This window comes from Heteronotia binoei, chromosome 16 (genome assembly GCF_032191835.1).
Source record: "Heteronotia binoei isolate CCM8104 ecotype False Entrance Well chromosome 16, APGP_CSIRO_Hbin_v1, whole genome shotgun sequence".
In the NCBI taxonomy this organism is placed as follows: Eukaryota; Metazoa; Chordata; class Lepidosauria; order Squamata; family Gekkonidae; genus Heteronotia; species Heteronotia binoei.
This window is the reverse complement of record NC_083238.1, coordinates 31,430,952-31,538,292: the sequence shown is the minus strand read 5'-3', so window position 1 is coordinate 31,538,292 and position 107,341 is coordinate 31,430,952. Positions and strand designations below refer to the sequence as shown.

The following is a 107,341-nucleotide window of genomic DNA, read 5'->3' as shown; positions in this document are numbered from 1 at the left end:
GCAAATTTCCGGGCACAGAACCAAACCCTGTGGCACCCCACTGGACACCTCCCTTCATTCAGATGAAATGCCATTGAGTGCAGTTCTCCAACCAATTTTTCTGTTCACCTAACTCATCTAGCAATTTGGAATAGCTTTCTGAAGGATTTCCTGGGGGATAACTCCACAGAAATTTTGCCTCCCTTCACTATACAATTTAATGCCTGCCTACTTATGGTTGCTAGCTCTCAGCAACCCCCCAGTGTGGAGGCTGTGGAAACTGGCATAGCATGATGTCACTTCCAGTTGTGTACTCAGAAGTGATGTCATAGCATCACCTGATGCTGCCTCACACCTCCCCTGTCATTTTATCAGGAGCCTGGAACATGGTGGGTGGGTGGTGAAGGTTGCCTGCCATGGAAAGAGGGTTACCAGCTCTCGGTTAGGAAATACTTGGAGATTTTCAGTGTGGAGCCTGAGGAAAGTAGGTATTGAGGAGGGGAGGGATCTCTGAAGGGTATGATGCCACAGCATCTACCTTCCAAAATAGCTATTTTCTCCTTAACTGATATGTCATCTGGAAATCAGCTGTAATCCCAGGGGATCTCCAGCCACCACCTGGAGGTTGGTAACCATACATGGCAAGCACATGGCAATCCCCAGGTGACCCAGCAAGAAAACAAAAGAAATTAAAAAGACAAGTTTGAGGGGATTCACGCTTGTGATCTGTTATTGTAACGTTTTTATTGGTTTATTATAATAAAATTATTGAGGGGGGGGGAGTTTGAGGGGACAGGATATGTGCCTGAGTATAACCCACTCATATGTGGATTGGTAACTGGGGTAATGCTGACAGGCACAAAATTGATTGTTTGTTCAGGTGACAAAGAACCAAGTTTCTTTCACGGAAAAAAAATGAGGTAAATATTAACACATTACCAGGAGTTGTGAAGCATTATGTCTAACAAGGTATATGCCTGAGGAAAACATTCTCTCAGGCAGGCTTATAAGGTATCACCACAGCTCTCTGCCATAACTAAGTTACACACCATGCCCAGACACCCTACTTGCTTACTGTGATGCTTCAGCACACTCAGTTCTTTCAGCAAGGAACCAAGGACTGATAGCTCTTCCCTGGATCTTTAATTCACATGCTTGTTAGACTAAACCTTTTCCTCAACCTTTGAAGTATATAACTCCTGACTCTTAGTCTTCAGAACTCAGATTCTCGAGACTCAAACTCCAGCTTCTTTGGAGCAATGTTGCTAATGGGTCTGTCCCTTTAACACAGGTTGGATGTGTAGAAACATGCAGCTGAAGCTTTTCTTGGCATGGATGTTGTAAAGAACATCACCTGGTAAATAACAACCCATTAAGCCTCTTTTAAAGAGACAGGACGGTTTGTCATAAGTCAGCCTGCAACCAGTGAAAGCCAGGACTCCTCAGGTGAAGAGAAGCTGGTTGTAGCATGCCTGTTCCAGCAGAGAAACAACAGGGGACTGAGACCATAACTCACAGCCCCCAGCTGCAGCTGAGCCAACACCCTGTGGGTATGAATCAGTAAGCAACCCTTCAGAGGCAACTCCCAGCCTGGCTCCCCTACACCCATGCAGTGCCGGCAATGTCAGTGGCGCACGGAGTTGCAGGCAAGGAGAAAGAGTTTGCAGTTTCTTGCCCATTGCCAGCTGTTAATGGATGAGACAGTTACTGGCTCATTAAGACCTAGCTATAGAACCAGCTGAGAGAGAAGCAGCGGCTTGGGGATACAACAAGTATTTTTGCTATTGATCTTGATGATATCTGGAATTTTGGTTACTGGACAATGGCTCTTCTGGAATCCCCTGACCCTACACTGGGCTTCATTAACCTGCTTTCTGGAACCCCTGACTTTGTGTTTTTCTCTCTCTGTAATCCCTGCCTTTGGACTTCCCTGCTGAGCACCAGCCCTTACTCCCTGGTAGGACTGAGCCAGTTCATGTTTTTTCCAACAGGCGGTTGCCAACCCCACACAGGGCTGGCCCTAGATTGTCTGGCATCCTAGGCAAGGCTAACTCCTGGCAACACCAACCACCCTGCACTGATAATGTCACCAAGTCACATAGGGGTGCCCCCAGAAGGCTGATGCCCTAGCCTAGGCAATAGCCTAGTTTGCTTAGTGGCAGGGCCAGCCCAGACTCTACACAGAAGTGTAAAGTGAAGAGTAGCCACACTAGGCAATAACCCCACCAGGACCATTTTGGGGTGGGAACATGAGAAGCCTCTCCCCTGTATCACAGTCCTAAACCAAATCAGTCCTTGAAGTCCTTAGGGAAGGAAATTCCCTGTAGCTGTTGAGTTGGGGGAACCCTACTTATAAACAAATATATAATTTGGCCCTTAAGCATAGTAGTGTCAGTAAGCTGAGATGGCCCCATACAGTTGTAAGGTTGCCACCTTCCTGGATAAAAAAATATGTTCCTTTAACAGGCTGTTATTTTCAGGTATTATTCTTTACTTTGATTTTATTTGGGGGGGGACCTTCAGCTGCTGTACATTATCCCTCTGTTAAAGGGCCAGAGCATTTTTTTTTTTTTGCATCTTGGCAACCCTGTTTAATATGTATGTTAACCAGTCAAAGCTATGACTAAGCTTCATCCTATCCTAACATGCTTGGTAAAATTATATGCTAACCTCCTGTTTTTTTATCAATCTGCTGTCATCTGAGTTCATCTTCAGGAGCCTGCTCTGTGTGTTTCCATACTTCAAATCAGAAAGCTGATCACAGAGCTTGTCAGACAAGGTCTTTCCTACTGTGCCACCTTGTTTCTAGAATGGCAGCCCTACAAACCATTGCCTGCTGCCAAGTTTATTGAATTTTGGATGTCAATTTGGATGTCATGTAAACAAATGCTTGTTTATTCAGGCTTTATACCAACACTGTTTAATCTGGGCCTTCATCTATTATTATTATTATTGCTAGAACAAATGTTGAGTCCAGTGGCACCTTTAAGACCAGCAAAAGTTTATGCAAGATATGAGCTTTCATATGCAGGCACACTTCCTCAGATACTAAAAGATATCTTTTTGTTGTTAGAATGCAATTTAATATTACCTGAGGATTATGGTAACTGTGCATTTACTCATGTTTAGTATTTTACCTACTTTAGCTACCAAGGAAGTCCAGAGTTGCTGCACAGAGGCAGGCAATGGCAAACAATCTCCAAACGTCTCTTGCCTTGAAAAATCTACGGGGTTGCCATAAATCAGCTGTAACTTGATAAGACTATCCATCACTGCCAATAGGATTATGTTGTATTTATAAAACTACTTTTAATTGGTGTGTCCTTCTAGTATATTTTTGCTGTTTGACTGATTTTTATTGTCGCTTTGTAACATTATGATGGAGAGAGCAAGGAAATAACAGAATTAAAGAAGCAAGAAACATATACGCAAAATTGAATGCTGCATATTTAAATAATAAACACATTAATGTGGAATAAAGGGCTTTTAAAAATATGTATGTGAACAATGATTACTAAATTGGAATATGGAGTTTACTAAATTGGAATATGGAGTTTAAATGTTTAAAATCTTTTCACATTGTTTATTGCAAAAGCTCTCAGTAAATATCTTACCTATGGTCCTAAAGATTCAAACAGTGCAATTCTTTAAAAAGGAAAAAAAAAAGTTAAGTTCAGTGGTTTTGCTTTAAATTATGTATTATTTGGAGGAAACGCATAGTTTTTGAACATACAAACTCATAGACAAAAGATCTGTGCAGAGATTGCTCTGTACATCCTCAGATCAGGATACCACTCCTACAGAAATTGATTTTGGAATCTTGTAGGTGTGGCTGGTGTTGTGGCCTAAAAATAATATATATTTTTTCTAAATTCAAGCTCCAATCCTATGCACGCTTATTTGACAGTAAGTTTCATTTAACTCTGTGAGACTTTCCTTCTGAGTAAACATACATAATGGACTGTGTCAATTTTCCCTCTGATCCTGCAACAAACTGTTGGTTGTTAAACCTTGCTTGTGAAATACAGGGCTAAACCACTTGGCAAATGTTACACGATTGAAACTATTCAACTTGTTCAGGTCAAGGAGCCCACTGTAGGTGGTTAGTGTCTCACAGCACAATTGTAAGCAGAGTTAACACCATTCTAACCCCGCTGAAGTTAATAGGCTTAGAAAGGTGTAACTCCAGTTAGTACTGCAACATCAAGTACTGTGCTACCCAAGAGTTGCTCTGAATAGAATTCTCAGCAGTCTTGCCTGCAGAAGGATTTGCACCGTTTATGTATCGTGGAGGGGGGGGGGAAGAATTCGAAAATAATATCTGCTATAATCACAAACTTCTTTACTACATATGGATATATATTTTCTTCAAATATATTTGATTCCCCATCCAGCAAATAAGGAGTATGTTAAAATTATGTATTTATTTAAACCTGTGAGAATCTTTTGTTCCGGTTGTCAGGCACTGAAAGCTTGGAAGTGGCAAAGGAGGAGAGATGATCTTGTTTTTTACAGTTCAGAAGTTCCCATTCATCAGCTACTCACTGTAGCCAGCGATCTAGCAAAATTAATGAACTGTGCTAACAAAGGGAGACAGCTTTGGTAACATTTATGCCAAATACAAGGGAAAGATTGGGCATTTATATAATAGAAGGGAACCAAGACATTCATGAGAAATACATACCCTAGCCCACTTAAAACTAGTACTCTTGCACTGAGGTCAAATCTGAAAATCTCACCTCACTTTTGATCTTCAGGAGGCAGCAGAAGTTAGTTTTAGGGCTGCTTTTGACTGGTAATTTAGTTTTTATCTGCAGTCCTAATCAGTTTTTAAAATTTGGTTTTAAGTTTACATTGTAAGCAACCCTTGGTTCCACGGTGGCTGATAAATGTTTTAAATAAAACAATGCTGTTAACTAAATGCATTAACACATTACAGAATACACAGGTTGCATCTGGGGTTCCCACCCTGCAATAGATGTGACAGTCTCAGACCCAAACTTTGGGGTCTTTTCAGTTCCCTCCATGCAGTGCCTGATTCAGATCAGGACCATAGTGCCAGTGGAGAATACATTTCAGCTTTCCCTCTTCCCAAACTGCAGTGGTCCAGGTAGTATAATATGTGGCCTGTTGGGAATACCAACTTCTCTCCCCAAATGGTGCTTTCCAGAACTGTTTTGGGCTGTGGACATTACTCACAGGAAGGCTGAAACCCCTTCTCCATGTGTGCCATGTTCCTGACCTGAACCATACCTGCAGAATAAAAAACCCACAACTGTCTAATTGTCACATTTGATACAGGGTGAAGACCAGTTTTCCCTCTGAACTGAGTTAGTGTGAGCTAGCTCACAGATTTTTAGCCTCTACCTCACACATTTTTGTCTTCGCTCAGGAAAATGGCCCCAGAGCAAACTAATTTATGCAGTAGCTCACAACTTTAATGCCAGTAGCTCATGAAGTAGAATTTTTGCTCACAAGACTCCATAGCATAGAGGGAGCATTGGTGAAGACCCCAGTTCCATTCTGTGTACCTGGTAATGTTTGAATCAGTCTAAAGCAGTGGTTCTCGAAACAATGGCTGTCCAAGGTATAGGGCGGTTCTGCAATTTATATGAGGTCAAAAAACAACAACCTTTACTTCACTTATTCCCTGCATTATTTTTCTGCCCTTCCTCCAAAGAGTTTAAGGTAGTGGTCATGGTTCTTTCTTTCTCACAACAATCTTGTGGAGTAGTTTAGGCCAAGAGAAAATGGCTGGCCCAAGAATACCCAATATGTTCCTTGATGGATTTATTTTGAACCTGGGACTCTGGGGGCATAGTCTAACCACTACATCACACTAGGTCAGTCACCTGTTATGCACTAAAGGCACCTTCATATGTCCCTATGCCTCTTGTTAAACTAGCTGTCTGTATCCAATGGCAGTCAGTCTCTGAAGTGTACAAGGAGGGCATGAGGGCCACAGTCTTTCATTGTTGGCTGATGACAGTATCTAAGGATGCTGTAAGAGGATGTCTATTGTGATGCAACAGTTTGTTCCAAATGACAGGTGGACAGCATTGAAGCAAAAGGGACTGTCTGGTTGTGAGGTGATTTTGAGATGGTTTTCCCCTCCTTTCAAATGTCAGGTCTTGATAAAAATCAAGAGGGATTACAACAAAGTAACTGTTAGAGGATTTAAACATCACTTTACATAAGTATATTCATTCATCATCATGTCTATGCTCTGATTTAATCACCACACATGGAACCACTCCCCTTTTAATATATTCCAGTGAGTCCTTTGGAAAATCAGTACATCCTACAGCCATTCAGAATGAATTGATGTATCAGAATATTTCCTGTCATCCTCCATTATGTGGACAGATACTGGTTATTAAAATGGAGGTTTGCTTTTATTTATGTATTTATTTAATTTTTATCTCCCTTTTATCCTCAACAGTGATCCAAAGTAGCTTACACCATTCTCCTCCATTTTATCCTTACAACAACCCTGTGAGGTAGATGAATGTATGACTGATCCAAGGTCACCCAGCAAGCTTACATGGCAGAGTGGGCATGTGAACCAGGATCTCTCAGATCCTAGACCCACACTATTAACCACTATCAAGCTAATTCAGTTATAGCTGCCACAAGGTGGTTTCAGGAGGAGGAAACAGCTGGAAGAACTTGTTGGATACTGTAACTCTGCATGCAGGAGGATGTGGGAGGGAAAGTTAAGAACCATCTCACTCAGGTGCACTTCGCCCCAGCCTCTCATCAGTTAGATGTTGAGCCTTTTTGGTCATTGCTTTTCCTTCTTTTTCATTGTGTGTGTAGGCCTCTCTTCTCTCTCTTACCTGGGCTTGGAGCTGCAGCAAGTTAACCTTTTTGAAGTTAATCTGGTAACAATAAACTAAACCTAAAATGTAAAACCTCTCAATGCACAGCAGCCAAGAAGGTCTGAGCGCCTGCTCCGGCTGCAACGCCACTGAGGATGTTCTCCGCAGCTGAGAACGAAACGTCTGGAAGGAAAACTTTCTCCAGTAGAACACGGCACTTGATCCCGAAAGATTCTACAAACCCTAATGATGTTACCAGCCGTGAAAACCTGAAATCTTTGATAATAAACTAAACGTACCTACATGAATGTGTCGTGTGAGATGTGGTTCTTGTTACTACTAGAGTCCGATCATCTTTGTAATTTGTTTGAACAATGTTTTTCCTTAACCAGGAAACATGGAGAATTGGAGATACTCCATAAAGCTTATGTGCTTCCAAGTCAAAACTGATTGTTTTACATTTAACTCAATAGAGCTTTGGGTGGTTAAATCTCAGAGAGGGTGGATCCAGGTGGGTAACTGTGTTGGTCTGAAGTAATACAATAAAGTTAGAATTCAGTGTTCCCCCTTAACTGGATCCCTACAGCTGTTAACCCTGTATACTTGACTTCTTGTTCCTATTTTGTCTCAAACTATCTTTATTATGTCATATGCTAATTCACTTTTCAGCCCTATGGGTTCAAATGGTTTTCCTCCATTTCATTTTATCTGAAGAAGTGTTCTTGCACACAAAAGCTCATACCTTGAATAAAACGTCTAAGGGAAGATGAGCATGGAGCGGCTTGGCCAGAGTTGAGTTTTATAGTATGCCTAGAACTAAATTAGAACCCAGTGGCACCTTTAAAACCAACAAAGTTTTCTTCACTGTATGAGCTTTCATGTGCAAGCACACTTCCTCAGATACATTGAAATGGAAGTCACCAGTTCATATATATAGGCATATGCCTCTACATAGGTGAACAGTAAATTAGCATACAACTTAATGAAGATTTTTGACATATGCAAAGACAAAACAGCAATAACAAATTACGTTCATACGGTCACCAGCAATGTTCCCTCTAAGCTGCAGAGTCTTGTGAGCAAAAATTCTACTTTGTGAGCTACTGGCATTAAAATTGTGAGCTACTGCATAAATCACTGTGCTCTGGGGTCATCCTTCCTGAGCTAAAACAAAAATGTGATAGCTGGAGGCTAAAAATCTGTGAGCTAGTTCATGCGAACTCAATTTAGAGGGAATACCATGTGACCATTTGTCAAACGACTTCATGAAGTTACATGCTAATTTGCTGTTCACCTATGTAGAGGCATCTCTGCCTGTATATATGAAACGTTAACTTCCATTTCTGTGTATTTGAGGAAGTGTGCTTGCACACAAAACTCATACCTTGAAGAAACTTTTGTCGGTCCTAAAGGGGCCACTGATCTCCAATTTGTTCTACTGCTTCGCACCAACACGGCTTTCCTTAGTTCGGGGTCAGTCCTCCTTTCCCCACCTCGATTTGAGATTTCCAACTCAATAGGTGCTTTCACACCCACACAACAACACACCTTCAATGCACTTTGCAACTGGATTTTACTATGTAAAATGGCAAGATCCACTTGCAAATGGTCGCTGAAAATGGATTGAAATTGCATTATTCAGCGTGTGTGAAAGCGCCAAATGTTTCTACTGTGGGAAGTTCCCACTTTCCCACACGGAGGAGAAAGGGCGACGGCATTTTTTGTGCGTTTTTTTCTTTTGCGCGCTCTCTACGAGAGAAGGCCTGCTTTTCATCGCGCCTGCAGCTCATCAGCCCGGCTGGGAACAACCTCCTGGCCGGGTCACCGCGGGACAAACTCCGAACTTGGCCGGGGCTGCCTATTAGCATAGGGCCGGGTCGGCCCCCGGACTGGGCAGGCGTCGCGGCGTTGGCGGAGGCGGGCCCGGCTGGCGGGCACAGCTTCTGCCGCTGCGAGGCTCCTCCTCCTCCGTCTCCTCCATCCACTTCCCCGAAGTCAGCATGGCGGTCAAGGTGACTCTCCTCCTCCTCTTCTTCTTCTCCTATACGCTTGATGCATCAGAAGCTGGGCGGTTGGACGGGTGGCCCTTGGCAAAAGCGCTCTGCCAGTAGCCAGGCGGCAGCGGCGAGCAATATGGGGCAGGAGGCACAAGGGCTCTCTCGCTGCCGCGCCCGGGCGGGCTTCGACCCCGCTGGCGGCCCCGGGGGGGAAACGACAGGGGAGACAGAGCCAGGAGGGGCCCTAAAGATGTCAGTTGCCTAGAGTGGGGGGGATGTCCTGTTAATTGAATAAAGGCCTAAGGGAATGTTATTAACTAGATAATGTTATTTGCCTCCATGCCCTGAGAAGCTTCAACTGCCTGTTTCCAAACATAAAGCCTGTCTTGAAAGGGCAGGACAGTTTTCTTCAGGCCTAAAAAAACACATGCCTTGATTCGGATTGCCGTTCTTAATTCGGATTACCGTTCAGTTTGAGAAACGCTGGCTGCGTTTCTAGTTGGGGGAAGTGCGAGTTGCAGTTTGCATGCTAATAAGTCTACCTGTGTCCATCTGTTGCAGCATAACATCAGCAAAAGACTTGGGGCACCTTGTTAAAGACTAACTCAGCCTTGTGCCTTATTAGTTATTCCAGACTAGTTAAAGTGAAGTACATGGTGTCCTATGAGATCAATAAGGGAAAGGGAAAGGGAAGGAATGCCTGTGAGCAATGTTCCTTCCCTCTAAGCTGCAGAGTCTTGTGAGCAAAAATTCTACTTTGTGAGCTATTGGCATTAAAGTTGTGAGTTACTGCATAAATTATTGTGCTCTGGGGGTCATCCTTCCTGAGCTAAGACAAAAATGTGTGAGCTGGAGGCTGAAAATCTGTGAGCTAGCTCATACTAACTCAATTTAGAGGGAACACTGCCTGTGAGGAGCTGGAGTCTCCTGAATTCACCCTAAGTAAGACCAGATATCCCTGTTCTGAATTTTGGCCTTCATAAATTTAACTGAGAGAGTTCCTATTTGGCATATGTTAGTGAGTGATAAATTCACCAGTCATACTGTCAGAGAGAGAGGAAGGCTCACCTTTTTTGTTTGGGAGTATGAATGGAGCAGTAGTTCTGAATCTGAACTACATTAGAGATTTGTCAAGTGAAAACTCTGGAATAATGAACACAAGGGTGCCTAGATGTCCCCATAAGGCAAATACTCTCATTAGACGTTTAAGCAGGGGGCAAGGTGAATAGGAAAGGAGAAATTGAGGCCTAGGGTGCCTTCAAGAGAAAATTTTAAAATGGCAGTAGATTGGTTGTTTCAGCACATAATAGCTTCCTGTGTTGTACTTCCTGAGACTTGGGGAACAGTGAAGGGTAACAATTTACATTCTGGCAATGTAGATCTAGCCAAAAATGACGCTTAGGAGAGAGAAGGTTTGAAGTGGTAACTGATCCTTGGCTAGCAGCAGCCTGCGTTTCTTAGGGGGTATGCCTCCAGTTTAGAGGGGTCTATAGAGGGATGAGCAAAATGGTCACTTGGAAGATACTCTAAATTTGGATAAATAGACCCATTTCCTTGGGAAGGAAATATTCTTGTGGCGCAGCTCTTTGACTAGGGTAGCCAGTTGTGAAATTCCTGGAGATTTGGGGAGGGAAAGGATCACAACAGGGTGTAATGTCATACAGTTCACCCTCCAAGGCAGTGATTTTCTCTAGATCAGAGGTGGCCAAACTTGCTTAACATAAGAACCACATAGAATAAATGTCAGATGTTTGAGAGCCACAAGACATGAACATCAGATGTTTGAGAGCCAGCAAGCAGGCAATAGATGGGGGGAAGGAGGGAGAGGTGGAAAGAAAGCAAGTTTAACTTTAAGTGCATTCTCCAAGCTGCAAGCTGGCTTGGCTCGCAGAAGTGATTTAAAGAGAGAAATGCCTTTTCCAAGTGAGCTGACAGGGTGGTGTGGGCTTCAAGAACCACACAATATGTGTGAAAGAGCCACATGGGGCTCCCGAGCTACATTTTGGCCACCCCTGCTCTAAATAATTGATCTCTGTTGTCTAGAGATGAGTTGCAATCCAGGAAGATCGGGAGGCCCCACCTGAAGGATGGCAAGCCTAACTCCTTCCTGTCCAAAATCTGGGTGGAATTCAGCACAACAAACAGTTGTGTGACATAACAGGTCTTTTGTGGGTTTGCAGAGTTGGAATTCATCTAGGAAAAATAAACTTGTACAGTAATATATGGTTTTGTGATTGTATTGTGCATGTAAAACTAAAGTTGCCACTTGATCTTGTTTGCAGGGGGGAGGAGGAGAGAGGTAGTTTATTTGCAGATGCCTACTTGAACTTACAGGCATCCACAATATGTCCTTACTCTTGCTTGTGGTTTATGGTGACGACTTGGGCCATGGACAAAAATGTCTGCTGGTTGGGACACTTCTGCTGCTTTGCTTTTGGCATAATACCATGCTTCTCTTCTGCTGAAAATGAGTTTGGTAGCTGTCATGAGCACCTGTACTGTTTTAAAGTTAAGCTTTGCAAACATATGTCTGGAATTTGTTTTATCAGTTAGATAAGAAGGCTGATGTTTATTACCCTTATCAGTGCAGATTGCCCTCTTGGGTTTCCTGGCTTGGTAGATGGGTAACTCATGAATGACGTACCAATAGTCTTTCTCTCTTTTCTCCATCCTTGGCTTTATAGGTTCAGACAACTAAAAGAGCAGATCCAAATGAACTGCGTAACATTTTTTTGCAGGTAAGAAAACTGGCTTTTTTTTTGGTTGCTGATGAAGTTGTATATTTTTAGCATTTTGTCTATCATCAGGTGGCAAGGTGCAAAAACAGGCCATTTGTTTCTGCAACCTAAAGAAAGAGCTTTAATTGTATTTATTGAAACCGGGGTGCTGTTCTGTGTAGTAATTAGTTAGCTGCCACAGCAGTGTCATTATAGTTTCCCAATCAATAGACGCCATTCAGCTCTAGTAATATTTGGCTGAAGAAATTTTGGTGGATCCAAATCAATGCAGTATTTCCACATGTGCTTTGCAAACACATGAAAAACCTCCTCGTGTTGGCTTCTTGCTCCAAGTTAAGCGTGGTGCATCTTGAGTCATTCTCCCCTCCCCCCCCCCCAAGACATTGTACAAGTAATTTCTGGGTGCAATAAGATGTAAGGAGGGAAAATGCTGGTTATTTCAGAAGATTTTGCACAAGCAGAAATGTTCCAGGTTTGTTTATATTTTTCTGCTCTTTCACTGCTGGATCCAGGCCATGAATTGGTAAATCTGAATTGGTAAATCCCACGAAAGGAATCATACTGCTGCTTTCATTCTTGGGATTGGCAGTGCTGATATTGTGCTCTTCCACAAGTCTCTGTCCACCTTTCCCACCACCTAGCCATCTATATTTCCCCCATCCACTGGCTCATTTCCCGGTCCTCCTAGTGCAGGGGTGGCCAAACTTGCTTAACGTAAGAGCCACATAGAATAAATGTCAGATGTTTGAGAGCCGCAAAACATGAACATCAGATGTTTGAGAGCTGCAAGGAAGGAAGGCATATAGATGGGACGGAGAGGTGGAAAGAAAGCAACTTTAAATTTAGATGTATTTTCCAAGCCATTGACTGGCTTGGCAAAGTGATTTAAAGAGAGAAATGCCTTCTCTAAGCGAGCTGATGGGGGCTTCGAGAATCACAAAATATGTGTGATGAAACAGCCGCATGCGGCTTCTGAGCTGGAGTTTGACCACCCCTGTCCTAGTGCTTGCCCACCCTTGCCTGACTGTGTTAGGTAGTACATGCAGCTGGAAGTGTGGTGGTGGGAAGGCATTTTGACATTTTCAGTGAGTTATCTACCAAGATCTCTCTCTTGGTCAGTCTTCCAGTTCACACCCCATCAGCTTGTATTTGTAGCTGGGATTCTTAGCCCCAATGTGCATTACTTTGCACTTGGCCACATTGAACCTCATCTGCCACATTGACGCCCACTCATCCAGCCTCAACAGATCCCTTTGGAGTGCCTCACAATCCTCTCTGGTTCTCACTACACAATTTAGTGTCATCTGCAAACTTGGCCACTTCACTGCTTACTCCCAACTCCAAATCATTAATGAACAAGTTGAAGAGCATGGTACCCAGTACTGAGCCCTGTGGCACCCCACTGCTTACCGTCCTCCACCACGAAGACTGCCCATTTATACTCACTCTCTGCTTTCACACTCTGCTTTTCATGGTCAAGTATAGCTGGCACAATAGTAATTGGTTGCAAGATGCCTCTTTAAAATACATGGCACATTGGACTGAAATATTGTTACTATAGCAGCAGGTTTAATGGGTCAGGTCTCTTGTGCTCTTTGAATTAAGCAGTGCTGTGATGCATAAAGGATACACATTCCTGCCTAAATTTGGCTATCCTTGGAAATAGAGACAAGGAAGGTGAAGATCATTGAGTGAAATAGAACTGAGGGCTCAATTCTTCTTGTACAACAAGATGGTTATGTCCTTTCTCTTCTTCCCATGATGTGTTGCACAATATTGTGACGCTTTTTGTCTCCGTATGCCCAGTTCAGTTACATGTTGCAGTGCTGATATGGAGTGCACGCATTTTAAGATGGAAATTCCTGAAGAAGGAACAGAGATGAGAAAGGGGAAAAAGTAATATTATTAAAGGTCATTTATTGATCATGCTGTATAAATTAAAAGTTGGTGGGATTGTGGCTATGTGGCTAAGGATCTAGTTTATAAAAAAGCAGAATAGTTATGTGCACACGGATACACCCCTCTCACTGTGAGCATTCATGTTGTTAGATTTAGGTTCTGTTGAGCAGGGGGGGAGAATTTCACCGCTGATAGGTTGAACCCCACTGGTAATGATTTCCTGTAGTACCTTTATAGATTGTTTCCGGTGAACCTTAGAGGCGGCAGGCCCATATCTAGGATTTTTTTCTGGAGGGGGTGCTAATTTAATTAGTGAAGCATAAAAAATAAGAGAGGGGGGGTTGGGGGACCACGAGGGGGTTTGCCTGACAGATCTGGGAAGGACGCTGCCCCATGACCTCTGCCCGATTACGGCCCTAAGAAGCAGTGATAGAATGGAAGTGGTCCAGTAGGTTTGCTGATATGAGGGTCATTTTCTTTTGAAAATTAGACCAATCTTGATGTTCTTGAACTCTTCTCTGGAAAATAACATTGTTGCCTCTTCAGAGGGAAGCCCAAAGACCTAATTTGTGAATTCCAATAACTCTTGGAAATTTTCTTTTTGTCTCTGCATTAAATTCTCTTTCTCTCTCCCTTCAAAACCTATTCTAAACAAATTATTTGTGGATTACAGTAATTTTGAAGATTCTATCCTGCAGTACCTCTGCTTCCAGTATATTTTATTTCGCAATATGTTTATGCATTGTATTGTTGAACTTTAAAGTCAACTATGCTTGGTACATATTTTTATCCATGCTTGTGAATGACTGTTCTGTATGAAATAGTGAGATGTTCATTGTAGTTGTGTTGTCTTTTTGCATGAAACACGGAAGTGAAAGAAGTCCTTTCTCTTAAGCATTTCAGACTGGGGGTTTGTGCTATAGAAGATACACAACTGAAATTTGTTGCCTAATAATATCTTTCTTGTTGTTGAATTAACATCTGGTGTATGTGTGTATAACACAATACATTTTGGAGGCTGTAATGTTCAGTAAACTTGATCTTTATATGGGTAGATTCTAATAAACCAATTTAGAAAGTTGTGTTCCTTTCTTTCCTCCATAGGGTTCAGGGTGGCATACATAGCTCTTCATTCCCAATTCTGTCTTCACAACAACTTGTAGAGTCCTGAGAAGATTTAACTGGCCTGGATTAATCCAGCTAGATGTAAGGGTAGAGATTTGAACCTGTATCTTCCCAATCCTAGCCTAGCGCTCCCTCCCACTTTCCTGGCCCTCTTATCATATCCTGATTATATTAAACCTTTTGGTCATATTATAAAGCAGGTTGATTTGTTTGTGCCATGTGTTAATAAGATGACTTAAGGCTGACTGTGTTAAAATCCATACCAAATACGTCACAGACAAAAGGCTTGATTATTTTCTTAAACTCTGATGATTTGTCTTCCTTCCAGTAGCATTCTTAATATCATGACCTTCACTCCTGAAAGTGTTTTGTTGCTTAACAGTTCAAAGTGTTGTTGGGGCAAACAGAAAACCACTTGCTTTTGAAACTAGGACTCAGTAGGAAGAAAAGGTTGCTGAAACTCTGGTTAAATATACTTAGGACTGCTGCCATCCGATCTTCCTGGTAGCTAGAATAGTCTGTCTCTTTCTGATTGAGCAGCCTTAAGAGCCTGCCATCAGAATCGTCACAAAAGTCTCTCTGTAAACAAAGTCCTGTGCTCTTTATGTCAGTCAAAGTGGTTCATGGAACTGTGGAACATAAAATCAAAGGCTTCCGCTATTCTAAAAAACCCAGGGATGCAACTGAACCAATACTGTGTGTTGCACAAATGGACTTTTTGGATTTTAAGCAAGAGACCTCCTTTAGCATGTTTAAGAGAAACCATTGCACTTCTATCAGGGGCCATTTATGTTTTCCAGACCTGAAAAAAACAAAATTTATTGTGAAAGCAGCCATAGCAGAGTACAGTAACTGCACAAGTATTTCCAGTTCCGGTATCACCCTGACCTGGATAGCCCAGGCTGGCTGTATCTTGTTAGATATTGGAAGCTAAACAGGGTCGGTTCTGGTTAGCACTTGGATGGGAGATCACCAAGGAAGTCCATGGCTGCTATGTAGAGGCTGATAATGGCAAAACATCTCTGAATGTCTCCAGCCTTGAAAACTCTGTGGGTATCAAACTGCAGTCTCCAGAAGTTGACTGCAATTTGATAGCCCTTTCCACCACCACCACCTATTAAAATTCAGTGAATGGCCATTGGTAAGACCTTGTCAGATCTCAGAAGCTAAGAAGGGTTGGCCCTGGTTAGGACTTGGATGGAAATCCACTAAGGAAGTCCATGAATGTCTCCGAATGTCTCAACGTCTCGCCTTGACAATTCTGTGGGGTCTCCTAAATTAGTTGTGATGTGATGGCGCGCGCACACACACACAGATCCAGTCTCTGGCATCTTCAGTTCAAAATGAATCTTTGTATGAACTGTTTGGCCAAAGAGTTAAAGGACCTTGTATGAAGCTGTGTGTGATCACTTCATTCACTGAATCTGAGAGCTGGTTTGGTGTTGTGGTTAAGAGTGCAGACTCTAATCTGGGAGAACCAGGTTTGATTCCCCACTCTTCCACATGTAGCTGCTGGGTGACCTTGGGTCAGCCACAGTTCTCTCAGAGCAGTTCTCTCAAGAGCAATTCTCTGTGAACTCTCTCAGTCCCACCTGCCACACAGGGTGTCTGTTGTGGGGAGAGGAAAGGAAGGAGACTGTAAGCTGTTCTAAGACTCTGAGTGAAGGGCATTCTCCTCCTCCTCTGGATTTCCATAGTTAGGAAGCCTAGCATACAAAACAGGGGGAAAGATGAGGCAATGCAGGTAGGATATTGATGGGGAAGGCTGCCCTACCACTAAGCTCCCTACTAGTATTCTTCTAGCTACCGCAAACAGAATAAATGGAAGGAACTTGCTTTTACAATATGCATGCCTCGAGATTTACTTTCTCTTTTGTATCTGTAACTACTTAGAGCCAGTTTGGTGTAGTGGTTAAGTGCATGGACTCTTATCTGGGAAAACCAGGTTTGATTCCCCACTTCTCCACTTGCACCTGCTGGAATGGCCTTTGGTCAGCCGTAGCTTTCACAGGAGTTGTCCTTGAAAGGGCAGCTGCTGTGAGAGTTCTCTTAGCCCCACCTGCCTCACAGGGTGTCTGCTGTGGAGGGGGGGGGGGGGATAAAGGAGATTGTGAGACTCTGAGATTCAGAGTATAGGGTAGGATATACATCCAATATCTTCTGGCTGTTGAAATCCAGTATGTTGGAATGACTGGGTTGCCTTCCACAGATCCTGAAAAGAAATGAATCATTCTCCAGGCATGAATGCTGTTTCCAAAAGCATGTATTAATTTAATGTTTAAATTAGTTGTTTAGTCAACATGCTGCAAGTTACTTAGAGGCAGCAGTCCCATCTGTATTTAAACCTATAGAATTGCATGCGCATGCAGACCTGAACAATCTATGTCTGTTACTGTGTCAAAATATTGAAGTTTTAAAAAGTCGAGCTGATCAACTTAAGGCAAAATGGTACCCAGTGGAGCAGTATCTGTCATAATGCATTAAATGCAAACATGGAAGTGAATTTCAATTTATAATGTAAATGGAATTAAGACTGCACTGCCAGAGTTGGTTTAGCAGCTTTTAGGGTTTTTTTTTTTTTTTTAAATTAGGGCTCTTACATTTAAGGTTCCTTATACAGAATCAGACCATAAGTCCATGGTCAGTATTGTCTGTTGTGAGTGGCAACCCCTCTCCAGGTACTTAGGAAGTGTGCATTGACATCACCTTCTAGCTGGATCCTTTAACTGGAGATGCCAAGAATGGAACCCGGGACCTTCTGCATGTCCAGATTCTCTATTGCTAAGTCCTTGTATTTTTATTTTCCTATTTCAGTATCTTTTATGGGAGCGTTTCTAAAAGTCAGTTATTATCACAGCAATATATGCCAGGAGTAGTCAAAATGTGGCTTGGGGGCCACATGTATTGTGTGGCTGTTGAAACCCCCACTGTCCTATCAGCCAGCTTGGAGAAGGCATTTCTCTCCTTAAATCACTTCTCCAAGCCAAGCCAGCCAGTGGCTTGGAGAATGCATGTAAAGTTAAAGCTGCTTTCTTTCCACCTCTCCCCTCCTCATCTATCTTTCTTCCATCCTTCCTTCCTTGCAGCTTTCAAACATCTGACATTAATTGTATGTGGCTCTTACGTTAAGCAAGTTTTACCACTCCAATATATTGCAAAGATTGATTTTCAGGTTACAAGCTTAAATTTTAAGAATTTTCTTAGAGCTGCACAGTAGAGGAAACCCTACTGGGCATGGCACCCCACTATGGCACTTTGCTGGGAAAGGCCACGCCTGTTGAAGTTTTGGCTTTTGTGCAGCTCTTAAAAAGCTTAGAGGCTGTGACTGAATGAGGTGGTTTTATAGTCATGCGGGTGGAATGCAGGTAAAAGCAAAGGAGTGCCTGCAAAGGCACTCTGATGGCGGGAAAAGCATTAGGGAAATGAGGATGGAAGCCAAGCTTTGGTAAGATCGGGCTGACCGAGCTTCCTGGGTGCAGGCTAAATAGAAGTGACTGGCAGTGCTGCTTTAAGGCAAGTTACAGACTCCTAAATCCATTGAAGTTAATAGACTTAGAAGGGCGTAACTCTGCTTCAGACTGTACTGTTGGTTGGATTTAATTACAATATATCTTGCCTTTCCTCATGGCTTGAGGTAGAATACAAATCACAATTTGAAATATAACCCCCTTTCCTGCAAATAAAGATACCTTCAGTTTGTATCATATTAAAAGCCTTAACAAACAGAATGGTATTGTAGCATATCCTGAAAATTTCCAGAGATAGCACGTCCCTTATTGCCTCAAGAAGCCCATCCCACGAAGTGGGAAGGACGTGGGCTTAACTACAGTGGGGGAGCAGCCTGTAGAAAGCAGCCATAGAGCCATAGTTGGTGTGAGGGAACAGCTGGTTCTTATGTGGGTTCTAGTAGAATCCCTAATAGTGGGAGGTGCTGAAAATCAATATAGAAAAGGAGAGTCTGTCAGTGCTTCCTAGGCCTATGCCAATGGAAGTTCTCTCTCTAGTCCTGAAAAACCTAGGGCCAAACAACATCTTACATGAAGCCATCGGAAGTGAAACAACGCCAAATGATGTTAGCACCAGATTGTTTTTATCTGTTGAATTTTAAATTAAGATGTATTAATGCTGTGAAATTTTAATTGTTTATTGTGATTTTATTGTTGTGAATCACCCTGAGCCTGCTTCAGTAGGGAGGGTGGGATATAAATTAATTAATTAAATAAATAAAATACATCTTCTGACGAGTTGGATCCAGATTTCCCAGTCCCAGCTCACTTTTCCCTCAGTCACTCACCCACCAGCTGTGGTGGTTGTGGGGAGAAGGCATTTTTAAAATGCCCAGAAGCCTGATTAGTCTTGATGTGGGAGGAAGAGGAGGATTTGCATGACTGAATGTTCCTCATACCAAAAGAAAAGAACCAGCAACAAATCTCCATGTAGAATGATGGCTTGTCAGGGAAAAATGATTTTTTTTGCCTAGTGTTCTCCATGACATTTAGCTTTCTGGATTTCAGTTCAGGTGTAGTTATGTGAGCCCATATCAGCAGTATGGGTGTGCAAAAAAAAATATTCGGAATTAACCGGATTCGGAAATATATGGGGCCGAAATATTCGGAATACAGTATATTTCTGAATACCAGTATTCGGAATAGCCATATATACAGGAGATATACGGCTATTTCTGAATATACGGCCCCATTATACCCTATGGGCCATTGAAATCAATGGCAAAATAGGATATATTGGTAGCCGCATGGAGGGGAGGGGATTTGAAGGGGAGCCCCAAATTCGCAGGGAACCTGCAGGGGACTTTCACCTACGAAGTCCCCAAGTCCCAAAATGATTGGGCCAGGGGGTCCAATTCCAGGGGCACCCAAAGAGGGTGCCCTTTTCCCATCATTATACCCCGTGGGCCATTGAAATCAGTGGCAGCATAGGGCATAATTAAAGGCTACTGGGGGGCAGGGGGTTTGAGGGAGAGGCCCAAAACTGCAGGGAACCCGCAGGGGACTCTCCCCTATAAACCCCCCCAAAATATTGGGCCAGGGGGTCCCTGTCTTTGGGCTCCCCAAAAGGCCCATTGCCACCAATGCTGGGGAAAGCCCAATTAGCCACTTCCTCCACTGGTGGTGCTTCCGCAGGTAGTTCCGCATCCCCCCCGGAGTGAGGTGGGCAGGGTCCCACCCACAACTGATCTGGACCCTGCACAGCTAGCACTGTGCATAGCGTGGATCCTCCATAAGTCGGAAATGCTTCCAGACTTCGGAGGTGTATGGATGCCCAAGCTGACTGGCGGCTTAGGTGTCCGAAGCCACCTCCTGTGAGGGGCTTGGGGCAGACACATCATGTCTCGGGGTGGCAGGAGGGCTGGCCGCCAGGGGGAAGTGGGTGGAGATGAAGGCACCTTGTGTATCTCCATTTCTTCCCCCTCCACCCCATGCGGCCTCTCCTCCTGCCACCTGAAGGTGTCCGAAGGAACCGAAGAAGGGGGCTGGTCCTCCTCGACAAGCTTCTCCTCCAGCTCCTGCATGACACTCTGCACCCTCCTTGGGGTGATCGTTTTGGACAGAAAACTGTCCCCAAAGCTCATCTCCAAGGAGGGCTGCTCTTGCTGCCCCTCCTCCGGTTGCTGAGGCTGAGCGACATCAGCTGGAGAAGGGACTGCCTGAGCAGCAGACCCCTGCTCAGTGCCAGCACCTAATGGCACCTCTGCTGGAGGAGCCCCAGCAGCAGCCTCAATGAAGGGCCCAAGGCAGGACTTCTTCATCACACTCTGGCCAGAGGTCGGAGTGCTGGAAGGTGGCTGTGGAGTGGCCCTACGAACAGGTAAAGGGGGGGGAAACTGGGTCCTCCCCCTCCCCTCCACCCCTCTAGTCTTCTCCTTGGCCTTGCCCCCCAGGGCCCTTCTTCTGCTGCCTGTCGCTCATGTCACCCTTGGCCAGTCTCACACAACCTGAACTGAGAGTGGGTATTTTTTTACAAACCTAACTCACTACACTGTACCCTGAACCAACAGGTGCCCTGATTTCTTTTTAAAAATCCTCCCACCAAAACTTGTTTGTTTTTTTGGTCCCTAACCTGTCCTCCTTTGGGTTGGGGTAGTAGTAGTAGTCTGGTAAAGTTTAGGAGACTAGGTGATCCTGCTTCTACCTGGCTACAGTTTTTAAAAGGCTACCTTGAGATGAAGGCAATCCTTGTTATATCCTCCTAGTTAAACTTTTCCTAACTAGATCCTGGGACAAATCGGATTTCCTTGCAAACTAGAAATCAGGTGTCCCCTATAACTAGAGAGAAGCTGTGGTTTACCCTATGGAAAACTAAGGATGCACCAGCTTTCAGTGGCTGAAACCAAGATGCACTGCAACCCTAGTCTCTTTAAAAGGGAGCCTGATGTGGCCTAGTAGTCACGCTGCCTTTTATGAGAAACCTAAAATCTTTTTAAATTGCCCCTATGTGGCCTAGTTGAATTTTGAAAGAAGATAAAGCCCTAAACTGGATTAATATTTTTTTAAATTTCAAAAAACACAATCCCTAAAAACACCCTTATTAGTGGGGCAGCCTATTTAGTGGCCCTAGCCGAACCGAAAGCACCCTCAGACTCCAAAAATAACTCTATAAAAACATGAAAGTGACCCACTCCCACACCAACTAGAGGTAATTTAAAAAAACCAAAACATGACAGAAAGAAACTTAACTTTTAACCCACCCCCACCCCCAAAACCAGAACCAGGAAAAGGGACAAGATGCAAAACCAGCAACAACAGATCCAAACAGATCACTGGGAAAAGGCCAGAAACTCAATTGTTATAAAAGTGACCTTTTTAACAATAAAAAACCTCAGACCAAATCAGTCAACAACCCCCCCCCCCCCCAAACCAGAACCAGGAAAAGGGACAACAGGCCAGGATGTAAAACCAACAACAACAGATCCATATCACTGAAAAAAGGCCAACAAACCCAACTGTTAAAAAGTGACATTTTTAACAATGAAAATTAGGCCAAACAGCCCCCCCTCCTCCAAGAACCAGAACCAGAAGAGAAAAGGAACAACAGCAGCACAACACAGCAGCAACAAATCAAACACAGAATCCTTTCAAAACAGTAAAAAACTTGACTTTTAACAATACAGGAACTTTAGCAACCCCCTCCCCCCAAAAAAAACCTTCACCCTAACCCCAAGAAATCCAAGCCACACAAATCAGGAAAAGTAAAAGGACACTGCACTTTTAAAAGTCCTCTCACTAAAATAAGAAATAGGCAAATTGGCAACCCCACCCCAGGCCCCCACCCCCAGCAGAACCCCCTAACCCCAAATGAGCTACCCAGTACCCACCCACCCAAATCTGGGTAAGTAAAGGGACTCTGAGTCTTAAAAAGTCCTTTTACTAACTAAAATAAAAACAAGAACCTCAAGACTGTCTTACCTTAGATGTCTTCTCTTCTCTAGGGAGGTCAGGCAAGGCTGAGAGAGAGCAGCAGCAGCTGAGGTCAAGGGCCAGCGCAGCACAATCTCTCTCTCACACCAACACCAACACAGCAGCAATGGAATGGAGTCCAGCCAGGCAGACTTCTTAAAAAGGTTCTCTGGCCCTACACAGAGCAGTTTCAAAAAATAGCACTGCTCTGTGATTGGTCAGAGAACACTGTTTACTTGGATACCCAAATACTTGGATACCCAAGTAAACAAAAGAACAACAATGTTGCTGATGGCTGGGGGATTAGCCCAGCTATCAGCTACACAACAGCCCTGCAAAGCATGCATTTGCAGTACATTTTGCAAATGCATGCTTTGGATTGGCTGCTGGGGCTCCTCTCCCCCTCCCTCCCTGATCCCAGGGAAGCTATAGGAGAGGTGGGAAAAGTCTTCCAAAGGCGGGAAAGGAGGCAAGCAGCTCCCCTGAGAATGCAGAAGCTCCTTTCCCGCCTTTTCTATGGACTTCTGTATACTTCTGAATATTGATTCGGAAGTATATGGGGAGCCATATACGGCTCCCGTATAATGGCTTCCAGTTGGATTTGGAAGTATACGGTGCCATATACTTCTGAATCGGGGGATCTGGAGGTTTATTTGGTTCGGCTGAACCGAATGCACACCCCTAATCAGCAGATTTGAAGCAGGGTAGCTGCACATAGGCTTGCTATCTCAGTCAGGTCTAAGTTTTGCAAACTAGTTTATTTTTCATTTTCATCTTTGTGTAAGGTATTATCTTAAAGTCAGGTAAGATAGATGACTTCCATATTCGGGGAAGATAGTCACTTCCAAAGCAGCTTCCTCTGCAGATGATCTGTTAAAAAACACAATCTCTTGTGTTGTTTTCTCTTTGTGTATATATGTGCAAAGGATCAGGGCCATTACAAAGAAGGAGGCATCTGTTGAAGGAGGAAGGGGGGAAGAAAGCTTTGGTTGGATTTCCCCCCCAAAAAACAAAAGGCAGGGAACGTGTTTCAGATTTGGTAAGGAAGTCCCATTGAGCACTCGGTGCAGAGAGGCGGTGGGGGGGTGTCTGTAGCCCTCAGAATGTAATGAGTCCTGAGGAGGGGGAGCTGGAAGGGTTAACAGACCAGGAAGAACCAACAGCTGGGCTGTCAATCACACCCTCCACATTCCAGGCACCCACACCAGCTGTTGACAATCAGTCTCCTCCAAACTCTCCCCCTCCCATCTCAAGAATATGCATGTGTCTTTGAGAGACACTGAGAGAAAACAGATGCGCCGCACGTCAGTGCTTCAGATCTCTTAGCCCTGATTACTAGAGGAACTACGGCCACCCAGGAAGTAGGCTGATTGATGTGCCCATATAACTCACACCGGGGACTTGGTAACCTTGTGGAAGCAACAAGTCGATTTCCTGGCTTGCATCCACACTCCTTCCTGATTCCAGTTCATGACTGGTTTGAATTCCTTGCAGTTTGCGATTTTGCTGTGGTGACTCAGCTCCTGACTGACTCCTTGAACTTTGACTTTGGACTGGCTTTGGACTCCCTCCTGCCTGCACCCTGAGACGTGACACAGAACTTCTCCAAAAAAGAGCAGACTTTGAAAAAAAAATATGAAGGGGAGGGGAAACCAAGTTGAGGGACTGTTTGTATTTTCTAAATGGGCAAGTCCCTGCTGCTGGAATGCCTTGCCAGTATCTCACTGGGGAAAAGGAATGTTTTTAATGGCACAATCCCCTGTCTCCCTTACTCTAGAGTAGGCACCTCCTTAATGCCTATATCCAGGGCAGACCGCATTGGTATGCCAATGGGAAGGTGCACAGTTGGGAACACATAGAACAATATATTGGTGGTCTACCAATCCTGAAGACTTGGGACAGGGGGTGTGCTGGCTCTCAGGCTCTGAGTATCAGGTGCCAGAAGTCAGGCAAGGCAGGGTTGTTCAGTTCGGGGTCAAGGGTTCATAAGTCAGGCAAGGCAGAGTCAGTGGCTTAGCAGCTGTTGTACTCGTTGCATCCACACCCAGCCCCATGCCTAAGGGTCATGCTTGCAATCAGTTGCTCAGAAGCAATCCTGCAACTACTCATCTTCATTGTCAGCAAGCAGTTGGTGTCAGGCTAGGAGGCGTACACTTTGCTGTCTTGTTGGTAACACTGTTCTCAGCTTCTGTCTGTGGTGCTCTAAGGGTGGCGGATGATACTGGTGGGCTGGGAACAGCCAACTGAGGTTCACCTGCTGAATCAGGGTTGGAGGGTCTGTGTCACATTCTCAGGGTGCAGGCAGGCAGGAGTCCAAAGCCAGTCCAAGGTCAAAGTCCAGGAAGTCAAGCAGGAGCCAAGTCACTAATGCAGAATCACAAACTGGAATCAGAAGTCAATGTCCAAAAGCCAAAAGGTCAGGGTGCCAAAGAAATCAAGCAGGTCAGGATCAGGAAGGAGCGTGGATGCAAGCCAGAGAATAGACTTGTTGCTTCCACAAGGTTACCAGGTCCTGGGTGGGAGCTATATGGGAGTCTCAATCAGCCTGCTCCCTGGGTGGCAATGACTCTGCTAGAACTCAGGGCTGAGAGATCTGAAGCATCGGCATGCCTCATGTCTTTGCTCTGAAAGTTCTTTCTGGAGCCTGAAGATGGGAGGAGGAGAGCTTGGAGGAGATTGATTGTCAGCAGCTGACACTGGTGCCTGGAAAGTGATTGATGGGCCAGCTGCTGTTTGTTCAGCTGAGGACCTGGCTGGCAACTCTTCCAGGTCTGTTAACCCTTCCAGCTCCTCCTTGTCAGGACTCATGACAGTGTGACTCTGAAACAGCTGTTGGCTGTGAATCCTGACAAGCCTTCAGCTCAGTTTCTTGCTGGTCAGCTTCTGTTAACTCAAGGCTGGTGTGACATTAAGGTATGGGTTAACAGAAAACCAAAGAAAACCAAGGACGCATAGAGCCTGCGTCAGGTGACCTGAGGGTGGGGGCCAGAGTGCTCGGAACTCTCAGTGTGAGATTGACAGCTAACGGCTGGGGGAGTCAGTTAGTGCCTGTCAGAATCTGAGAGAGTTGGTCTTTGAGGGAGCTGGGGCAGTAGCTAAGGAGAGTCTTCGTGAGAAGAAAAGCTGACTGCTAGCTCTATAAAAACAGCTGACTAAAAGGAAGTCACCGTGAAGACCTGAACGGTCGCAGACACATATACATCTCTTAAGAACTAGAGAGGTGGTTGAGGGAACAGATGTGGGTCTAAAAGTTTGAAGGGCTGGGAGTAGTGGCTCCAGTCGAATAGAGAGACTTGGCACATCATACCCAAGAGGCCAGCCTATACTGGTGTTAGAGAGTGTATTATATGTGAACTGAAAACCTGAGAGACCTAAGAGAAAAAAAAAAGATATATTAGAAAGCCTGAAACAACTGAGCAATGTATTAACTGTATGAGATACCTTGTAGCTCGTGTATATATCGCCCATATCCCCAGTTAAGACTTTGTGTTTAAAATAAATATCTGTGGTTTACGTTAAAGTTCTCTGGTACCTATAATTTGGGAAAACTGACAAAGCTGCTGTGGTCCCCTACGAAGTGAATTATATATGCATCTGAAAGCAAAACCCCCGAAGAGACTAAGACAGAGAAATCCATATCATACCCACCCCTTGAGTTTTATATAGTCCTGAGGAAAAAGTTTTAAAGGAAGAACTGAGGAGAAAGAGGGGCTGGGGTAGCCATAAACAGCACATAGAAGCGATCCAGTGGGGCCGTGAGGCGGGTGCTGTTATAGCTGGCTACATGGGAATCCTCTTCTCCCGAGCAGAGCCAGCTCTAGAATGTCTAACACTCTAGGCAAGACTAACGTCTGGGCCCTCCCTCTGCACTGATAATGTCACTGTCACATGGGGAGCACCTGATTCAGCACCCCTAGAAGGCTGGTGCCCTAGGCAATCACCTAGTTTGCCTAGTGGCAGGGCTGACCTTGCTCCTGAGGAGTCATCGCGATCAGTGAGTCCGGGCCGATGCACAACAGGTAGACTATAAATAATAAACCCACAAATCTTCGACAGCCTGAGACTTGCAGCACAATAAACAATGTAAATTATACTTACTTTCCTGTGTAACATGATTTATTCTGAATGTACACTCTGGATTTTATTGATGCACTGTTTAGATTACTTTTGTTCAGGGATTTAATACCCTGAGTACATTACAGTTTTCTCAAAGCATTCCAGGATTCATATGTTATTATCTGCTTGCAAGGAATCTTCAGCTTGTGTGGGTGTAATTATCTTTAAACTGCCAAAAGAAAATGTAAAAAATTTCCGTGGACTAGAGCAACATTTATGTATAAATACAATGCACTCTAATAGCAGCAAATGCATTTAAATGGATTGAATAATGCCGTTTCCCCTTGGGGAGTGGGCCATCACTTTGTGGTGCAGCATTTGTTTTGCATGCAGGGAGTTCCTGGATCGAATCACTGACATCTTCTGTTGAAAGAATCTCTGGTAGCAGGAGTGGGAAAGACAAGACTTCTGTTTGAATTTGCAAAGCTGTTGCCAATCAGATTAGACATACATACTGGATTAGATAGTCCCTGATAGCCTAATGTAGGTTTATATGTGGAAGACACCTGCAGTGGTCCTGATTCAGGTCAAGTCCGACTTCATTCTGTATAACCACAGTGGCCAGATGGAGTTGGGCATCCCCATCTTTGCTGCATACATCTGTTATGATAAAGAGGAGCTGAATGAATAGAACAAAATAGGAGTCAAGTGCATCTTTAAGACCAACCAAGTTTTATTCAGAACTAAGCTTTCGTGTGCTCCGAGCACACTTCATCAGACGAGGAATCAGGTACAATGAGCAGAGCTACATATAGCTGGTAGGCAGTGGTTTAGAATGCAAAATGGTACAAATTTAAGATCTAATGACAGAACAGTAAAATTAACAAACTGAGCAAACCTTTGTTTAAATGAGAGTTGAATGAGTGTGACTTTACCTTGGATCTTAGAGGCTTTAAGATAAGTGATTGAGAGGTCCTTTTTGAAATTAATTCTACAAAACAGTATTTCCGCAGGCTGTGAGAATATCCCTCTCAAAAAGTCATCTATACATCTAATATGTCCCCATCTGTGGGTATCTAAATCTGTGGGTTAGGGCCACATCAACACTAAACAGATTTTTCTACAAACTTGGGAGATACCCCCTCCCCCTCCACCGATTTGCAGAAAAATCTGAAATGTTAAAAAATGCATTGGGGGTATAATTTCTCCCAAGGATCGTCTCCTGGGGGACACTGCCTTCTGCTGTCTCGACTATTAGAATGGGATGCACCAACAAAACTCAGAATGGGGGGAGGCTTGCTTCATGCAAAACCTCATACTCTCAGCCGGTGGGCCCTTCTGTGCAGCCAGGACTCCAGCCAGCTTCTGCCCAGCTTACTCTGTGGAGCCTCCTTTTATACTCCCCGCCCCCAATCTGGCAGATCTTGCCCCACCCTTGTGTCAGTGGTTCTGGCCCCTGCCTGTCAAACGAGGGGAGCAATGATTGGGCTCTGGGCTCCCTGCCCCGGGCTGCATCCCGTCTCCCTACCTGCCCCTCAGTGTGAGCCGGGCCCGCTGTCTCCCATGTGGTGGTCCACCCTGGGGATTTGCAGCTGCCGATGCCGCCATCACTCTTGCCGCTTTTTGGCCTTCCAGAGGGGACTGGCTTCTGGCTCTGGACCTTGGGGTTGAGAGTGTGGGGCCAGCTTTGTACAGCTCCTGGTGCCACTATTGAAGCCATCAGGGTGCTTGTGGGCCTGTTGATTGTCATCCCTGCCAGTCAGTGGCTGGGCTTGTTGATGCAAGCCATCACGTCTGGGCAGCCATATTTTGGCACTGTGTGTCTCCTATGCCTGGCTTTGGCCTTTCTGGCAGTTCCCTCTCTGCTGGTTACTCTACATCTAAGCATCTGGGGCTCAGGGTGGGTTCAGGCTCCCTCCCACATGCTCAGGCTTTGGGGGTGGCTAGGTTATGTCAGGTCTGCTCCTTCCCAAATTAAAATACAGTGGATTTTCAGAACAACTTCACCAAGTAGGCAGAAGAACTTTTATGTGGATGGAAGGATTTATAACCACAGAGTGTGATTTCTTACCCCTTTCAACCTCCAGTGTCCCCCTGCAATGCTGACTCTGAAGGCCAGGGGAAACCTTAAGAGCAGCATTTTGGGTGGTATTTTGGGCTACAAAAGTCATGTTCTGCAGGTGGAAATCCTTCCATCTTTGGAAAAGCTGGGCTGTCATTCTATGTACCATTATTGGCCTATGTGTTTGTTTTAATGAGAATTACTTGTAGGTAACTGTGTGCAGCCTTGCAGCCAGTACTGAAAAACATGACCTCTGAAAGGTGATATCTTGAGAGCATGAAGGGCAAATAAAACATTCACATTTTAAACATACAATTAAGAACGTTACTGAAGGGGTGGTAGGCTATATATGTAAAGTGTGGTATCCTTTTTTAAACAACGCAAATGTGGCACCTAAGGAATGTCAGCATGTGTATGACTTTTCCAGCATCTTTTTTTCCTCCACAGAGAAACAAGAGTGCAGTGTGATGAGTCTGTAGATATTATTGTATTATATCTGTAATACTTTATTGTTTTCACATATCTAAACTGTGCAGAAGTCTACAGGATAGGATCCATAGGGCTGTGAGTTGAACTTCACGTATGTTAAGCCAGCATTATATTACCACAGCTCTATGCATCCTCTGAAACAGCGCCCCCACAGGTTGGGAGGTTCTCTGGATCGAGATTTTGCTGCCCTTGGAAAGGAAAGTTGGTAATGGTGGTGATGGAAAATGCCGTCAAGTCACAGCAGACATACAACAATCCGTGGTGGGGTTTTCAAGGCGAGAGATGTTCAGAGGTGGTTTTGCCATTGCCTGCCTCTGCATCACAGCACTGTAATTCCTTGGAGGTCTCGCATCTGAATACTAGCAGGGGTCAACCCTGCTTAGCTTCTAAGAGCTGACGAAATCGGGCTAGCTTGGACTATCCACGGTAGGGCAAAGTTGGTATACCTATACCCCTGTATGCATGCGGAAACACTTTCACTTGTTCACAAGCTTCTGTGGACCCCAGTCTTGTCATATTAAATCATGCATAATTTGTGATAATTTTTTTTGTCTTTACTCTAGTATGCCAGTGCTGAAAAAGATGGCGAACGTTACATGACTCCAGGAGATTTTGTGCAGCGATACCTGGGACTGTACACGGACCCTCATTATAATGCTAAAACTGTGCAGTTGCTGGCAGGAGTGGCGGATCAGACGAAGGATGGGTGAGGAATTTGCCAGCTTGTGGCCTTTGGCTGAGAATGATGACTGTCTTTGTATAGCACTGTGATCTTTTCTGGCGTAAAACCTTAAATGACGCTGAAGAGGCTAATTGCAGTCGGATTTGAACAGCAGCTTGCATCTTCAGCTGACAGAACTACTGCTGCAAAAAAATGATAAACTTGAGTGCTTCTGAGGTGTGCGATCTCCACCCGTGCACACGAAATCTTCAGATTGTTGCCAGCTCTGGACTGGAAAATTCCTGGAGATTTTGGGGGTGGAGCCTGGGGAGAGTGAGGTTTGCAGAGGGGTGGGACGTCAGCAAGGCACAAAGCCGTAAAGCCCACCCTCTGAGACTGACATTTTCTCCAGGGGGACTGATCTTTGTAGCCTGGGGATCAGATGCTGTACCAAGAGATCTCCAGGTACTACCTGGAGACTGGCAACCCTAGATGATTCGAACATGTCTGTTTTTATGAGTACATTACTGTGAGACCAGAGAAAATAGAAGTTTGTCAAAAGCATTTTGTGGTGTTCTTTAAGATGCTTCTGTGGGTTTGATTTGTTGCAATAATGGGAAGCTGAACTGCAAATAAGTAATGGTAATAAGTAAGTAATTGCAATATATTTACCTGTTTCTTTACTATGACCATGGAGAAAATCCTATTCTGTGTGTGTGTCTGGGGTCTGTGGTGCTAGTGGCCAAATGCACTGTTTGAGAAATGGAGAAAAAGTCATGTGACCTTTGTGGAGTGAGGTCCATCAAAATCTCATGCATCGCGCCACCGAGGGCCCCTCAAAAATGTAATCTGTTAGACTGTAATCATTATGCATGGCAAGCAAACTATTTGCCTAATCAAGATAAGGTCATAATGCACAGAGCTTTTAAAACATTACTTGCAGACAATAAATACTCTTTGTTATAAAATCGCTTTCTGCAACTAATTTGCAGAATGTCCACTCGCCTCAAACGTAGCCTTTTAACCTACTCGGTTTCTGAGCAGCCCCACGTGCCTATTGTTGTGTCCTCTTTACATAGGCCTCCCAATTTATTTAGCAGGGGATTGTGGACATTGTTGGACAATAGTCAAGAAGCTAACACATGCCGGGATGGAGGTTAAAGATCCTATCAGAGGGCAGTGATAAAGAGGTGGTGAATGCTGACGTTTATAATATAAAGCGCTATTTAGAAAACAAACATTTTTTTTTATTTTGATTCATTTGAAATTAAAAGGTCTTTGCATTCTTAAGGGTTATTGTATGTGCAGATGTAACCTTTGAAGTTTCAAACGCTTTTATTTCCCTCCTTGCCCTGTTTTAGTTTTTTTTGTTTAAAAAAAAAATTGGTGCACTTTCTAAATAAAATTCTAGTCGATGTTACAGAAACAGCAAATTATAGCATTTTCTCCTGGAAACTTGCTTCTGTAAAGGAGTGGCTTTTAAAGAGTGTTCCAGAGGAAATTTGTAGCTATTTCTGCAGCTAGTGGGACAATAAACTTTGGCCCCATTTCTACCCCTGTCCTTTGATTTTTGGTTTGATCTGAGCAAGGAGGATGGTAGCCAATGAGTATATAGGTGGTGAGTTTCAACTTCCTGCGTTTCATTGAACTGCTGGTCTCTCTATTCCATCGTCATTGTTACAGTGTTGGGTAGACCTCCAAGGCTACTCAAAGGATTGTGGCTCAGTGGTAGAGTATCTGCTTTGCATGCAAAAGGTCCTGTATTCAATCTTCAGGTAGTAGGTGAGATGGAAGAGCTCTGCTGAAGACGCTAGAAAGCTGTTGTCTGTCAGAATAGACGGTATTGACCTTGAGGGACCAGATGGTCTGATTCAGTACAAGGCAACCTCCTGTGTTCATCTGCTCTTTGTCCATCTGTCCTCAAACCCGGAATGAAACTTGATATTGCTGGTGCAACTGGCCAGTTTTTTTTGCTTTGCCTTTTTTTTTTGCGGGGGGCAATAGAATGAATCAGACTTCAGGATGGATAGAAGAAAATACTAGTTTACACAGAAAGTGATTAAAATGCGGAATTCACTGCCATAGAATGTATTTATGGCTCCAGGCTTAGACAGTTTTAAAAAGGGGATTGGACAGGTTCACGGAGGATAGGCCTGTCAATGACTAAAGGGAACCTTTATATACTGTGGCAGCAAACCTCTGAATGCCAGTGCCAGGAAGCAACATAGGGGGAGGCCTCTGCCCTGTTGTTGGACTTCCAGAGGAACTGTGTGGGACAGAATGCTGGACTAGATGGACTACTGGTCTGATCCAGCAGGGATCTTATGTTCTGATAAGTAGAAGCTGAAGACTACAGGGCTAAGAAATGAACGTCTGATTGGGAAAGTATGTGAATGCCTTCTTTCAGATGATGATGAAACGTTATTTGGCTGCTTCAGTTACACTCCCTAAGAAGGGAACTCATGCATTTGAGCCCCCCCTGCCCCCCCCCCCCCCACTCAGTTTCTTGTAGAATCAAAAAAGGGTGGGGAAGAGAATCCTGCCTTCGGAGGAGCAGTAAGCCACTTATTTTTACAATTGTGGGCCATTTCAAAACGGTGAAACCTCCCTTCCATGGGCAGTTATTTCCAACTCAGTGGGGTACTTTGAAGCCGTTGGGTATTTTTGTTCTGAGGACGCACACACATAGAGATGGATATGCATATACTGTACGCTCACTGTGCGTGTGTTTCTCCTGAACATTTGCCTTTCTGTATTTTTCTGCTGTTTTTGAGAAGGGTTTTGCTGCTTCTTTCAGAAGTGAGTTTTACCAGCAGCCGGAACAGGTAGTGCAGAGAAGAGACTCAGACAATAAAATCTCTGTTCCCTGATTAGGAGGAGGATGTATAAATTGGTTTCTTTCGGAATTTTTGTACATAGCTTTGATTATTCCATATAGTCTTTTCTTTGGTCTCTGACACTTTAAAAAAATACTATCCATGTTCTTTCCAGTTATGTTTTTATATAAAGACAGAATTACTGCATTTATTTCTTGTAAACATGGTAAGCTCAGAATTGCTTATTTCCTGGGCCATTAGACTATGGTGGTGGAAAGTGCCATCAAATCACTGCTGACTTTTGGTGGCCCTGTAGGGTTTTCAAGGCAAGAGACATTCAGAGGTGGTTTGCCCTTGCCTGCCTCCACGTCACAACCCTGGTATTCCTTGGAGGGCTCCCATCCAGATACTGGCCTGGGCCAACCCTGCTTAACTTCTGAGACCTGATGAGATTGGGCTAGTCTGGGTTATCCAGGTCAGGGCCCATTAGGCTATGCGTGGATTTTTAAAAAAGTGATCCCCTCCACACTTGTTAACTGGGGAGGAAAGACTCTTTGGTTATATCTGCTTTCTGCCAGTCCCATATAGGGGATGAAATTAAATATAATATGGGAAGAATCAGGCAAGTTTCCTTAGTTGTTGTCAGGGGCTGAAAAATATAATTTTTACATAGATTTCAGGCTTGTAACAATCCAAGTAACTGATTAAACGTCAAGATTTGATTCTTGCACACGGGAATTTTAAAATTTTGTATAGGTCACAATACAATTACTTGTTTATTTCATTTTTACCTCCTTATCTCTCCATTGGGGATCCACAGCAGCTTACATCATTCTCCCCTTTTCCATTTTATCATTGCAGTTGTGAGATATGTTAAGCATTTATTGTGGTACCAGACTGCCCCCAGTTTGACTCTGCAATGATAACTACTTAGGGTTGCCAGGCCCTACCTCGCTGCTGGTAGGGGGATCCCGGAGCTCCTCTTGGAGCCTTTTGCCATGTATGGTTCATGATGACATCACATGGAAGTTATGTCATCATGTTGCCAATGTCGCGTGCTACATTCTAGGTTTTGGGCAAAACCTCTGGATTTTTGGCTACACAACCAGAGTTTGCCCAGAAAACAGAGTGTCAATGAGCAAGGTTGGTGATGCAACTTCTAAGTGACATCATTGTGTCAGGGACATTGCATGACAATGTCCCTGTTTGGGAGCGGAGTTTCCCTTGCCGGTAAGCTGTCTGGTGGTGGATTGAAGCCGTGAAGACTGGGGGATTCACTGGCCAGATTGGGGGTCTGTAAATCCTGTAACTACTACAGCTTAACAAGCTAGTGGAAATGGACTAGTTGTGCTCAGGCAAAGATCTTGTTCAAGGATAGCGACTGTGTGAAGATCCAGTAATTACAACTGAATTTTAATTATGGAACATATTGTTGAGTGATAACAGAAATGAATGAATATCAAATTAGTGGGGTGGATCCTACCTTTTTCTTACCCCTCCATTGAGCGCTATTAAACCATTTATACTCCAACTGTCCTTTCAGCATATTGAGCTCAGAAGCAAATATCTGAAGTCTCGTGTGTGTGTGTGAGTGTGGGACCTTTCTAGCAAACCTATCTTGAGTTTTTAAAAATCCACTGCATAATTTCTTTTAGTGTTCTTCCAAGAAGATATTCAGGTGGGTAGCCGTGTTGGTCTGAAGCAACAGAATAAAATTACACTCCAGTGGCACCTTTAAGACACAGTTTTATTCAAGAAGTCTGTTTGCAAATGAAAGTTCATACCTCGAATAAAACTTTGTTGGTCTTAAAGGTGCCACTAGACTCTTAACTTTGTTCTTCCAATGATATGCATAACTTCTAGTTCCTTTTGCTGATGATCTTCTTGCAGAAAGTATTGCTTTACTCTGTTCTGATAAGAACTCACTTGGAGTATTGTGTTCAGTTTTGGGCACCACATTTTAAGAAGGATATAAACATGCTGGAATGGATCCAGAGGAGGGTGACAAAGGTGGTGAAGGTCTGGAGGCCAAGTCCTATGAAGGAAGGTTGAAGGAGCTGGGCATGTTTAGCCTGGAGAGGAGATGGCTGAGAGGTGATATGATCATCTTTTCCAAGTACTTGAAGGGCTGTCATATAGAGGATGGTGTGGAATTGTTTTCTGTGGCCCCAGAAGGTAGGACCAGAACCAATGGATTGAAATTAAATCAGAAGAGTTTCCGGTTCAACATTAGGAAGAATTTCCTCACAGAGCGGTTCCTCCGTGGAACCGGCTTCCTCTGTGGAACAGGCTTCCTCAGTGGAACTGGCTTCCTCAGGAGGTGGTGGGCTCTCCTTCCTTGGAGGTTTTTAAACAGAGGCTAGATGGCCATCTGACAGCAATGCAGATCCTGTGAATTTAGGGGGAGGTATTTGTGAATTTCCTGCATTGTGCAGGGGGTTGGGCTAGATGACCCTGGAGGTTCCTTTCAACTCTATGATTCTATGATCCTAAGACTGTGTCTGCAAATGCTAAATTTTCTGTCACTGCCGTTTGTGCAAACACATGAAGAACAGTTTCTTATATGTTGCTGCTTCTCTCTGTGTCTGAAACTTGTGGTTTTTTTAATTGTAGACTGATCTCCTATCAAGAATTTCTGGCATTCGAGTCAGTTTTATGCACACCAGATGCTATGTTCATTGTTGCTTTTCAGTTGTTCGACAAAAGTGGCAATGGAGAAGTGACCTTTGGTAAGAACATTGCTAATACAGTGCTAAAGAGATTTCAGCTCTAAGGAAAAGGCGGTGAGGACAATTCAGGGGTATTTCAGAACTCTCTCTCAAAATAATGGGACAAAGTGTTTCTTCATAGATCCCGGTAGTTTACCTTGAAAATTATTTTGCTTCTTTTTCTTCAGAGAGTTGGCTGTTACACAAAAAAAGATGTGTAATCAAACAGCATGATTACCATCACTCATTGCATACTTGATGGTAGATATTCCTAAAATAGCTGGTGCAAAATAAATCTGTTTGTTCCAAGTCAGCCTATGAACACTTTGGGGCCAATACTGTCTTCAGGTGGGTTGAAATAGGATTTGGGGGGAGGGGAGAAAAGATCAGGGTGAGGTTGCTGCTTTAATGCCATATTGTTTATCAGATCTTCAGGAAATTATCCCAGCCAGTCGGGGGGGGGCATGTGATGACATCACTGCATGCAAATATAGCTGGAGTTAAAGTAAGAGCATTGTTTCATGGGTTGGAGTTCACTGGCTCTGTTTTCTTAAAAAATCCTCACAACAATAAGGTAGATTAAGTTGAGATGGTGACTTCTATTACTTATGTTCTTATGTGTCGGGGGGGTGGTGGTGGTGGTGGTGGAATCTGACATCACAGTTCTGACATTGGGCATGCTGATTTGACTGTGTTCCTACTTATTAAAATTAAGCTATCTAAAGAAAAATACTCAGTTTTATTACTTGATATACTTTATGGAGGTTTTAAGTCCCTGGTCTCCTGCATGAGATTCTGATTTCCTTGACTGATCCTCTGGCACTGAATTACCTGTGACTGGCTATAGTCTTCTGCCTGAGAAATACAAGTGTCCCCATTATTTATAAAATTTCGAATTCATAGTGGAACTATCATTATTCTTTCCAGGGAATACACATTGTTGCAGTAAAAGTCAGTATAGGAATGTAATTTGTTCTGTGTACACTGGAACTTCTTGTAATGTCCAGGAACTCCCTATATCCATATTGTGCTGTGAAACTCTCTGCATTTCTGCTGACCTTGGTAACTCGTCAAAAAGTAATATACTTCCTTCCTTAAATTACTGCATCATTCGCCTTGATGGAAGGCATCTTCTACCCTGCTGCAATAAAGAGGCAAGTAATATCTGCAGGTATTATCTGCTATCAAAATAGGAAAGGCACCTTTGCAGAGGACATGTTATTTATGATGGCAAGTAATATAGTAGGTATTTTTTTCATTTTGTAAAAAAAAAAAAAAAAGCCTACCATTGTTTTAAAAACGCATTGGAATTACATCAGTATTACTTTGAATGTACAGAAACATGGGCTAATACCATTGGGTCCCAGCAAAGGTACAGCCCTAAGCATGTTTACTTGGGAGTAAGCCCCAGTGAATTTAACTGGTAAACATGAATAGGATCGGTTTGATATTTTGGGGAGGAGTTCTGTAGAACTGAGGATTTAGAGCAGGATTCAACAGTACCTGGCTACCCAAAGGAGGAATTCCAAAGCATTGTTCATCTATATGCTGCTTTCAAGCCTCTTAGATTATTTGCAGGCTGAATCTCTGGAGACGATGTATACCTCTTCCTAGTAGTATGCATAACAGCATTGCTCTGTGACCCCATAAATCTCAGAGTGAAAGACAGGCAGTCCAAGAATAGCAGATTTCACAGGGTTCTTCGCTTGCATCACCGATAAGCAGGTGATTCACACTCATGTAAGTGATTCAAGAAGTTGCGACTCAGAGGATAACTAACAAATTGTCTCAGTCTCCTTCATGTTTGATTCTAGCAGTAAAATATTGGAAGATACTGGAATTGGAATTTCACAAATACTAAGTAAAAATATTCAGGAGTAATTTCCATGAACATTGAGGTCCAGAATAATTCATTTAAGCCTTCATTCTATGTAACACATGCCCCAGAAGCGTGTATTACATAGAATGAAGGACTGATTCCTATGAAATAAATTTACCGTAAAATGGGAAATGATTGAAATTGGGTGGAAAGCACCATAAAATTAATACTGGAATTTCACAAATACTAAATAAAAATATTCAGGAGTCATTTCCATGAACATTGAGGTCCAGAATAATTCATTTAAGCTCATTCCACTGTTGAAGATGTTATAAAATTGAAATGGAGATAATAAATCCTGAGGTCTTCGTCTGGAACGAACCTTGAGTTGAACCACCATTTGCTGGATTCTGCACCAGCTGCTGTTTCTGAGTAGTCTTCAAGGACAGCCCCATGTAAAGCATGTTACAGTAATCTAGCCTCAAAGTTACTGAAACATGAATCAGTGTTGGCAGGTTAGGCATCTTTCAGTAGGGAGACAGTTTCCTAACTAGACATAGCTGGAAACAAAACACTTTTTTGCTCTCATGGGCACCTGTTTCTGCAACTGGAGGTGAGGCTCCAGTTAGACTCTTAAGCTCATAAGAGACTTCACTTCACTTCACAGTGAAGCTGTGCTCCACTGATGGACAATCTCAATTAAAGCAGTAGCCTTTCCAGCCAGCATCACCTCCATCTTACCTGGATTCAGTGTTTTCTCTCAGCCGTTTGACCAGCACATTCAGGCACTGAGCCAGGATAGGGAGCAGCAGCCGGCATCTTATGCGGAGATATATAGAGCTTGATGTCATCATCATACTCCTAATGGCCTGGTCTAAAGCTTTGGACAATCTTATTAAGGGGCCTTAAATAAATATTAAACAGGATGGGAAATAAATCAGTCTTGTGGCACCAACTCTGTCAGCTGTCAAGGGGACAGTTTATTATTTCCTACTGCACCCTTCTGTGAACAGTTTGATAGAACTGAAGACCATAAACATTTATACACTGCTCTGCCTAGATGTGCTTCACCTTCCAGGTTCCTCAGCAGTACAGCATGGCTCAGCATATTTCTTTTGTGAATAACTTTAATAAATTGGTGATACAGCCCACGTCAGATATGTTAATGTAACTGAAGTTAACTTAATTCCCAGTTTCTAATTTCTCTTTTGTTCAGAGAAATATACTGAACGGTGTATGCGAATATTTTTCCATAGTGGGAAATGTAAGTAGTTAGTGACTTAGCTTCAGATTAAATATTACAAAAGTAAATGCAGAAGGCCGTCTCATTGTTTCCTTTGGTTCTGATAAGAACATAAGAGAAGCCATGTTGGATCAGGCCAATGGCCCATCCAGTCCAACACTCTGTGTCACACAGTGGCCAAATATATATCTATATAGATAGATATAGATATATATATATATATAGATATATACATACACCTCTGCTCCATATTTTTATCCAATCCCCTCTTGAAGCTGCCACCACCTCCTGTGGCAGTGAATTCTACATGTTAATCACCCTTTGAATGAAGAAGTACTTCTTCTATCCATTTTAACCTGACTTCTCAGCAATTTCATCGAATGCCCACGAGTTCTTGTATTGTGAGAAAGGGAGAAAAGTACGGTACTTTTTTCTCTACTTTCTCCATCCCATGCATAATCTTGTAAACCTCTATCATGTCACCCTGCAGTCGACGATTCTTCAAGCTAAAGAGCCCTAAGCGTTTTAACCTTTCTTCATAGGGAAAGTGTTCCAACCCTTTAATCATTCTAGTTGCCCTTTTCTGCACTTTTTCCAATGCTATAATATCCTTTTTGAGGTGCGGTGACCAGAATTGTACACAGTATTCCAAATGAGACCGCACCATTGATTTATACAAGGGCATTATGATACTGGCTGATTTGTTTTCAATTCCCTTCCTAATAATTCCCAGCATGGTGTTGGCCTTTTTTATTGCAATCGCACACTGTCTTGACATTTTCAGTGAGTTATCTACCATGACCCCAAGATCTCTCTCTTGATCAGTCTCTACCAGTTCACACCCCATCAACTTGTATTTGTAGCTGGGATTCTTGGCCCCAATGTGCATTACTTTGCACTTGGCCACATTGAACCTCATCTGCCACATTGACGCCTACTCACCCAGCCTCAACAGATCCCTTTGGAGTGCCTCACAATCCTCTCTGATCTGAGCTATATGCTAAACGCACACGAGGGCTTAACAGCAGAGATCTTCCACATGGTGCCAATAGGTAGCAGGGCGCCCACCAATAGGTTTCCAGTATGCCAAGTTTGGTGTGAGAGCCAGTTTGATGTAGTGGTTAAATGTGTGGACTCTTATCTGGGAGAACCGGGTTTGATTTCCCACTCTTCTACTTGCAGCTGCTGGAATGTTCTTGGGTTAGCCATAGCTGCCGCAGAATTGTCCTTGAAAGGGTAGCTGCTGTGAGAGCTGTCTCAGCCCCATCCACCTCACAGGGTGTCTGTTGTGGGGGAAGAAGATAAAGGAGATTGTAAGCCACTCTGAGACTCTGATTCAGAGAGAAGGTTGGAGTATAAATCTACAGTCGTCTTCTTCTTTCTTCTTTGCAACTAGGCCAACTAGAGACTGGCTCCTCCTCACAAATGGGAGTTTTAAGTTAGGATTAAATCTTGGTTTGATTCCTCCCTGCAAATGGGGGATTCTGATCTCCAGTTTGCCCTGGTGCCTACATATATCTGTCACAGCAAATTTAGAGTGTGACAAAACCCTTTTGAAACCAGGAAGCTTTGACTACCCTTCTGTGTGAGAGGGGAGGAGAGAGGGAACACACCAAGCTTGTCAACATACTTGTATTCACTTCTCTTTCATGTCTGCACACAGTGGGCTTATACTGTCATTGATGATTTACAGCATGTGAAATATTTTTGATACACCAGGTCTCTGAAATCATGTTTAGCAAATTATTTAATATAAAAATACTAGGTTTACTCATCCAGCCTTTTCCTATGTTATGTCCAACTCTTAATTAATTGGTGTGCAGCCCAGTTTTCATTTAGTTTATTTATGTTAAGAGCAGGGTATGTTAAGTGAGCTGTGAGGAAGCATTGTGAATGTAGTATTTGAAGATACAGCTTCTCTGTGTGAGTCTCACTAGAGAGAGCAACAGGCTTGAATCCTGTGGCAAATTTCTGCTGAGAGAAGGCCTTCCTGTGAAACAGGCAGGGCTTTTTTTTTAGCAGGAACATACAGGAACGCAGTTCCAGCTGACTTGGTGTCAAGGAGTGTGGCCTAATATGCTAATTAGTTCCTGCTGGACTTTTTCTGCAAAAAAAGCCCTGGCAGGACTTCATCTGTTTGCCCTCTCCTACTGCAGCCCTAAATTATCTTTGAAATGCTGCTCCTAAGGCATAGGAGACCCAAAGGAACAGTGTGAGGGGGGGGGGGGGAAGCTGGACATCTGCAGCAGTAGATAAATCAATCCTACTTAAGGCTGCCAGGTGTTTAGTATTAGCTCAGATAGTCCAGTGTTTTTTACTACTGTAAGGGGGGAAAAAAACCTGAAAAAAATACCAAACATTTAATTGTGTTGTATTTTTGTAAGAAAGCCTAGGTGGTACCGGGGTTCTTCTGGCGGTCTGGCCAGAAGAGAAAACAGCTAGGCCTGGAGAAGTGCCAAGATGTTGGTGAAGGAGCTGGGCTTGCTCCAGCCTCCATCACCCTCAAAATGGCTCCCAGGAAAGGAGGCCAGCAGGTGAAGGAGGTGTTACAGTAGAATGGGGATTGCCAGGTCTGTGTTGGAAAATACCTGGAGACCTTGGGGGTGGGTCCGGGAGAGAGCAGGGTTTGCGGAGGGGAGGGATCTCAGCATGGTACAATGCCATAGAGTCCACTCTTTAAAGTTGCCATTTTCTCCAGGGAGCTGATCTTTGGCAGCTATAGATCAGTTGTAAAAGCAGAAGATCTCCAGGCCCCACCTGGAGGCTGGCAACCCTAACTGGTCAGTGGTGCCTCCTCCAAGCCCAAACAGGGCAGAGTTTGGAGGGGGTACCACCAAGCCCAAGTATGAAGCAGTGGTTGCTGGTGCTTTACACTTGGGCTCTGCACTCCTCTAGGTTCAAACAGTGTGTCCAGTATTTTTGTTGAAACTATGTGGCCGCTGTGTGCTGATGGACTGCTCAGAACCATTTTCCTCTCCCTCCCTCACCTCTATTGTGCATTTCTTGGCAGTTGGCAGTAAGATATTAAGGACTGCCTCTCCTTGGAACAATGACTTGAAAACTTTGTTTAATAAATTAGAACTAATTGTAAACTTAAGTTAGTTTTGAAACCATGAAATTGTAAATATATTTAAATTTAGTCACTTCAAAGGCAGCTGATTAATCACTTGAAAAGTATTTAATTAATTGAGGGTCTTAAGTGGAATTAAATTGGACTTCAGACATCCTTATAGCTGTGTTGTGTTTGTACTGCCTTAGTTAAAAGGTGGCCAACAGAGATGTACAGATGTTTTTTTGGGTGGAGTCTAGTCAGAGTTCAGGATGTTCTTCTAACTCTCCGTTCGTTTTGAGGATGGTTGCTAGGTCTGGTTTGGGAAATACCTGAAGAATTTGGGGGTGGAGCCAGAGGAGGAGAGGGTTTGGGGAGGAGAGGAGAGGAACTTTGGCAGGGTATAGTGCCATAGAGTTCAGTTCAGCCATTTTCTCCAGGGGAGCTGATCTCTATTGTCTGGAGATGAGCTCTAATTCCAGGACACCTCCAGCCACCTCCTGCAAGTGGACAATCGTGGATGGTTATGGGCTGTTCAGTTTTTATTGCATTTATATAAATTCATAATTTTCCTGGCTCTGAAACCTGTTTCTAGAAATACTGAGATTTTTTTTTTTTAGTCACATCATTGGGAAATGGTGTGAATTTTCAAAAGGCACTACATAGGGGTAAATGTGGTACAGCCTGGATTAGATGCTATCATGAATGTTTAAGCGCTCCCCTGTTTAAAGGAAACAGTATTAAGCAGCCATCTTGATGAAACTGAGCAGTTCTGGATGTGGTTAGTGTCTAGATGGGGGACCATGCGGTATATTTCCGTATGCCAATTTGCACTCCCCGAAAGAACATAGTATTTTATACTATATGTAATACAATGTAATACAATTGCAAAGCAGCAAACAGTGAGAGATGCACAATTAAAGAATAACTGAATGTAACCTACTGAGTAGAATTTCCAGCAGTGCGAAATAAAGGCACAATGAGGGATGGGGTTCTACCAGTGATCCTTCTTAAGACACAAAGAGGTCACAGTCAAGTCCCCATTTTCATTTTGGAAATGCTGGAGGGTATGTATTGTTTCTCCCCCCCCCCTCCCGATAGGGTCCAGATAAGAGGAACACAGTACACTTAGCAGGTCACTGGTACCTATTGTCTGAATAGACCCAATACTGTGCCCTTGACAGCATTTTAGGCATTAGTATAATTGGATACTTTTGCATGGTTAAGATGTTCTCCTTCAGGGTCATATTTTTGGTCATGATCTTGAAATAGTTAATGTATTTTTCTGTGATGATAATGACACTACTTGGATGGCATGTCGTATACCTCTCTTTAATAGTTGCATTCAGACAAGTGTGAATGTAATAATCAAGTCTCAATCACATTGCGCACAGTCTGAGGAATATTGTGTTATCCAGAAATGTAGGCATTCATTGCCTTTCAATATGGCCTTAATTTAACACGTTGTAGAATCAAGAAACACACCATTGATTTTATATCAGCATGCAAAGCACCAGGTATTTGTAATGAAAGAAATAAATTGCTTCTTAATTAAACCTGAATAAGGTAAAATCATGGATCTTGAAGATCTACATAGTATTAATACACAAGTAGTGTTAAGATCTATTCTATACAAAGTATGTTGTTGGCTTTTTACAAAATAAACAGGTCTGTTACATAAAAGTTTATCTGTTTGATGGGTTTCTCTTAAGTATATTTTTCCTGTTAGAAGAATTTGAGGTGGGGCGGAAGTATTTTCTTTTTTTTCCTAATAAACTTAATTTTTTCTTTGTTTCATCCCAAAGAAAATGTAAAAGAAATATTTGGGCAGACCATTATTCACCATCACATCCCTTTTAATTGGGACTGTGAGTTTATCCGATTGCACTTTGGACATAATAGAAAGAAACACCTGAGTTATTCAGAATTCACTCAGTTTTTACAGGTCAGTTATTTATATTTTTGTTATGATAATGATTCTCTTTCTTGTGCCTCATTAATGCTGTTGAACTTTTTATGAATTGATTTGTGTCACACTAAGGGACTTGCTGAGCTGATGATTGGCTAATCAAAGTACAACTGCAGTTACTCCCCCTGTGTGAGTCTCTTTAAGCCACACATTGTACGTCTTGATGTGTGTATATTTGAAGAGGTGTTGTGTGAATGATGTGGTCCATTCCACAAGATCGTGGCAGGGGATAACTTTCTGACATCCTGATTCTAAAAATAAAGATCTGCATGCCCAAACCCATTCTAGAAAATCAAGTTTGTGGTTATAATGAGCAGCTTTACAAGACTTGCTTGCCAGGGTACCTACTGGATCTACAAGAGGCCACATGGAAGAAAAAGAATTTGCTGAAGCAATTTTCCTTCTCTTGCTGAATGAGTGAATGTATTCAATTCAACAAAATTCCCATCTACCGTTAAATGATTGTGTCTGGGAGCATTTGGTCATAGAGCCAAGAGGAGTTGGCTCTGAACTTGGTCTTGAGTGGTGTTCTCAGGTCCTGGTGTGAGATTTATGTATTGTTGTACTCAGGGCTTTTTTAATAGCAGGAACTCCTTTGCATATTAGACCAGACACCCCGGATGTAGCCAGTAATCCAAGAGTTTACAGTAGGCCCTGTAAGAAGAGCCCTGTAAGCTTTTGGAAGATTGGCTACATCAGGGGGTGTGGCCTAATATGCAAAGGACTTCTTGCTACAAAAAAGCCCTGGTTGTATCACATGGGAACAGTGGTTTCATGCTATTATTTTTAGCATAGATGTAAATGGAAAGCTGCCCCAAAATTCCAACACAACACAACCCAAAAAAAGGAGGAGGAAAGTTTCTGGCAAATCCAGTGTAAAATGACAAGACAGGCAAAAGTAGAATATGAGAAGCATATTGCTAAAAATGTTAAACAAAAAGCACAAAAACAAGAACCGAGCCTGCATGGTAGTTGTATCCCTTTGATGACAAAAAGGGCAGAAGGACAGCTAAAGAAAGGCTGGTATCTGCCAAAGGGAACATTGACTCTCGAATACCTTGGAAATCTTGTTGCTCTCTAAAGTGCTGCTGGGCTTAAATCTTGCTATTCTATTGCGGAGCTACATTGCTACCTTCTGAAAACATGAGGCAGTTGCTGTTTTGAGAGTGTTATTAGAAAGACTAGATCAAATACAACTATGAAGATATGAAGTTCTGGGGCTCCATGTCACTGGATCCAGATGGCATATACTTGATTCTTAATATATGAACATATGAAGCTGCCTTATACTGAATCAGACCCTTGGTCCATCAAAGTCAGTATTGTCTTCTCAGACTGGCAGCGGCTCTCCAGGGGCTCAAGCTGAGGATTTTCACACCTATTTGCCTGGACCCTTTTTTGGAGATGCCAGGGATTGAACCTGGGACCTTCTGCTTACCAAGCAGATGCTCTACCACTGAGCCACCGTCCCTCCCCTGAGCCACCGTCCCTCCCCTATATAAAATCCATTGCTAAAATTTACCTTTCAGAGGATTGAAAGGCAATAAATATGTTATTTTTTTTTAAAAAGAACCAGAGGAGACCCAGGAAATTACTGGGCAGTTATTGGAATGCCTTTGCCAGGTAGATTGGGAACCAAGACAGAATTATTAACCTCATGGAGGAACAAGCTGTGCCGAGGAAGAATCAGCATGGTTTCTCTGAAGACAAGTAGTGACTCACTAGTCCTTTGGAGTTCTTTGAGCGGGTTAACAGGCATGTGGACAGGAGTGATCTGGAAGATACTACACACTTAAAATTAAGGAAAATTTTTAAAAACTAAGTCCCTTACCAAAGGCTCTGGAGTAAATTTAGCAGTGACAGGATAAGATGATGGGTCTTTATGGATTAGAAACTGGTTGAACAACAGGAGTAAATGTTTCACAGACTTTGTAGTGAAAGTCAGTCAGTAATAAATTCCTTAGTGGTCAGTGTAAGGACCATTCAGTGCCACTTAATTTGTTCATAAATTATGTGGAATTGGGGACGGAGCTGAGCTGTGGTGGCCATACTTGTAGGTGATCCTAGATTGTTCAGAGTGGTAAGAAACAAAGCAGATACAAAGAGCTCCAGAAGTGTAACAGCATGGCAAATGAAATTCAGTGTAAGTAAATGGAACAAAGAATCCTAACTTTAAATAAACAACAGTAGGATCGGGGCTGGCAGTAACTACCCAGGGAAGAGATCTTGAGATTCTTGGGAATAGCTGAGTTTAAATGTTGACTTAGGGTGTGGTAGCAGTAATATTATGCTATGGATAATTAGGAAAGTCAATGGAAAAAATAGGTTTGGGATGCCCATGGGCAAATTTATGGTGCCACAGCCTTTGGGGTACTGCATACAGGACCCTGTCTCCAAAAAGATACCATCATTTTAGAGAAGATGCAGAAATTTATCCAACAAGGAAATGTTACAAAATTTGAGCATTTTTAGTTTAGAGAAAAGGCGACTAAGGGAAGACATGTTGTGTGTGTTTTTAGATAGTGCCTGGATGAAAGAAGCTGAATAGAGAAAAAAATTATCCCTCTCCTATAATGCTAGAAATCACAGTGTGCCCAAGAAAGTTGATGTATGGTAGGTTAGGATGGACAAAAGAAGTATTTCTTCACTCAAAGAGCAGCTATCACGTGGAATTCACTGTTGGAGCTGTAATGATGGCCACTAATTTAGTCAGCTTTAAAGGAGAATTAGTGGCATTAATGGCAGATAAATCAGTCAATGGCTATTAGCCACAATGTCTAAATGGAACCTCCATATAGGCTTGGGGGGGGCATCAATACAGGCAGGCTTTATTCTCCATGCCTTGTTTGTAGACCTTTCAGAGGCATCTGGTTGGCAATGTGAAACAGGAAGTTCAGCTAGATCAGTGGTTGCCAAATTTTTTTCGGCCGCTGTCTCCCTTGGTTCCAATCCCAGTGCCCCCTACTCTACTCTTTAAAAAGCATTATAGCAGTTTTCACAACCCACTAAGAAAGTAAAAGCAACTTGACTCCTGCTTTGTTCTAAAACTTTTAAGTTTATTTATTTATTTTACATTGAATTTATATCCCACCCTCTCCGCAAGCGGACTCAGGGCGGCTAGCAATCAGTTAAATAAAACAATTTAAAACGATAAAATACATTTAAAACATTTTATGGTGCTATAAATTTTAATATAGTGGGATCTTTCTTTTTCTGTTGATGATCCCATGATATTCGTAGCTCCTCTTAGCGGTGAGAGGTGGTGGTTCTATCCCGGATTCAGATGTTGAAGTTTAATTTATTAAGCAAAATTGATTACTTGATATAGTGATACCAACTTTTTAAAGTTGCCTTTGGGAGGATGGGCAGGATAGAAATCCCATAAATAAAATAAACAAAAATAAATAAAGTCTGATAGTCATTTAACAAGAAAGTTACAAATCACATTTAGTAACTGTCTTTAGTAACTGGAGAGCCAGTTTGGTGTAGTGGTTAAGTGTACGGACTCTTATCTGGAAGAACCGGGTTTGATTCCCCACTCCTCCACTTGCACCTGCTAGCATGGCCTTGGGTCAGCCATAGCTCTGGCAGAGGTTGTCCTTAAAAGGGCAGCTGCTGTGAGAGCCCTCTCCAGCCCCACCCACCTCACAGGGTGTCTGTTGTGGGGAAGGAAGGTAAAGGAGATTGTGAGCCGCTCTGAGACTCTTCGGAGTGAAGGGTGGGATATAAATCCAATATCATCATCATCATCATCATCACCATCATCATCATCATCATCATCATCATCTTCCTCTTCCTCCTCCTCTTCTTCCTCCTCCTCTTCTTCACTGTTTAGCAAATTCTTAATATAGTAGATGCACTTGATGAAGTGATATGAGTTTTCCAGTGTGTAGTTTAAAGTCACTTAGCAGAAGTCTTAAATCACCATGTTTAGTAAGATGTAGTCAATGTATTTGCTTGGAGGGAAGTTGAATGACCACACTAAAACCACATGCCACCAAATATGATATTAGAAATGCAACAAGGAGCTTCTTTCCAAAGTTCCCTCTAAGTGCCACAGTGCAGTGAGCAAAAATTCTACTTTGTGAATGAAAAAAGCTAGTAGTATTAAAGTTGTGAGCAAGTCTACATCTTGTGCACAAAAGAAAACATAAGCTTGAGTCCTTATTTCTAGCCTTGGCTCTTTGAGTTGGTCTATATCACCTTCTAGCAGTTCGGGCCACAGACAAAGATGGTTGTGTCTTGCACAGATTAGCATTCTTCTGACAGTTGCAATGGTAGCATTTTGGAAGTGGTTAGTTTTTTATTTTGATAAATGGCCTATGGAGTGGTGAATTGTTCTGATCCTTCTTACGAACTGTTGTAGCAGAAACTCTTTTTGCATCCATTTCCTATTTCTTTTTTCTTTTTTCAGGAGCTGCAGTTAGAGCACGCACGGCAAGCTTTTGCACTGAAAGATAAAAACAAAACTGGCATGATTACCGGTTTGGATTTTAGCGACATCATGGTCACCATTCGTTCCCACATGCTCACTCCTTTTGTGGAAGAAAACTTAGTCTCGGTAGGAGGCAAGAAATCTCAGACTCAAGTTGTCTATGGATGTTGTTCAAATAGAAACATGTTTCTGTCAGTATTGGGAATTCAGCACTACACATTATACAGGGTGGATTTTACTGCAATTCTGGGATTTTCCTAGGGGGAAGCCTATATAAATATCTATCTACTGGCTGATTGTTCAGCCAGTACTTGGGGAATGGTTTACTTTCAATAACGTTTTTAGTTCCTTGAGTCTGCGCATAATCAAAGTTTTCATTCTGTTTTGTTCACTAGAGAAAGAAATGAGATCTGTCATGTTCTCTTCCAACTATAACAGTGTTCCAGTTCAGCAGAGCATTTAGGGCATCTGCCTTAAGGCCCTTGAAAAATGCTGAATGAGTCCAGTATTCTTAAACATATTTAAGATGACAAGTGTTTTATACATGCATACACTGATATATATCCTCTGCTGCTGGGGGGGTGGGGGTGGGACGGGCAATGCAGGCTGTTGGAGTCTTGCTGAATTCCCCCCCCCCCCTAAGACAGTATTGCAGAGCAGAATATTTGAGGACCTCTTATAAGACTTGGAAGTCTTATAAGACTTGTCTTCTCTTTCAAGGTCTTTTGTAAGGAGTAGATCAGTTGAAGTATATCACTTTATTGCTCTGCGAGTGTGTGGAATTCTTTGAGAACAGCTGCATTGGAAGCACACTCAATCAAGGTTAAGCGACCTAGTTGATTCTTGTTTATCCAAAATGCTTCGTTATTCAGTATTTCAGGTTATCTGCTATAATTTCTATAGTGTGTATCTTCCTGAAAGGATTTTTTCCCCTTAATCCCAGCCTGTGGTAAAAGATCTGCACTGGCTGTCCATCGGTTTCCAGGTGCAATTCAAAGTGCTAGTTCTTACCTTTCAGAACTGAAATGGCTTGGGGACCAGGGTACTTAAAGGACCATCTCTGTCCTACAGTCCAGCCCACCAGCTCAGATCTTCCTCAGAAGCCCTGCTCTCTGTGCCCCACCTTCAGAGGTGAGGTACGTGGCTACCAGAGAGAGGGCTTTTTCAGTGGTGATGCCTAGGGATGCCAGTCTCCAGGTTGGGCCGGGGGATCCTTCCCCATATTATTGCTCATCTCCAGACTACACAAATCAGTTTCCCTTGAGAAAACGGATGGTTTGGAGGATAGACTTTATGGCATTGTACCCCACTGAGGTCCCTGTCCTCCCCAGGCACCATCCCCAAATCCCCAGGAGTTTCCCAACCTGGATCTGACAACCCTGCCCCACCTATCCCCCACTGGCGGCCAGATCCAGGTTGGGATCTTGCAACCCTTGTGTCACCTCATGTGGAATGCCAGTTTGGTGTAGTGATTAAGTGTGCAGACTCTTTACCTGGGACAATAAAGTTTGATTCCCCACTCCTCCACTTGCAGCTGCTGGAATGGTCTTGGGTCAGCCATAGCTCTTGCCAGAGTTGTCCTTGAAAGGGCAGCTGCTGTAAGAGCTCCCTCAGCCCCACCCACCTCACAGGATGTCTGTTGTGGGGGAAAGAAGATAAAGGAGATTGTGAGCCGCTCTGAGAGTTGGAGTGGGGGTGGGATATAAATCCAATATCTTATTCTCCTTGAGGCCTGCCTGGTGTCTACCTTAGTGCCCTTTAGGAACCAGGCCAAAATGTTCCTTTTTTTTATCCGGGCTCTTAATTAAGGGGTTGATATTTTAACATCATTTTTATTGTGCGATTCTAGCCTGAGAACTCTTTCATGAGATCTGGCTGGGTTTTTAATCGTGAACAGCTTTTATGGTATGTTTTTTATTATATTCCACTTTGTACAGTGGCTCGAGCAGGTTCTCTGGGGAGGCGACGTACGGATTTTCTAAACAATACATCTCCGGTCTGAATGTCTTGATGTCCTTCTGGATAGTCAAATAAACGAACCGGCGTAACAGAGCGCAGACTGTCTTTATTGTACTCATAACTATAGTTTTCCTTCCTGTAGTGGGATTGAATGAACCTCATAAAGAGTTCTGACTTTATAATGATGCCTGTATAAAGTAATTTTATTTTTTGTGTGTGTTTTTCTCTCTCCTAGGCTGCAGGTGGATCTATTTCACACCAAGTCAGCTTTTCCTATTTCAATGCTTTTAATGCCTTGCTGAACAACATGGAGCTTGTTCGAAAGATATACAGCCTCATAGGAGGTGTTAGGAAAGACGTGGAAGTTACAAAAGGTAACTGTGATCGCTGAAGTTGGTGATAGTGGAGTAAATCCAACCGTTTTCCAAGAGACCTTCCAAGAGAGAGCCAGTTTGGTGAACTGGTTAAGAACGGCAGACTCTAATCTGGAGAACCGGGTTTGATTCCCCACTCTTCCTTGACATGGGTGACCTTGGGCCAGTCCCAGTTCTCTCAGAGCTGTTCTCTCAGGAGTAGTTCTCTCAGAGCTCTCTCAGCCCCCTTACCACACAGAGTGTCTGTTGTGGGGAGAGGAAGAGAAGGAGATTGTAAGCCACTGTGAGACTCTTGAGTGAAGGGCAGGGTATAAATCCAACTCTCCTCCTCCTCCCCCTAAAAGACCCTTCCTCCAAATTAAGTGACTCTATCTCCAGTGCCTTTTCCCATATGAACCTACCTATTCACTCCAGTAATCTTCTGATGCCTCGTATGCCTCTGATGTCTGCTAGGCCTGTGGCATCTATAGATGGGGCTTTCTCTGTCATGGCAGCAAAACTTTGAAACTCCCTCCCAAGGGAGAATCATCCCTCTCTGAGTCATCTGCCAGTGCGTGAAGACTTCTTTGTTTTGTTTGGCCAGCCCGCAGAAACAGTTATTGGCTCTCCTTCTAGTGTGAAGTGTATTTAATTATTTTAGAATAACTGTTCTTTTAATTGCTCAAATGTTTTAATGTTTTCGATCAGCCCCTTGTGGACCATGATCAAATGGAAAGACCAAGTTAAAATGTTCTAAATAAATAAAATGTACAGATAGATGTGCTGGAGGTGTGATTTAGTGAGTGCTTGACTGATCTGCAGTCCAGTTGTAATTGGATTTAAGCTGCCTATATGCCCCGTTTGTTTTGGAGACAAAACCGATTTAGGTTCAAGGAGTTTCCTTGAAGCTTGACTGGGTTGTGGGCATGAAGCTGAGGTTTCAGTCCTTTTTACAGCATTGTTATTTTGACTCTTTCAGTAAATAGTGGACTATATTCCATTTGGTGCTTTTTATTTACTAAAACTTTTACATTCCACCAAGGGTGGAATTCTAGCAGGAGCTCCTTTGCATATTAAGCCACACACCCCTGATGGAGACAGTCCTTCAAGAGTTTACAAATAAGAGCCTTGTAAGCTCTTAGAGGGTTGGCTACATCAGGGATGTGTGGCCTAATATGAATTATATATTAAAAATTTATAAATTATTATGCACGGTCAGGTTACTTTATATCCTTTTCTTTACAAACAGAGGAATTCTCCCATTCTGCTATCAAATTTGGACAAATTACACCCTTGGAAATTGATATTCTCTATCAGCTGGCTGACTTGTACAATGCTACAGGGTAAGAATAACCTACCTTTCATATTATTATTTCTCAGTTATTCTTCCTACAAGGATTTAAAAAAAAATACTAACAACTGCAGACTGAAATATAACATGTGAGCTAGAGCTCATATTCCTGCAGGTTTGATCCAACACGGCATTTCCACTGCTGTAATGACTTCCACCCAAGGAGCATGACTTTCATGGCTTCAGCCTCCTGTGACAACCCAAAATGCCCCCCCTCCTGCTCCTGAGGGAGATGAGGACCCCTTGAAATAAGATATCATAGGGCAGGAGTGGCCAAACTTGCTTAATGTAAGGGTCTCATAGAATAAATGTCAGATGTTTGAGTTCCACAAGGCACGGAGGAAGGAAGGAAAATTGATGGGGGAGGGAGGAGGGAGGGAGAAGTGAAAAGAAAGCCACTTTAAATGCATTCTGTAAGCCACTGGCTGGCTTGGCTTGAAGAAGTGATTTAAAGAAACAAATACCTTCTTCAAGCAGGCTGACAGGGCGGTGGGAGCTTCAGGAGCCACACAATATGTGTGAAGGAGCCACAGTTTGGCCACCCCTGTCATAGGGCGATTTGGGGAGCGGGATACTACCTATGGAAGTGCTGTGCTAGGGAGGGCTGCCAATCCAGTGCTGGCAACAGGCAGAAGGCTGGAGGGATGGCAATTAACAAAACAGTACTGTGTCATACGTGACTTTTGGCTGTGTGACCGGAAGCAATGTAACCATGCCATCTGACACTCTAGGATTTCTTCAAATCTCTGTGGTAAAGATCATAGAGATTAGGGAAATTTTCAGAGCATGATGTGATGCCTTTTATACCACCCCATCACTCCACTGAGCACTGGTGCAGAATAGAGAGTGGGTCACCTACTCCTAACGGGCCTCTGGCAACCCTGGATTCCACCCTATATCTCTGTACTTGTCCGTTGACTTCCCACAATTCTTTGCCCCCTGCTTATTACATGTGACAAATATTTATTTTCCATGGTCTTGCATACAGACGCTTAACTCTGACTGACATTGAGAGAATAGCACCCTTGGCTGAAGGAGCATTGCCTTACAACTTAGCAGAACTCCAGAGGCAGGTAGGTCTCCTCAACAAAATACAAAAACAGAAGAGTTCTAAAAAAAAAAAGCATGGTGGATGCTGAAAGCCAAGTCTCCTTAAGTTAAGTTATTCCTGTTGAAAGACTACCATGAAATGCACATTTATAGTTTTGTTAATCCTCAGGCCTGCCTTAGGGTGACGTCTCTCTTTCGAATCCAACCCTTTGACTCCTTTTCCAATTTTTTTTCAAACTGTTTTAAGTAACAAAATCTGGTTTGGCATAAGGGCCAGTGAAAGGGGAACTGCCTCTGGTCTACACACATTCCCACTTCCTACCCTTCCAGAGCTCATGTAACAACTCCCACCAAACTTCTTTAAGTAGAAGACTATTTAAAAAGGCACTTTGAGGGGTTTGGTAGAAATAGCTGCCTAAAGGGAAGATCAGAAAACATTCTGGTTCACACCTGGATGATGGTAACCAGACCAAGGTAGTTAAAAGGATGTCACTCTTACTCACAAGAAAAGGAGTTGGATCACTTCCTGACATTAAAGGTGGCGGCGCTTGTTTGCGTTGCTGTGTTAATATCAACAACTAACTTAAAATAAAGAAGCCTACCTGAAACAAATCTAGACATTTGCATGATTTGAATCAACCTGCCAGATATTGATGGTTGAGGAAGTTAAAACACAGTCTTCTGTCAAATTATTTTATGAGTCTGTGTATGCAGATGTCAGTATTTTGCAAATGATTACATTATCTGGATTGTTTTGTATTGAAGCTCCTCTTCAGAATTAACTTGTCTGGTATTTCAATACGTCCCTTCTGTTGCCTAATAACGGTCTTTCTTTGTTACTTTTTTTTTTTTTTTACAATCAGAACATGAAAGATTTGTTAAGACTAATTATTGTTCGTGGAGATTGACCAGGACAGTTTGGCTAGGCTGATTATTGAATTTTGCCTCTTTTGTTTGATCGTTGTTAGGCCTTGTTTCCATGGCAACTGGGGGGCATAACCTCCATTTTGATGTTGGAAAATACTGCATTAAAGTCATCCGGTTAAAGTAAATGGAACTTCTATGGAAAAATTAGTTTACAGGGGGTGGTTCCCCCCCACCCCCAGCATTTGTAAATTGCTGCCTACTGAGAAACTCTTCCTGGAAACTCTCATTTTTGGGGAATGATTAAACATTTAATATGACTTGGACCTGACTCAGCTTTCCCACATAGGATGATGTCAATCATATAGACTAGGAAAAGATGTCCAGCAAACATTTACTTTACAAAGTCAATGAAAATTCAGGGAAAGAGATCCTTCCTTTGATGCTACATTAGCACAGTCTGCGTGGGTGGAGGGAACGGGAGGAGGAACTTCTTTTCTGCAACCCACAACTACCTGAAAATAATCACTGCTAGAAGATGTGGTGATGGCTATTTGTTTTTATATACTTGTTTTTTCAATTAAAATATTGGATAAACCAGTGGACTGATTTCCATTTGCTGTTAGGTGTAATAACTCTGACTGCAGTCACACACACTAAATAATGCACTTTCAATGCACTTTCCAACTGGATTTTGCCAGTTCACACGGTAGAATCCAGTTGGAAAGTGGATTGAAAGTAGACTGAAAGTGCATTATTTAGTGTGTGTGATCGCAACTTAAAAGGGGATCGGTTCACCTAGAGAAAATGGCTGCTTTGGAAGGTGGACTTTATGACATTGTACCACACTGAACTCAGTCCTCTTTCCAAACCCTGCCCTCCTCATGCTCCACTCCCAAAATCTCCAGGTATTTCCCAACCCAGAGCTGGCAACTCTGTTCATTTGTTTTTCAAGGCATCTTCTTGGCTGCTGTTGGCATGTCAGTTTCAGGGATCCACAGATCTCTTGAGTCTTAGAAATAATCCTTTGTACATGGGCTTGTTTGGCTCTGTCTGATTAGCATGCAGGACTTGGAGCTGAAAACAAACAACTACTAGAAGCACTTTTGGCATGCTTAGCATCTCCTTTATATTATGAGCCAACATAGAACTCCTCGTGGAAACAATTTGAGTCATAATCTGAGCATTAGGAGAGAGGCAAATTTGTATTCTGATTGAGTGAACTGGGATGGCTTTGCTAACAAGGACCACTTTTTAGGTGTGGTCTATGCAAGCAGCGGAAAACAGACTTCTAAGCAGTAGAATGCCGTTTTTGAGCATTGGCTCATGTAAACAACCCAGAGCACACATTCCCTCTGAGTAAAAACTTACCATAGCAGGGGAATAAGTTCTAGTCCAGACTGTGCTCATTTTCCATTTGCAGAAACTTTCTCTCCCCCCCCCTCACAAGAAAGTGGTTTTAAAACACAGTCTCCAACTTGTATCTTCCACTTGTACTCTGAACATGGTCCTAAGAATCCATAGCCTTCATGAGAAAACTAGGCATGAGGTTCCTTATGTGGCTTATATTAATTTTATTTAAACTTTTTGAAACATTTAGACCAGGGGTGTCAAATATGCAGCCCGGGGACTGAATCAGACCCCCGAGCAACTGGCTGTCATCTGCTTCCTTCTTCCTCTCTCTTGCTTCCTTCTGCATAACAGCTTGCTTTGCCAGGCTTGCTCAATTGCACAGGAGCTACAGAGCAAAACCCCTATTTTCTCCATTGGCTGAGGCTCCCCCCTTTGGGGAGGAAGGAGGGGAGGGATAGCTTGCTTTGCCAGGCTTTCTCTATTGCACAGCAGAGCTACTGAGCTAAGTCTCTCTTCCTTCTATTAGCTGAGGCTCCTCCCCCTCCTGGTCCCATGGGGAAGGAAGGAAGGAGCCAAAAAGCATCTTTAAGATCAACGAATGCTAATGTTTAAGCATATTTTAAGGGTTTTTTAAAAAAATAATCTTTTATTGTGTTTGTCTGTGCCTTTTATCAAGTTTATATCTCTGCTTCTTAATCTTAAATAGCTACACACACGGCCCGGCATGACAAGGCCTCATTTGTGGCAGATCTGGCCCTCATAACAAATGAGTTCAACACCTCTGATTTAGACCCTACCTTTCATCTTGGGGCTCCAGGCAGCTTATAAATAGCAATTAAATAACAGATTTAAACCAAATGAAACCCCCAAATACCCCTCTCCACCCAAAGATACCTGTTGTTCTCATCCTATCAGAGACAAGCTTTGCAGCGCTGCCTGAAGATCTCTGACAAGGGGGCTATATTTGGGGGTAAATGCAGTCTGATGTGGTGGCCCTCCCACTTTGTAAGTCTGCTGTGCTACCGAGCAGGGGAAAACGGAAGCCTCTTGGAGCTTGGAATCCCTGTGACCGTCTGAGGAGAAAGTTGATTCCTACCACAGTCTATGCCATCAATAGTTGGCTCAGTCCTATGGTACAGAAGAGTTGGCTGACTAATAGAAAGTGGTGGTTTCTGCACTGGGTATAGATTTTTAATTTTTTTGAATTAACACCCCATTTTTGACTGTTCAGCATAAATAAAAAAGCTAGCCTTTCAATCATATTTGCTGCTGGTATTATCACTTGAAAGATTTCCTTTGTCTGGTTCCTAAATATCTGTGTACAGTGGCTTCATGGAGAGATGCCAGTGACAGTAATTTTCTATTTATAAATATTCATGCTCTGAAAGCCATAGCATTAATTATGCTAATTTACATATCCTAACACAACACAGGCATGCCACCAGCTATAGTAGGCACCTTCATAAATAGGCTGAAAGTTATAGTTCCATTACTAGAAAAGAGAAAACAGAGAGAGAGAGACTATTGGGACATACATTAGCATGCAGTTTGGGGTTAGGGGTTTCTTCAGGATTGTAAGGAACAGAATAAATTTGGAAGGATTAAGGGAAGAAGGTACACAAAGCACAGTAAAAACTTCAAAGGAGGAAAGCTTTGAGTTTCCTCCATTTGTTAATTATCTACATTTTTATCAAACCACAAAACCCAACAGTAGTTTCAAATACTGGGGTTCCTTTTGGTGACAGCTAGGACTTTCCCAAGGAAATAAACCATGGAGATAGAATACCTGGAAGATTGTGGTGTAGGCTTGTCACATCAATTAAGAACATAAGAGAAGCCATGTTGGATCCGGCCAGTGGCCCATCCAGTCCAGCACTCTTGTGTCATACAGTGGCCAGAAAAAACAGGTGCCATCAGGAGGTCCATCAGTGGGGCCAGGATACTAGAAGTATCCTGTGCCCCCCTCCCCCGCTGTGCCCCCCTCCCCCAGAATACAGAGCATCACTGCCCCAGACAGAGAGTTCCAACAATACGCTGTGGCTAATAGCAACTTACAGACCTCTGCTCAATTAGTAAAGGTGGTGAAAAAACCCTTCAGGGAAGTATGTCCAGGTGTAGGAATTTGCTGTGAGTGTGTGATCATGAATGGACACGCAGAACTATCCCATCCAAAAGCGCTGCTCGCATATCTTGAGTAGATGGGGCTGCTTAGCATGCCCATCTTTGGTGCATGTGGTTGAAGTGAATGGAACAGAAACTCTTTGTGAGCATCATAGCATACCTGGAACTCAGGAGCAAGGTAATTCTGTTGGTTTGAGCATGAACTTCTAAGCTTCCTTTCTGATGAGTAACCCTTTTTAGACATTATGCCCTTGGGTACTGAGAACCTCATGACCAAGTAGAGATCCCCTTGATATCCACGGCCACCACATTGTCCGAACAATGGCAGCATGCTTGTGCTTACAGCTGCAGTACATGTGAACTGCTCACTGGACTGATCAAAGTTTCATGTAACATGTACCAAAATTCAAGCGTTGCTCTCTTCACACTTCATATCGGGAGCACCCCAGGGAGCACATAATCCTGATGAGTGAGATTGTATCGCTCCTGGTACAGGTGAGTATAACGTCTGGGGAAATGTTTTATGTTTAACATAAAAGAATGTTGAATGTCCAGTACCTTCTAGGAAAAAAAAAATACATAGTACACATTTTTTTAAAAACACCACAAAATCATGGCTTTCTCTGTGTATCTTGAGAAAACACTCTGTTTTTCATTCATACTGTCTTTACAGTATAGGAGATCTAAATTGAAAAGCTTCCATCTGAGGAAGTGGAGCTTCCCTTTTTGTCTTTTAATTATTTATTATTAATTTTCACTTTAAACAACAAACATATCCTATAACAATGACTGTAGTGGTCTATAGCCAAAAGTATACAGTTTAAATCAAAAGTATTTTTTAAAAAAAACCCAGCTAGAAGTAGAAAAGCAAGACAAAAGCAAACAAATAACACATATCAAGAGTTCTGCCATCCTACTGTACAAAATGGATTTTCCCACTTCTAGTAGTTAATAACAGGTAACCAAATTTCTAGATTTCTGCCTTGATGATCATTACTGTGTCCACGTTGTAATCCTATTCATAATCCTTGTACACCAAGCCTTATTCATCCATTGCCTCAATGCTGGGATCATTTGTTGGTTGCTGTAATTAAATGCTTGGGTGAAACATTGTGCTGTTTTCCCATTCTATGTGGTACCCATCCAAACAGATGTGTTATTGTGGACAAGTCCAAAGGATGTCCCAGAACAGTCACAATTTGTATATGAACCATATTCCAAGACTTCTGTACCATTATATTGGTATATTGCCTGATTTTTTGAAACAAATCTCAGTTTTACAAAGCGACAACTCCTTTCAGTTCTTGAATGGCTTTCCCACATTTTTGTGCGTCTGATTCATTCCCTTTTCCCTCCCCCTTGACGTGCAGCAATCTTACAGCGATCGGGGGAGACCCATCTGGCTCCAGGTAGCTGAGTCTGCTTACAGGTTCACTCTGGGCTCAATTGCTGGAGGTGAGTGACATGTCTGTATGCCATTTTCAAGCTTGGGTTGAGGTAACATTATCTTGCTGTGCTGGTGCAGATCGGCCTAAGATGTCGTTCGTTGTTCCCCAAGGTAAGGATGTTTGGGGTCTGAAGAGAGCTCTGTATTGTTAAGGGTTCCCCCTCCCCTTCCTTCAACCCTTGATCAGAAGTCCTGACAGAATGCTACCCTGCTGGCTCCAGACGGATGTCAGAGCAAAAGTTGCAGAATGATTATAGATAGGCTTCTCGGATACAGTAGCTGACTCCCCTTTAATTATATTCGACTGATACCAAGAACAAAACTGAAGTGAAAGAAGGGATGGGGGGGGGAGGGGGAAACATGAGATCTTTGCCTTTAAAAATACATATTTATTAGTGACTGTTCAATGACTAATTTGGTCCTCAAACAGGATGTAGTAACATATATGCTTTGTGCCGCAATCTCTCTTACTTTTCCTTCTGGAGTTTTATAACTTAATGTGAGCCGTTAACTTTTGAGTTAAATCCTTCCTTTTTTCCGCTGTTTGGGCTGAGGGGGCGAATGGAGAATTCAGTTTTGTTCTGATCTAGCTCATTTCCAGTTAAAGGACTGCTGACAGAAGCAAGAAGGGTCAGAATCCATATGTTTCCTGGCCTTTTGAGACATGAAGGACTATGCAATCTAGGTCCCCTTTCATCTTCAACAAGAACAAAAATTAAGCTTTCAGTCTGCTTGTGTTTCCAGAGAACTGTCTCTCTCCCCGCCCCCACCCCCCCCATGTTCATAGAGGTCAGACGGTGTTCCCATTACCTCATGGCTGCTCCAAACATTTTGTGAATGGAGCTGAATTTGAGCCAAGGTGCCAAAGCAGGGCGTCTGATAGACGTAACAAAACAGAGTTCCACCATTCTTAACTTTGGGAACGATGGAGTGGCACCATAACTGATCTGTGCCAGCACAGCAAAACAGTATCGCTCATGAAAAAGCTTGAAGTCATAATTTAAAAAGCCATTGTGAATCCAGTACCTTCATGACTGGATAACTCTTGCTATCCTGTGGCTCAGTGGAAGAGCATCTGCTTGGCATGCAGATGGTCTCTGGTTTAGTCCCTGGCCCCTCCACTTAAAAGCATTGGCAGTAGGTGATGTAAAAAGGGACCTTGGAGAGCCACTGCCACTAAGAATAGACAATACTGGCCTTGGTAGACCAATAGTCTGACTGAGTGTGAGGAAGTTTTGCATGTTCCCACTCTTGGGATTACAGGTAAGGATGTCCTGGGCTTGCTCAGTATCTTTTTACAATTTCTTTTGCCCAAGATAATAAGTTCCACTCACCATGCCTTCCTGCTCCTGGTCTTAGGTATGTAGCAGTTGGCACTGAGTCTGCAGAAAGAAATAGCATAATCCGCAATGGCGTATTTTCATGTGTGTGCATGACAAAGTGAAATATAAAGTCTGAATACATTCTTTTTACAGCCGTGGGAGCTACTGCTGTGTACCCCATTGATCTGGTGAAGACTCGTATGCAGAACCAACGCACTTCTGGATCAGTTGTTGGAGAGCTGATGTACAAAAACAGCTTTGATTGTTTTAAGAAAGTGCTGCGCTATGAAGGGTTTTTTGGGCTTTACAGAGGTAGGTGAAATGAAATCACATGTCAAATAAATTTAGCAAGCAATCTTTTTTTTTTTTTAATGGAAAAACATTAACATTGGGGTCCTAAGCATATGTGCACTTTTTTAAAGGAATGCTTGTGCAATTGGCTTTCTCCATTGTAATGAATGAGGAAGCCATTGGTATTAAGGAGAAGGTCTGTGTGCACATTTGAGCTCCCAGTTCAGCGCATGTAGTTTCATTGGAGTTGAATATAGAATTAAACCCCACCCATTTCTTGCAATATATGGTTGCCAACTTCCATGTGGCACCTGGAGATCTCCCACTTTTACGGCAGATCTCCGTTATACTCTGGCATTCTACCTTGCTGAGGTCTCTCCCCTCTTCATACCCCACCCTCTCAAGGGTCCATCACTAACATCTCCAGGTATTTCCCAACCCAGAGGTGGCAACCCCGTTACAATCACATACAAGCGTGACTTCCTGTTAACTGGAAGAGCAGTTGTGTTGTGTTTGAGAAGGCACAGCCTCCTTAAACTATTACTGTTTTAAGAAAGTTTTGTGTTGTGTGTTAGACTTGCTGGGAAAGTTTGAATCTCCCTGATTTTGACTGCTAACGTAGAAACCGAAGCAAAATTCCCTACGAACGGGGAGCTTGTCTGCTTTTTTTTCTTCCTCAAAGATCCACGTCAACTCATAAAACTCTTTGTATAAAAGGAATAATATCAGATGTGACTTATTTTATCCTGCATATATTCATCTTCATTCTATGGAACCTTTTATGCCACAAAAGAAATTGTATTTTCTGGCGTATTCAACATTCTAAAACCCAACTTCAGAATTATATCTGAAATACATTCTAAGCTTCTTACGGTAGAGCATGTGGCATTCAAGAACTTGTTCACTGGTTTACCTTTAAAATGCTAGCTCAAAAGGCACCTAGTTTAAATGCTGCAATGTTAATTCTGCACTGTCAATTCTGCCTGGTGTAAACGTAAAATGGCTGCTGTTTCTAGTGTTTAGCACAGGGAAGCCCAGTTATGTAAACCCTTTTGCACCATTCACAAGTGATTGTGCCACACCTGCATGCTGGCATTTAAACCTGAACAGATTGAGCTGGATCCTGTGGCCCTTGCAGAAGCACTCCTTCTCCTTCCCAGAGTGGTCTTCTGTGACCCTCTGAATATGTGTTGATGAAGTCCTGGGATCTTCCATGGACCAAAGGCCACCTGTCGGAGAGGGTTGCAAGTGAGGATGAGTCATGTGAAGTTGTTCTCCCCGCCTCCCTCCTCTACCAGCAAAACCTCTTGCACCAGTGGCAGCATTGCTGGAGAAAGAGAGAAAAGTGGCGATCCCCCTATTGCTGTCTCTGTGTGCCAGGTAGATTTTTATTCTAATGGCTGGCTCTCTATCTTGCCTTTTTGGAAGCAATAGAGGCTGCTGTAGAAAGCAGAAGATAGGGAAGCATCTGCTCCTATAGGCACCTTGTTCTTTGTGGGCAGCAAGAATAGCTAAGCAGGTCAGTACTTGGATGGGACCACCAAGGAAGTCCAGGGTCACTGTGTGGAGGAAGGCAATGGCAAACCAGCTCTGCTCATCTCTTGCCTGGAACAATCCTTGGATGAGTGGGCAGCCCCGTAGCTAGGGGCCCTGGGGGGAAGGGTGCCATGAGGGTATCATGGGGGTGGGGCCGCGGGGTGAGAGTAGGAAGCTGGAGAGTCCAGGGCTGCCTGCCTTTGTCTTGTGCGACTTAAATCCACCACCCCTCATGCATTGTTTAAATTGTGCAGGAGAGAGAGGGAAAGGAGTGGACCTGGGATGGGGGTGAGAGGCCCCAAAAAACTGCCAGGGGGCCAGGCCCCGTGGGCCCCTGTTTAGCTACGGGCCTGTGAGTGGGGGGGGGGGGTCACTATTAGTTGGTTGCAACGCAACAGCATCTTCTTTTCCTTCTTGTATTTCACACATTGCTTTTAAAAATGTATTGAAACGCCAGTTTTAAGGCTGTTATGAAATGCAAGTTCTGCTGTCTGTGTGCTCTCGCACGCTCAGAGTGTTCAACTGCGTTAATGGCTGTGGGAGGTGGGCCTCCAGGTGTGCTCGTCTATTAGTTCTTTTAACTTGGAGGCACTACTGCACTTAAATTTTCTTCTAGCAGTGGGTCAGAGGCTCAGGCTGGGTGATCAGCGTTGCTCTTTGTTGTCGTCAGGCACCCTTTGTATTTTAATCACTACCTTTCCCCAGCATAATAAGTCTGTTAAGCCTCTGACAAAAAAAGAGACTGTGCTGAAAGAAACTAATCGATGGAGTACATTAGTTGCTGATCTTTTGTGCGTGTGTCTGTGTGCGCGCACGGGGATGCATGCTTGCTTTGGGTTTTATAAGAAGGTGGAATTGAGTGCGGAAGGTAAATCCTGCCTCGCTTTTAAGGTATGCTGTCCTGTCTTTCTGGCTTCATCCCATAAAACCGGTCTCCTTCTGGCTGTAAGCTCAGAGACTGGTTGACAGATTAACTTCATCGCCATTAAAACCGTGGGGCTGGCGGGGGGGGGGGGCAGGGGATATGAATGGGGAATGAATCAGCACTTTATAGCAGTTCTGTAAGCTTTTGTGGAAGTTTCAGGGCTCAGGGAAGGAACAGGTGACCCCTGCAGGTAATGTGTCACGGCCGAGAACAGCAGGATCAAAAATGGTAGCGTCTTGTGTCCAAAAAAAGCCGAGCGGGTTAAGGCTGCCCTCTACTGATCTTGACTGAAATCAAGCCTGCTGCCAGAAAGGTATCTGTACATTACTGTACGGCAAGAAGAGAGCCCGGAGGCCATCAAGTCCAGGCTGCTGTCAGAAGTGAGAATGTTATCCAGAGCAAAGATCTATAACACCTCTGGGAATGTAGCTGGAAATGACAGACAGGTGGTCAAGGCCCATCTGCTTGGAAGATTGCTGCTTTTTGCCTAATATAGACCAACCGATTGCATCTGTCTGCTTACAGAGGTGCTTTATCCTATTGATTCATATGGCTTCAAAGACAAAAACAGCAGCTTCAGGCCTTCAGTGATGTGGGAAAGGAAGGGCCAGCGTCTAGTGTCACCCGTTTCTTGGCTCCTCTGGAACACCTGACATGGAGGATGTCTGCAGCTTCTCCTTCACAGTGAAATCTAAAGGGGGGAGGAGCATACCCATCTTACTGCAGAGGTGCACAAAAAGGGAAGGTGCACAAAAAGGGAAGGTGATGCAGGCTCTTGTGCGACTTCTTCCCTCTATAGCTCTGAAAGCCGGAAGCTTAATGGAGGCAAGGACAAGGAAATAGGGCCACAACATTCCACATGGGAGTGAATACGGTCTCGTTCTTAACTGGTGAATCTAATAGGACTCTTCCTCCTGTTGATGAGATATTCCGTTTCCTGAATTTTCCCCTTTAATGATAAAAAAATCCCCAATTCTTCAGGCACTCTACCTACAGAGATAGGAGGGACATCATATTTTAAATCCCACATTTCCACCAATAAGTTTAGGGCTGCATGCATCGTTCTTCTGTCCTCTGTTTGGTCCTCACAGCTACCCTGTGAGGTAGGTTAGGCTGGCCCCAAGTCACCTAGCAGGCTTCATAGTTGATTGGGGAAGGAAGAGAGCAAGCCATAGTTGAGGGTGTGTGTGAAACAGTAAACTCTGGCTTGCCTTGAAAGCAGAAGTCTTTTGTTTATTACATCACGGTGCATACGGGGAAGATGGGCAGGATGGGGCCATTTTTGAGCAGGAATACACAGGAATGCGGTTCCAGCTGGCTCGGTGTCAGGGGGTGTGGCCTAATATGCAAATGAGTCCCTGCTAGGCTTTTTCTACAAAAAGCCCTGTGTGGAACAATGATGACATCAGAGGTGTGGCCTAATATGCAAATGAGTCCCTGCTGGGCTGCTTTTTTCTTTTCTTTTTTTAACAAAAAAGCCCTGGGCAGGGGTCCGGAGGTGTGTGGGCCTGACTATCCTCACAGCCCCCTTCTTCATTTGCTGAACTGTGCCTAGCAGTCCTTAAGCAGGCACCATTGTAGTTTATCCTGGCTGCCTCGCACTGAACTTTTCAAAAAGTTTAGATACTTCGTCTTGCAATTTAGCATTTCTGTGCTTACTCTTTTGTCTTCATTAAAGCAACACAAGTGAAGGCGGTGATACTCTTGGGGGGATTCCCTCCACCCACTTTCTCACTGGGCCTGCACCCAGAGTGACACACGGGCCTGCATCTATGCCAGTGGCAGGCCTGACACAACCCCAAGGCTGCAGCACCTTTGGCAGCCTGCCCAGTGTAGCTCCTGGGCTGTACCAGCATGGCATAGATTTGAGAATTGGTGGACAGTCCACAGAATATTCGTGAATAGCAATTTGGAGGATGGATTAGGTAACCCAGAAAGTGGCATTGCTGTGCTGTCTGTAGAATGGTTGCTTTACTTTGAGTGTCAGCTGAGTTCGCTAGAATTTTTTTAGCATTTCAACTTTCTGTCTGTAGAATGGTTGCTTTACTTTGAGTGTCAGCTGAGTTCGCTAGAATTTTTTTAGCATTTCAACTTTCTCCCCTCTAAGCAGTTAGGTTAAAAAAAACCAACGTTCCAGGATTTGCTTGAGACTGAATTAAATTAACTACGGACTGATTGTCAATTGATCAGTCATAAAGGAACATATGAACATATGAAGCTGCCTTATACTGAATCAGACCCTCGGTCCATCAAAGTCAGTATCGTCTTCTCAGACGGGCAGCGGCTCTCCAGGGTCTCAAGCTGAGGTTTTTCACACCTATTTGCCTGGACCCTTTTTAGTTGGAGATGCCAGGGATTGAACCTGGGACCTTCTGCTTGCCAAGCAGATGCTCTACCACTGAGCCACCGTCCCTCCCCAACCCTCTTGTGGTTTCCTGTTCTTGGATGATAATGGCAAGAACATTTTGATAGTGACTCTGCAGCAATAAAACAGACCTTCAGAGCAAAATTTTGAACCACTGCCGGACCAAAGATTTATGAAAATTTTTCATGAGTCAGCCCTTGTGTCGTCAAACCGTTCTTTACTAGCTGTAACTTGAAGTCTTGGAATGCTGGAATGTAAGGTAGTGCTGGGAACACTTTCTGTCTCCGGCAGCAGGGGAAATGTTCTCTGTGGGAAGAGAGGTGTTACGCAGTGAATGGGAGGTCCTCAGGTTGATTGCTGAGCCCTTTCTTGCTTGCTTGCTGGTTCCTAGAGCTCCCTCTTTCTTTTTTTGCTTCTGTTTTGGAATGATCTGCTGCTAGCAAACATAACATGGAGAAAAAAACCTCATTCATCGACTATCTTGGCTGGTGAGAGCAGCAGGACGGTGAACAGAGGTCACTCAGTGGTTGGAAAAGGTTCTTCTATGGTCATGACTCTAAGCTTATTCTTTGCTGCAGTACATCACTAGGTGCCTGGCCTATGTTTCTGGTCTCTAGCTCTGTCGGTCTGCTGGCCATGCTCCCGGCCTTGGCACCAATTAAGCCATAATTCTGGGTCCTCCTCTTCCTGTCACATGACTCTGATGAAACGATTTCCTGTCACATACTTTCTGTTGAGTGGGAACCCATGCTCACTGGGTCCTGGGATCTAGAAAGGTTGAAGACCGCTGTATTTTAAGACCAAAACACGGTTTGTTCTAATTTTTTTTTTGTACTAATTGTGTTTAATCTGGTGTTTTTTTACACAGGCTTACTTCCACAGCTTATTGGTGTTGCTCCCGAAAAGGCTATTAAGCTTACAGTAAGTATACTCTTTCTAAAAAACTGAGATAACAACACCTTTAATTGCTTTCTTTTGAAAAATTTACATTCACGAAACATATATATATCAAGTTATCTGTTTACTTTTTAAAAACTGCCACGCTCTGTTTTTTTGTTTTGTTTTCAGGCGTTCTGAATATGTTGCTAAAAGTTTCTGTGTGAGGGAAAGATGGAAAGTGCCAGGAGGGTATTAATTATGTTTTTGTATTAGGTTAATGACTTTGTCAGAGACAAGTTCACGCATAGAGATGGCTCCATTCCACTGTTTGCAGAGGTCCTTGCTGGAGGCTGCGTAAGTACTGCCCTCATGAAAAGCAAAGTGCTCTTCAGTGCGTGTCTGCACTGAAGCGACAGCCCGAATATAGCAATTTGTAGCTGTGTCGTGTGAAGGTCTGCCACAATTTCAAGATGAGGGTGCCACTCATCCCTTTCTGTTTACACACTGGGGTTTTTTTTTCTTCTGCAATTGTCTGTTACTCAGATGTGGCTACAATAAAGCAGTGTTACCAGTGTCTGCTGTTAGAAATAAAGAAGGTGCAAACCTAACAATTCCAGTTTGCTTTGGGACAGTTTCAAAACTGAGCCAAAAACGCCCCAAACTGAACCAGCCAGTATGGGTCTCCCTTTCTCCCGGCTGCAGCAAGCCATGGCCAGGAGAAAAGGAGAGATTTCCTGGGAAGGATTAAATGGCTGGCAGCCATTTAACATGTCTGTTTCATTCCCCCCCCCCCCCAAAAGTGAGTGGGCAGAGCAAAACCTATAGGTTTAATGGATCAGCCATTTAAACCTAACAGCAGATGGATGGACCCACCCTGCTGAGAGGTTTAAATGGCTATCAGCCATTTCAGGGGTCTGTTTTGCTTCCCCCCACCTCCAAGCAGGGGGAAGCAAAACCCATCGCTGAAATGGCTCTCAGCCATTCAAACCTAATAGCTCAGCTGCAATGCTGCTTAGCTGTTTTGGGTTTAAATGGCCCAAACAGCCAAACTAAACCGGACAGAAGTCCAGTAAATGTTCAGGGGCTCCTTGTGCTGAGGAGAGAGTGAGAAAACAGAGAGGGAAGCCCTTCCCCCCTGAGGTTCACCTGTCGTGGGAGAAGCAGCCCTACATGCTCAGAGGTACTCTTGACAATTGAAAAGGTTATACTTCTACATTTAGTGGTTTCATTTTATATTGTGTGTCTGCGTAGTTGGGTGGCACCCAGGGGGTAGAAGAGACACGTGGCTCTTTTGGTTGATGGTAATTGTGGATGTGTCTTCACCTGCATGACCTAGGCTAACCCAGTCCTACCAGATATTGGAAGTTAAGCAGGGTTGGTCCAGGTTGGTACATGAATGGGGGACCACCAAGGAAGTCCAGAGTTTTCCATACCATAGACCTTTATTGGCATTTGGGTTGCTATCTAGAAGCAGGCGATGGCAAACCACGTCAGAGACATTGACGTGGATCTTGGATTTTATGGTTAAAAATTTGTGGAATTGATTTTATTGTATATTGTTTTTAATTTTCTACGTGCTTTTTAACTGTTGTTAGCCACCCTGAGCCCATTAGGGGAGGGTGGAATATAGATTTGATAAAATAAACAAATAAACCACCTCTGTTCATCTCTTGCCTTGAAAAACCCTGCAGGGTTGCTATAAGAACGTAGCAAGAGCCCTGCTGAATTGGACCAGTGGTCTATCTAGTCCAGCACCCTGGCTCACATAGTGACCAACCAGTTCATCTTGAAATCCAACAACAGGGCATAGAGGTGGAAGCCTTCTGGTGTTGCCTCCTGCCTCTGGGATTTAGAGGCTTAGTGTCTCGGAATGTGGAGGTTCCCCTACTTCACAATGGCTAGTAGCCACTGATAGACTTCTCCTCCATGAATCTATCTAATCCCCCCATTTAAAGCTGTTTATTCCTGTGGCCATCCTCTGGCAGTATATTCCACATTTTAACCGCTCTCTGTGTAAAGTAGTATTCCCTTTTGTCTGTCCTGAACCTACTGCCAATCCGTTTCATTGGATGTCCTCAAGTTCTAGTTTGGGAGAAGGAGATTATTTTCTCTTTGTCAACTCTCTTGACCCCATATATAATTTTATAAACTTCTGCCATGTCCTCCTTTAGTTGCCTGTTTTCTAATACTGAAAAGTCCCAACTCTTCAGCCTTTCCTCATAGGGAAGGTCCTCCAATCCATAATTCTTTTGGCTGCCCTCCTCCGTACTTTTTCCAACTCTGCAATGTCCTTTTGGAGATACAGTGACCCAAACTGTACACAGCATTCCAAATGAGGCTGCACCCATAGATCTATACAGGGGCATTACAATATTGGCCTTTCTATTCTCTATGCCTTTCCCAATAATCCCACATATGAAAGGAAAGGTCCCCTGTGCAAGCACCAGTCGTTTCTCACTCTGGGACGATGTTGCTTGCACAACGTTTTCACGGCAGACTTTTTATGGGGTGGTTTGCCATTGCCTTCCCCAGTCATCTACACTTTCCCCCCCAGCAAGCTGGGTAATCATTTTACCTCAGAAGGATGGAAGGCTGAGTCAACATCGAGCCGGCTACTTGAAAACCCAGCTACCTGCGGGGATCGAACTCAGGTCGTGAGCAGAGCTTAGGACTGCAGTACTGCAGTAACACTCTGCATCATGGGGCTGTTAAAGAAATCTCTCATATAGAGTTTGCCTTTTTCACCACTGCATTCCACTGGGTTTACACATTCATTGAGCTATCAGTCTGCAGTCTTCAGAGTGAGTGCCATTGCTCTGGAGCAGTGTTTCCCATTTGCAGGGTCATGACCCAGTACCAGGCCATGGAATCTTCACTAATGGGTCACAAGAAAAGCCAAAGCTAGCCCCGCCCCCAGCAAAGCATGAGCTCTGCTCTGCTTCCTCCCTTCCCTCGTCTCTGTGTTGTGCAGAGAGGAACTGGGTTGCCTCTCCTTCCTTCTCCCTTCCTACCAGTGTTTGAGAGAAAAGCTGTAGTCCACTGGCACTTTAGACCCATGAAGTGTTCTTCAAGGTATGAGCTTTCATGTGCCTTGCAGTATGTTCTTTTGGGGAGATTTCCCCGGGAGGCCTGAGCAGCAAAGAAGGGGGGGATGTTTTATTCAGCCGGGAGGGGCGGGGAGTGGGCATTCCAGTAGCTATTTTTTTAACCAAATGACCCCTTGGCAGAATTGTTGCTGGCTGGGGTCATCAAATAGTGAGGCTCTTTCTTTCTTTCTTTCTTTCTTTCTTTCTTTCTTTCTTTCTTTCTTTCTTTCTTTCTTTCTTTCTTTCTTTCTTTCTTTCTTTCTTTCTTTCTTTCTTTCTTTCTTTCTTTCTTTCTTCTTTCCCTGCAAGTGATGCCCTGTCTGTATTCTTGGTGCTGGGGGGGCAGGAGGGAAACAACAGTGGGAGGGCTTCTAGTGCCCCACTGGTGGACATTCTGGTGCTTTTTGGGCATTGTATGAGAGAACTTTGGACTGGATGGTCCACAGGCCTGATCCAACATGGCTTCTCTTACGTTCTTATGTTCTTTCTTTTCTTTTCTTTTCTTTTCTTTTCTTTTCTTTTCTTTTCCTTTTCTTTCCTTCCATTTCATTCTTTCCCTTTCTTTCCTTCCATTTTTACTGGATGAAACTTTTCTGTTCATCATACTGTTGTTGCAGACATAGGAGCTCTGCCAATGAAAAGTTGGCACCCCCAGTTGTAGCCAGCTGGCCTTTCTATGAGATTTCTGTGTAAGTGAGTGAGAGTGAGAGGTGTGGGGCAGAAAGAGATTATTGGAGATTACTGCTGTATATCTCAGCAGCACTGGAAGTGATGGTATTATGAACCTGGCACCATTTTACTGGACCTACTTTTAACAGCTGTCTGACACCAGAATTAAACTCCTCCTGTAGATATTAAAAAGGATGAAAGAAGTTTACTGGCTAAATATCTGAACAACAGGTTGCTTTTAAAGGCATGGGAAACACAGCCAGTAAAAAGCTGCAAGCCCCTCATAATATCCTTTTGGGGATAACTGCAGAAAAGCTTGTGTGAAGTTCATATAACTTGAAATTAATTGCAGTACAATTCTCTGCTACCTTTAACAGCAATTTCCCAGTGTTTCAGACAAAGAAAAGTATGAAAAATAACTGTCAAAAGATTTTCTTGAAACCAAGCAAGTTTGGTTGTAACTTGAGGCAGGGTTCCAGTAGTAGCAGCTGAAGGAAGGGCCTACTAAATGTGTCAGCATATTTTGAGGTAGAGCAACTGCCAGGGCCCAGTGTGGGTTGTACACAGTAGTGGCATTCCTGATGGCAATGGCAACAGCACTCCCAACTACATACACTGGCCAGTGCTGTTGAGGAAGGGGTGTGTAGGTGGCACAGGGAACTGAGCATGGGCATTAGGAGTGCTTACAAACTGGAGAAGAACACACAAACAGAAAGGTGCATGCAGTTGTGGGGGTGGAAACAGAGAACTCTGGGAATGTATGAAAAAGTTGCAGACCGCCCACTTTCCACCCCCATTTTGGCTCAGCATGAGTTTCAGAGAGATTTTTCTGAAAACGAAGTTACTTCAGAAGAAGAGGCAGGTTTGGGGGAATGCCCTGAAAGTGACATCACAGGAAAAGGTGGAGTTTTGGTTCAGTGTGTCCTGGAAGTGATACCACAGGAAATGACATGATTCCTGTCTCCCAGCTCCACCCCCAAAGTCTCCTGGCTCCACACCCAAATTTTAGTGGGCCACGAAAGAGAAATGTAAAAATAACCGGGCCACGGGAAAGAAAAGTTTGGGAAACCCTGCTCTAGAGCAGCGGTCCCCAACCTTTTTTGGCACCAGGGACTAGTTTTGTGGAAGACAATTTTTCCACAGGCCCGGGGCGGGGGGGAGGGATGGTTTCGGGATGGTACAGTTGTGCACTTTATTTCTATTAGTTTGGTGTGGTGGTTAAGTGTGTGGGCTCTTATCTGGGAGAACTAGGTTTGGTTCCCCACTCCAACACTTGCAGCTACTGGAATGGCCTTGGTAGCTCTCACAGAGTTGTCCTTAAAAGGGCAGTTTCTGGGGAGAGCTCTCTCAGCCCCCATCCACCTCACACGGTGTCTGTTGTGGGAAAGGAAGGTAAAGGAGATTATGAGCTGCTCTGAGACTCTGAAATTTGGAGTGGAGGGCAGGATATAAAGCCAACGTCTTATTCTCATTATCACTCCATTGTAATATATAATGAAATAATTATACAACTCACAGCCCGGTTGCCAACAGGCCACGGACCAGTACCAGTCCACAGCCCAGAGGTTGGGGACCCCTGCTCTAGAGGAAAGAACACAGCAGAAGGTAAAAACAGTTCAGACGTGGCTTTTTCCAGTGTGAGACTAGCAGCAGAGGAAAAGTCTGAAGTCGTTCCCACCACTCCCCAGCATTCTTCTTCTTCATCAAGTAGTCCCAGAGGCTGTATTTGCTGATGGAGGATGCTATTTAAAATAGACACAGGATAGTGGAAGGGAGGGGAAACATGCGTTTGAACCTCCAGTGAACAACATTGTCACTTCCAGATCTTGAAAAAGTTTCTTTACCTTTAGGACTCGGACCAAAGAAGCTATTGGATATGGCATCTTTCATCATGGCAGCCAAGTGATGGGCTAGATCAGGGGTGGCCAAACTTGCTAAACGTAAGAGCCACATAGAATAAATGTCAGGTTTGAGAGCCACAAGACATGAACGTCAGATCTTAAAGAGCCACAAAAAGGAAGGAAGGCAAATAGATGGGGGAGAGGTGGAAAGAAAGCAACTTTAACTTTAAATCAATTCTTCAAGCCAATGGAGTAGTGGGGGCTTTGAGAGCCACACAATATGTGTGAAAAAGCCACATGTGGCTCCTGACTGAGCCACAGTTTGGCCACCCCTGAGCTGGATTATGCATGGCAGTGTGGTCCCTTTGAAGCCCCTCTTAAAGGGATAGGACCCCACTGGAGGCCTGGGCCCAGGAACCCTCACCCCTTCCAAATGAGGATAACTGGACTCCAATCTCTTTAGCTTTGCCACAAAACTATAGGCCAGAAGGCTGTTGACCTCTGCAGTTTCTGCAAATTGAGAGGCAGCTCTGGAGCTGTGCTGCTTCAGCTTTGTCTGATCAAGAGTGGCAGGGCTGTAGATACCATAGTCTCCTCCTGTCAGGGCAAGACTGTACATCTGGGAAGATAGCAAGTCAGGGGTTTTGAACCAGTAAGCAAGTTCTGTCCACATTTCAAAGAAAACCTAATCTTGTTCTTCAAGGTCCATTAGAAACAGCTGCGGGTATATGGAAGAAACCTTTCAACTCTCAAAATCAATGCAACTTTTAAAAGTCTGACACAGCTGGTGACTTTTTTCTTTTTTTCTTTGCGTGCTAAAGACTGCTGGGAACCGTCGCTGCTTTGTGGGGAAGCCAGTGCAGACTTAAACAGTATCATTCTTCATGAAAATGTATGCACATTTCAATTAGACTGGGTATCTTTTTAAAAAAAAAAATTGCTTGAGGATGTTTTCAGGTATGCATTCATTAGGACATTTCCTCCCCTGCTGTGAAAAGTGTTCAGGCAAGAACATTTGTAATTTATGTTTGGTAATGAAATCTAAATAATCAATGTTGCAATATTGTTTTGTATCAAAATATATTCCATGTGCTGCAAAGCCCAGCATTAAACACCAACTCGTTTTTTTTTGTTTTGTTTGAAGGAGTTTTAGACCCAAAAATCATCATTGCCACACTGAGAATTTTTAGATTCCAGACTGAGGAGTCTAGGCATTTCCTGATGTGGAATCTAGCTCCCCTCCCCCTTCCTGAACACATACGTTGAAGGAAATAGGGGCCATTGGGGCTTTTCTTGTAGCAGGAACTCCTTTGCAGATTAAGCCACACACCCCTGATGCAGCCAATCCTCCGAGGGCTTACAGGGTTCTTAGTACAGGGTCTACTGTAAGCTCAGGGGGGATAGGTTACATCAGCGGTGTGTGGCTTAATATGCAAAGGAGTTCCTGCTACAAAATAAGCCTTGGGGGCCATGAATAGCCTTCCTCAGTAGTCAGGCCAGACTATGCCGAGCCTGCTTGCTCACCAAGTAAAGGAAATGGGGACATCATGGCCAAGAAGGATTCAACCTCCAGGCTGAAGAAATCGGCCTGGTTTCAGTTACTTGTAACCCCTTCTGAACTACTTGCTGTGCTCACGGTCATAGTAGCAAAGGGGAGCTAGGAAGATTTCTGGTTAAAATATCCATTTTATTAAATGGGAAATGCCAAGCCATAAATTCACTTCTTGTACTTCTACCTAACTGTTCTGAGTGGCCAGTGCTGTGGTTTGGATTAAATGGCTTTCTATTTTATTTTATTTTATTTTTTTAACAATTTCCTTTTATAGCTTTTAGGGACCTAAAAGTTGAATTAGTTTAATGTACAATGGTTGGTGTGAGAAAAATTCCAAAAGCAGCCCTTATGTATAGTGTCCTAAGGAAAAAAAAAGAAAAAGCAACCCTACAGCCAATATAGTTTTTTGAGTTGTGACAAAATATGACCAGATGCTGAGCAAGCTTTTGAGTTTCCAGAACTCTTCATCAGGCAGGATTGTTCATCAGGCACAATCTTTTGTGTAAAAAAGTTAATGTAAAGAGCTAATCCTATGCTGTGGAAATAGAGATGCAGGTACAATAAAAATTCTTTCTTTCTTTCTTTCTTTCTTTCTTTCTTTCTTTCTTTCTTTCTTTCTTTCTTTCTTTCTTTCTTTCTTTCTTTCTTTCTTTCTTTCTTTCTTTCTTTCTTTCTTTCTTTCTTTCTTTCTTTCTTTCTTTCTTTCTTTCTTTCTTTCTTTCTTTCTTTCTTTCTTTCTTTCTTTCTTTCTTTCTTTCTTTCTTTCTTTCTTTCCACTTGTGTGTAGGGGCAAAGTTTTGTTCCTGGATTTATCTGTTCCAAGCAAGAGGAAGTAGATCAGGGACTGGTAGTAGGTGCCCCCTCCCCCCCCCCCCCCCCGATTGTTGGCCTCTGCCTCACGGGTGGAATTGGAAAGGGCAAGAGGTTTCCTGTTGCAGGGTCATCGGTGCATTTCCTCCAGCCTGTGGCATGTCAAGAGGTGTTTGCTGTGGGATCTCTGACTGCATCTCTTCTCTCATAACCTTTGCTGTCGGCTTGAGTTTTTTCATATTTGTTCTCTTGGAGACTTTATTTTACATGACACTAAGGTTAAACAGGGAGCCTGAATAGTTCGTACTCCTAATCTTGTATGAATAACCTCCATTCAGAATCAAATTTGTCATGTGTTGTTGTGAAGGTGTCTGTCATAATTTAAGGAAAGGGTTCTGCCATGTACAACAGATAGGTGAGGTTTTTTTTTAAAAAAAAAAATGGGGTGCATTGTCGCACAGACTTTTAAAATGGAGCTGTTGTGCATTTATATGGCAGCCCCTGCTCTAGTTCCCTCCGTGTAAAAAACCAGTATCATTTCCTTTTTGATGGCCGATGTTTGAGTGTTGTTCCCCTCTTTGATGACATCTACAACCTGTCTCTCTTTGCCCCCCTTAAATATATTTCCATTTCTAACGCAGTTCTGCTGCTGCTGCTGCTTCAGTATGGGCATTCATGGGGTGCCACTATTGTGTTGGCATGTTGTGGAACCCAAGAACATCATGGGAAATCCTCAAAGGGCTTACAATACCACCTGAATAAAAATATGTTGGATGGAAGAGCGTAAAATAATTTAAAACAACAAGAACTGATACATCAGACCAGGTCTGCAAGGGGTACCCTTGCCCCATGAAGATAGCTAGGACTAGGTGTGTCCTAGGACTGCATCTTTATTTCATTTTTACCTCACCCTTTTCCCAAGGAACTTGACTAACGTACACAGTTCCCTTCTATTTTATCTTTACCAGAACTCTGTTCCACTGAGAGAGGGAGGGAGAGACAGGGACTGGTCCAAGGTCCCTCAGTGAGCTTCAGGGCAGAGAAAATTTGAGCTTGGGTTGTCCTAGTCCAGTATTCTCACTGTTGCATCATAACAGGATCTCTGGCATAAGAAACAAGCTACATTGTGGTGTGGTTGAGGAGGTGTGCAGACCTGGAAACATCCCACAGCCTTTTGGGAACTCAGTTCCGCAGTATTGGGAACCCAAAGCAGATTGTGTCCACAGTGCATATAGGGCTTATGCCTTCCCCTGACACTGTTTTCCTGATCTGAAATGGGCCATGGGCGTGCTCTTTGTTCTGTTGGGAAAACATACATGCATTCCATTAATAAATATTGAGCCCCCAGCAGGCCAAATAGCACCCTTGTGGATCATTTCAGATCAGGAAAATTATGTGGGGAGAGGCTTTCTTTTTGTGCATGCAGAAGTGTTAAATATCAAGTGGAGAATTCTCTATTTACAAAGGGAGGCTGCAGGTAACCCTGCCCCTTGTCACTCTCTGGCTTGTGCCTGAACCAGTAAAGCTCAGTACAACTGCTGAGGTAATGGAATCTTATTCCTTCTCTTGTGGAACAGATAAAAAGTTAGGGTTTGTAGAATCTTTCGGGCTCAAGTGCCGTGTTCTACTGGAGAAAGTTTTTCTTCCAGACGTAAAAAACTTTCTCCAGTAGAACACGGCACTTGAGCCCGAAAGATTCTACAAACCCTAATGATGTTACCAGCCGTGAAAACCTGAAATCTTAGATAAAGAGTTGGTGCCAACCTTAGAGGCTAACAAGATCTATTGCACACAAAGTCAATTGACAACACTGAAACAGTGTAATAGCTTGACAGCTTGTCACAGAGAACTCCTACAGAGTGTTTTCGTGCTTTTCCCAGAGGGCACACACCCCAAAGAGCCCAGTCACCCTCCTGAGATTTTACTTCAGGATTCCATTCATGCTGAGACTAAACACACATGAAATGTAGAAATCTCACCTATATGTTGGCTGGCATGTGAGGGGATCTTTCCCTCTTGAACCCTGTGCCAGATTATATATCCTTAATTATAGTTGTTCAGCTGGTCATTTGTTGGTGTTTTTCAGGAGATGGGCTGTTGTTCCTCTTAGGCATTCCCAGGGAGTGGCCATTTCCCAGAATTTCTCCTTGACATTAGAGAACAACCTGCCCTGTCATATAAATCTCCCTCCCTAATTGGCCACAGCGAAAGAGGGTTCATTGTCTACCATAGCTGTGTCCAGGGCTTTTTTTTTGGGGGGGGGGGGTAGAAAAAGGCCAGCAGGAGTCATTTGCATATTAGGCCACACCCCCAGACACCAAGCCAGCTGGAATTGTATTCCTGTGTGTTCCTGCTCAAAAAAAGCCCTGCCTATGTCTACTTCTTGTGTCCCTAAATATGCCTGTGCATATAGCTGAGGGAATCATGTCTTTTAACGTTGAAGCAGGCCTTTAACACAGAGATAATACAAAAATAGCCCTGGCAAAGGATCAAAAATGGCTGTGAACCAGGCCCATATCTGGGATATTTTTCTGGAGGGAGTGCTGGGGATTGCTAATTTAATCAGTAACACATAAACAATAGGAAAGGGGAGTCGGGGGACCAAGAGAGGGTATGACTTGCAAATTTGGGAAGGGGTCCTGCCCCCATGGCCCCCGCTTTGTTACAGCCCTGCTGTGAATCAAAGATGGATCAGTGTTCTAACTCAGAAGTCCCAAGCCAGGGTCATTGCTGACAGTAGTATCGATCAGAATTGAGATCCCATGCGTCTGGAAACTGAGTTTGCAAGGGTAGGTGTCTGGGAGAAAGTCCTTATGGTACATCTGAATATTGACAAGAGGACTGTATAATGTGTAGTGAGGCCCTCCTGACACAGCCTGAGTTTACATTTATTTATCATCCTGAAAACAATGGAAATATGTTCCCTCAGCCAGAGTTCCATTTTCCTACCATTCTGTTCCTTTTAAAGAGCGTCTGTTGATTGAGTACCAAACATAACAAAAATATTTCAACCACTTCTTGACAAAGAAATAGGGAAAGTTAATTGGACCAAAATCGGCTTCTCTTTAGAAAATAAATACATGTTTATGAATTGGTCTATTTGATTTTCCTTATTGGGTTATTTTTGCAAGCCCTGCAGGAATTCTGATTTCTAAATGATTAAAAATAAAGCTTAAACAAAACCAGGCGATCAAAGCAAAATTTCCCTGTATATGTAAGCACAACAGTCATCTTGTCTCGGAGAACTGAATTTCTTTTCTTTTTAAGGACTCTTTGTGTGTGTGTGTGTGTGTGTGTGTGTGTTGGTTTTCTACAGCAATAATTGAAACCAAGTAATGGCAAGATCTATGCACATCTAATCAATTTTGTTTTCTAATGGCACAGGAAGGGAAAAAAACCACTGACTACTATTTAGCTAAAAACTTGTGCTGACAATAGGTTATCTGGCTCTTAATGAACCCCCAACAACCATCCACATAGTTCTTTTTTGGGCAGAATAATAGCGATTTCACATGGGGGGGGGTTAGGGTTGGATCCAAAATTATCAGCCACTAATCAAAGGCACTTTCTCGAGGGACAGAGATGTGTAGGGTCTCTGCTGATCCCCCCTCCCACTTTGTCCTCCACTGTTCCAGAGAGTCCCTTGGCCTCATAGGAGGAACAGTCCAGGCCTCAGTATGTTGTTGCTTTCCAGGGAGACTATTCCACCAAGGGCTACAGGTTCTTACTCCTGCTGAGCCCTGCTCAGGGCTTTTTTTGTAGCAAGAACTCCTTTGCATATTAGGCCACACACCCCTGATGTAGCCAATCCTCCTGGAGCTTACAGTAGGCCCTGTAAGCTCCTGGAGGATTGGCTACATCAGGGGTGTGTGGCCTAATATGCAAAGGAGTTCCTGCTAAAAAAAAAAAGCCCTGCCTCTTGGTGGCTCATGCTTGGAGAGGAGTGGCTGCCTGATGTCATCTGTGCTGCAGCTCACCAGGGGAGACTGTTCCAACATGGGCTAAGTTCTTATACTTCCTGAATCACCCCTTGACTGCTCAGGCTTGAAATGGAGCTGCTGGCTGTTGCCATCTGTGCTGCTGCTTGTCAGGGTTCCACCACAGGAGACTGTTCCACCAAGGGCTGAGTTCTTCCATCTGCTCCAGCCCTACTGTCTGGCTGCTGCTTCTGTTTCTTCAGTGTATTGGAATTTTTTCAAATAAGCTGCTTTGATTCCTGGTTTGCAGGAGAATTAGCAGGATACAAATATTTAAATGAATAAGTAAAACGTGTCGGGAGGGGGGAAGCAGGATCATTCTAGCGATGGAGAGCCACGAATAATAACTGTAGATCCATCCCATAGTTTATTAGGCTACAACCAGGGCCTTTTTTGAGCAGGAACACACAGGAACCAGTTCCGGCTGGCTTGGCACCAGGGGTGTGGTCTAATATGCAAATGAGTTCCTGCTCTGTGAAGCAATGCCGACATCAGGGTGTGTGACCTAATATGCAAATGAGTTCCTGCTGGGCTTATTCTACCAAAAAAAAAAGCCCTGGCCACAACCTTGTCTTGTACTTCTGGAGCAACAATATGTTGGGTGTGTCTATGTCATTGACTTATGGCAACCTTGTGAATTATGAAGCTCCAAAACATCCTATTGTTAATACCTTTGCTCAGGTTTGCAAACTGTGGGCTGTGGCTTTGACAGAATCAATCTGTCTCATGTTGGATCTTCCTTTTTTTTCTGCTCCCTTCCACTTTTCCTAGCATTATGGTCTTCTGCAGTGACTCTTGTCTTCTCATAATGTCACTTAAGAACGATAGCCTCAGTTTAGCCATTTTAGTTTCTAGGAAGAGATCAGGCTTGATTTGATCTAGAACTCATGTATTTGCCTTTTGGGCAATCTACGATACCCCTAAAACTCTCCTCCAACACCGCATTTCAAAGGAATCTACTTTCTTCTTGCCAGCTTTCTTCCTTGTCCAATTTTCACACTCATACATAGGAATTGGTATGTATTACATTGATCTTGGTCACCAGTGACACATCCTTATACTTCAGGATCTCTTTTCTCTAGCTCTGTCATGGCTGCCCTTCCCAGTCTCAGTCTCCTAGGGCATTTTGTCTGCCTAGTACATTTTTATCCTTCCTGGCCCCTCCTTCCTGGAGCTCAGGGCAGCATCCATGGTCCCCCCTTCCCTCAGAGCAGCCCTGTGAGATAGTCCAGCCATGTACTAAAATCTAAAGTCTCCTAGCAGGCTTTCGTGGCAGAGGGGAAGATTTAAAGCAGGGTCTGGCAAATCCCCATCCAGCACTGTAACCAGCTTCCCACACTGGTTCCACATGAACACACGAAGCTGCCTTCTACTGAAGCAGACCCTTGATCCTTCAAAGTAGGTGTTGTTGTATACTCAGATGGGCAGTGGCTCTCCAGGGTATGAGGCATGGGGTCTTTCCCATCACCTACTGCCTGATCCTTTCAACTGGAGATGCCGGGGATTGAACCTGGGACCGTCTGCATGGCAAGCAGATGCTCTCCCACTGAGCCACCCCCTGCCCCCCATGTACAAGTCTTCCATTGCTTTAAGAGTTTTGCTGTTCCTCTGGCTATAGATTCCCCCCCCCTCTTGCTTTTATTTCTCTCATAGTCAAACCTGCATAGACTGAATATTCCCTTTCCATGCAGTGTGACTCATTAGAAGAGCCTTTGCTTCTCACGGAGAAGGTTCCAGGTTCATTCCCCAGCATCTCCAGTTAGAAGAAGAAGAACTGCAATTTTATACTCTGCCCTTCTCTCTGAATCAGAGACTCAGAGCGGCTTACAATCTCCTATATCTTCTCCCCCCACAACAGACACCCTGTGAGGTGGGTGGGGCTGAGAGGACTCTCATAGCAGCTGCCCTTTCAAGTACAGCCTCTGCCAGAGCTATGGCTGACCCAAGGCCATTCCAGCAGGTGCAAGTGGAGGTGTGGGGAATCAAACCCGGTTCTCCCAGATAAGAGTCTGCACACTTAACCACTACACCAAACTGGCTCTTAGGATTACGAAGTTGGTGGTATGGAAGACCTCCTCCTGAGACCCTGGAGACCTGCTGCCAGTCTGAGTGGACAATACTGATTTTGATGAATTGCTCCTCTGATTCAGTATTAGGCAGCATAACGTGATCTTCTAATGCCCAGAACAAACCCCAGTTTCTCAAGGAAGAAGCGAGTAAAACCTGAACATTTTCCTTCCCCCCCCTAGAAAGTGTGGGGATATGTTATATCCCACATCTTCACCTTTAAAAATTCCTTTCTAACTGGAAGGATCTTTCTTCCTAACTAAATCATATTATATGGGAATGAGGTAGCATGGGTTCCCTCTAGCAATAAGATCTCTTTTTTGTGTGTGTGGTCTACAAAGGCTGAAGGAGAGCTTTTTGGCACCTGGGATCAGCCTTAAATTGCCCTGACAATCATCTTCTTTTACCAAGAGAGCAGCCCAAGAGTATCTGACATTCGGGTGGTTGTAATTATGCTGCCGAGTTAACATTCCGGCTTTGCGCAGGCAGCTCATGTCTTTGGACTGTCTGGGGCTTTTGTGTCAAAGTGGAGATGCTTCTCTGATGTGTTGAGGAATGAGAAGCCTGCGTGCAGAAGGGTTTGATGCTTGCAGAGCTCTCAAGGGTGAGCACAATGTTGATTCACACCATCATTTATGCCGCGTCTTGCGAGATCACATTGTGGAGCGGGTTTTGCGCACAGAGATACATCCAGAGTGTGTTTGTCTGGAATGTTTCCACTGTGTGTATACAGCACTCCGTTCAACCTTACAGCTTTCTCCAACACATTCTGGCAGCGGTTTGGGAGCCCAAGCCAAGTGGATTTTCAAGTATATGTGTTGAAATTTGTGCTGAAGTTGTTCTCCTCCTCCCTTTTGCTATTTGTTGATCTACAATTGAAAATTTGAATTTTCAATTACACGTATTGAAATTTGTGATTAAGTTGTTCTCCTGCTCCCTTTCCCTATTCGTTAATCTACAATTTCTGACACCCAAACAACTTCTGCAAGTCTTTTATTAGAAAGCAGCACAAACACACACACATTCTCACAATATGTAATACAAATATGTACAAGAGTGTCCTGTGCAATTGTTGTAGGCCATTGACATAAATCAGTTCATGGTTCGTTCTTTGGTTCCTGTTCACTTCCATCTTTTTCCTTTCTGTAAAGCTGTCCTTTCGTCCCATTAAAGATCTTTGCCTGCACTGGTTATTTGAGCAGCCATTCCTTACAGACCTTACCGTCACCATATTATTCTTATTTCTGGTTCCTTTCTGAGCCATGCCAGGCTCTGGATCCATATTTATTTATTACATTAAACTTCTCCACAAGCAGACTCAGGGCGGCTCACAACATTCATTTACACAAATTAAGAACAGTAAGTCAATAAAATCTATAAAACAGTAATACAATTTTAAAAATTTTAAAAACTATTTCATGGTGCTGTATCATTGCTATATTGGCGGTTCTGCTTTCCAGACGGTGATCACCGAGTACTCTACTGATGTCAGGTGGCAGCTCTCTCTCGGTTTAAACATCGAAGGCCTGTCGAAACAATTCAGTCTTACAAGCCCTGCGGAACGTAGGAAGGTCCTGCAGGGCCCTTATGGCCTCTGGAAGAGCATTCCATAATTTTGGTGCTGCCACCGAGAAGGCCCTGGCTCATGTCAAATGCAACCCGGCCTCTTTTGGTCTAGGGATGGACAACAGATTTTTTGTCCCTGAACGCAGTGCTCTCTCGGGAATATATGGGGAAAGGTGGTCCCGCAGATAGACAGGTCCCTGACCATAAAGGGCTTTATACCATAGGTTTTGGTCCTCTGATATCAGCCATATGTTTTTCTTTGCAAATGCTCTGGTTATTCTTCAGCCTTTAGTTGAAGGATTCTAGCATCTTCAACTTTCAGAGACTATGGCTGAGTTGACTTGTGCTTTTGGAGATGGAAGGAAGGGTGGTGCCCTCAATGGGAGAACTCTTGCTTTGCTCCATGTCTGTTCCACAGTTAATCCTCCACATCACCAGCTAAAAGATTTCTGGTAGCAAAAATGAGGAAGGTCTAGCAATCTTGCCAAGGTCGTTTTGGTATCTCTGACATGGACTTTTGGGATGACCAATGAAGGCAGAAGCTACAAGAACAGAGGAAGTTGGAAAGGACAAAGACTTAAGGCCAGCCAGGAGGTCACCTGGTAATAAACAGGAGATCACCTGGTAATAAAACAGAACTTGTCCAGTCCAGACTGCGTTCTTCAGTGTTTCCTATGATGAATTTTCATGATATAGGGAGACAAAGGCCTTTCAAGGCAGAAGAAGAAGAAGAAGAAGAAGAAGATACTGGATTTATATCCCGCCCTCCACTCCGAAGAGTCTCAGAGCGGCTCACAATCTCCTTTACCTTCCTCCCCCACAACAGACACCCTGTGAGGTGGGTGGGGCTGGAGAGGGCTCTCACAGCAGCTGCCCTTTCAAGGACAACTTCTGCCAGAGCTATGGCTGACCCAAGGCCATTCCAGCAGGTGCAAGTGGAGGCGTGGGGAATCAAACCCGGTTCTCCCAGATAAGAGTCCACACACTTAACCACTACACCAAACTGGCTCTCCACAAACCCGGTTGTCATGAAAACAGCTAAGCTAGATTCTTTTTTTGCTGACTTCCATTTAAAAAAAAAATGAGTTGAATTTTGGTCATGGAGTCTCCCCCACTTCCAGTATGATGTGATATGCTGTTTCTGTAAACCAACCTTAGTATTCTGGGGGTGATGTGAAAAGGGACTTTATTTCTCTCACGTTGAGACAGATTGGGGTGGGAAAACTTAGGTGGGAGAAAAGGAAAGGTTTTTAACTGCTTCAGAAGAGCACTAACAAAGTCCAGCCATATCTTTTGCACCACATTCTCTCTTTAAAAAAAAGTCTTTTTGCAAACGGGTCGAATTCTGGCTGAAGCAGGCGAGCGCTTCAAAGTCGTCGGCAGAAGTCAAAAACGATCTGTTCTGCGGTGACCCCTGCACTTTGCCATAAGTGAAGGGTGGTACCCAAAGCGCACCAAGGGAAAGTCTAAACATGTCAGTTCCCGGTACGTTTACATGCTTCTGGAACTAAACTGTCACGTTAAATCTCCCTGTAAAATTTTGAAATGCAGCCCCCCCTCCCTTTTTTTCAGTTGAATGTCTTAGGTTAAAATGCACAACTTGGAGCAAGAACCGTATGCAGCCGTATCCTGTGTGGGGTGGCGCTTCTGCTCCGCTAATGAAATATAAAACAGCTTGACAGCTGTTAAATTTGTGTCATGCCCAAGCTGGAAAAATGGGTAATGTCAGTCTGTTTGTTTCTGTGTCTCCCCCCCCCCCCCGCCTTTACTGTAACAGATGTGGTAATGGAGGTTGCGTCCATTATTCACTTTTAAACAATGCATTTCCAGTTAAAATGGTAAAAAGCTCTCATATGCAAGCCTAAGAGCCCTGCCAATTATTTAAAGTAACGACAACTAATTTTTATGCAGCTCACCTTTTTACCAACCCAGCAGAAGCATTAAAACACTGACAAATGCCAGAGCAGCACCTTGATCGCTTTCTGCTTCTTCTGACAGCTGTTCGGATAAATGAAGCAAGGCTGCACATTTTAAGGGATTTAAAAAAACAAAAACAAAAAAACTCCTGTGCCTTAAACTGGATAGAAAGGTGCCACTGGGGTGTGTCCTGCTAACATTTGGCCACTGACCCACAGGTGAGCAATTGTTTACACTGAGGTGGAAAAGTGCTTGAGAGCTCGGGACCTGCAGTATTGGACTTTTAGGCAGTCTGATTTGGGGCCATGCTGGAATAAGTCAGTTTCACACTCGGGGCGAGCTGCCTAATCTATATTACATTTTCCTGTATGTCAGCAATGGGATGTGTTAAGAACAGTTGTGGATCACTAAGAGCATTATTACTGAAGTTCCAAGTTCTCATTGTCCAGATAAACAGCTTCTGCTCAGAAGTTTGATATGCAAAAGGGCAAAACAAAAAAGCACCTTTCTGGTTTCCTGCTGTGTAGTCATGAGCAACTGGCCAATGAGATGTATAACTTTCTCATCCTACACAAGCAATATTGATTGGTTGAATGTAATTTAAGCCAAGGGCCCAGGAGAAATTGTAGTGGTGCCAGGCACACTGCCCTTACTAAGCCTCTAGGTAAGCTGGTGCCTGAAGCTTCGTCCATCATCTTGAAAATTGCTAAAGAGCTCCACCTATCTCACAGAGTGCTGTTGTGAAGAGGGGAAAGGAAAAGAGATTGTAAGTCACTCTGAGATTCCCTCAAGTAGTGAAAGGCGGGGTATAAATCCAATCTCTTCCTCCTCTTCATTCCATAAGAAAGTTAAAGTTATTAAAATAATGTCAAAGTGTATAGTGATATTTGACACTGATTTTTGTACCCCATTCCAGTTGTACCCAATATAAATCCTCCATCATCCTATCCAGGTTACAGTGCTGGCTTCGGAGCCAATGTAAATTAGTTTCTGCACTGCACACCCCATGGGTGATGGGGTGATGGGGTGTTCGTGGGTGATGGAGCCAACTACCAAATGAGACTCCAAAATAAATCTGTCCCAGGCGTCCTTATGTGTGTTATATGCCAAGAAGTCATGATGTATTCATGGCATCCCCATAGGGCAGGGGTGTCAGACATGAGGCCCAGGGTCCGAATCAGACCCCGAGGGCTCCTATCAGGCCCCCAAGCAACTGGCTGCCATCTGCTTTCTTCTCCCTGTCTCTTGCTTCCTTCTGCATCATAGCTTGCTTTGCCAGGCTTGCTCAATCGCACAGGAGCTACAGAGCCTCTATTTTTTCCATTGGCTGAGGCTCCTCCCCCTCCTGGTCCCCTGGGGAAGGAAGGAAAGAGCCAGAGCTTACTTTGCCCAGTTCCCTGGATCCCATGGGAGAAATACAAAGAGAGCACCTTTAAGACCAGCAAGTGCTCATGTTTTAAGCATGTTTTATTCTAAGGGTTTAAAAAAAATCTTTGTGTTTGTCTATTTCCCTTATAAAGTTTATATCTCAGCTACCTAATCTTAAATAGGTACACACATAGCCCGGCCCGACATGGCCTGGCCTGGCCCGACAAGGTCTCATTTATATCTGATCCGGCCCTCATAACAAATGAGTTTGACAGCCCTGCGTAGGGTTTTCAAGACAACTGACTAACAGAGGTGGTTTGCCACTGCCCTGCCTCCTCATAGCAATGCTGGAATTCCTTGGTGGTCTCCCATCCAAATACTGACCAGGGCACCTCCTGATATTTGCTGCATCATCATACTTCTAATTAATACTTCCCCCTACTGGTGGAACCAACTTCCGGATGAAGTAAGGGCCTTGCAGGACCTTGCCCAGTTTCTCAAGACCTGTAAAACAGCACTGTTTCAACTTGCCTTTAGCTGAATAATAGCATAAGAGGACGCCCAGTGTCGCTGAGCATACTGAAATCAATGATACTAGCACCAAAATTGTTTTAAACGATTTAACTGTTATTATTTACTTGGTTTAATTGTTAGACTCTAAAGCTTATCTGCTGTGAGCCGTCCTGAGCCTGCTTTGGCGGGGAGGGCAGGATTTTAATCCAATAAAATAATACTAATAAATCTTACACAGCAAATTATTTGTGACTCATAGCCAGTGTCTTTGTCAGTATTTTGCAGGATGCTGAATACGAATATAAGTTCATTGCGATTTTTTAAAAATAAAATAAAATCACACCAGCTGTTGGCACCGGCAAGATGCTCTGGGGAAATCCCACAAGCGGGGGGGGGGGGGGCAAGATGCTGTGGTGTAGTGGTTAATTGTGCGGACTCTTATCTGGGAGAACTGGGTTTGATTCCCCACTCCTCCACTTGCACCTGCTAGCATGGCCTTGGGTCAGCCATAGCTCTGACAGAGGTTGTCCTTGAAAGGGCAGCTGCTGTGAGAGCCCTCTCCAGCCCCACCCACCTCACAGGATGTCTGTTGTGGGGGAGGAAGGTAAAGGAGATTGTGAGCCGCTCTGAGACTCTTCGGAGTGGAGGGCGGGATATCAATCCAATATCATCATCATCTTCTCTGGGGAAATGACTTGATTTCTTTTTTTTTCCCCCTCCATGGTCTTCATAGGCTGGAGCTTCTCAGGTCATCTTCACGAATCCCCTGGAGATTGTCAAGATTCGGTTGCAAGTCGCAGGAGAAATCACTACAGGGCCCAGGGTTAGCGCCCTCACTGTTCTGAAGGACTTGGGGATCTTTGGTCTGTATAAGGTATGTTTCTGCTTTTCAGCACATGTACACACCTCTCTCTGCTAATCTGTTTTATGTTACATTTGCAAGCAAGGTCGGCGAAATAAGCAGGGAAAAAACTTCATTTCTTTTTGCTGGGGGGGCTGAGAAATCTGTTCAATTTTGAAAACAAATCTCTTCCTGCAGAGTAGCTGCACAAGTCAGAAATGGAGAAACACCCACGTTTCCCGCGGTGGCAGCGGGATGCATGAAATCGCTGCCTTGCTTTCTTCCCTCGGGCTTTTATGAGAAGCCGCAGGGATGCCAATGCTGCAGGGTCCTTTCATTTGCCGGGAGTTGGGAGAGAGTCCCTCCTTGTTTTTCTCTTGCGGGTTTTAGAAGACCCAACTCGTCTTGTGTTTTATTCCACATCTCCTGTTATTTCTACTGTTACGTTAATAGCGAGCTACTCTCTTTCTCTCAATAATTTGATGACCAGGAAGCAGCAGTAGTCACATGAAACTGCCTTATACTGAACCAGATCCTTGGTCCATCGAAGTCAGTCTTGTCTACTCAGACTGGCATTGGCACTCCAGGGTCCCAGGCAGGGATCTTTCATAGATAGATAGATAGATTTATTGTCATTGTTCTCAAAAAAGAAAATGAGAGCAACGAAATGAGGTGCTCTTCCACAAACATATCAACACCCACAAAAGGACATATACATAGACCATTTAAATGCATCTAAAAACACATAACCATTCATAACCCTGCATTTAGCTTAACCACGGCACTTGGATAGAATCTGCCCTTGAATCTATTTGTCTTTGCCTTCAACACTCTATATCGCCTACCTGATGGTAAAATCTCAAATAGCAAGTGGCCCGGATGTGAAGGGTCCCTTAAGATCATTTGTATCTTCCTTCTACATCCCATATCATACAGATCCACCAATGAGGGGAGAGAACATCCACAAATCTTCTGTGCTCTCACCATCACTCTTTGGAGCACCCTTCTCTCTGCTTCTGTGCAGCTCCCAAACCACACGCAGAGGCAATAAGATAAAATGCTCTCAATGGAACTACGATAAAAGGCAACCAGCAGACTCCCTGACAGTTGTTGTGATCTTAAGAGTCTTAAATAGTATAGTCGTTGCTGGGCCTTTTTCTCTAGAGCTAAAGTATTTGCTCCCCATGTTAGATCCTGTTTCATAGTAATTCCCAAAAACTTCCATTCTGTCCCCTGTTCTACCATAACCCCATCAATAAACAACGGCTGAATGTCCAGACTACTCTTCCTATAATCCACTATAATTTCCTTCGTCTTATTTACATTAAAAATAAGATTATTTGCTTTACTCCAGAGGGACAGCTGATGAACTTCCCTCCTATATGCAGACTCATCATTCTCAGAGATGAGCCCCACTAACGTTGTATCATCTGCATACTTAATGATTTTATTGCTCAGACTACTAGAAACACAATTAGACGTGTAAATAGTGAAAAGAAGTGGACTCAAGACACATCCCTGGGGAGTGCCAGTGTTTAAGATCTTCACGGAAGAAGTATACCCGTCCATTTTAACCCTTTGTGAACGACCTGATAAAAAGTTCAAAATCCACTCACATATAGAGTCCGACAGCTTCAAATCCTTAAGCTTAAACAACAATCTATGGGGTGATATTGTATTAAAAGCAGAGGACAATAGTATTTTTCGGGTTCAGTATAACAAACCTGAAAAATATCAATATATACCAATATTCCCAATCCCAATTACCAAAGTTGCTGATGCAAGCCATTGCTGCGTGGTGACTTGGGGATGGAAGGTAAGGTATGGAGCCAAGTAAATTCAGAAATATCAGCTAGTTTCTGAATCCCAATATTGGTGTGATATTGGGATTCAGAAAATAATTGATATTGCCAAATTTATTTGGCTTCATACCTTCCCTTCCCTCCCCAAGTCACCACACAGCAGTAGCTTGCCTCAGTAACTGAAGAGAACACATTTAAAGAGACTGCAGACCTTCCCAAGTTGTGCTGTGGTGGCAGCACACCTCAGCAAGTGAAGGGAAGGCTTTTAAATGCCTTACCTTCACTCGCTGACACATGCCCCTGCCACAGCACAACTGGGGTGGTGGGGAGGCACACACGTGGCTTGGCTTTGCAAAGTCCACCTGGAACGGAAGGCAGGAGAACTGGAGCAGCTTCGGCTGAGCCCAAATACAAACCGACTAATTTTGGCTTTTATTCAGGCTCTGCTAGATTGGTAACCAAATAAGATTGGAACATTTGTTTTACCTGAATAAATATACCAATAAGGTATTTTTCAGGTATTTATTTGGCTTGGTACGTACTGAGCACACACCCCTAATTAGAGTTGCCAGGGTGGAGATGGGGGCAGAATTGGGCTTAAGGCAGGTACTTGTTGCTGTTCCCGGGCCTTCATTAGATGGTGTGTTTGATGCCTATGAGCAACTGCTTGAGATTCGGTGGTTGTTGATAGACAGATGAAGCTACCCGCACTGGAACTATGAAATATTTTACCAAAAGCATTTTAGTGGCCAGAGCAAGTTTTCAGCACTTTTTTTGCGGAGCGGGGGGGGGGGGGGATGCTTCAGATTAGAAGCAGGAAATTGTAGACCACTTCATAACCTCTCTTGCTTTGAAAACCTTGTGGGGTCACCATAAGGTACTACTTTAAGGCACTTTCCAACATCAACACCATGCCCCAAATTGCAAGAACTAACATAAGACGGATAAACCACGCTGCCATCTTAAAACAAATTAAAAGACTGCTGAAGCCAACCTGAATGGATTGGGGGAGGTACTGATTGTAAACCTTCCCTTTTCACACCTTCCTTCCCCCACATTGTAGTCTTCCACAGATGTAGAACTCCCAGTTTGATTTCCTTCCTCATACCTGAGGAAGTGAGTTGTGACTCCCCAAACCTTGTACCGAAATACATCTTGTTAGTCTTTAAGGTGCTGTTGGACTTTTTAAAAAAAAATTGTAAAGCATTTGACCACGGGGACTGGAAACCCTTCCCCTCCCAAAAGCCTCAGCACAGAGTCATCCATAATTGTGTCTTTAAGACACGCACACACTCTTTTTGCTGCAGAAGCAATGCCAAGTGAATTAACCATAGGAAAAGAGTATTGGCTGTCTTTGAAGGAGGAGAGGAAAGATTAAAAAGTGCCTTGGTAATCTATTCTCAATCGGTGCCTCAAGATCAAGGGATGAGGAAGACTAGTGGCCATGACTGGAGTCCAGAAGCAATAGCGTTGAGTGGCGTCCCACAACTCAACATGATCTTGGATTACAGTTTGTGTTTCTACCCCTCCTTATTTTGGCCAGACCAAGAATAGTAGATGGTGGCATGGAGTTACTAGTTCCATCAGCCGCTCCAGCCGAGATGCGTTCCTGCTTGTTGCCCTTTCTTCACATAGTGCTGACCTTTTGTTCTGCTTCTAGGTTGCTTTTCCCTTTGCTGCCTTGTAGGACCAGTTTCCTTTCCCTGTCAACCGGAGCAAAGAATACTTGCCGCTTGCTGTCACAATACCGTGTTGTCAAATCATCCATATTTTAGACACTGGGAAAACGGGAAACAAACTCCCCCTCCCCAGATGCTCTGGTGTGCATGTAAGAGGAAGAGAGAGGGGTAAAAAAGAGATGGCTTGTGTGCTCTTGGGATCTCCCGCTGCCCTGGGAAAGACCCTGAGTCTCTGCTGTATGGCCTTGTATGAAGATTCACCTTGAGTTTCTCCCGTGTAGGTGACTTCCCTTGCTTTGTATGTTCTTTTGCAGGGTGCCAAAGCGTGTTTCCTCCGAGACATTCCCTTTTCTGCAATCTATTTCCCTGTTTATGCTCATTGCAAACTGCTGCTTGCGGATGAAAATGGCCACGTGGGAGGGCTTAATCTCCTTACAGCTGGTGCTATTGCAGGTAACTTTTTTTTTTAAAGAGTAATTTGCAAAAGACTTTCCCCCCCTTCCCCCTCTCCCCTTCGTTGGCAGTAGTTAATATTCATCAGACTCGTGTATAGGAAGCTTAATATACTATTGTATCTAACTTAATCTAAATTTGATCACTTTTATCCATGGTGGGAGGTAGTGTAATTTTGATGAGAGCTAATTACATTTGCATAATGTGGATAAACAGCTTAATGCCGCTCAGCAACTTGTAGTCAGATTTGGCTCTTGGCCTCCGTAGGGAGAGCGAGGCTGTTTCAAAGCCATCCAAGTTGGAGGTAGCTTTACTACTGAAGGAAACACACTGAGGAAGGTAAATATCTAGTCTGCTTTTTCCCCTTCAGTTGGGAAGAAATTCATGATCTTGGAGGAAGTAAGGATCGAAAGAAGCTTTTAGGAGATTAAGATGCAAGATATTACTGTCGGAGAGCTTAGTTTGTTTCGGTGGTCACTTGTACCTGCCTTTAAAAACACACACATAAAATGCTTCATTATAAACAGAAATCAAATCCAAGGCATTACCGTTCCATGCGTATGTTTCCTGCCAGCTTGTTTGTGCCATTTCACTCATTTCCTTCCTCAGTACATCCCCCCTTCCATCAGGCTTTTGTCTGTTCTGGTCCCGTGATTTCCAGGATAGCTTTTTTGGCGGTCCAAGGAGAGCCTTCCCCTCATTCCTTCACCAGGGGACAAGCTGGTTGGATCCCATCCCAAGCATGTCCAGGGGCTATTCCTGAAGACAAGTTGTTTATAGCCCATGTTGGTTCAAAAGTACACATAGCAGAGGGCAAGCTTTTCAGTTCCTCAGAACTTTTCATCAGGCCCAATGCTGAAAAGAAGAGAGGGGAAAGCAGCTTTTAAGCAGATGTTTTTCAAGTCATGATGTGAGGCCCTCCTCCTGCTGGCATGTGGTAGATTGTTCTGAGCTCACGTTGCCAACCTCCAGGTAGGGCCTGGGGATGTCCCAGAAGTACAGCTGATGGAGATCATTGACCCCAGGGAAAATGGAAGCTTTGAAGGGTGGGCTCTATGGCATGATACAATGCTGAGGTCCCTCCACAGGCTCCACCCCCCCCCCCCCCAAAATTAAGGAATTTTCCAATCTGGAGCTGGCAACCCTATTTCTGACAAGCTCTTGCTCTGCAGCAGCCTGAAGATCTGATTTTTTTTGTCTGTCAGAAAATCCACCATGAGAAGGCCTTAACATCATAATTTGGAAAAAATCTGCCCCCCTTTTATTTTATTTTGCAACATTCAGCTGGAGGAGGAAGAGGAGGAAATTGGATTTATATCCTGCCCTCCACTCCGAATCTCAGAGCGGCTCACTATCTCCTTTATCTTCCTCCCCCACAACAGACACCCTGTGAGGTGGGTGGGGCTGAGAGAGCTCTCACAGAAGCTGCCCTTTCAAGGACAACTCCTATGCGAGCTATGGCTGACCCAAGGCCATTCCAGCAGCTGCAAGTGAAAGAGTGGGGAATCAAACCCGGTTCTTTCAGATAAGAGTCCACCCATTTAACCACTACACCAAACTGGCTCTGATGAACTCTAAAACTTGCACATTGGGCTGTGTCATTGGGTGGGTCCTAATTAAAGGTACTCCGTGGATGGCATGTTTGGCTTTTACTCAAGCGTCTCTTTGCTGGCTCTCAACCAAGCCAGTCGCCCCTCAGCCATCCACAATGCAGAGCATCCTGGGCATCTCTCTTGCCTCACAGGTAGTCAGCTCAGAGCCCACCCTCTCCACGTCCATGGTGCACAGGCTGTTTGCTGAAAAGTAAGAATTGTGCTCAAGTTCACGAGGGTTGCTTTTCGGTGAGCAGCACCATCCTGGAGCTATGTGTTTACACCCTGGGTTGCCGAAAGGTGTGTGTGTGTGAGAGAGACTGCCAGGCCAGAGAGAGAGTGAAAAGTGGCCCTAACGTTTTTTGCTGCACTCCTGGGCCCCGTTTCACCCAAATGATGCTCACTACAAATGTAACAGTCAGTATCAGGACTGCAAAATGTTGCATAGCCAGGTAGTAAGCCTGTGGGTTTCCTGCAGCCTGCTGCTGTACTGAAAAACATATCTTTAGCATAACTGCTCAAATGTTGATTCGTAGCCATTTCTATGAACTGGTTCTATGAAAGAGCACATAGTTTGCTCCCCCCCTTTATCTAAGTTTGTTACATATTAGAGCCTCTTCTGAATATTTAAAATAGGAGAGCCAGTTTGGTGTAGTGGTTAAGTGCGTGGACTCTTATCTGGGAGAATCAGGTTTGATTTCCCACTCTTCCACTTGCAGCTGCTGGAATGGCCTTGGGTCAGCCATAGCTCCCATAGGAGTTGTCCTTGAAAGGGCAGCTGCTGTAAGAACTCTCTCAGCCCCACCTACCTCACAGAGTGTCTGTTGGCGGGGGGGAGGTAAAGGAGATTGTGACTGCTCTTGAGAGTCTGAGATTCAGAGTATAAGATGGGATATAAATCCAGTATCATCAATTTTTTCTTTTACTGTTCTACAATATGGAAGAGTATTTATGTTAGCCAGATTAAATGTGATACCTTCTCAGATAATGGATGGTTGCTGTAAGAAGCTTCCTTACTCAGGGGTGAATTGACACTGGAGTGTTGCCTCTTCGAATGTGTGTTTTACTCAGCTATAAGAGAATGATGGATTTTGCCACTTCTTCAAGGGAGGACAAATATACATGTTGGAGAGAAACTGAGAGTGCTCCTTGGAGGTACTGAACACAAAGTCACTTTGGCTGTTGCAGAGTTCTTTCCCCAACCTTTAGAAAAATATACTAGTATGAATAAATGAATGAATCCCAGTCTGGAGTCAGGTTATTAGGATTGCTTTTAATTTTATTATTGTGCTACTGCTCAAGTGCATTGCGTCAAATAGTTTCATTTAAGCAGGACTCTTTTAATAGCAGGAGCTCGTCTACATATTAGGCCACTCCCCCCTGATGTAGCCAATCCTCCAAGAGCATAGAGGGCTCTTAGTACAGGGCCTACTGTAAACTCCAGGAGGATTGGCTACATCAGGGGTGTATGGCCTAATACGCAGAGGAGCTCCTGCTAGAAAAAGAGCCCTGCATTTAAGTATATCTTGCATTGAGTAGTTTCATTTAAGATATTTTTAGTATGAAAGATGAAGCTGCAGAGAGAAAAGGTTATTTTTTTAAGGTGAACTGCTTATGTTACTCTTCAGAAGCTTCATGGTTAGAGATGTCTGTGCCTTTCTGGGATGCTTGTCCTCAACTTAAACCGTTCATTTCGCTCAAAAGGTGTGCCTGCGGCTTCCTTGGTGACCCCTGCTGATGTCATCAAGACAAGACTGCAAGTGGCCGCTCGCGCAGGTCAGACCACGTACAGCGGTGTGATTGACTGTTTTGGGAAGATTCTTAGAGAAGAAGGTCCCACGGCTTTTTGGAAAGGAGCTGGAGGTAAGGAAAGGGATATTGAATACAATATCTGTGCGCTGTATGTGTATGAGAAAACTATGTTGCGTGTATTATTTTTAGTAAACTACATGAACATGGAGGACCAAGTGTAACTTGTGTGCCATTTTAGGTAGCCTCTTGCGATAAACGGTTTCGTTCATTTTATTCAACAGCGCGAGTGTTCCGCTCTTCCCCCCAGTTTGGTGTTACTCTGCTGACCTATGAACTTCTGCAGCGATGGTTCTACGTTGATTTTGGAGGAATGTAAGTGCAATTCATGCCTCAAGTCAGTCTGTTTTTAGATTTTCATCCCCTGAGACGTGGGATATAAATGTGTTACACCGATCTGAAGTCTATTAAGGTTTAAAGAAAGCAAGGTTGTTTGAAGTCGATGTTAGCATTCTTGCTGTGAAACTGTAGCAAACTGCCAGGTGTGTCCTTGTACTGACTTGCGTTGCAAAACAGAAAAGCATTAGACTGCAACAGGGCATTATTATTTAATATTCATGTGTTCAGTAGGCTGGCTTTATGTAGCAGCCATGTGTGGTTTTGTGGCACAACAGCAACTGTAGGCCATGCTTGCTCTGAGTAAGAGCTGTAAACAGAGAAACAGAAATCCTTTTAAAAGGACTCCTTAAAAAAATCTAATCAACTTTGAGCATAAACTTTTGTGAGTCCAAGCTAATTTCTTCACATAAATGGATAATTAGAGCGTTTTTTTAAAAATCACCAAAAGGGGGAGGGGGAAGAGGTGTTGTAGCTGAAAGAGACCGGTTGTAAATCCTTTTGTAAAATCACTCAGGATAGCTAGAAATCTGTCCTTTTTGCTTTTCTCCACTCCACATTCAACCATCAGGAATTTAAAAGTTTGTATCTAACTGCTAGTTACTCCCCCCCACCAAATATATTATGAAATTTTAATCTCATGTTTCTGAGCTTGTGTCTGAAATCCTGAAGAAATATATATGACATTCTAGAGATATTAAATTACTGTGGCCCAGATATGAGCCTGTTCCTGTACACAAGAGGGTTTCCAGGAGTCAAATAAACCTCCCAACAGTCCTCCTCCCAACCTGTTTTTGGATAGAGCAGATCTAAGCATGTATCTTTAATGGGTAACTGAAGGGACCAGCTCTGAACATCTGGCCTGGGACATGGATTCTTTTCCACCTCATCCAAACAGGTCATCAGTACTATTGAAACTAGAGATGTTGTAGGTGCTCTGTTCAGGTGAGGTGTGTAGAGATTCTTACATGCAGCAATTAATTCTCTGCAACTCTTAATCCATATGGACTACCAAGGATGCCCCCATCAACTATAGTATAGAATGAAACAATTAATCACCTTTGAAAAAAAATGCACTTCCGATGCATTTAGCAAGTTTGCAGCGGGATTTTCCTGTTTTGTGCAAGATCCAGTTGCAAATGATTTCCTTGAAGTGCATTATCCAACATGTGTGAAAGCAGCTAAGACAGACAGATAAAATCTAGGAAAGCTAGCTAAGCTCTGAAAAACCATGAAGCAGCCATGTAATAGCGTGGCAAAGGGCAAATGCGTTTAGAAGCTGCAGTCCATCAGACTGTGATCCCTGATGCTGTCAGTGGCACCTAAAGTTTTCCATTTTCTCCTTGCCTCCAACCAGCAAACCTTCTGGTTCAGAACCGACACCCAAGTCTCGGATCTCAGACCTCCCTCCTGAGAATCCTGACCACATAGGCGGCTATCGACTGGCCACAGCTACGTTCGCTGGTATCGAGAACAAGTTTGGCCTCTCTCTTCCAAAGTTTCGATCGGCTGGCATCGCTTCAGCACAACCCAAAGCAGCAGCAGAATCCTGAGCTGACCTTTTGAGCCAAAACCCAAATGGTGCAATGGACGTATATAAGTAGTACTTTTTTCTTTCTCCTCCAGTCACCTGCATGATACTCTAGCTGGATGGAGAGTTTTGACATCGAATCACTCCTTTCTATACGAAACATGACTAATCATTTGCACATGGGAGACTGATTCAAGCTTTTTAAGTTCTATGCATAGACCTTTTACCCTCTGCCCAGTGGCATGAATTAGTAATTAAGGCTTGGCGTTGCACAGCTTTTTTTTTGCACTCCATGTTACTGTACATATTGTACATCTTTGTACAGAGACATCATTGTGGCATTGAAATGCAGTGGCATTTGTAGAAACAGGTATTGCGGTTCTAAATGGTTTGCAATGTACAGAATGTTTTGAAAGTGTTTTATTAAAAATCATGTGGGAAATAAAATTTATTTAAAACCATGGTGTAGAAGCCTCATTTCTTTGGTTTTCTACCTGATGGGCAGCAGCCTTTTAAACAGGAGATCAGTGTTCCTTTTGGCATCCACTGTTGGGGATGAAGAGGTGTAAAAATGGTGAGATAGCAAGAAAACCTGTGCCAACTAGATAGTCCTTTTCCTACAGTAGTATGATCACACCTCTTAAAACATTTATATGCCACTTTCCCACCCAAATAAGGGGTGGCACATCAAGGTATAAAAATATTTAAAACAGCATTTAAAATGCATATATATAAAAATTTATATAAAATATTTAATACAATAATAAACATACGCAGACAACGACAACAACCAGGGGCCAATAGGTTGACTGGAGGGGTACACTGAATAAAATGAGAAAGCCTTTGGGTTACTCTGAAAATGCCTAGTGCCATTTTTAAAAAACTGTATATGTGCAAAGTGGTCTTAAAGTTTATGAGACTTACATAAGAACATAAGAGAAGCCATGTTGGATCAGGCCAACGGCCCATCAAGTCCAACACTCTGTGTCACACAGTGGCAAAAATTTTTATATACACACATACACTGTGGCTAATAGCCACTGATGGACCTGTGCTCCATATATTTATCTAAACCCTTCTTGAAGGTGGCTATACTTGTGGCCGCCACCACCTCCTGTGGCAGTGAATTCCACATGTTAATCACCCTTTGGGTGAAGAAGTACTTCCTTTTATCTGTTTTAACCTTTCTGCTCAGCAATTTCATCGAATGCCCACGAGTTCTTGTATTGTGAGAAAGGGAGAAAAGTACTTCTTTCTCTACTTTCTCCATCCCATGCATTATCTTGTAAACTTCTATCATTTCACCCCGCAGTCGACGTTTCTCCAAGCTAAAGAGTCCCAAGCGTTTCAACCTTTCTTCATAGGGAAAGTGCTCCAGCCCTTTAATCATTCTAGTTGCCCTTCTCTGGACTTTCTCCAATGCTATAATATCCTTTTTGAGGTGCGGCGACCAGAACTGCACACAGTACTCCAAATGAGACCGCACCATCGATTTATACAGGGGCATAATGATACTGGCTGATTTGATTTCTGGAATTGTGCATGTCAATGCTCCAACATTAAATCTTGTTTTTTTTTTTTTTAAATCAAGAGTACAGTCAAGAGAAATTCTCACAGAAGTACAGAATCACAATTTGAAAAGAATAGCTCCATATATATCAAACCAAAAGTTATCAAAATGGATACAGAAGAATACAAGTTTGGCTTAAGGAACAATGGAAAAAAAGTAGTTGAAGGCGAAATGAAACATATTTGCTGGAAAATGGAAATATTACAAATTAAGACAATGTAAAAGACTCATTTAAAATGCAACAACAAAGCTAATCAAGGAATAATTCGACATGCAGAAATTGTAACCAGGTTAGATGTATAGTAATTGTATTGGTGCAGGGGGTTGTATTGTCCTGAAACACCTTTTAAGCATGTAAGAAACAACTGTAAAAACAGGTTACTCACCTGTAATTGATGATCTTCGAGTGGTCATCTGTGCAGTCACACACATGGGTTTTCCCGTCAGGACGAACCCTACCTCGGAGATTTTAAAAGCTAGCCTAGGCGTTATTTTTGGCGCGCACTCCCTTCCGTCCTGGGGAGCAGGCATCCACTGCGCATGCCTGGAACGGGAGGGAGGCGCCCCACCCAGCCAGTTTCTTTCCCCGCCGCCGATATAGTAGATGAGCGGTTGCAGAGTACCAGTGGCCAGCAGCGGGGATGGTTGGGCGGGCGTGTGTGACTGCACAGATGACCACTCGAAGATCATCAATTACAGGTGAGTAACCTGTTTATCTTCTTCGTGGTCTCTGTGCAGTCCCACACATGGGTGACTGATAAGCTGAACTGCACGGTGGTGGGTGCTGGCACTAGAGTAGGAGAGAAAAATTAATGCAATGTTAATGCAAATCAGTCAAGCAAGTATTGGACTCCAAGGTAAGTTGGTACTTACCGGATCCAGATCGTATCTTAGTCGAAGATAGAGCGGAGTACTGCCTGTCCAAAGGAGGCATCTTGCCTAGCACGAACGTCCAGAGCGTAGTGCATAGCAAAGGTCGAGGTGGAAGACCAGGCGGCGGCAGCGCAGACGTCTTCCATGGAGACCCCTCTGGCTAAGGCAGATGATGTTGACAAAGCTCTTGTAGAGTGAGCTCGTAGTGTAGTTGGAACCGGCTGCTTTGCTAGTCTGTAACACAGCTTTATAGCAGCAACCAACCATTTCGAAAGTCTCTGAGGAGATATCTTTTGTCCTTTATTGTGCCGTCCATAGGCCACAAAGAGTCTGGAGTCCTTCCTGAATGATGCTGTTCTATCTATGTAATAGGCGAGTGCCCGTCTAACATCTAGGCAGTGTAGGGCTTCTTGGCCCTTATCTGTAGGACGTTGAAAGAAAGCGGGTAAAGTTGTGACCCTGTGGAGGTGAAACGTGGATACTACCTTAGGCAAGAAGGTAGGATCTGGTCGTAACACTACCCTATCGTGATGAAAAATGGTGTAAGGCGTGTCTGCTCTAAACGCACAAATATCGCTGGCTCTTTTAGCGGAGGTAAGTGCGACTAGCAGCGCCGTTTTCCACGAGAGGAGATGCAAAGGGATTGAAGCCATGGGTTCAAAAGGTGGTTTCATTAGCTGGCTTAATACTAGAGATAAACTCCAACTGGGGTACAGTTGTCGTGATGGTGGATGCAGGTGTAAAATTCCTTTCAAGAAGGATTTCGCAGCGGGGTGTGAGAATACAGACCGTCCTTGTATGTGAGGGTGAAAAGCTGAGATTGCTGCCAGGTGCACCTTTAAAGACGAATGAGTTAGCCCCTTTTCAGATAATGACAATGTATAGGCCAAGATTTGAGGCATAGAGGCAGACAAAGGTTTAAAGTTATGCTTGGTTGCGTAGATGGAAAATCTTTTCCATTTCATGGAATATGACTTTCTCGTTGATGGTTTTCGTGCATTTAATAGGACGTTTCTCACTCCCTCAGGGAATTCTGAGAAAGTATCCTCCAAGCTGTCAAGCGGAGTCTGTCCGGGTCGTGATGAAGAACCCTGCCGCTCTGTTGCGAGAGGAGATTCTTGGCCCGGGGGAAGTGATGGTAAGTATTGTCCGATAGGAAAAGGAGCGTTGTGAACCATGGTTGGCGAGGCCACCACGGTGTGATTAGAATACAATTTGTATTGTCCAGTTGAATTTTCTGTATTGATCGTGTTATCAGTGGAAACGGTGGGAAGAGGAAATGTAATGGACCCGTCCATCTCTGAATGAAGGCATCCCCTGCAGATTGTGGTGAGGGCGGACCTCTCATAAAAAAGAGAGCACATTGTGCATTGTCTGGTGCAGCAAACACATCTATTGATGGTGTTCCGAATTTCTGGAACACTGGTAGAAGGTATTGCCTGTGGAGTGACCACTCGTGGTCGTTGATGAGGTACCTGCTCAATGTGTCCGCTTGTGTGTTCTGGGCACCGGGGAGATGTACTGCAGTGAGATGGATCTGATGCGCGATACTCCAGTGCCAGAGGTGCATTGCTCGCTTGCAAAGACGGGTAGATGCAGTCCCTCCTTGCCTGTTTATATAGAACACAGTCGCCACGTTGTCGGACGCTATTTGAACGTGACGGCCGTGAAGAGTTGGCAGGAATGATTTCAGAGCTCTGTGGACGGCTAAGAGCTCCAGGCAGTTGATATGGAGCGACTGTTCGTATGGCGTCCATTGCCCCTGGACTGAGAGGGTGTTTAGATGGGCTCCCCAGCCCCACCTTGATGCATCTGTTGTGACTACCGCTGACGGGCTTGGTCTTAAGAATGGCATGCCTGTCAGCAAATGATTTCGAACTGTCCACCATCCCAGAGAGGGAAGGATGTTGTTTGGGACAGTTAGGAGGGTTTGTTGAGATTGGCGTTGGGGACGATATGCACGAACAAACCAGATTTGTAGGGGCCTCATACGGAGTCTTGCATGTGGTAGAACCGCCGTTGTCGCTGCCATGAGTCCTAACATGCGTTGAATGGTGAAAGCTGTCTGTTTTGGCTGTTGCATGATTTCTGTGGCTAGTGTGTGAATAGAGGCTATTCTGTCTGTTGGGAGGTACGCCCTGTGGTCCGTGGTGCAGAGGCGAGCCCCTATGAATTGAATGTCCTGTGAGGGGATTAAATTCGATTTTTGCTGGTTGACTTGGAGACCCAGGTCTGCTAAGAGTGCAAGGGTTATAGCAATGTCTTTTTCCAGTTGTGGCCTTGAAGGCCCCACAAGGAGCCAATCGTCTATGTATGGGTAAGTTGCAATTCCGCGCTGTCTGAGGTATGCAGCGACCACCGCCATACACTTTGTAAAAGTCCTGGGTGCTGTGGAGAGTCCGAACGGAAGCGCTCGAAACTGATAATGTCTGTTTCCCACGGCAAATCTCAGGAACTTTCTGTGGCCTTGATGGATTGTTAGGTGAAAATAGGCATCCTGTAAGTCTACCAGCGCCATCCAAGCATTTTGAGGGATTAGGGGCAAGATGGATTGGAGGGTGACCATCCTGAATTTTCTGTGGTGGATGAACTTGTTGAGAGCCCTGAGGTCCAAAATCGGGCGCTGACCTCCATCCCTCTTGGGGACTAGAAAGTACCGGGAGTAGAAGCCTGTCCGATGGTACTGATCTGGGACAGGTTCTATGGCCGCCTTGGCCATAAGAGTGATGATCTCTTCTTGGAGGGGAGGGGATGGAGGGGTTGCAACAAAGTGGTGTCTTGCAGGGGGAGAATGAAACTCTATTGAATAACCTCTTAAAATGATATTCAGGACCCATTTGTCTGTGGTAATTAACTTCCAGTTCTCGTAGAACGGTAGGAGTCTGGAAGTGTTGTGAGGTGGCAGAGGTGGAGAGTCAAAGAGACTGCTTGGATGCAGTTGCAGTCTTTTTAGGTTGTTGTGGTCTTTGCTGCCGCTGGGTAAAAGGTTGCTTAGACGGTGGAGCCTTACGCTTCCAGTATTCCGATTGTCGAGGGGACCTGGAGCGTTTGAATGGCATTGGCTTCCATGGTCTGGCTTTGTAGCCCTGCTGTTGCTGTTGGGTCACACCAAGTCTTTTTGCCCGTTTGCGGCTGTCGTCGACTGTGGTGAGTATGTCGTCTGTCGTGGCATTAAAAAGGCCTTGGCCGTCGAAAGGGAGATCTTCGATTTTAAATTTAATGTCGGGTTGTAGGGAAGAGGAGCGAAGCCAGGCGTGCCTTCTCAAGGCAATGGAGGCAGCCATCGCCTTGGAGGTGCATCCCACGGAGTGACGAATGGTATTTATCTGTTGTTTGGAGACTCTATTGAGCTCCTGTAATAATGTGCATGCCTGTTTTTGAGCAGGTTCTGGTAGAGCCGAGACAAGCGTGCCCAGTTGGGAGGACAGATTGTGGGAGTAAGCAGCAAAATATGCCAAATAATTGTTGATTTTGGCGTTTGCTGTGGAGATGGAATACATCTTCCTTCCCAGTGTGTCCAATTTCCTGCCCTCCTTCTCCGGGGGTACAGGATGACGAGTCTGCTTCGATTTGGAGGAAGAGTGGACTATCATCGAGTTCGGAGCCGGGTGACTGAAAAGAAACTTCGACTCCGTAGCTTGGATCTTGTATAGGGATTCGATGCGCTTTGACGTGGGAGGAATAGATGCCGGCTTGTCCCAGGCTTCTTTAATGGCATCTAGATGCACCGGAAGCATTGGCAGAAAGGAACCGGCAGGTAGGTCCGAATGGACCAAATCGTGAACTACATCCGTGACCTTGGGCGCGTCCGATGTCAGCTTTACATTAAGAGCAGAAGCCATGTTTGCAACCAAGTCCAGATATGTTTTGGCTCCGTCGGATGGTGACAAATCTGCAGGCTTTGCAATATCTGAAGCTGGGGATCCAGGAGAGGACATCGATTGCATCGAGTCCGATGACGCGTCGGATTCGACATCGGAGTTGTCAGGTTCGGGTGCTTGCGGGTCCGGTCTGGTTGGACTCGTGTTCTTAGGTTTAGAGGTCGAAGTGGAAGGAGTCGGAGATGGCTGTTTCGTTGGCTGCTTACTCCGTTGGACGGGAGTTGCTTCCTTGGATTGGTTCCTGTGGTGATCTGCACGGTACCGAGAGTGGTGGTAACCGCAGCATTGATGGGAATCCATTGATGGAGACCTCGAGGTGTAGTAGCGTCTTCTCGGGGACATGGATGGAGACCGAGATCTCGGGTTGTAGCGATAGCGGTCCCTCCCCCTGCTAGGGGATCTCTCCGGGAAACGTGTATGATGGTACCGATGTCTCTCGATGCTCGGAGATCTGGCTGGGAATCGATGAGTATCAAAGTAGCGATGAGCATCGTGTCTATATTGGATGGGATTCGACATATCGCGGAACGATCTGGGGTTGATGTGTTGTTGAGTCCACTGCAGCGGGTCTCGGATCTTCTCCAGCGAAGGGTCTGGTATGGATCCTTGCAAAGAAGGGGATCGGGACGGAACCGGGATAACTTCCTCCGTCTGCTGATGCGGTGAGTCCGTAAGCGGAGTGGCCGCTTCCTGGGTATCGGATCCGGGTGTGGACGGGTCACAACGTATGTCAGACTGGTGTTGTTCCGAAGGTTTGTTCGGAGCGGTAGGTTTTTTCGAGTCCTTCGGGTCGGTAGATTTTTTCGGTTCCTTCGGGTCGGTAGGTTTTCTCGAATCCTTCGGGCCCTTCGGCTCGGAGTGCTTGTGTTTCTTGGTGTGCTTCCCAGTTTTCAATTTAATAGGCGCGACCGTTTGTTGTGACGTCTTCGCGCCGTCGCCGGTTTTCGCGGCATCGCCGGGCTTATGCTTGCTGGGAACAGTGGCCACTGAAGCTGCCGACCTTGCGCCGTCCCCTTGGGGAGACAGAAGGGGAGGCGACTTACTTGTAGTAGAGGATTGCGACATTTCAGGGTGAAGCACAGACTCCATAAGATGACTTCTCAGTCTAGCGGCCCTGTTTTTCCGCGCCTGTTTGCCGAATTGAAGGCAATGCGCACAGGCGTCTACTTTATGGGCTTCTCCCAGGCAAAATAAACAAAGTGAATGTCCGTCCGATGTAGGGATTTTTGCCCTACAACGCGAACACCTTTTAAAGGTTATTCTACTATCCCTTCCTTCCATACGCCCGGGGGGGGAGGGGGGGTAGGGGAAGGGAGGTCTGAGGTAAAAGCAGGAAAGATATATATTTTTTTTTTTTTTTTGAAGAATAATGAAGAGTATAAGAATATAAAGAGGAAAATGGAACAAAAGAGAGGAAACGACGAAGAAGCGAAGGCTAGGATCTGAGGTAAAAGAGGAGCGCAACGAGGTAAGACTATCCCGGGCGACGGTTGGAAAGAAACTGGCTGGGTGGGGCGCCTCCCTCCCGTTCCAGGCATGCGCAGTGGATGCCTGCTCCCCAGGACGGAAGGGAGTGCGCGCCAAAAATAACGCCTAGGCTAGCTTTTAAAATCTCCGAGGTAGGGTTCGTCCTGACGGGAAAACCCATGTGTGGGACTGCACAGAGACCACGAAGAAGATCTTTTGCTTTTCATGCTTTGCTTTGTTGATGTGTTTTATAATTGTTGTTTTTGGCTGTCTTCACTTGTAATATTTCCATCTCTAGCAATGATGCTTTTGTTGTTGCAGACAATGGAACTTTGCTCTTACATTGCCCAACATGAATTATTCTTCCCTTTAATGATTTTCTCCCCAAAGGGGCTCTAGGTTAAAAAAAAAAAGCAAAAGCTGAAGAGAAGACATGTTGAATCAGAGTGATTTAGGAGCCACAATAATTCTGGAACTTTCCAGCTTTCTCTGCTCTGCAGTCTTCTGTATTACTGATCTGGCTCATGGGTAAGATACTTTTAACATGATTTGTACCAGTTAGAACGCTTGCCTATAAAATGTTGATGGTATCTCTCTTCAGTAAACAAAATATAGCTAAGTTATATACACTATTTGGCATTAGCTACTGAACAAATGAAACTGCTTTAGAAGAAAAAGACTACATTTATACCCCACCCTTCTCTCTGAATCAGAGTCTCAGAGCAGCTTACAATCTCCTTTATTGTCTTCCCCCACAACAGACGCCCTGGTGGAGCTGAGAGATCTCTTAAGCTGCTCTTTCAAGGACAACTCCTATGAGAGCTATGGCTGACCCAAGACCATTCCAGCAGCTACAAGTGGAGGAGTGGGGAATCAAACTCGGTTCTCCCAGATGAGAGTCCACGCACTTAACCATTACACCAAACTAGAATGAATCAGACCATTGGTCCATCGCTGTCAGAATTGTCTGGCAGCAGCTCTCCAGGGTCTCAGGCAGAGGAGTTTCACAACACCTTTTAACTGAAGATAGGGATGCCAGTGGAATCCCTTGGAATTACAGCTCATCTACAAACTGCAGAGGTCAGTTCCCCTGGAGAGAATGGATGCATTGGAGGATGGACTCTAGGGGACTGTACTCCTTGGAGGCCCTGCCCTCCCCAGGCTCCACCAAATCTCCAGGAACTTCAGAACCTGCATCTGGCAACCCTACCCCTCTATCCCCTTCCAGCGGTCAGGGCAGGCCTGGCAACCCTGGGGATTGAACCTGGGACCTTGCATGCCAAGCAGAAGCTCCACAACTGATCCATGATCCCTCCCTTTCTAACAATGCATCATTGCATGGACAGATTCCCTAAGGTGGTCGCAGGAATTTGACACTCAGAAAAATCACGATACTTGTAATTAGAGTAATTTGCTAAGGATTTGACAGACTTTTCCCTCCACTGTGTGCAAGCCTTGCCCACTGCAAAGAGGCAGCCATGTTTGTCCCTTGTAGCAAAGTAAAACCAAAGGGCAGTGGCTTAACATTTATGCCTAGAAGAAATGAGCTGGATGACTCATCAACACCCGTACAGAAATAAATGTTAAAGCTGGCACTGGCCTTTTGTTTTATTCAACCCTTGCTCAATGAGGCTGGAGGGGGTTGGCCTATGACCTAGAGATTCCTGTCCATCACTGGAAAATGCACTGATGATCAGAATCCACATTAATCGCTGCTGAAATCAGAGCCATGGCTTGAAGTGGGTTTGCACACCATGGATTTGGGGGAACCTGGCTTAAACTGATAGTCTTAATATGAAATTACAGTGACCAAGAGGAAGGGGCTGGAGGGAATTGTACCAAAGACGGAAGGAGTGCGGGCAAGTGAGAACCTCTGGTGGTTCTCTTATGCATGGCTGAGAAAGCAGCAGCATTATTTGGACCATGCCAACCGGTTTAACAGACTACGTAGTCTATTGTTGTATCAAGGAAAGGGAATACAAAAGCTCCTTGCAGTGGTAGGGCAGGTGGTTTGGGAATAAAGACTCTTACAATCACTCCCATAATAAGAGGGTGTCCCGGAGAGGGGAATAGGCTAGCTGCCAAAATAAACCAACAGAGAGTTGCAGTGGATACTTAAGGAGAGGATCTTGAAAGTGAGCGGTAAGATAATGGGGTTGTTTTTGAAAAAAGATCTTTGATAAAGTATATTTTTCCTGGTTTCCACCATCTAGCCTCAATAGGAGCCAGGTGGTGATGGTGAGAGAGGCAGAACATAATGCCAGCCAAGTGAACATCCTGCTCAGCGTCAATTTCTATGTGGTAGATGAAGAAGCACGAGCAAGTGACGTTAGAACTGAATCTGCAGCCGTTCTCAACTGTTGTAGAGACAGAAACACCTTATGCTGCATTATACTGGATTGGCCCATCAATGTCAGACTGGCAGCGGCTCTCCAAGGTCACAGGGCCTTCATATCACCCTACCAGGGACCTTCTGCGTGCCAAGCAGATGTTCTATCACTGGCCCATGATCCCTCCCCTCCCATACGGATACAATTTTTAGAAATGAAACGATGACAGCGGCAATTAGAAAAGCATAACCAAGTCCAAGACCCAAGTTTACAGAACATCACTTGGACGTTTGAAAAGAAACTGCAGGAGATATGGAAGCTAAAATGGGAGTGCAAAAACGAGCTGAGCAAGGAAAGAAGTATTGAAAGCAGTCACTACGACAAGGAAAAAGAGCACGTTTATAAACTCAGTGGATTTTAACAACGAATGATAAGTGGGGGACAAAAAGAGGCCAAGAAGGTGTTTCCTTTACTGCCATGCTCCTCCCAAAGGGAGTAAAAAGGAAAGCAAGGGCTCCATTTAAAGACAAATAACAAACGCTAATACTAGGCCAATAGAGTCTGGGAAAAATGAGCCTGTGAAAACATTAAGGTTTCTAAACTCCATTGCCCAACAATAAAAAGACAACTATGTGGGCTCAGAGAAGCCAAAGTAGTTATTGTTTAAGCATATGATAAGAGAAGCAGACATGTCTTATAACCAAAGGAGGGTGGAGTCTGGAACACCAGGGAAAGGCCCTGATGGAAAGAAGCATCCCCTTCAGATTAGGGCAGGGGCTATAATGCCAGTCCAAAGCTAGAGTAATCAAGGCGGATGAATACACAGTATGGGGTGCAGGCATGTGAAACGAGAAGTTTGAAAATTATACAGACATTTTGTACAGTTTATCGAGTGTAGCTGGAGTACCTAATGCACTTTCATGCATTCAAAAGGAAGCATGTCAGACTGCCAAACTATCGTTTTTGATATAAGCAATTTGCCATGCATGTCAATACTGCTAAGCCTAACATTTCAGGCAGGAGATACAACAACGGCTGTACTAAACACTGTCACAATGGAAAACCTTATCCTCTTAACAGAGTGCTGAAGATTTGTGTTTTTTTTAAAAAAAAATAAAAATCACACCATTTATTAGATGTCATTGACTGCTATACCAACAAGCTTTATCAGTGGGATTCAGTTTTTACAACTCCAACTGGACACCCAACAGACTGCTTTCAAATAATTAAGAAAGAAGCACATTGTGACCTACATCTCAAAATTACAGGGTTGGGTCCAGCAATCCATCAATGGAAAATGCTGGTGAATGCAGATTTTGGGTGTGTTCACCTTCCTGCCAAGGTCCCTTTGACCCCTGGAAGTCTGACTCTTGGGATCCTAGGAACTGCATGATCTAATACAGCAGCAGCCAAACTGTGGCTCAGAAACCACACGAGACTCTTTCACACACATTGTGTGGCTCTCAAAGCCCTCGTTGGCTGACTTGGAGAAGGCATTTGTCTCTTCAAATCTCTTCACCAAGCCAGCGGCTTGGAGAATGTTTAAAGTTGCTTTCTCTCCTCCCCCTCCTCCCATCTATTTTCCTTCCTTCCTTCCTCTCTCAAGCATCTGACGTTTATTCTATGTGGCTCTTACATTTTGTCTAATAGCTCCATGTGAGTGTGGAGAGGGGGTGCTGTAGAGGAGAGAGATGGTGAAATCACTCCTGCCTCCATCAGCTGAGCTACCCTTGTATTGATTTGATTTCTAGCCTGCTCTTCCCTGCACAGCAAGGCTCACGTTCCCTTCTAGAAAAGGGAACCTGTGAAGCTAACTCATACAGAGTCACACCATGAGTTTAGCAAGGTCAATATTGGCTGCTCTGAGCAGCAGCCCCTCTCGAGTCTCAGGCATAGATTTTATGGATCACCTTCTGCCAGATCCTTTTAAATGGAGATACCTAGGATTGGAGATGGGACCTTCTGCTTGCCAAGCAGATGTTCTACTACTGAGCAGGACCCTGGAAAGGGAAGAGGAGAAGATTTTGCTCCTTTCCTCCTTTCAGTGCAACTCCCTGATCCATGTGGCAATTAGATGCTTGGGGTCCTGTGACCACAAAAACCAAGGTTCAGGAATTAGAAGGGACTGCTGAAATCGGGGGGAACAAAGGAAAGATCCACATGTCAGCACCTTCCACTGATGGATCACTGGAACCAAACAACCGCACAACTCTATGGGCAATTATATGTTTCTGATACATTAAAATCAACTAAATCAAGAAAGTAGCAAGCAGAAAACTCTAAATCAAGTACTGCTATACAATATGCTAATCCAGGAAATAAATCCATATTTAAAAATATAAAGACATATGATGGAAGCATTTAGATAAAATGAATACAGCAAAAGAGGAAGGCAACTTCAGAATGATGTATGGTTCAGGTAAATTAACTCAACTTTTAAAGTTATTGCCATAAAGATAGAGGGCTGAATTACATGCGACATTTGAGACCAATCATCCCATTGATTGCATTGATTTACGCTATGCAATCTGCCTTGAGTCTCAGTGAGAAAGCCAGAGTATAAACAATACAACACTAATGTAGTTTAGGTGCAAGCATGGTGTAGGGGTTAGGGGGGTGGAGGAGGAGCTGGGAGGCCAAGGCTCAAGACCCCCACGCTGGCCATGAAGTTCATTGGGGGACCTTGGGCCAATCACATTGCCTCAGCAGAATGG

At 44.0% G+C, this 107,341-nt stretch overlaps 1 protein-coding gene and 2 non-coding genes across 3 annotated transcripts; 1 reads left to right on the top strand and 2 right to left on the bottom strand.

The window, feature by feature from the left end:
• Positions 1–8,238: 8,238 nt before the first annotated feature.
• Positions 8,239–94,967, top strand: SLC25A12 (solute carrier family 25 member 12). The gene is made up of 18 exons (XM_060256899.1): positions 8,239–8,812; positions 11,482–11,535; positions 29,145–29,287; positions 34,672–34,787; positions 42,683–42,822; positions 47,261–47,407; positions 49,476–49,614; positions 50,843–50,936; positions 51,933–52,017; positions 57,703–57,787; positions 59,255–59,413; positions 65,087–65,139; positions 65,371–65,451; positions 85,197–85,337; positions 89,100–89,238; positions 92,535–92,693; positions 92,864–92,954; positions 94,333–94,967. The coding sequence occupies exons 1-18, from the start codon at positions 8,801–8,803 to the stop codon at positions 94,526–94,528; spliced, it is 2,034 nt and encodes a 677-aa protein (XP_060112882.1). The 5' UTR covers positions 8,239–8,800; the 3' UTR covers positions 94,529–94,967.
• On the bottom strand, positions 64,195–64,261 carry TRNAA-GGC (transfer RNA alanine (anticodon GGC)). Its single transcript has one exon. It is a non-coding gene; the product is annotated as a tRNA-Ala (tRNA).
• On the bottom strand, positions 78,522–78,590 carry TRNAG-GCC (transfer RNA glycine (anticodon GCC)). The gene has a single exon. It is a non-coding gene; the product is annotated as a tRNA-Gly (tRNA).
• Positions 94,968–107,341: the final 12,374 nt, after the last annotated feature.

Excerpts from the sequence above, each read along its gene's own strand:
- SLC25A12 (XM_060256899.1), top strand. Across the intron at positions 57,788-59,254 it reads TCTGGGCTCAATTGCTGGAG|CCGTGGGAGCTACTGCTGTG; the intron begins GTGAGTGACATG and ends TTCTTTTTACAG. Across the intron at positions 65,452-85,196 it reads AGGTCCTTGCTGGAGGCTGC|GCTGGAGCTTCTCAGGTCAT; the intron begins GTAAGTACTGCC and ends TGGTCTTCATAG.